The sequence below is a fragment of the Phyllobates terribilis genome, unplaced genomic scaffold, assembly GCF_046119375.1.
Source record: "Phyllobates terribilis strain yellow unplaced genomic scaffold, ASM4611937v1 Scaffold_7__3_contigs__length_470593459, whole genome shotgun sequence".
NCBI lineage: Eukaryota > Metazoa > Chordata > Amphibia > Anura > Dendrobatidae > Phyllobates > Phyllobates terribilis.
The window spans coordinates 272,659,770-272,766,975 of NW_027362767.1; the positions used below are offsets into that span (position 1 = coordinate 272,659,770).

The 107,206-nt window shown below is 48.2% G+C and overlaps 2 protein-coding genes across 4 annotated transcripts; one reads left to right on the forward strand and one right to left on the reverse strand.

The window, feature by feature from the left end:
- The first annotated feature begins 9,908 nt into the window (after positions 1–9,908).
- AGPAT2 (1-acylglycerol-3-phosphate O-acyltransferase 2) lies at positions 9,909–60,303 on the forward strand. Its single transcript, XM_073640757.1, has 6 exons — positions 9,909–10,702; positions 35,646–35,779; positions 41,781–41,956; positions 52,747–52,842; positions 53,327–53,399; positions 57,847–60,303. The coding sequence occupies exons 1-6, from the start codon at positions 10,515–10,517 to the stop codon at positions 58,008–58,010; spliced, it is 831 nt and encodes a 276-aa protein (XP_073496858.1). The 5' UTR covers positions 9,909–10,514; the 3' UTR covers positions 58,011–60,303.
- A 531-nt stretch (positions 60,304–60,834) lies between these two features.
- EGFL7 (EGF like domain multiple 7) lies at positions 60,835–76,566 on the reverse strand. Of its 3 annotated transcripts, XM_073640758.1 has the most exons (10): positions 76,368–76,565; positions 74,329–74,387; positions 70,627–70,789; positions 68,343–68,465; positions 68,065–68,171; positions 67,229–67,324; positions 66,776–66,958; positions 65,812–65,876; positions 64,925–65,084; positions 60,835–61,451 (listed from the first exon to the last, which is right to left on the reverse strand). In XM_073640758.1, the coding sequence occupies exons 3-10, from the start codon at positions 70,704–70,706 to the stop codon at positions 61,429–61,431; spliced, it is 837 nt and encodes a 278-aa protein (XP_073496859.1). In that variant the 5' UTR covers positions 70,707–70,789; positions 74,329–74,387; positions 76,368–76,565; the 3' UTR covers positions 60,835–61,428. The 3 variants fall into 3 exon arrangements, with proteins under 3 accessions (XP_073496859.1, XP_073496862.1, XP_073496860.1); XM_073640761.1 differs by lacking the exon at positions 67,229–67,324 and having other exon boundaries at positions 76,368–76,566; XM_073640759.1 differs by lacking the exons at positions 74,329–74,387; positions 76,368–76,565 and adding an exon at positions 72,380–72,572.
- Between the last annotated feature and the right edge of the window lie 30,640 nt (positions 76,567–107,206).

The following is a 107,206-nucleotide window of genomic DNA, read 5'->3' on the forward strand; positions in this document are numbered from 1 at the left end:
CTGAACCTGGAACAAGATACAGGAACGAGCCTGGGTACTCAGCCCCCCAGGGTGGCGGAAACAGACTAGAAGTCACAGATACAGGGTACTCAGCCCCCAGGGTGGCGGAAACAGACTAGAAGTCACAGATACAGGTAACAGGCCTGGGTACTCAGCCCCCAGGGTGGCGGAAACAGACAAGATACAGGACAGGACCTGGCAACTCAGTTGCACAGAACACACTGAAAGAAAGTGTTGCTCAGGCACCTCCTACTGGGTGGAGGGGGTTTAAGTATCCAGTGACTCACAGCAATAGGCTGGGGACGCATTAGGACTGCGCACACTGTAACTTTGAGAAGCAGGAAGTAACAGGGCCACCGCCCTACGCAATCAGACAAGAGACATACACACAGCAAGTAATGGAGCAAAGAGCAAAGTGTGCAGCCTGGACTGATAAGTAAGTTGGCGGTCTTGCATGGTGAGAGATGGTAAGCCATGCCAGCACGCCGCCAGGGATGTTACATCCAGGAGTTCGTGGATGCTTTAGTCCAGGTCTGGGAGGAGATCCCACAGGAGACCATCCACAACCTCATCAGGAGCTTGCCCAGACATTGTAGGGAGGTCATACAGGCACGTGGAGGCCACACACAATACTGAGCCTCATTTTGACTTGTTTTAAGGACATTACATCAAAGTTGGATCAGCCTGTAGTGTGTTTTTCCACTTTAATTTTGGGGGTGACTACAAATCCAGGCCTCCATTGGTTAATAAATTTGATTTCCATTGATGATTTTTTGTGTGATTTTGTTGTCGGCACATTCAACTTTATACAGAACAAAGTATTCAATGAGAATATTTAATTCATTCAGATCTAGGATGTGTTATTTGAGTGTTCCCTTTATTTTTTTGAGTAGTGTATATATGTGCAATTGGTGTAACATAAGCAACTTCTGTATATAATATATATGTAAAGCTGATTTAACCTGCCATTTTCTGTATCTAATTAGATATGTACAGCTGGTATAACCTGGCATCTTCTGTATATAATATATATGGACAGCTGGTATAACCTGGGCATCGCCTGTATACAATTATAGCAGTAGATTTCTTATGCTTTCCGCTCATCGTTACAGAGGAATCACAGTGGGTTTATTCTGCAGTTTCCCCACATTTTGACTATGAATAGTTTTATGTGACCTCTGCTGCTTTTACCAAGCTTCAGAATGATGTCAAGGGAAAGTCTTTGCTGGCTCCGAGGCATGCTCTGCTATTGGGTTGACCTGCCCCTGCTCCGGGAAGAGCACGGACCGATAATGTAATTTCATTCCTCTGCTCAGTGTCCGTGGTGAAGACTGTTTAGAAGTATGAGAAAAAATCAATTTATCGCCTGAGGCAGGGTGGGTGTGTGCGCCTTCTGACAACTTACATTCTCCTCCATAACTATATTACTTCAGGTGCAAACAAGTCTGCAGCTGGCACAGTGTCAGGAGACGACAAATTCTCCATGAAGACTCCCTATTCCTTCTAAGCCATTTTATAAATCCTCAGATTGGAGAAGACAAAGGCGATGGCATGGCAGATAGTGATGGTTCCTCAGTTGGTGAGGATTACCTGTCAGTTCCAGGACCCATTACGTACACTGGCATCGTATTGTGTATGCAGAACGTGGATAGCATAATCAGATTTTTGCTGTAACTGTTACTTTAGTTTAGCAGACAGCAGTCATACAATAACTCTGCAGGGCCATCACCGATCTCTGCTTTCCTCAGTGTCATCAGCAGGATACAGGTACAATCTAAAGCAGGGGTGGGGAACCCCCAGGACCGTGGCCTCGATGACCTTTTATCACCCCCCCCCCCCCCCCCCGGTACATCCCCAGGGGACTGTGGTGCTTGGGCCGGCAGCTGTATTTTGCAGACCCATTAATTTCTTCTTGCTCTGCGAGCATGCCCACGCAATGTTCACTACTGAACGCTGAGGCGCGTGCAATGAAAGATTATGTCCTGGCACCAGTGCCAGCGTCAGGACGTACTTTGTAGGCAAAGTTAGTGCGCAATTTGTACGGCCCCTGAAGGATGGTATAACTATCCAAATGACCCTTGGCAAAAAAAGAATCCCCACCCCTGATCTACAGCATTCTGAGTTATATCGCAGAGCAATCAGCACAGCATGACAGCCCCCAGAAAAATATATTAGCCAAACATGAGTCATTGTAGATGCTGTCTGTGTTCTGCCAATCATGCCTGTCCGGAGTTTCGGAAGAATTTGAGATTCCTATCAGCCTTGTAGAATTATTAGCAGCGTACTTGTAACGGGAGCAGCATATTAGGGTCTGTACTCCAGAACAGAGAGACCTCATTCAAACTATAAATGACCAAGTGATACACTATATCAAATACACTATAGCTATGATAATAAACTGTGCTGCCTTCTAACAGCCTAGCATGAGTGTCACCATGCCTGTATCCCCTGGAGATATTTCATGTACCCCCTGTCTACACATAACACAAATTGAGTTGACTGCACCTCTCTGCTCCTTGGCTGTATTGCGGTACAACTACAAGATCATTTTAAGGGTTTACGTCACTATCGTCTGAGAACATCTGTTGGTGAGGCTACGTGAGCAATTACTGTACTTCCTTTTTCATACATCAGTATTCTCATCTCTGACTTCTGATAGGTGAGGGGTGTGGAACATGAAGACAGAGCTGCACATGCTCCTCTATCTACATAAAGTTATTAAAAACCCAAGAAATGTAGCTCAAATATTTTTAGAACTTTCTTAGAAGGTGATGGAGACGGCAGACCTCTCAGGATGTACCAAAAATGTTTGAGATAAAGATATCGCTGTAACAATTTCTTTCTATAGCCAATCAGTATTCATCATAGAACATATTCTAGAACTGGTAATATACAGTTATGTTTCTTGCAGAACAGATAACATCTTGGTAGCTGGATATAATGCACAGTGATCTGACCCATATATTTTGCATGTTGATACATTGTATCACCTCTGTCTCTTTCTATTATGTATAAAAGATGCACAGTATCAGTCCTTCAGCTTCAAAGTAATCACCTCCCCCCTTATTTCTACTGTTCTTCTTTTGCATTTCCGGAAATTCAGTCTCTTTTTCTGTATTTTTTCCGCCTTAATTGGTTGTGGATTCTTTGCTGAGGCGGCCATCGTAAGGATCCTTAAAGCCACAAATGACTAAACACTTGAGACATTGGCAGGGCAAAGATCTTGCTTCACCAGGGGAATATATTTCACATCCTGTCACAAAGGAGAGTGTGAAATTTAGGGACAGTTTGCTGAAAATCATTTTGCTTCTGTAACTCATCTTCAAAGAGCCGTGTGCATAGCTTTAATCTGACTCTATATTCTCTATATTCAGATCCCCCGTACAGAATGTGTTAGCACCCAGCCCACTACAAAAGCTGCGATATGGGGGAGCAGAAGAACAGAAAATAATTGCTGCATCCATATACATTGTGAATATAGTGTCCGGTTTTAGAGATAAAGAGGTCTTTTTATCTTTGTAGCCTTTATTAGCCCAATATGTAAATCTTCTGGAAAGAAATATCAACTATTAAACTCTAAAATTTAGTCTAAATAGGTTGAAAAATTTGTTCTAATTAGTTTCTTTAATCTTCATTATGGTTGGAGGTCTGTCTTCCTTGTATAGAGCTCTAAATCCTCTGCTTAGACATAGGTAACATTTTGTAATGTATTGCTATCTGTAGCCACCACTAGGGGGAGCTTTATTATTCATTCTATATGCATGTGTCATGTCACTTAAAGATTACATGGTTTAAAGGGGAACTCTGCAAATGTTAATTTGAATTATCTACATTTTATCCTGATTATGTCACCATTATGTAACATATGGAGAAAATTATTGTCCCCATGTATTAATCATTGAATTCACATTTCGTATTCAGTCCTATTGCCCATGGTGTGTAACCTCTGGTCCCCCGGTGTATATCCTCCGGTCCCCCGCAATGCCATCTGCCCTATCTAACATTTGCGTGGTCCTGTAATAGGAGCCACCAATGTAATAAGTCCGTTCATGACATTTCTTCCTCCTGAATCTTCCCCATCATTTGTGAGTGATATTATTGTAAAATGGAAGGAACCGCAGCAACCCAGCCACGAAGTGGAGCCCCCGTAACGCTACAGAGCGAGGCGCAGAAAAGTCACCACCGCTCTGCTGATTCCATAACTGCAGAGTCCGCACCGGGAGCCTCATGGCCGAGCAGCTGCATGTAGACGTACATTACCATGCACAATTCCGAGCATCAGATGAAGTGGTGTAAAGCCGCCACCACTGGACACTGGAGGAGACATGTTCTGTGCAGTGACGGATCACACTTCTCTATCAGCGCTTGATGGATGAGTCTGGATTTGGTGAATGTCAGGAAAACGTTACCCCTTGACTGCATTGTGCCTGCTGTACAGATGGTGGAGGAGAATAATGCTATGGGCTTGTTATCAGGGGGCAGCCTCGACCCATTAGTTCCAGTGAAGGAAAATCTTTAAAGAAGTTGTGCACTACTTTAGACTACCCCCTCCCCATTTATCCCCCCGGAGCCCCTAAGACGTTTTGTAAATACCTTCCGTTGCAGATAATGCCTGTAAGTGGCGCTATTGCTGCCCGCTCACAGGCATCACATGACCCCGTGCTGACGTCACGACAAGTGAGGCGTGACTCAGCGCTGGGGTCCCCGCGGTGGCTGCTGGGTTGTGGGCGGGGTTACCCCCTGCGTCACACCCAGCATCCACCGCGCTTTCCCAATGAATGGGGAGAGGCAGAGCGCGCGGTGGATGCCGGGTGTGACGCGGGGGGGTAACCCAGCAGCCACCGTGGAACCAGGAAGAAAAAGGCCCCCGGCTGCTGCCAGCACTTGTCGTGACATCAGCGGATGTCAGAGCTGGCTGCAGCCGGGGGTCACGTGATGCCTGTGAGCGGCCAGTGATAGCGTCGCTCACAGGCATTAACTGCAACGGAAGGTATTTACAAAAAGTCTTAGGGGCCTCAGGGGGATACATTGGGGGGTAATCTAAAGTAGTGGACAACCCCTTTAATCTTTAGCACAAGACATTGTGGACAATTGTAGCTTCAGCTTTGTGGGAACAGTTTGGGGAAGGCCCTTTTCTGTTCCACATGACTGTGTACAAGGTTCATATAGACACGGAGGGGGAAGTACATGAGCGGCCGCACAGAGCCTGGACCTCAGCCTATCCAAGAACGGCGATTGTGAGCCCGGCCTCCCCCCAACATCAGAGTCTGACCTCAAAAATGCTCTTCTGGATGAAGAGGCAAAAATTCCCACAGACGAGTCCAAAATCTTACAGAAATCCTTCCCAGAAGAACAGGAGCTGTTATTCCTGTAGAGGAAGCACTCCATATTAATGTCTATGGATGTAGATGCTCCTCAAGGTGCATGTAGGGGGCACATACTTTCCTTCATATAGTCTGTTTCTACTGCATTATATAATATAGGATTATATGAACGTGTGAGTGCTTAACCTGTACTTCTTGAATTATTTAAAAAAATTGCATGATTTACTGTAATTACTAAATAACTGTAGTAAACCCTGACAGACACCAGCTCAGGTAATACTAAATTCCTTGCTGCCAACTTGTGCTCATCTCATTTATGCACTAAAGACTGCCTGAAGGGGTTGTTCATTGTGTATTTTTTTTTATACGGACTCAGAGTTTAAAACAATACATAATAATAAGCAATGTTCTCGCTCGCCAACACCCCCTGCCCAAACCCTCGTTACTCCCATTCTGAATCTTTATCGGCCACTGCTGGTCTCCACTTCCTGGTTTCACCTCAACACCCTGAAATGCCCATTCATCCAATCACTGGCCACAGCAGGGACTTTCCGCAGGCTGTGTTTGGAAGTGCAAATACTGTCAAGTTCGGACCAGGAACCAGAGACCAACAGGGACTCAGTAAGCTTTTGAATAGAACCACTAAGAAGTCGGTGAGGTTGAGTTTTTTTTTTTTCATCCCTATTGGACAAACGAATTTAAGGTTAGAGAACACATGTATTTTCTGGGGCATTTTAAACCAAACCGAGAAGTGGATCCAGCAGGAATTTGGAAGAATCAGTCTTTCCTTTATGTTTTCCATTACTTTTAAATTAAATCCTAAAAAAAACTGAGACAAAAAATTGCTTGTGTGATTCCTGCCTATTGGCATCTGAGCTGTTTAGCTCCTTAAATAGGGAGATATGAATCCTCATTAGATGGGACATTTACGTGTCTCTGACCATAATCTGTTGTCATTCTCAGGATGTCTAAAGCTCATTATCACTGCTGTGAATGGAGTTTACACTCATCTTAGATTATTATAATGACCTTATATGACTCTTATCTTCTGTAGATCAAAGATCATGTCGTTATATCTCAATGGGTCAAAAAGAACAGTTACACACGGGCAGAGGTGAGGATTGGTGAATTATTGTTCCAGGCTCATACCTCCAGAGATATCCAAAAGATCTCAACTTTAGCACATAATGGGAATACATCAGCTGTGATCAGTGACTCCAGTTCAGCTACATTGTCCATTGGACTCTGATGCAGTCTAAATTCCACCTGTTCTCACAGGAGGTTCAGCAAGCTTTCTTTCCACCATGCTGCAGGTCTGGTCATCTGTTTCCACCAACAACAATACATTTCTCTATGGAACACAGCCATGACACAACGGCCTTACAGAAATTGCGATCTAGGCACCATTAATCTTACTTCCACTGTCAGATTCACCGGTGCCCGAGATTCAAAGCCTCCTTCCAGTACATGTAAATGACTAATATCTATAAAAGCAGATTGAGCAGCGAATTACTGAGAACCATGTTGTGTGGCTTGTTTCCCTAGTTTGGGCACTGCTGTGTATTTTGGGATTATCCGGGATCTCCAGAAGCTATTTCAAGGATTTATTATGTGGGATTATGTGGCTTTATTGATGCTTTTAGGTAGCGCTCAGTGTTGTACATTAGATATTTTAGCATCTGGTTATTTATATTAAATTCTACTTTGAAAGCCATAAAAGTGTGCCCTCCTTTTAATCACCAAAAAATAATATTATACAGTTGCAATTACAATTAACCCCCTGCCCCAACTTCCATTTGGTTTATTAGTGAATTGTACAAACTTTCTGATGTTTGCAATAAACCAATTAAACAATAACAATGTAAATAGCTAAACACAACTTGTATAACAAGTCCCCAAATTCTACACAAAATGTCAGTTCTGACTGCTGCAGTGTCAGAGTTATTCACCCTTCATTACCAGCATCTTAAGCACTTAGTAGAGCCCATCTGGCTGTTATAAACTGCAGCAAACGTGATGTATCGCCAGACACCAGCTTCTGGCAGTGTTTCTGAGGAATCTTAACCCAGTCCTCATGGGCAATGGCCTCCAGTTAACTAATTTTCTTTGTTTGCTGCGACCACCTTCTTCACATCCCAACAAAGATTTTCTTTGGGATTCAACAAGTCCGTGACTGTGATGGGCGCTCAAGAATCTTCCAGGACTTCGTCTGAAACCAAGCCTTTGTCATTTGTGAGGTGCTGGAATCATTGTCCTATTGGAAGATGCAATTCTTCAGCATCTGCTCCTCACAAAAAGCATCACGTCTTCTCATAGGATCTCATGGTATTTTTCAGTACTCAATTGAATCTATTTTGCTCTCCACAGCCTGCATATTTACAGTGCCGGAGCATCACTGAGCCCCCGCCACACGTCACTGTTGACATCACCAAGCCTTTGCTGTGCTCCACTTTAGACATCACTGAGCCCTCGCCATGCTTCACTGTAGGCATCATCGAGGTCTGCCATGCTTCACTGTAGGCATCATTGATCACCGCCATGGTTCACTGAAGGCATCATCGAGCACCGCCATACTTCACTGTAGGCATCACCAAGCCTCCGCCATGCTTCACTATAGACATCACCGAGCCCTCCCCCGCTTCACTGTAGGCATCATCGAGCACCCACCCTGCTTCACTGTAGGCATCACCAAGCCCCCGCCGTCCTTCATTGTAAACATCACCGAGCCCCCACCCTGCTTCACTGTAGGCATCACAAAGCCCCCGCTGTCCTTCATTGTAGACATCACGAACCCCCACCCTGCCTCACTGTAGGCATCACCAAGTCTCTGCCGTGCTATTACAGAACTCCTGCCATGCTTCACTATAGACATTACCGAGCCCCCGCTATTCTTCACTGTAGGCATCACTCAGCCCCCGCCATGCTTCATTGTAGACATCACTGAGACTCTGCTGTGCTTCAGTGTAGACATCACTGAGCCCCCACCATGCTTCACTGTAGGCATCATCACTGAGCTTCTGCAGTGCTTCATTGTAGTAGGTAGATTGTTATTTTCATCAGAGGCTTTATTCTTCCTCCTACAGACATACCACTGATTCGTGTACTCAAAATGCTCAACTTTTTGCTTCCTTGCTCCACAGAACTGAATCCCAGAACTTTTAAGGTTATTTTTATGGATCACATTGGAGGTGACTTTTCTTGTGCTTTTGGGTCATTAGAGGTGATGTCTTGGAGTTTGGGCACGGAGATCTTCATTGTTTAGTATGTGTCTTGTTGAACAAACTGAGACCTTACCACCTACTGCAACCAAAACAGACATTGTGCAGTCACTTGAGGGTTTTTGACCACCTGCCTCTTCAGGACTCTAGTGGCAGCCGGTGACGGCTTGCTCTTTCTGCCTTATAGAGTTAGCGTAGCCAGAAGAGTTGGGCTAAAAGATCCCTTAGGCCAGCATTGTCTGGTCCTATATGGCAGCCGGACATGAGTAGTCTTCACTTCTGCGTCCGACATCCTCAGCAGCTCTTGCGCTTACTAGCTCTCGGAACTCCATGACCTATGCAATGTCTTGTGATGTCAGGTGATATCACGGCTGTCAGTGATGTCACTATAAACAACATATCACCGCAACCAATTATTACAGATAACACTATCAGACTCATTAAATCATTGTGTAAGAGATCCTTATATGTCATGTAAGAATATAGACATTCCTGTGGCAGTGGACCAGAACGTGTGCAAATATATAAATAGCCGAAACGGTGACTGCAGACAGAGAGTGCATCCTCAGCCTCGGTTTATAATCTGGAGCATTGGTGCAGTGGAGGGGACGTCTCCCACATTTATTATGATGTCCTTGGGGTTTGTTCTAGATATCTCATTCCTAAAGTCACCTCACATGAAGGTTACAGCTGACATGAGGTCCCAAGACCCCGAGCAAACTCTACCTGTCACCTGCTCTCCCCTGACACTGCATGTTCTCTCATTAGACTGCTCCCTGCTTCTCTACCCTGAAACTGCATGCTCTCTAATTATATTGCTCCAGTCTCTTATAAGATTGCAAGCGCTTTTGGAAGTACACTCCACTCTCTCTTTTTAGACTGCTCCCAAAACACTACCCCAGGAGACATCATGCTCTCTACAACTACACTGTACCCTCTCTCATTATATTGCTCCCAGCCTGTCTCTTATGGGATGACATGCTCTAATTATATTGCATGTTCTCTCATTAGACTGCTCCCCACTTCTCTCCCCTGAAGACTGCATGTTCTCTAATTATGTTGCACTTTCTCTTACTAGACTGTTCCTAGCCTCTTTTATAAGATCACAGGCCCTCTAGAAATACACTGGACTTCTCTTATTAGACTGCTCCCAGCTTCTCTCTATAATTATACTGTTCCCAGCTTCAGTTATGAGACTGCCCCCTCTCATTAGACTGCCCAGCTTCTCTCTCCTGACACTGCACCCTCTCTCATTAGACTCTGTCCTATGACTCATATGGCTGCTGCGATATGACCTCAGTCCTTTGCTGTCAGATTTGTGTCCTACTCTTGACTCTCCTCTGGAGCTGACACTCCCCGTGTGACAGTTTGCAGCCTCCTTCTCATTAGACTGCTCCTCCCAGTGTGCCCTCTCTCCTCCTCCTCATGCGTCTTCCTGATCTCCGCAGCACAACTTTTCTTTTTTTGTGTTTTATGTTTTCCCAGTCCCAGGGTCACTGGAGATGAGATCAGTGCCCCCTTTATGCCAGGAGCCCACCCTGACCTTCTTCTAACAGGTGCCAGTTATTCTGCTGGGTGGAGAGGGGCCCTGCTGCTGCACCAGCTACCTGACCAGCCTCCACCTTGTGCTCCACCCTGAAGCTTTACTTTCCTGCAGACTTTATACCCTTCTCTATCTTCTTTGCTAACACCAGTGTCCTAAATCCGCTGCCAGCCCCCAGCACTCTGCTGCTGCTGCTATTGTCTGTAGCGCACACACCTTTCCCCTGCATTCCTGCCCCACCTGCCTGCAGATTTCCATCTCTCCTCCCCACTGCCCCTAATCACAGCTTGTAACCGTCAGTGGCCAGGCTCTGCCATATGACGAGCCTTCATTGCCTGCTCCCTTTATTCTGCCAGCTCCTATTCTGACTCCTCCAATTACAACACTTGCACCTTACTACCCCCTTCTCCTGCGGGTTTAGGTCCCAGTATGGACCTGTGGTGGGTATTTTTGTACACCATGGTCATCCTCCTCCCCTTTCTACTGATGCAAATCAGCAGCACCTTTAAATTCCACTTTAAAATCATCTCCTATTGCATCTTCTGTCTTACCCTGTCTGCGCTGGCAGCGCCCGTGTGCCTGCTGAAGAATGGAGGCCGAACGGTGGACAATATGAGGTGAGCTGGTAGAAGTAATGTGTTTTTTGTTTTTTTTTGCACAATGAAAATGATTTAGTTTGTTCATGTGTAGGACTTTACATACAGTTACATGGTTGAAAAAAAGACCTAGGTCCATCAAGTTGAAGCTTTCTCCACCAATTAGACATTTTGTTACTAACACTACAGTGTTATGGAGGTAAAAATAAGAATAGGATCAATATCCGTGGACAGGTGAGTAAATGATGCCATTGGTTTGCCTTCTCAATGCACATTGATATTTCATGACGATGGAGACACTAGGTGGTTTATTTCAATGGTTAAACAGGTCAGCAAATTTTGATGATAACTTGTGGTCCAAACACTGGTCTACTGTTCCTGGAAACAAGGCTCTGAAATGACCCCCCCCTCAGGATGGAGCTCTGTATTCTGCTATACTCTGCAGTCCCACAGGCAATGAATGAATGGTGGAGTGCATTATGATGGGGCATTTCAGAGCCCCATTCTTGGTGTCAGCGGGGGTACCCTCGGTTGGACCCAACAATCTATTACCTATCCTGTGCACAGTTGATAACTTTAAGAGCTGCAAATAACCCTTTTACCCCTTCTCCAGGTGCAGATATATGGAGCAGGCTCTGGAACTGTGTGATACAGCTGACATCTGTATGTAAGCTCTGATTGCTGCTGTTAACCTCTTCAGTGCTGCTATCAATCTTTGACTGTGGCATTTAAGATGTGCCGTCTAGGAGACATGCCATTCCAGGAACCCACTGACTCCCTCACAACGTGATCGAGGGTTGCTGATGGGATACCATGGCAGGTTGAGGGCCTGGTGAATACCCTCACGGCTGTTATATCGGTACTTTTACCTATGTACTGCAATACAGCCATATTTCAATATATAGAGCGAGCAATCAGAGGATCGCAGGTTCAAGTACGTTAGCAGTAATAACAATAGAAAGATTAGAAATATACATATATATACTGTACATATATTAGTCATGGCCGAAAAGTGTTGAAACCTTTGAAATTCTTCAAGAAAATGAAGTATTTCTCCCAGAAAATTATTGCAATTACACATGTTTTGTTATAGACGTTTACTTCCTTTGTGTGTATTGAAACTACATAAAAAAAAAACAGAGAACAAAAAAGGCAAATTGGACATAATTTCACACAAAACCCAAAAAATGGGCCAGACAAAATTGTTGACAAACAACTTTGTTTCAAGCATTTGATGCTCGTTCAAACTCACCTGTGGCAAGTAACAGGTGTGGGCAATATGAAATCACACCTGAAACCAGATAAAAAGGGGAGAAGTTGACTCAATCTTTGCATTGTGTGTCTCTGTGTGCCTCACTAAGCATGGAGAACACAAAGAGGAGAAGAGAACTGTCTGAGGGCTTGAGAACCAAAATTGTGAACAATATCAACAATCTCAAGGTTACAAGTCCATCTCCAGAGATCTTGATGTTCCTTTGTCTACGGTGCGCAACATAATCAAGAAATTTAGTAACAAAATTCCCAAATACATTTTATTGGTCGGCACATCAGCACGTAAAAATGAGTGTGCCGCCACAGATAAACCACTCCAAGGAACATTGGAATATAGGAGAAAAAGGGAGCTATGATGTTGAAAGTATAAAATGATTCTTTATTAAATATACATTACTAAATACAATACATAGGTGGATAAAAAGAGAATGTGCAAAGTACAGTGAGGATACACATAATGAGCAAAACAGGGAGAAATGGCCAAATGGATATCAGTATACCATAATTAGAAATGGAAAAGCTGGTGGAGTGAGAGCGGCTATGAGTAGGGAACACTGTCTGTGGAATGGCAATGCAGACCCAGTGGTCTATAGCAGTGCATATGCCTAATCATTGTATATAGAACACAGAAGAAACCCAATGAAGCAAAGGTAACAATGGACATTCCAAATTCAAGGTCCCTTGAAAAAGGGGAAGTGAGGTACGCTCATCTTGTCACTATTTAGGAGCCGCCATCTAACAGGGTAAGTGGTGCAGTAATTATTGGACTATATTTAGAATGTCCATTGTTACATTTGCTTCATTGGGTTTCTTCTGTGTTCTATATACAGTGATTAGGCATATGCACTGCTATAGACCACTGGGTCTGCATTGCCATTCCACAGACAGTGTTCCCTACTCATAGCCGCTCTCACTCCACCAGCTTTTCCATTTCTAATTATGGTATACTGATATCCATTTGGCTATTTATCTCTGTTTTTTGCTCCTTATGTGTATCCTCACTGTACTTTGCACATTCTCTTTTTATCCTTCTATGTATTGTATTTAATAATGTCTATTTAATATTTAATAAAGAATCATTTTATACTTTCAACATCATAGCTCCCTTTTTCTCTTATATTCCAATAATCAAGAAGTATACAACCCATGGCACTGTATCTAATCTCCCTGGATGTGGACGGCAGAGAAAAATTGATGAAAGGTTGCAACGCAGGATAGTCAGGATGGTGGATAAGCAGCCCCAATTAAGTTCCAAAGAAATTCAATCTGGCCTGCAGGCTCAGGGTGCATCAGTCTCAGCGCGAACTATCGGTCGACATTTGAATAAAATTAAATGCTATGGCAGGAGACCCATGAGGGGACCCCAGTGCTGACACAGAGACATAAAAAAGCTAGACTGCAGTTTGCCAAAATGTACATGAGTAAGCCAAAATCCTTCTAGGAAAGCTTCTTGTGGACAGATGAGAACAAGATAGAGCTTTTTGGTAAAGCACATCATTCCACTGTTTACCTAAAGCGGAATGAGGCCTCCATAGGAAAGAACTCAGTACCTACAGTCAAATATGGTGGAGGTTCAAATATGTTTTGGAGTTGTTTTGCTGCCTCTACACTGGGTGCCTTTACTGTGTGTAAGACCTCATGAAATCTGAAGATTACTAAAAGATTTTGGGTCGCAATATAGTGCCCAGTGTCAGAAAGCTTCAATTGCTCCAATTCACTACAAAGGAAATAAACATGTGTACTTGCAATAATTTTCTGGGAAAAATACTTAATTTTCTGGGACAGTTTCAAGTGTACGAACACTTTCAGCTATGACTGTATATGTGTGTGCATATGTAATAAATATAAATTATATATATAATATACACACTGCTCAAAAAAAATAAAGGGAACACTTAAACAACACAATGTAACTCCAAGCCAATAACACTTCTGTGAAATCTACCTGTCCAGTTATGAAGCAACACTGATTGTGAATCAATTTCTCCTGCTGTTGTGCAAATGGAACAGACAACTGGTAGAAATTATAGGCAATTAGCAAGATACCCCCTATAAAGGAGTGGTTCTGCAGCTGGTGACTACAGACCATTTCTCTGTTCTCATCCTTTTTGGCTGTTGTTTTGGTCACTTTTTCATTTTGCCATTGCTCTCACCCCTAGAGGTACAGGAGAATGAGGCGGTGTCTACAGTACAACCCACAGAAGTTGCTCAGGTAGTGCAGTTCAACCAGGATGGCAAGAAGGGTAGCTGTGTCTGTCAGCACAGTGTCCAGAGCATGGAGCAGATACCAGGAGATGTGGAGGGACAACAACCCAGCAGCAGGACTGTTACCTCCTCCTTTTTGCAAGGAGGAACAGGAGGAGCACTGCCAGAGCCCTGCAAAGCGACCTCCGGCAGGCCACAAATGTGCATGTGTCTGCACAAACGGTTAGAAACCGACTCCATGAGGGTGGTATGATGGCCCGACGTCCACAGATGGGGGTTGTGCTCACAGCCCAACACCGTGCAGGACGCTTGGCATTTGCCACAGAACACCAGGATTGGCATGACCGGTTCATGACCTTCAGCATGACCGGTTTGGCAGTGGGTCAGTAATGGTGTGGGGTGCCATTTCTTTGGAGGGCCGCACAGCCCTCCATGTGCTCGCCAGAGGTAGCCTGACTGCCATTAGGTACCGAGATGAGATCCTCAGACCCCTTGTGAGACCATATGCTGGTGCGGTTGGCCTTGGGTTCCTCCTAATGCAGGACAATGCCAGACCTCATGTGGCTGGAGCAGTTCCTGCAAGATGAAGGCATTGAAGCTATGGACTGGCCCGCCCGTTCCCCAGACCTGAATCCGATTGAGCACATCTGGGACATCATGTCTCGCTCCATCCACCAACGTCACGTTGCACCACAGTCTGTCCAGGAGTTGGCGGATGCTTTAGTCCAGGTCTGGGAGGAGATCCCACAGGAGATCATCCGCAACCTCATCAGGAGCATGCCCAGGCGTTGTAGGGAGGTCATACAGGCACGTGGAGGCCACACACAATACTGAGCCTCATTTTGACTTGTTTTAAGGACATTACATCAAAGTTGGATCAGCCTGTAGTGTGTTTTTCCACTTTAATTTAGGGGGTGACTCCAAATCCAGGCCTCCATTGGTTAATAAATTTGATTTCCATTGATGATTTTTGTGTGATTTTGTTGTCAGCACATTCAACTTTGTACAGAACAAAGTATTCAATGAGAATATTTCATTCATTCAGATCTAGGATGTGTTATTTCAGTGTTCCCTTTATTTTTTTGAGCAGTGTATGTGTATATAATATAGATAGATAGATAGATATAGATCTGTCTGAATCACCCATCCTTTTCTCCTTTTTCCCATTTAAAAGCCTGGATATTAAAAAAATATTTTCAAATACTAGTACGCACTATTAAATATTCAGGTGCATGAATGGGTGGTGTACATTGTGCAGTTGTCCTATTCTGATGAATAGGATAGGTGTGCTTTCTACTGAGCTGAACCCAAAATCTAGTGAATTAGTTGCCATTGTGAAAGCTTCATGATTGTCCAGATCTCCAGGGTGAACCTAAACTCGAGATTGTGGCACAGTAAGGGCGCCATCAGCACCATACAGCTGGCATCCTGCCTCTCAGATGCTGCAGATTGTAGCATATAAGTATTGCAGAAGTATTGAATGCATTACAACACAACTAAGATGTCAAGGATACAGCAGGGCGAAACGCACAGATGCCACCACTGCAACCAGTTTGTCACGGATGACATCGAGGGGTCACACAGATCTCATCGCTGCCACCAGTTGTCAGGGATCACACTTATGGCTTCAGGGGTGCGGTTTAAAGAGCACGAGGAACAGAGCTATTAAATCTTATATATTACAATGTTACAAAATGGGAACAAAACAATACGGTATATACAATTACATTGTATAAAAGGGATAACAAAAGAAAAGCACTAAACTTGTGTCACAGAAATGGCTCAGAACTTAGCTGAGGGAGATACTCCTTAGGATAGTGGACAGAACCACAGCAAGCTGTACCTTACATGAATGACAAAAGCCCAAAACCCAAACTCAAACTCTGATTTTATTAGATCAAGGTTACGCCCACATGCCTCCCATTGGTGAGCTTATATTGGGGGCTGGTCGTAGAATGAGCTAGGTCTTTTAGAATTTTATGAGATCCCCAACTTTCAGCATATCTTCACCCCTGGAGGTCCCAGGCAGCAGATATTGTCATCATGTTCCCTGTCACTATTTTACCTTTCTATAGAGATGAAACATGGCATGGATAGCATCATCCCTCTGTCTGATATCAAGTCAGAGGAACAGAATGGCCTTACGGTGATGTGAGTGAATGTATTATGTTTGTCCCTTCGCTACGACGCTGAAAATATATCTCCCATTAATATCGGATTGATTCAATCCCCAATATTCATCACTCACCACTGGCTCCAGAAAGTCTGAGACCACTGCTTTGAACAGAGGAAGCTCTTGCCTCGGAAGTGTATTTCTCGGCCTCTGAATATATGAATCCTAGGCTTAGTGACTGGTTCTCAGAGCAGATCTATGCTGTAATTACCTGTTCACGGCAAGAGGCACTACATCAGTCATTTCCCCAGTTACAATTATTTTCTCACAATTAATACCATATGTTTTATGTGAGGGTGCTATGCCCCCTCTCCAGAGCAGTCTTTATTGATTTTAATTTTTCTCTGCAACAAAAACCTTATTGTGTCCTCCGCACAGATTACATACTGAAATACCAGTAAAACACTTGACAAAGCTACTAACTGAAAGCAAAATCTGTGCTACAAAAGTAAATGGTGCCCCTCCAGACTAAGCCCTCAACATTTCAACCGTAGATTCTGCCCAGAGTAGTGAATCCCTTCTTATTCCCCTAAAATCATGACATAGCTTTTTTGGTAAAGTGGTTGATAACTAATAAGGACGTTATCCCATGAGGCCTGTCAGTTAATGAGGTTTGTTGGCTACTTTATAGAGGGTAGGGGGTCTTAAAGGGGTGTTGCCATCATGGTCATTCATGGCTGAGATGTTAATATCTGTATTTATTACCCTCCTACACAAGGGCAGGATTCTGGCTGAGTGGTCTGCACTATTCTGTTTCCACAATCCCCTTCCCCTTGTTACCTGGATATGTCGGAATCACTTGGATAAATAAATGTGTCACAGAGGTTTTCCACATGAAGTCATACATGCCAGGTCTAAAATATGCTGCACACATAAGGGGTTAAGTAGGATGTGTAAATAACACCTTTCTACATATTTTAAAAAGTTGTCAGGTTCAGTTATGGAATGATCCATTTCTTAATGATTTTGACCTTCTTGATTCAAATCTGACAATGAAATGTTTTAGTTGGCTCTTGTTTCTGTGATATCAGAGTTTTCTTTTTACTGCTGCATTTTATTAATGCATAAAAGTTTCAGAACTTTGAAACATTTTTTTTTTGCGAATCTAAAGATGCAGAATATTTTATGCCAATTTTCTGATATTTATTTAGAGGAAATGTATCAACACTTCAAACAACTAAATCATGTCTAAACACAATTGTGAATTATAAACAGTTACAGAAATTGCACTACAAAATTAGTTTCTCATTCAGTGACCACTCTTTTTTTGCTTGTCTCTTGTACTCCTGCATCAGATAATTTCAGACAATTGTCCAACAGTAATCTGCAAGCATTGATGGATTCCATTTTCCTTTATATCTTATCTCCATAGCTGCAATATCTTGGTGAAATCTCTCACCGTGCTTGACGCTCGCTGCTCTGCAGCTTGTTGGAAAAAGTCTAAATGTGAACGTAAGAAATGAATCTTTAAGGACATGTTACTGCCAAGATCCTTTCTTCATAGTTATCTTCTCTTGAGATTCCTACAAAATTAGTAACCACTAATGCGAATGCTACCCATGCTCTTCAACAAACGGAGAAACTCCTCATCTTGAAGAGGCTTACGAATCTGAGATCCAATAAAGACTCCTTCCTTTATCTTTACATCATCCAACCTTGGAAATTTATAAATGAGATGCTTGAATGCTTTTGCATGTTTATCCATTACAGATGCCGATTGTATGTATTTGTGTTTTTTTTTTTTTTTTAAATCGGCGAGTACTGATAATACTGGAGGACTTGGCGCTGCATTTTACCCTATGGAGGGCTGCATTTTACCCTACGGGGGGCTGCATTTTACCCTATAGAAGGCTTCATTTTACCCCATGGAGAGTGCATTATACTGTTGCAGGACCATGGTGAGTGCATTATACTGTGTGGAGCACCATGGCGAGTGTATTATACCTTGTGCAGGACCATGGGGGTGCATTATACTGTGTGGAGGACTATTGGGGAGTTCATTATACTGTGTGCAGGACCATGGGGGTGCATTATACTGTGTGGAGGACTATTGGGGAGTGCGTTATACAGTGTGCAGGACGATGGGGAGTGTATTATACTGTGAGAAGGACCATGGGGAGTGTATTATACTGTGAGAAGGACCATGGGGAGTGCATTGTACTGTGTACAGGACCATGGGGAGTGCATTATACTATGTACAGGACCATGGGGAGTGCATTATACTGTGTACAGGACCATGGGGAGTGCATTATACTGTGTAAAGGACCATGGGGAGTGCATTATACTGTGTACAGGACCATGGGGAGTGCATTGTACTGTGTGCTGGACCATGGCGAGTGCACTGTACTGTGCGCAGGACCATGGCGAGTGCACTGTACTGTGCGCAGGACCATGGCGAGTGCACTGTACTGTGCGCAGGACCATGGCGAGTGCACTGTACTGTGCGCAGGACCATGGCGAGTGCACTGTACTGTGCGCAAGACCATGGCGAGTGCACTGTACTGTGCGCAAGACCATGGCGAGTGCACTGTACTGCAGTAGCCTGAAACCTAAGGGCTCAGCCTTACTCTTTGACAGATCCAAATCTCTAACAAGATCGTTCAGTTCACTTTGTGTTTATAAGGTGTAGTTCAGTTGAGGTTGTTGACAGAAAGTCTAGGTCATGAGAGGAAGATGCTTCATGACACCACAAGCCCTCTTCTTCCTCACTTGACTCGACTGAAAATGTTTCCGGTGCTTTTGGAACCAGCAGTTCTTCTGTATGTGGTACTGGGTGTATTGTAGATGGAATGTTTGGATACTGTAAAGTCCACTTCATTGTTGAAACTCCTTTCTTAATGGTGGGCACATGCAGAAATAGCAATTGGTAGTGTGATCGATTGGCTCTCTCCAGATAATTGCGACTGCAAAAGGCATAGACTGCTTCTTCCCATGTAACAACTGGGTAATATGTGATGCACATCTATTGCGGCATATGTGTGGAGCCCAACTCTTGTCCTGACCTCCTATTCTGCAGCCAAAATACAGGTTGTAGGCTTTCCTTATCAAGGTAGTGAAGTTTCACCTTTGTGACGCAAAAGAGACTATGCTAAGAAATCCTAAAACTGTATACTTTATGCAGACAGCATTTATAAAAGTAGGTGATGCAACTGTAATTAGGATTACGTCATCGGAGCTGAGTTGGCGTTTTTTTTGATTGGTCACCTTAAGATGATAGAATACTGAAGGCTCAATAGACTAAACAGATGATGTAATAGACGAGCTACTAATAATGCAATAATGAGGAGGAAATAATAAACACGCAATTTTTCTATAAGCCTGCATGAAAGGTGTCATAAGTAATGACAACCTCCTCTGGATCTTGAAAATTAGAGTCAATCAGCAAATTTAAACTTCATATTAGTTTTCAGCACCACAAAATTAGTTGGATTCAACTGTTTTTGTCTCTGAACCAATTTGGCTGTAGAACAGTGTAATTAGTCAATGACATTCTCTCCGATGCCTCTGCTCGGGCAGTGATTTTACTAATGGCAGGTGATATGGAGGTTTTCATATGTAAAATCATGATTATTATTACATAGGGAAGAACTTCTACACCCCTCTTGTCACCTCTCTCACATACGTTTGGTTTAATTTCCTTATTATTCTCAGTGACTACAAAAAAATATAGTTCACCTCTTAGGCTATGTGCCCACGATGCAGAAATGCTCCGGATTTTTTCCTGAGCGTTTTTGCATCTCCCTGGCAGAAAAAACGCATGCGGATTGTACATGCGGATTGTACATGCGTTTTTCCTGCCAGGGACATGCGGATGTGAAGCGTTCTTCACATGCGGGTTGACAAGCGCTTTCCAAGCTATTTTAGCATCACTTGGAAAGTGCTTGACAACTTGGTCACACTATATAAATCCATGCAAACGGCATGGATTTATATAGTGTGACCGAAAGAATGGTAAAAAAATAAAAAATAAATCTATACTTACCTTCCGATGGCCATCGCAGTCTTGCTTCCCTCGGTCCTGGCTGCCAGCAGATCGCGGTACACTGAAGGACCTGCCGACGTCAGCGTCGCGTGACCCGTCACATGATCATGACGTCAGCGCAGGTCCTTCAGTCCATCGCGATCTGCCGGCAAGCAGAGACAAGGACATCAGGGGCCGCCAGAAGGTAAATATAACATTTATTTTTTATTTTATTGTTTTTTTTAGAGTTTCTATGGTACCCGGGTCCGGAGGAGAGTCTCCTCTTCTCCAAACCCTGGTACCATCCGCACATTGGAACGCATGGAATCCGCATGTACAGATGCAGTGATGCATAATCCATGCGTTCCAATGCAAGTCAATGGCGGCGAAAACGCAGCACTTCTGCAAAATAATTGGTAGTGCTGCGTTTTTTTCCGCAATGATAATCCGCAGCGGAAATCTCCGCAGCATGTGCACAGCACATGCGGATGATCATTGGGAAATATGGCAGGCCTTCTACCATGCGTTTTTTAAGCGTTTCTGCAGCGTTTTTGCCGCTGCGGAAACGCTTAAAAAACGCATTGTGGACACACAGCCTTAAGGCTGTCATGACCAGGTCCTGCTCAGACAGCTGAGGGCATGTTACATTGTAGCAGTGCAGAGAATCCTGTGTGAGCCCAAGTGCAGAACAAAGGTTTTCTGTCCTGAACTCCATATTTTAAGGGTTATTCCTAACTGTGCAATTTATCAGCTATGGATTTTCCCTATTTATTCCTTTTGATCACAGTGATCAAAAGAAAAAAAAAATCAAATCCCCCTTTGTCACCCCCTTAGTTAGATAAAAATGATAAAATAAAAAATATACATTTTTTTTCCATTATTTACAGTTAGCGTTAGGGCTGTGTTAAGGGTTTGGATTAGGGTTAGTGTTGAGCGCAAGTGCTCGTTACTTGAGTTTGCATCGGGTGCTCGGGTATGCACCGAGTATCGCGGGTGACATGCTCGATTCCCTCCACACATGTTTCACGGCTGTTTTACAGCAAAAAAAAAAAACACATGGTGATTGCCTGTCATACATGGGCAATCCCCACGTTTGTTTTTGGGTGTCTAACAGCTGTGGGGACTCCAGCATGTCACTCGAGCACCCGCTCTAGATTCCAGCCAATTTTGTTTTCAAAAGTCAAACTGTGCTCCTTCCCTTCCATGCGCCCAAACAGTGGTTTTTCCCCACATATGGGGTATCTGCATGCTCAGGAGAAATTGCACAACAAATTTTGTGGCCTATTTTCTCTTGTTACCCTTGCAAAAATAAAAAAAAATTGGGGTCAGAAGTAAACTTTTTGTGAAAAAAGTTAAATGTTCATTTTTTTCCTTCCATGTTGCTTTAGTTCCTGTGAAACACGTGAAGGGTTAATAAACTTCTTGAATGTCATTCTGCGCACCTTGAGGGATGCGGTTTTTAGTATGGTGTCACTTTGGGTATTTTCTGTCATAAAGGTCCCTCAAAGTCACTTCAAATCTGATGTGGTCCTTAAAAAAATGATTTTGTAAACTTTGTTGGAAAAATGAGAAATCGCTGGTCAAATTTAAACCCTTATAACTTCCTAACAAAAAAAAATTTTATTGCAAAAATTGTGCTGATGTAAAGTAGATGACGCGCCCCCTGGGACATATTCCTTTTTGAGGGGAATACCCGGCACCGGATCAGATGGGGGGGGGGTTTGTAGTCTCCGAGCGGCTGTGACCCGGCCCGTGCCCAGGGCGTCAAGCTCAGTGTTATGTGGCAGTCCTACAGATGTTATTAAGAGTTCTTTTGTGTCGACTACGCCACCCGTTGTGATGCGGTCACTGTGGCCGCCGCTGCAGCAGGGTCCGCTGAGGCTGATGGTGGGTGCGCAGCTTGGTGGGATAACCCCCAACGGGAGGGGTATAGCCTCAGAGGGGACAGGCGCAGAGGATGGGGGTTGTGGTGGTGTAGTGCAGACGGCAGTGAAGACAGAGTCGGGTTGTGCAGTTAAGGGTGTTTACTTACTGCAGATGTTGTACTGGTCACTCCAGCTGCTAGTGACCACCCGAGCCGTGCTGCGTCCACCAGGTCCTGGATCCAGCCAACCCCCAAACAAGTCCGGAGCGTGGCCCTGAGCTCTCTTTCTGTCCCGTTCTCTGGCCGTCCCCACCAGTAATCCACCCAGGTCCAGCTCCCTCGGGCCTTCTGTTGGGACACCCTTGGCCCTGGGTTCCCTGACCCTTCATGTGGTGTGCCTTCGGGGTGGATGTGATGGGTGACCGTGGCAGACGCTGCCCACGGTCTCCGGTCTCTGGCTGGGGAATGTTTTTACCCCCACCAGCTTGGGTTCCGGTACCCTGATGCCGACTCTTCACCCGGTGCTTTGAGTTGGGATCTCAGAGTCCTTCTCTTCTGTGCTCTGGGTCTCTCTCTTTTCTCCTCTCTCACTCTGGGTCTTTGTCTTGCTTCTCTCCTCTGCTCCTGACTTGTTCTCTGCAGCTGACTGACTCTCTGCATCTGATCCTCTGCATCTGACCCTGATCTTAGTTGGTGCCCACCTTATATACACCCTCTATGTGTGAGCTCAGGTGACCAGCACCCAATGAGCTCCTATCTTTACCCAGGCTGCTCCCCTTATCTGCCCCTACACTACATGGGATGTACCACCCCCCTCCCACTCCAGCCAGGAACAGACTCGGTCGTACCTGCACATTTCTAAGTGGGAGTACCGTCGGCCTGTTCCCCGGAAATGGGATGTGTGTAGTGCATGCAGCCTACCGAGCTCAGTTCCACACTCCATCCTTACCCGGGAGTGGAATATCACACCTCTGGGTTGAGGTGCAATACTCCTGTAGCAGCCGAATCCTCAGGGTGCTACATTCCCCCCTGGTAAATCACAGCACGTCCTCGGGCTGTAAGACATAAATAACACCAAAACATACAAAATTTTTATAAACATATAAAACATATAAAACATTATATATATATAAAACTTTTCATATAAACATTCTCGTCGTCTCTTGTTTCAGGTTCCTCCTCCGGACACTGTGCAACGTGTGTCCGGGAAAAGTGCGACAGTCTCTTAGAAAAACTGGTTTTCCTATAAAACCGGTAGGGGGCGCTTTAGGAAGCGCAACTATATACAGGGGAAGTTGGCCGCTCTCAGTCCTCGGCCAGGTAGAGGGAAGGGAATGGCTGCTCACAGTCCTCAGCCTGTGGGATTAAGGGGTTAACGGGTAAACAGTTCACTCAGCTGGTCCCAACGGGGACTATATATATATGTATCAACAGTTTCTTTGGTACCCGGTCGGGTAACTATTTACATCACTTGCTCTGCCGCACTCAACGGCGTCTTCCTCCTGCTCTTTGCTTACAGCTGGTTGTTACTTCAGACCCGTCCGGGTCCTCTTGCTCCTCCTCCTCGCACCGCAACTCCTCCTCCGTCAGGCGGTGTACGTGGAGGGCGTAAGGTCCTTTGGCACACTTGTGCCGGGTAAAGGTGACCTCGTCTCCGATGTAGAGGTCACGACCTCTGTGCCCCTCCGGCAGATGGGACTCCACGTCTCTGCGCGTGACAAAGACGTCGCCGGGGGTGTTGTTGTCTCTAATGAAGCCCCACCCATGCTGCTGGTTGAACTTGATTACAGTCCCGGTGGTACGGGGACTGTGCGCTGCACGGGGGTCCCTCCTGGTCCGGCTCTTTTGCTCGGCGCTCCTTATTTGGGCCTGTTGTTCCCGGACCCGCCTCTCTCTCCGCTCCCTCGCAAACTCCTCGAGCTGTTGGCGGCAGCACTCCGCACGCTCTGCTGCAGCTGCCCTAGTTTCCTGAGTGAACCCCATTAGATCTTCTCCGGTGGGGTCCCACTCAAACTGTGCTTCCGCTAGCGGGGGCGAGATCCTTATTACGGGCTTCGGAGCCGGAATCAGGGGTGCACACATGGCCCCAACCCTCCTCTGGTGCTCCAGTTCGTAATACTTCTGGGGCCAGATGAAAGGCTGCCCGTCCGGCCACGTGTGCTGGGCAAACAAGTCCTCTCCCAGACGCGGCACCCTTGGTTTTACGGGTGCGGGCGCGGTGGTGGTGGCGCCCGGGTTGCCCAGGCCTTGCGGCCAGGCCTGGGGCACCTGGAAGGTGAAGGGCACCGTTAGGACGGCGGCGCCCTGGGCTACCTGGCCTTGCGACCAGGCCGGAGGCTCCGCAGAGGTAGGGGGCGCTGTTGGTGATTCGGCGCCCGGGGGTACTAGGCCTTGCGACCAGGCTGGTGGTATTTCCTGCTTTGTCACGCCCCGGGTCGAGGCGCGTGACGTCACAGGGGTCGCGGCGGCGGCTTCCGGTTGGGGCCTAGTCTGCGTCGGTGACATGGCGTTTTCGGGCACAGCAGGGGGACTTTCGGGCTCTGCGACGGGGAGCTGGGGCAGGTAAGCGGTGTCACGGCTTGGGGTATAGGCGTCCCCTTTACCTGCCTCCATGCGTTCGGCTCCCTTCTCGGCGCCGTCTCCGGCCTTGGGTCCTCCCGCGCCATCCTCAGAGGCGGTCTCCTTCCTCATCTCGGCTGGCGTGCTCCGGGTCTTGGTTTCAGCTTGCGTCTTGGTTTCAGCTTGCTGGGCCATCTCCCGGCTCCATTCCGCCAATATCTCGCGCTGTACCCGGGCCATCCTCCGTGCGAGGCCCTCCAGGGCAGTCTGCGCACACTCCCGGTCTCGGGGGAGCTGTGCAAGGACCTCCACTAGGCCTAGTGGGGTCGTGGTGTCCAGCAGGCTCCTGACCAACGGGTCGGTGCTGCTCTGCTCTTCTTCCAGCAGGCTCCTGGCCAGCGGGCCGGTGCTGCTCTGCTCTCTGGACATCTCCGGGTGAGCTTTTCTGCTGCTCCTCTCCAGGCTTCCTGCCTCCGGGTGCGCTCGCTCCAGACTGCTCCAGGCGGCACCCATCTTTGTTCTCTCCTTTCGTCTCCTCCCACTTCGAGGGCGGTCCCGGGGCAACTCGGTGACTGTCAGCTCCAGGGGTAGTTCTTTCACGCTGACAGACACCTCCAGCATCACAGTCTCTGTTGGTGGGGGCGGTTTCCACTTTTGGCGCCATTTTATGTCCCGGCCCACGATGGGAGGCGGCCTCTTGCCCTCCTTTGGCACGCCCATAATGGCGTCCGCTGCTCTTCCAAGGCGGGAAATCTTCGGATTTGGCGGGAAGCGTCGCCCAGTGGCGGGAAACTCTGCAGATGGCGGGAACAAGCTGGAAATGGCGGACAGTCGGCGGGAAACGACCTGTGATGGGGTCCGATGGCGTGGACCCTCCGGAACCGGCGGGAGACTTCTTTCTGAGGTAAACTTGCACTTTTCTTCAGGCACGCAGTACCCGGGTGTTGCGGGCACGTAATCCTGCCGACTACGCCAAAGTTGACGCGCCCCCTGGGACATATTCCTTTTTGAGGGGAATACCCGGCACCGGATCAGATGGGGGGGGGGTTTGTAGTCTCCGAGCGGCTGTGACCCGGCCCGTGCCCAGGGCGTCAAGCTCAGTGTTATGTGGCAGTCCTACAGATGTTATTAAGAGTTCTTTTGTGTCGACTACGCCACCCGTTGTGATGCGGTCACTGTGGCCGCCGCTGCAGCAGGGTCCGCTGAGGCTGATGGTGGGTGCGCAGCTTGGTGGGATAACCCCCAACGGGAGGGGTATAGCCTCAGAGGGGACAGGCGCAGAGGATGGGGGTTGTGGTGGTGTAGTGCAGACGGCAGTGAAGACAGAGTCGGGTTGTGCAGTTAAGGGTGTTTACTTACTGCAGATGTTGTACTGGTCACTCCAGCTGCTAGTGACCACCCGAGCCGTGCTGCGTCCACCAGGTCCTGGATCCAGCCAACCCCCAAACAAGTCCGGAGCGTGGCCCTGAGCTCTCTTTCTGTCCCGTTCTCTGGCCGTCCCCACCAGTAATCCACCCAGGTCCAGCTCCCTCGGGCCTTCTGTTGGGACACCCTTGGCCCTGGGTTCCCTGACCCTTCATGTGGTGTGCCTTCGGGGTGGATGTGATGGGTGACCGTGGCAGACGCTGCCCACGGTCTCCGGTCTCTGGCTGGGGAATGTTTTTACCCCCACCAGCTTGGGTTCCGGTACCCTGATGCCGACTCTTCACCCGGTGCTTTGAGTTGGGATCTCAGAGTCCTTCTCTTCTGTGCTCTGGGTCTCTCTCTTTTCTCCTCTCTCACTCTGGGTCTTTGTCTTGCTTCTCTCCTCTGCTCCTGACTTGTTCTCTGCAGCTGACTGACTCTCTGCATCTGATCCTCTGCATCTGACCCTGATCTTAGTTGGTGCCCACCTTATATACACCCTCTATGTGTGAGCTCAGGTGACCAGCACCCAATGAGCTCCTATCTTTACCCAGGCTGCTCCCCCTATCTGCCCCTACACTACATGGGATGTACCACCCCCCTCCCACTCCAGCCAGGAACAGACTCGGTCGTACCTGCACATTTCTAAGTGGGAGTACCGTCGGCCTGTTCCCCGGAAATGGGATGTGTGTAGTGCATGCAGCCTACCGAGCTCAGTTCCACACTCCATCCTTACCCGGGAGTGGAATATCACACCTCTGGGTTGAGGTGCAATACTCCTGTAGCAGCCGAATCCTCAGGGTGCTACATAGACATGTGGGAATTGTTATGTATTCACTATTTTGTGTGACATATCTCTCTGATTTAAGGGCATGAGAATTCAAAGATTGAAAATTGCTAAATTTTCAACATTTTTGTCAAATCTCTGTTTTTTTCACAAATAAAGTCATATTGAAGAAATGTTACCACTATCATGAAGTACAACATGTCACGAAAAAACAGTCTCAGACTCAGCGGGATCCTTTGGAGTGTTCCAGAGTAATTACCTCATAAAGTGACACTGGTCAGAATTGTAAAATTTGGCTTGGTCATTAAGGACATAACGGGCTCGGTCACTAGGGAGTTAATAGCTGCCCTGAAAGCTGGAGCTGGTGTATAGCCAGAGAAGAGACTTGCCAGTCACTGTCAGCGGGCAGGGAGAAGCCGCCGGGGCACCACCTGTACGACTAGTGCCCAGTGCGACTCGGTCCCCAGCAGCTATTAAATGTATGTTTTTCCTCTGAAATGCTGTGATCCATGGCTAATATATGCTGCCCACGGTTTTCGCAGCATGTATCACCTGTCAGGTTCCCTTAACAGCTTTTCCCTACACTGACACATTGTAACAAATCCAATTGCTGTTGAAGGTTTACTTCATGCTATGCCTGATGACAGCTCTGACTTTCTGGCAGAACGAGTAGGAAGAATCAGTGGGGCCAACAATCTGAGCGTTGACAGGAAATCAGTATAGTCTTGAATGCAGCTCTGGATGTGTCTGGAGTATAAGATGTGATTTTTTTTTTTTTAGGGTTGACTCATATCATTGGCAAGTAGAGACTCTTTCATTCTGACGGTGTTCACATGAACAGCAGGTATTTGTACAGATATGTGGGTGGACCAAGGGGGCGAATAAGCGCATCTGCCCATCCTGTGTGATACTTTCCATCCAGGCGAGTCTGGCGGAAGATGAGTCACAATATCAACCTCTCTGAAGTCTCCTCATAACTCCAAGGCCTCATGCACATGAAAACTCTATGTGTAGTCACTGTCACTCTGTATGTTGCTGCCGTGAGGAGGTGCCATAAACTCTTTCTATTGTGGTGAACCCCTAATTAAAGGGATTATTAAATCTTCTATATTCAGGAGCACACTTCTCCTTTGCCTCATGGCTTCCTATTTGCTGAGGGGCGGTGCGCTCGTGATGATTGACAGCTCACACCAGCAATATGGCAAGGTATCTAGGCAATAAGCAGCAAATTCTAGAAGTAAAGAAGGTCTTTATGCATTACTTGGCCTCCCTGAGCCTCCACCTTTGCTCTGTGTCTGACATGGTCTGCAGTGCTGATGTCATGCTGGCAGCCCTGCAGCCAGTAACAGAACTCAGCAGCTCTGCATGAGTCCATGACACGAGCCTCTCAGAGCTGCTGAGCTCCATTATTGCCTGCAGAACTCTCTGCATGATGTCAGAGCTGCAGACCATGACAGACACCGGGAGCAGCAGCGGAGGCTCAGCAGCGGTTGGACCCATGGAGGGTGAGGAAAACTCCGTTTTCTTAAAACAAACTGCAGCTGGGGACCAGGGTTTTCTGAGACTGAAGAACCCCTTTAAAAATCCAACCTTTTTGCGAAAGGAGAGAATTTTAAATAGGAGAAAAATTACAAAGTTGTTTGTTTTTACAAGCACTTTGCACTTTTACCTGTTTAAGAAAATTTTAACGTCCTAAAATCATGACACATCTGTCTCTGGGAAAGAGGGTCACAACTAGTATGGATCTTATTACACTAGGATGTCACTTAAAGGGGATGCCTGCTGCCTTATAAACTTGTCTGGGGGTTAGGGATCAAATAATAATAATAAAAAAAAATTAACTCTTACAACTAGAATACCCCTCCCTCTAGTGCTGGTGGTCTCTGACCTGACCATCAGTCACCTCACCCTGAAGCTAATCGCCCCTTAGTAGTCAGGTGACTGGTTTTCAGGATGTTCTTCCAGGCCTGGTAGAGATTACTGAAACGACAACACTGAGACGATGGAGGATTCTAGTTGTATGAAATTATCAGCTCTTTCTTAATCTTAATATGATTGCTACCTTAGCTAAAGTTTTCTAATGTATTCGACAATCCCTTTTTAATTATTTTTTTTTAACTCCTATCCCAGCTCTTATACTGGCTTTCACACCATTTCTCCTAGAGACCTGAATGACAGATCTTGTCGCATTAGCTGCACGTGCCGCCGTGTTGCTGCACGTGCCGCCGTGTTGCTGCACGTGCCGCCGTGTTGCTTCATGTGTTACCATGTTGCTGCACAGGGTTGTATTTCAGACCTGAATGACAAATATCTTTAATTGCGCACTTTTCAGTTTTCAGTTCTTTATCGTGATCGCCCAACAGTAACACTACCTAAATTGTTGTAGTACTTCAGAGATATGGACAATGGGGCAGTAGTTGTACCAGGCGGGCACAGACGGCCGGTAGGGAGAAAGATCTGTCCACTGTATTACAGCTTTGTTTCTAGTTTTTGGATGTTTGTCATGTTATTATGGCGGTTGAGACTAACAATGTGTATATTTTTTAATCTGTCAACATAAAGGTAGTGGGCAGTGTTGGCCACAGTGTCCCTTCATGTATGGGATCTGCACACCTTAACAGCTCAGTCCATGCCTAAGCATTCCCGTCTGGTATTATGTGCACCTGGTTATCCCATTGATAAAAGTTGCCATCGTACTATTGTTGCTATGGCTAAAACGTTGCCCACCTGTGGCTCGCCGATGACAGCACTGTGGCTGAAACCCTGCACAGCGGTGTTTGTCCAGTGGTCGGATGTGTTTGTGTACGTGCCTAATGTGGCAGCCAAATATGTGTCACAGGTTGCTGACCCCTTGCTGCAACCAACTCTAGGAAGGTTAAACGGCGCCAGTTGTCCTTGGCAGCTCCTAATCTCCCCCTTATGATGAGAACTGCCATTTGTGTGGATATTATTGTCACATCCCCTGTATATATTTGGCTCTCCTGTCGTGGTGAGATTGTTTGATCTTGTAATTACTATTCTGTTATAAGGTGGGTCAATTGCAGAAGGAAATTGATTGTTACACAAGTTTGTGCCAAAATCCGACTGCTCCGACCATTTCCAAGGAGTTTGGCTAATGGGCAATGTAGGAATTAGTCGCTATGTGGCTTCCAGTTAGGATACTACTACTATCACGCGGCTCTATGCCCTTAATGGCTATTGTCAGCCACACATCTTTTCAAATTAACCACTACCCCCCTTTCCTTCGCTCCTGACATGGCACTGCATCCTAATAGCCTCCTGGGCCTCTTGAATATTTACCGCATCGCTGTGGGTGTCCATAGATTAAACTCTACCTGAAGGTGAGCGGGAACAAGCAGTAGTTACAAAGGTCTAAAGTCAAGGCTGGCGCTCCAGGAATAGTCAGGGCTGGAGATAAGCAGCAGAGTATTAATGATCTCCGCTCGTCTATGCCGCGGCACTTTATAATTAGTGGGGCTGATCACGTGACCGCACGCTGTGTGCTGACTTCACAACTTCTCCGCACGCTCTGCAGCCTTTATATCGAATTTATGCATTTTATAGGTTTTGCTAGAGCTCTGGAGCTGGACGAGATAAGACACCAGGATGATGCGGGTTATCCTCAGTGAAATTGGAGTATTCAATCTGAAATAGCTTCCTGTCCTTGTTCAGTCACTTAGCTTTCCTACAAACAGATTGAAATTCCAGCCAGTAGTTTCTTTGTCATATCTATTAAATGAGCACACATGCCTGACCACCTCGGTCTCAGAGTCATTCGGGTCTCCATCGTAACATCTCTGATGTGTGATTAGCATTTTGGAGGCAGCCCCTTTAAGTACTTCTTCTGCCTATAAGGCCCAGTGGCTTTATATTGAGTTTCTGACCAGTGAACACACAATCCACTTATCTGCTGTTGTCAGCCAGTTGCTGTGTACTCTCTGCATCGCCATTCCGGCGCAGTGATTGACCTGCAAGAAAGTAAATTCACATCCGATGTAAGTAGTCTGACGTGATTGTTTAATGATAAGATTGTGACCATTGCCCCAAGCGTCTTCACTGGAGAAATGAAAGGTTCAGCATTTTATCCTGACTGTGTTTCTAAGATCTCTGCTTGATGCCAATGAATAGGAGTTTGTTTCTAAACCTGCCCTGTCTACATCCTGATTATCCAGCTAAAGGCTTGACTACACACAGCACCCGAACATATCTCTGAGGCGGTCGCTAATACCTCATCCCCTATAAGGAGCTAATAGGTCACCTCTTGCTCAGTGCCGATCAGATGTGGAAAGGTACATGTTGGCTTTATAGGCATTGCTTATGCAACAAGCGAAAAAATCCCAGAGCTACTTTTCTCATCTAGGAAAAGAGAGCAAAGCCCAGGAAAAATCTACTATAAAGTCATCAAATGGGTAGATGATTATCCAAAGATCCGTATCGAGTAGGGTCAGGTCCGGCTGCTGTTCCCCCATTGTTTGCCAAGCTCCTCACCTGGCAATATGATACTTTGTGAGTGAGACATTTTTCTGGAAGAATCTGAAGAGGTAACCGAAAATATCCCGTCAAATGACAAATTGCTAGAAAAATACAACTTTCTCACATCCTCGTCTCCAGAAATCACTTCACAGTTCAAGAAGAGAAAAAGATGAAATATTTAATGGTCATTTACTGAAAGTAATTGGGCAAACATTCTTCTGCCGAGTGTCTGCAAATTTACACAGCGTGAAGGAAATTATTTGGAAAGCAATTAACGTTCCAGGCTTTATGCAGTTCTGTAAAAGCTCAGCGCCCAGTTCTTCAGGGATCTGAGTATGACATGAAACGGGTTGAGAATTCACCAGTGGCAGTGAGCCGTCTAAGAACTGATGGTCAGGGGCAGGTAGGTGACCCAACATACTGTTCTGATAGCTGGGCGCCACACTGATTTACAGAGACCGCCTTTAACCTCGTCATGAGGTAAATAAACTTTTAAATTAAAGTAAAAAATTAATGGCGTTTTCTGCAAATAAAGTTTATTCATTGTATAATGAAAAGTTATAAAAGCCATAAAGATAATTATCATGTGCCTCTGATACCATCCTATCCCAAGAGCCAAGTGCCTGTGATACGATCCAACCCTAGGAGGCAAATATCTGATAGTAACCTACCTCCAGATCCAAGTGTCTGATACCAATCCTACCCCACAGCCAAGTGTCTGATGCCATCCTACCACAGAGCCAAGAGTCTGATACCATCCTACTCTAGAGCCAAGTGTCTTATGCCGTCCTACCCTTAGTGTGCCAAGTGTCTGATACCAATCCTACCCCACAGCCAAGTGTCTGATGCCATCCTACCAGAGAACCAAGTGTCTGATGCCGTCCTACCCTTAGTGCCAAGTGTCTGATGCCGTCCTACCCTTAGTGCCAAGTGTCTGATGCCATCCTACCCCTAGTGCCAAGTGTCTGATGCCATCCTACCCCTAGTGCCAAGTGTCTGACATCGTCGTACCACAGAGCCAAGTGTCTGACGTCATCGTACCACAGAGCCAAGTGTCTGACGTCGTCGTGCCCTTAGTGTGCCAAGTGTCTGACACCACCCTACCCCTAGTGTGCCAAGTGTCTGATACCATTCTACTAGAGAGCCAAGTGTCTGATGCCGTCCTACCCCTAGTGCCAAGTGTCTGACGCCGTCCTACCACAGAGCCAAGTGTCTGACGTCCTACCACACAGCCAAGTGTCTGACGTCGTCCTACCACACAGCCAAGTGTCTGATGCCATTCTTCCCCAGAGCCAAGTGTCTTATGCCGTCCTACCCTTAGTGCTTAGTGTGCCAAGTGTCTGATACCATTCTACTAGAGAGCCAAGTGTCTGATACCGTCCTACCCCTAGTGCCAAGTGTCTGATGCCATCCTACCAGAGAGCCAAGTGTCTGTGTTTGGATATATAGACCCATTACTATAACAATAATTATCTATGGAGGTCCCCAAAATATGTTGTTTCCAAAAAAATTGTCAATTGTCCAGAAATGTCTGATACTAACCTATCTCAATATCCAAGTGTCTGATCCTAGCCCCCAGAGCCAAGTGCTTGTGATACCATACTACTCTAGAAGCCAAGTGGTTGTGATACCATCCTAACCCAAGAGCCAAGTGTCACTTTTTCTTAAAAGTGCCCTTATCCTGGCTGGTTGCATATTGTACATCCCTACCTGTATTGTGAAGGAAGCCTTGGATATACCGGCCTTACTGTCCGTATACACAGCATTCAGCCCTACCTGGATCCGTATAAATACTACTCGTGCCAGATGCAAACATTTCTGGGTCTTGGAGGTTTTCCTCATTACTCCTATGTAAGGTAACCAAAGTACCAAGGAGAAACACTCGTATCCGTGGTTATTTTTTTATCCTTTAAAAGTGCAAATAACATGTGATGTCTGCTTTACCTGAAGTATTCTAATGATGGATGATGAGAATTATTATTTATTCTATTATTACAGTGCGATAAACATGTACCACCCCAGACCACCAGGTGGCTGCAGAAATTACTTTTTTCTCATTGATGTCATATGGTTGTTACTGTACAGCAGGGGTCTCAAACTCGGCTAACTATATGGGCCGCACATAGAAAAAATGTGATTTGAAGGGCCGCATTCTTTGCAGAATGATATGAAATTTTTAATGATACCATATTGTTTTTTCTTTACACCTTTTGGATAATTTTTTGAAAATTTTTGGCATTTTTATTTTATTCTTTTAAATGGCATTCATTTTATGGGCTGTGGTACAGTTTTATCGTTTTTACAAGTTTACTGTTTTACAATTTTTATTTCCTTTTTGTGTCCCCTAATTGGACACATAAAGTCTTTTTTTTTTCTTCTTACAATTAGTACCATATAGTAATTCTGAACAACTTTTTGTAGTAGTTTCCCCATTGTGTAGTAATGTGCCCATCGTGGTCCCCATCTTGTAATAATGTGCCTATCATGGTCCTGTCACGGGTGTGTCAGAGGTGATAGACAGTCGCCCTGCAGTGGTTTGCAGGAGATCTCCACGTTTGCCAATGCAGACAGCTGCCTAGATAGAAGGCTGTGTTTAGGACCCAGCGACTACCTCCCTTCAGCCTGGGTGTATATATACCTGGTGTGTCTAGGTGGGCGTCGCCGGTTATACTCATTTCTACTTGGAACTTGGCTGAAGCAGCATCTCGTCCTCTCTGGAGCCTTGAGGCCGTGTGCCCTGTTGGAGTTCTTCTTAAGCTAAGTTGTTATTCCCCTGTGTTGTCTTCCCCTTTTGTCTTTAGAGTGCTAGCGGAGGTTGACTAATACTCATCTCCTTCCACCCCCAGTTATAGCCTTACGCCAGGGATAGTAGGGCGAGGCACGTGATCGGCGGCAGCTGCGGAGCCTGTATAGGGACGTTAGGGGGAGACAGGGTGATGCTAGTCCAGATTAGGAGGTCATCTCTTCCCTATTTCCCTAGTGTCTGGGCTCCCTTTCCCCTTTCCCTAGTGTCTGGGCTTCCTTTCCCTTTCCCCTCTGTGTTGCACTCACACCTGGCGTGACTCTCTGTATTACCCTCACACCTGACGTGACAGGTCCCCATCTTGTAGTAATGTGTCCATCCTGGTCCCCATCTTGTAGTAATGTGTCCATCCTGGTCCCCATCTTGTAGTAGTGGCCCATCCCAGTCCCCATCTTGTAGTAATGGGCCCATCCCGGTCCCCATCTTGTAGTAATGTGCCCATCCCGATCCCCATCTTGTAGTAATGTGCCCATCCTGGTCTCCATCTTTGTAGTAATGTGCCCATCCCAGTCCCCATCTTGTAGTAATGTGCCCATGCTGATCCCAATTTTGTAGTAATGTGCCCTTCCTGGTCCTCATCTTTTAGTAATGTGCCCATCTTGGTCCCCATCTGGTAATAATGTGCCCATCCTGGTCTCCATCTTGTAGTAATGTGCCCATCCCGGTACTCATCTTGTAGTAATGTGGCCATCCCAGTCCTCATCTTGTAGTAATGTGCCCATCCTGGTCTCCATCTTGTAGTAATATGCCTATCCTGGTCCCCATCTTGGTCCCCATTTTGTAGTAATGTGCCCATCCTGGTCCCCATCTTGTAATAATGTGCCTATCCTGGTCCTCATCTTGTAGTAATGTCCACATACTGGTTCCCATCTTGTAGTAATGGCCCATCCTGGTTCCCATCTTGTAGTAATGTGCCCATCCTGGTCCCCATTTTGTAGTAATGAGCCCATCTTGATCCCCATCTTGTAGTGATGTGCCTATGCTGGTCCTCATCTTGTAGTAATGTCTCCATACTGGTCCACATCTTGCAGTAATGGTCCATGCTGGTCCCTAACTTGTAAGACATTCAACTGAAAAGAATCACTTACTTCGGCGGCCCTCAGGACCAGGCAGCAATCATTACGGGGGATATGGTGCCTGCGTGCCGCATTAAGCAGCCTCCAGGGGCCGCATGCGGCCCTCTGGCCGCGTGTTTGAGACCCCTGCTATACAGTGTTCAGGAGTCCTGCATACATTCATCACCGATGAGTCAAAATTTACCATTTGAGAATTCCAATATTTCTTTTGGGAATACCATCTATGGAAGGAATAGCGCCCATTATAACAAGGGTATAATGTCTGACAATGAATTATTACTGAGGGCATATTCTATTACATGACACATGTGCATTTTTTAATTTGGGCAAGAAGCATCTGGCAAATGAGATGTACAATACTCAGATATTACTTGTTTCCTCCCCTAGGATAATCCGGGCATTTGTCCGTACCATGAAGTATGCGTTTGGTGTGCGCTTTGAGGTGAAAGGTTTGGAGAATTTTCAGGTTGATGGACCCTGCGTCATCATCTCCAATCATCAGAGCATCTTGGACATGATGGGTAAGATGGGAGAAACTGATATAACGTCCAGACATTACATCATATGTGACTGATATCGGCCCCTCTTATAATGCTCCAGTACTGATATAACTTCCAGACATTACACCATGTGAGTCTGATATCAGCCCCTCTTATAACGCTTCAGTACTGATATATCCTCCAGACATTACGTCATATGTGACTGATATCATCCCCTCTTATAACACTCCAGTACTGATATATCCTCCAGACATTACACCATATATGACTGATGGCAGCCTCTCTTATAATGCTCCAGTACTGATATAACGAGGGCCAGCATCAGTACCCGGCTCGCCCAGGCAAGTGCTGGGGCCCTGAGCAAGCAGGGGGGCCCACTCGCCACCGGGGACACCGGCACGCTATGGGGCCTGTGAGACAGGGGGTGGCCTGGTGCCAGCGGTCGCGAGTGGCCCCCCCGCTTGCTCTGGGCCCTGACACTTGGAATACTTATCACTCCCTGTTCCTCTGCAGCTTCGGCGTCTTCTGACGTCTCAGGTCAGAGGGCGCGATGACGTCACTACAGCGCGCCCTCTGCTAAGTAGTCATAGTGCAGAGTAGGACGGCATTGACGCTGAGGAGTCTAGAGCAGCGGCCAGCGAGGAGAGGTGCTTATTTGATTTTATTTGTGTATGGAGCATTATATGGGGCCCATTATGTATGGAGCAATATATGGAGCTCATTATGTATGGAGCAATATATGGGGCTCATTATTCTGTATGGAGCATTATATGGGGTCCATTATTCTGTATGGAACAGTATATGGGGCCTATTATTCTGTATGGAGCACTATATGGGGTCCATTATTCTGTATGGATCAATATATAGGGTCCATTATTCTATATGAAGCACGATGTGGTGCCCATAATACTGTATGATGCATTATATAGGGCCCATTATACTGTATGGAGCAATATATGGCGCTCATTATACTGTAGGGAGCATTATATGGGGCTCATTAAACTGTATGGAGCAATATATGCGACTCGTCATGCTGTATGAAGGACTATACTGTCCGGTCTAAAATGATAAGTCTGCAGTTACTCTATGTGACTGCAGACTTTTGAATCCCCCCAGGTTACGCACTGTGCTCTGCGGGGATTCGCTGGTTTCTAAGATATTGTAGAATTTACCATAGATATCCCTCCTAATGTAAGAAGTAAGTGAAATCTTTGGCATTGTACTATACCTAAATTTCTCTGCTGTATCTGTGCATCATGAATCGTGGTATGTGTTAAAGGGGCCCACTGAGACTCTTTCGCCCAGGGCCCATGAAAACCTAGAGCCGACCCTGGATATAACCTCCAGACATTACACCATATGTGACTGATATCAGCCACTCTTATAACGCTGGATCGTTAGTGATGTAATTGTAAGTTGCAGTACCGCTTATCACCACTAGCAATAAGCATTACTTCCAATAAACAGCTATACAACAGGGTCCCCATCTCATTCTTATGAATAAGCACACAGGGCCGGCCCGAACGTATAGGCAAACTAGGCGGCCGCCTAGGGCGCCGAACCTAAGGGGGCGCCAGAGAAAAAATAGAAAAAATTATAAAAAATCTTTTCAAAAGGAAAAAAGTTTTAGAGATGGAAAGAAAAGTGTACATAATTTTTTTTACCATAAATTTAAAAGAAAAACTGTTGAGCTTCAATTTACGCACGGAAAGGAGGCGCTAAACTACGGACATGAGTCGTTTGCATCGTCTGCTGACAGGTGTTTGATCCCGCGCGTTTATTTTGCTCCTAAGTTTTCAAATGTTGGCAAAGCAAAGCAAACAACCAAAAATGCACACACTACACTAAGGGGGCGCCCGAGAGAAAAAAATACGTATACTTAAAAGGTAGGTGTACCATATGGCCTATTTATACGTAGTTCGGACTTTAGGTACTAGTTGGCGATTATATTGATAGATGTCATCAGCAGTCGATGCGGCTAGTGGGAGGAGTCTGTTTTGACGCATTGGCGTAGACTGCCTGGACTGCCAGTCAGGCCAGCTAAGGCAAGGGAGATAGTATTTACGTTTTTTGCATATCGGCGCGCGCGATTATAATATTTTCGAGGTATGTCTCTACTGTTTGCATGCTTTATCATGTGAGCCATTGCTGTTATTTTGTATATTCATTAGATTCATTGTTCCATGAGGTTTCATGAATGCAAATAGAAAATAGGAGGTTTTTAGTAAATTTTTGGCCTAGGTTGTAAAGTGTTAGGCGCTGCGAGGTAGGTATATTGTTTTGATTTTCAAAAATATTGGAAACATTGGAAATTGTTAAAGAAATTTGTGGTTTTTGTCTTAAAAGTAAAATCGTATTATATAATGTTCAGATAACAATTTTAATCGGCGCGTTAACTTTTAGGTAAATGCTGTGTGTTGTAACGAGTCATGGCTGATAAGAAGAAAAAACTTTCGGGGTTTCAGAACCGTAAAAGAAAAGCTGAGGAGGAGAAATCACTTTCAAAAATCAAAGGGTCATTTTTAAAATATCTAAGCAATAGAAATGAAGACGCGGAATTCCAAACGTTGGAACAACAGGCTTCTGTTGCCTCGGAAATATCGAATGTGGAAATAGAATTTGTTTCTCATGCTGAAAATAGTGAACTACAACCATCAATATCTGGTGGTAGATCTGATCAAAGTACTAGTACTGACATGGAGGCTGGTACATCTATAGAAATACTACGCAAAGACTATTCGGACGATCCCGCTACGTGGACCGTAATCAATGATGACTTACGCCTAGATGTAGTAAAACTCGGCCCCACACAAGTTAAAGATTTCGATTTTCCTTTTGACACTAATCGTAGAAAATTTTCTTGTGTTCACTATAAACGTCGTCTTGTCAATGGTGAAAGTCTTGAACGCAATTGGCTAACGTATTCTATTCAGAAAAATTCAGTTTTTTGTTTTTGCTGCACGTTGTTTCCAGACTCATCACTTCAACTAGGAATCATCAAACGCTCAGCCTTAGGTACTGATGGTGTAAATGACTGGAAAAACATATCTGCTATTTTAGCCAGCCACGAAAAAAGCAAAGATCACATGATTAGCTTTCAAAAATGGAAGGAACTCGAAAATAGACTTAAGATGAACAAGACCATTGACGAAGAACACTTACGCAAAATTGAAGAGCAAGAAAAATACTGGCATCAAATTTTAGAAAGGTTGATCGCTCTAGTGAGGGTACTAGGTACGCAAAACTTAGCGTTCCGTGGATCAAATGATGCATTGTTTGCATCTAATAATGGGAACTTTTTGAAATTTGTGGAGTATTTGGCTATGTTCGATCCCGTCATGTGTGAGCACATTCGGAAAATCCGGGACAAAGAGATTCATGCACATTATTTGGGAAAAACAATACAGAATGAGATGATTCAACTGCTAAGTAATGGTATTCAGGAAAAGATTCTTGACGATGTCAAAACTGCAAAATACTTTTCTGTAGTGCTGGATTGTACTTCTGACGTGTCTCATGTTGAACAAATGACTATCATTGTTCGGTTTGTTTCCACATCAGAAGACAAAAAGTTTGAAATTAAAGAGCACTTCTTGGGATTCATTCCTGTTTCTGATACAACTGGAGGTGGTTTGACAGCCGCTGTCTTGAACAAATTTGAAGAACTGTCGCTCTCTGTGGACAACTTACGAGGGCAAGTCTACGACAATGGGAGCAACATGAAGGGAAAAAACATTGGACTACAAAGACGAATTTTGGACATAAACCCACGTGCATTCTTTGTGCCTTGCAGCTCCCATTCTCTAAACTTAGTCGTCAACGATGCCGCTAAATGTTGTTTTGGAGCGACAACTTTTTTCCTGTTAGTTCAAAATCTCTACGTATTTTTCTCTTTGGCAACTCAGCGTTGGGAAGTACTCGTGCGTCATTTGCCATCTCTGACTCTAAAACCTCTAAGCGAAACAAGGTGGGAAAGTAGAATTGATGCTCTGGCCCCCCTCCGTTACCAATTGAGCGAAGTCCATGATGCCCTAATGGACATAGCAGAAAATATTAGTCTCACAGGAAGCTCTGGAAATGTCTCCCGGCTAGAAGCTCAAGGTCTTGCTAAACAAGTTGGAACCTTTTCTTTTGTTACATCTGTTCTAGCATGGTTCAACATTTTGTACGAAATCAATTTGACAAGTAAGTTACTTCAGTCGATTTAGCTGCTGCTTCTCAACACCTTGACAAAACAAAGAAATATCTGCAATCATTAAGAAGCGATGAAGAGTTTGAGAAGCTGTTAGTTGATGCGAGGGAAATCGCAGAAGAGCTTGGCATACCAGCTAATTTTGAGTCAAGTTCTGCGCCAAAATGTTTAAAGAAAAAAAACAGACAGTTCTCTTATGAAGGGAAAGATGAGCCCATAAGAGATGAGAAACAGAGTTTCAAAATTAACTTTTACTTTGCGATCTTAGATACTGCTATAAATTCAGTTGATGAGCGGTTCACTCAGCTGAAAGAAATGGAATTGAAATTTGGATTTTTGTACCACATCCGTTCACTTGAGGGAAAACCAAGCAAATTTGTTCTGGATAAGTGTAAAGCTCTGGAAAAGTCTCTTACACACAACGAAGTAAAAGACATCGATGCCATAGGGCTATGTGGTGAACTGCAGGCAATGTCAAGACGTGTTCCAGAAGATTCATCACCAAAAGACGTTCTTGAACTTTTGCTTAAATCTGAATTGAAAGAAAATGTCCCCAACCTGGTGGTGGCTCTAAGAATTCTTTTGACTCTGCCTGTGTCAGTGGCCTCAGGAGAGGGAAGCTTCTCAAAACTAAAGCTAATTAAAACATATTTAAGGGCAAATATGACGCAAGAGAGGTTGGTTGGGTTGGCAACAATTTCGATAGAATCTGAAGTTGCTAAATAAATTAATCTCGGTGACTTAGTGTCATCCTTTTAAAAAAAAAAAGGCAAGGAAACAAAAATTTTAATTACCTATGGTCGTTTTTGTTTTGTGTTATTGATTACTTTGTATATATTTGTCCTATACAACTTCTCAGAAGACTAAAGAGTTAGGAGAGAGTTAATTAATCATTGTTGTTGTGGTTTATTTTGCTCCTAAATTTATATCCCAAGTTTTCATCTACTGCCAAGAATAGTAGGGGCGCAACAAAATAGTTTCGCCTAGGGCGCCGTAATCTCTCGGGCCGGCCCTGTAAGCACACATATATGGATTAAGGCCCCTATGTCCATAGAACGTATCATAAAAAACCCTTCCCATTCCAGATCACTGCACATTTCCCATAATCCTGCAGGACGAGCAGAACCAACTCGCATCCATCTCCGGACATGAAGTGTTTTCTTTTCTCCATACATCTGGAGTCTCCATTGTACTTGTTTTCAGTTCAAAGCTTCAGAACCCAAAAAAATGGTCTCCTATTCCCCAGTCTTATATTTGTGTCACCTTCTCTGGTATGTGGTAGATACATTATGTGCCTCCTCCCCATCATTTCTGCCCCCACTCTCGCTCCGTTTTATTAGATTGTGCTGATTTGTTCCGACGCGACTAACATTTAAGATATTATCTGTCCAGGTGATTAAAATGAATGCGTCTCCGGCAGGCGCAGCCGCTCTAATCGCCACCTCTCCAAGAAACGATTGGTTTTATTTTCTGGGTTTTGAAAGGTATTTTGTTTTTAGCAAGGAAAAAAAATCCAACAGGGCTGCACTTGGCATCATATCGGGAAGACCTTAGGGAGAAGGCACCATTTTATTAGGTTCTGCAGAAGATGATACATTGCGAACTGGATCAGTTTCACAGCTTCATATGTTATGGTAGCCGTACTCTCATCCAGAACGCCTGGTAATCTGACAAAGGGTAAAATATCAAGAAATAAATAAGAAAATAAAATTATTGCAGTGTTGGATCAGCTCATTGATTTTCCATCATGATGTGCTGTAATTGAGAGGTGATGAGGATGTAAATGTGTCACCTGGGTGTACTCACATTGTATCTTTATGCTTCATGCAGGTCTGATGGAAATCCTGCCTGATCGCTGTGTGCAGATTGCCAAGAGGGAGCTGTTATTTGCCGGCTCTGTGGGGCTGCTCACCTACCTCGGAGGGGTCATTTACATCAACAGGAAGCAAACACGTGATGCCAAGACGATCATGGCCGGGGTAGCAAAAGCCATGACAGATGACAATGTAAGCGATGGGTTAATTTGCTCTGTACAGCTGTTTATAAGAGACACTGACCATGTGATTGTCTCTCCACCATGTGGGTGACATGAACTGTGGCGACACAAATCCTCTGTCGTCTGCCTCTCCGCCCTCCGTCGTCTGCCTCTCCGCCCTCCGTCGTCTGCCTGTCCGCCCTCCGTCGTCTGCCTCTCCGCCCTCCGTCGTCTGCCTCTCCGCCCTCCGTCGTCTGCCTCTCCGCCCTCCGTCGTCTGCCTCTCCGCCCTCCGTCGTCTGCCTCTCCGCCCTCCGTCGTCTGCCTCTCCACCCTCCGCCGTCTGCCTCTCCGCCGTCTGCCTCTCCGCCGTCTGCCTCTCCGCCCTCCGCCTCTCCGCCCTCCGCCGTCTGCCTCTCCGCCCTCCGCCGTCTGCCTCTCCGCCCTCCGCCGTCTGCCTCTCCGCCCTCCGCCGTCTGCCTCTCCGCCCTCCGTCGTCTGCCTCTCCGCCCTCCGTCGCCTGCCTCTCCGCCCTCCGTCGCCTGCCTCTCCGCCCTCCGTCGTCTGCCTCTCCGCCCTCCGTCGTCTGCCTCTCCACCCTCCGCCGTCTGCCTCTCCGCCGTCTGCCTCTCCGCCCTCCGCCGTCTGCCTCTCCGCCGTCTGCCTCTCCGCCCTCCGCCGTCTGCCTCTCCGCCGTCTGCCCCTCCGCCGTCTGCCTCTCCGCCCTCCGTCGTCTGCCTCTCCGTCGTCTGCCTCTCCGCCCTCCGTCGTCTGCCTCTCCGCCCTCTGTCGTCTGCCTCTCCGCCCTCTGTCGTCTGCCTCTCCGCCCTCTGTCGTCTGCCTCTCCGCCCTCTGTCGTCTGCCTCTCCGCCCTCTGTCGTCTGCCTCTCCGCCCTCTGTCGTCTGCCTCTCCGCCGTCTGCCTCTCCGCCCTCCGCCGTCTGCCTCTCCGCCGTCTGCCTCTCCGCCCTCCGCCGTCTGCCTCTCCGCCGTCTGCCTCTCCGCCCTCCGCCGTCTGCCTCTCCGCCCTCCGCCGTCTGCCCCTCCGCCGTCTGCCTCTCCGCCCTCCGTCGTCTGCCTCTCCGTCGTCTGCCTCTCCGCCCTCCGTCGTCTGCCTCTCCGCCCTCTGTCGTCTGCCTCTCCGCCCTCTGTCGTCTGCCTCTCCGCCCTCTGTCGTCTGCCTCTCCGCCCTCTGTCGTCTGCCTCTCCACCCTCCGCCGTCTGCCTCTCCGCCCTCCGTCGTCTGCCTCTCCGCCCTCCGTCGTCTGCCTCTCCGTCGTCTGCCTCTCCGTCGTCTGCCTCTCTGTCGTCTGCCTCTCCGCCCTCTGTCGTCTGCCTCTCCGCCGTCTCCCTCTCCGCCCTCCGCCGTCTGCCTCTCCGCCCTCCGCCGTCTGCCTCTCCGCCCTCCGCCGTCTGCCTCTCCGCCCTCCGTCGTCTGCCTCTCCGCCCTCCGTCGTCTGCCTCTCCGCCCTCCGTCGTCTGCCTCTCCGCCCTCCGTCGTCTGCCTCTCCGCCCTCCGCCATCTGCCTCTCCGCCGTCTGCCTCTCCGCCCTCCGTCGTCTGCCTCTCCGCCCTCCGTCGTCTGCCTCTCCGCCCTCCGTCGTCTGCCTCTCCGCCCTCCGTCGTCTGCCTCTCCGCCCTCCGTCGTCTGCCTCTCCGCCCTCCGCCGTCTGCCTCTCCGCCGTCTGCCTCTCCGCCGTCTGCCTCTCCACCCTCCGCCGTCTGCCTCTCCGCCCTCCGCCGTCTGCCTCTCCGCCCTCCACCGTCTGCCTCTCCGCCGTCTGCCTCTCCGTCGTCTGCCTCTCCGCCCTCCGTCGTCTGCCTCTCCGCCCTCCGTCGTCTGCCTCTCCGCCCTCCGTCGTCTGCCTCTCCGCCCTCCGCCGTCTGCCTCTCCGCCCTCCGCCGTCTGCCCCTCCGCCGTCTGCCTCTCCGCCCTCCGCCGTCTGCCTCTCCGCCGTCTGCCTCTCCGCCGTCTGCCTCTCCGCCCTCCGTCGTCTGCCTCTCCGCCCTCCGTCGTCTGCCTCTCCGCCCTCCGTCGTCTGCCTCTCCGCCCTCCGTCGTCTGCCTCTCCGCCCTCCGTCGTCTGCCTCTCCGCCGTCTGCCTCTCCGCCCTCCGCCGTCTGCCTCTCCGCCGTCTGCCTCTCCGCCGTCTGCCTCTCCGCCGTCTGCCTCTCCGCCCTCCGCCGTCTGCCTCTCCGCCCTCCGCCGTCTGCCTCTCCGCCGTCTGCCTCTCCGCCGTCTGCCTCTCCGCCCTCCGCCGTCTGCCTCTCTGCCCTCCGCCGTCTGCCTCTCCGCCCTCCGTCATCTGCCTCTCCGTCGTCTGCCTCTCCGCCCTCCGTCGTCTGCCTCTCCGCCCTCTGTCGTCTGCCTCTCCGCCCTCTGTCGTCTGCCTCTCCGCCCTCTGTCGTCTGCCTCTCCGCCCTCTGTCGTCTGCCTCTCCGCCGTCTGCCTCTCCGCCGTCTGCCTCTCCGCCCTACGCCGTCTGCCTCTCCGCCGTCTGCCTCTCCGCCGTCTGCCTCTCCGACCTCCGTCGTCTGCCTCTCCGCCCTCCGTCGTCTGCCTCTCCGTCGTCTGCCTCTCCACCCTCCGCCGTCTGCCTCTCCGCCGTCTGCCTCTCCGCCCTCCGCCGTCTGCCTCTCCGCCCTCCGCCGTCTGCCTCTCCGCCCTCCGCCGTCTGCCTCTCCGCCGTCTGCCTCTCCGCCCTCCGCCGTCTGCCTCTCCGCCCTCCGTCGTCTGCCTCTCCGTCGTCTGCCTCTCCGCCCTCCGTCGTCTGCCTCTCCGCCCTCCGCCGTCTGCCTCTCCGCCGTCTGCCTCTCCGCCGTCTGCCTCTCCGCCCTCCGCCGTCTGCCTCTCCGCCCTCCGTCGTCTGCCTCTCCATCGTCTGCCTCTCCGCCCTCCGTCGTCTGACTCTCCGCCCTCCGTCGTCTGCCTCTCCGCTCTCTGTCGTCTGCCTCTCCGCCCTCTGTCGTCTGCCTCTCCGCCCTCTGTCGTCTGCCTCTCCGCCCTCTGTCGTCTGCCTCTCCGCCCTCTGTCGTCTGCCTCTCCGCCCTCTGTCGTCTGCCTCTCCGCCCTCTGTCGTCTGCCTCTCTGTCGTCTGCCTCTCCGCCCTCTGTCGTCTGCCTCTCCGCCCTCTGTCGTCTGCCTCTCCACCCTCCGCCGTCTGCCTCTCCGCCGTCTGCCTCTCCGCCGTCTGCCTCTCCGCCCTCCGCCGTCTGCCTCTCCGCCGTCTGCCTCTCCGCCGTCTGCCTCTCCACCCTCCGCCGTCTGCCTCTCCGCCCTCCGCCGTCTGCCTCTCCGCCGTCTGCCTCTCCGACCTCCGTCGTCTGCCTCTCCGCCCTCCGTCGTCTGCCTCTCCGCCGTCTGCCTCTCCACCCTCCGCCGTCTGCCTCTCCGCCGTCTGCCTCTCCGCCCTCCGCCGTCTGCCTCTCCGCCCTCCGCCGTCTGCCTCTCCGCCCTCCGTCGTCTGCCTCTCCGTCGTCTGCCTCTCCGCCCTCCGTCGTCTGCCTCTCCGCCGTCTGTCGTCTGCCTCTCCGCCGTCTGTCGTCTGCCTCTCCGCCCTCTGTCGTCTGCCTCTCCGCCCTCCGCCGTCTGCCTCTCCGCCGTCTGCCTCTCCGTCGTCTGCCTCTCCGCCCTCCGTCGTCTGCCTCTCCGCCCTCCGTCGTCTGCCTCTCCGCCCTCCGTCGTCTGCCTCTCCGCCCTCCGTCGTCTGCCTCTCCGCCCTCCGCTGTCTGCCTCTCCGCCCTCCGCTGTCTGCCTCTCCGCCCTCCGCTGTCTGCCTCTCCGCCCTCCGCCGTCTGCCTCTCCGCCGTCTGCCTCTCCGCCGTCTGCCTCTCCGCCGTCTGCCTCTCCGCCGTCTGCCTCTCCGCCGTCTGCCTCTCCGCCCTCCGCCGTCTGCCTCTCTGCCTCTCCGCCCTCCGCCGTCTGCCTCTCCGCCGTCTGCCTCTCCGCCCTCCGTCGTCTGCCTCTCCGCCCTCCGCTGTCTGCCTCTCCGCCCTCCGCTGTCTGCCTCTCCGCCCTCCGCCGTCTGCCTCTCCGCCCTCCGCCGTCTGCCTCTCCGCCGTCTGCCTCTCCGCCGTCTGCCTCTCCGCCGTCTGCCTCTCCGCCGTCTGCCTCTCCGCCCTCCGCCGTCTGCCTCTCCGCCCTCCGCCGTCTGCCTCTCCGCCGTCTGCCTCTCCGACCTCCGTCGTCTGCCTCTCCGACCTCCGTCGTCTGCCTCTCCGTCGTCTGCCTCTCCGCCCTCCGCCGTCTGCCTCTCCGCCGTCTGCCTCTCCGCCGTCTGCCTCTCCGCCGTCTGCCTCTCCGCCCTCCGCCGTCTGCCTCTCTGCCTCTCCACCCTCCGCCGTCTGCCTCTCCGCCGTCTGCCTCTCCGCCCTCCGTCGTCTGCCTCTCCGCCGTCTGCCTCTCCGCCGTCTGCCTCTCCGCCCTCCGCCGTCTGCCTCTCTGCCGTCTGCCTCTCCGCCCTCCGCCGTCTGCCTCTCCGCCGTCTGCCTCTCCGCCCTCCGCCGTCTGCCTCTCTGCCTCTCCGCCCTCCGCCGTCTGCCTCTCCGCCGTCTGCCTCTCCGCCCTCCGCCGTCTGCCTCTCCGCCCTCCGCCTCTCCGCCCTCCGCCGTCTGCCTCTCCGCCGTCTGCCTCTCCGCCGTCTGCCTCTCCGCCGTCTGCCTCTCCGCCCTCCGTCGTCTGCCTCTCCGCCCTCCGTCGTCTGCCTCTCCGCCGTCTGCCTCTCCGCCCTCCGCCGTCTGCCTCTCCGCCGTCTGCCTCTCCGCCGTCTGCCTCTCCGCCCTCCGCCGTCTGCCTCTCCGACCTCCGTCGTCTGCCTCTCCGCCCTCCGTCGTCTGCCTCTCCGCCGTCTGCCTCTCCGCCGTCTGCCTCTCCGCCGTCTGCCTCTCCGCCCTCCGCCGTCTGCCTCTCCGCCCTCCGTCGTCTGCCTCTCCGTCGTCTGCCTCTCCGCCCTCCGTCGTCTGCCTCTCCGCCCTCCGCCGTCTGCCTCTCCGCCGTCTGCCTCTCCGCCGTCTGCCTCTCCGCCGTCTGCCTCTCCGCCCTCCGCCGTCTGCCTCTCCGCCCTCCGTCGTCTGCCTCTCCGTCGTCTGCCTCTCCGCCCTCCGTCGTCTGCCTCTCCGCTCTCTGTCGTCTGCCTCTCCGCCCTCCGTCGTCTGCCTCTCCGCTCTCTGTCGTCTGCCTCTCCGCCCTCTGTCGTCTGCCTCTCCGCCCTCTGTCGTCTGCCTCTCCGCCCTCTGTCGTCTGCCTCTCCGCCCTCTGTCGTCTGCCTCTCCGCCCTCTGTCGTCTGCCTCTCCGCCCTCTGTCGTCTGCCTCTCCACCCTCCGCCGTCTGCCTCTCCGCCGTCTGCCTCTCCGCCGTCTGCCTCTCCGCCCTCCGCCGTCTGCCTCTCCGCCGTCTGCCTCTCCGCCGTCTGCCTCTCCACCCTCCGCCGTCTGCCTCTCCGCCGTCTGCCTCTCCGCCGTCTGCCTCTCCGCCCTCCGCCGTCTGCCTCTCCGCCGTCTGCCTCTCCGACCTCCGTTGTCTGCCTCTCCGCCCTCCGTCGTCTGCCTCTCCGCCGTCTGCCTCTCCACCCTCCGCCGTCTGCCTCTCCGCCGTCTGCCTCTCCGCCCTCCGCCGTCTGCCTCTCCGCCCTCCGCAGTCTGCCTCTCCGCCCTCCGCCGTCTGCCTCTCCGCCCTCCGTCGTCTGCCTCTCCGTCGTCTGCCTCTCCGCCCTCTGTCGTCTGCCTCTCCGCCCTCTGTCGTCTGCCTCTCCGCCCTCTGTCGTCTGCCTCTCCGCCCTCTGTCGTCTGCCTCTCCGCCCTCTGTCGTCTGCCTCTCCGCCGTCTGCCTCTCCGCCGTCTGCCTCTCCGACCTCCGTCGTCTGCCTCTCCGTCGTCTGCCTCTCCGTCGTCTGCCTCTCCGCCCTCCGTCGTCTGCCTCTCCGCCCTCCGTCGTCTGCCTCTCCGCCCTCCGTCGTCTGCCTCTCCGCCCTCCGCTGTCTGCCTCTCCGCCCTCCGCTGTCTGCCTCTCCGCCCTCCGCTGTCTGCCTCTCCGCCCTCCGCTGTCTGCCTCTCCGCCCTCCGCCGTCTGCCTCTCCGCCGTCTGCCTCTCCGCCGTCTGCCTCTCCACCGTCTGCCTCTCCGCCGTCTGCCTCTCCGCCGTCTGCCTCTCCGCCCTCCGCCGTCTGCCTCTCCGCCCTCCGCCGTCTGCCTCTCCGCCCTCCGTCGTCTGCCTCTCCGCCCTCCGTCGTCTGCCTCTCCGCCCTCCGCCGTCTGCCTCTCCGCCGTCTGCCTCTCCGCCGTCTGCCTCTGCCTCTCCGCCCTCCGCCGTCTGCCTCTCCGCCGTCTGCCTCTCCGCCCTCCGTCGTCTGCCTCTCCGCCGTCTGCCTCTCCGCCGTCTGCCTCTCCGCCGTCTGCCTCTCCGCCCTCCGCCGTCTGCCTCTCCGCCCTCCGCCGTCTGCCTCTCCGCCCTCCGCCGTCTGCCTCTCCGCCCTCCGCCGTCTGCCTCTCCGCCCTCCGCCGTCTGCCTCTCCGCCGTCTGCCTCTCCGCCCTCCGCCGTCTGCCTCTCCGCCGTCTGCCTCTCCGCCCTCCGCCGTCTGCCTCTCTGCCTCTCCGCCGTCTGCCTCTCCGCCCTCCGTCGTCTGCCTCTCCGCCCTCCGTCGTCTGCCTCTCCGCCCTCCGTCGTCTGCCTCTCCGCCCTCCGTCGTCTGCCTCTCCGCCCTCCGTCGTCTGCCTCTCCGCCGTCTGCCTCTCCGCCGTCTGCCTCTCCGCCGTCTGCCTCTCCGCCCTCCGTCGTCTGCCTCTCCGCCGTCTGCCTCTCCGCCGTCTGCCTCTCCGCCCTCCGCCGTCTGCCTCTCCGACCTCCGTCGTCTGCCTCTCCGCCCTCCGTCGTCTGCCTCTCCGCCGTCTGCCTCTCCGCCCTCCGCCGTCTGCCTCTCCGCCGTCTGCCTCTCCGCCCTCCGCCGTCTGCCTCTCCGCCCTCCGCCGTCTGCCTCTCCGCCCTCCGCCGTCTGCCTCTCCGCCCTCCGTCGTCTGCCTCTCCGTCGTCTGCCTCTCCGCCCTCTGTCGTCTGCCTCTCCGCCCTCTGTCGTCTGCCTCTCCGCCCTCTGTCGTCTGCCTCTCCGCCCTCTGTCGTCTGCCTCTCCGCCCTCTGTCGTCTGCCTCTCCGCCCTCCGCCGTCTGCCTCTCCGCCGTCTGCCTCTCCGCCGTCTGCCTCTCCGCCGTCTGCCTCTCCGCCGTCTGCCTCTCCGCCCTCCGCCGTCTGCCTCTCCGCCGTCTGCCTCTCCGCCGTCTGCCTCTCCGCCATCTGCCTCTCCGCCCTCCGCCGTCTGCCTCTCTGCCTCTCCGCCCTCCGCCGTCTGCCTCTCCGCCGTCTGCCTCTCCGCCCTCCGTCGTCTGCCTCTCCGCCCTCCGTCGTCTGCCTCTCCGCCCTCCGTCGTCTGCCTCTCCGCCCTCCGTCGTCTGCCTCTCCGCCCTCCGTCGTCTGCCTCTCCGCCCTCCGCCGTCTGCCTCTCCGCCGTCTGCCTCTCCGCCCTCCGCCGTCTGCCTCTCCGCCGTCTGCCTCTCCGCCCTCCGCCGTCTGCCTCTCTGCCTCTCCGCCCTCCGCCGTCTGCCTCTCCGCCGTCTGCCTCTCCGCCCTCCGTCGTCTGCCTCTCCGCCGTCTGCCTCTCCGCCGTCTGCCTCTCCGCCCTCCGCCGTCTGCCTCTCCACCCTCCGCCGTCTGCCTCTCCGCCGTCTGCCTCTCCGCCCTCCGCCGTCTGCCTCTCCGCCGTCTGCCTCTCCGCCCTCCGCCGTCTGCCTCTCCGCCCTCCGCCGTCTGCCTCTCCGCCGTCTGCCTCTCCGCCCTCCGTCGTCTGCCTCTCCGCCCTCCGTCGTCTGCCTCTCCGCCCTCCGCCGTCTGCCTCTCCGCCGTCTGCCTCTCCGCCGTCTGCCTCTCCGCCCTCCGCCGTCTGCCTCTCCGCCGTCTGCCTCTCCGCCCTCCGCCGTCTGCCTCTCCGCCGTCTGCCTCTCCGCCGTCTGCCTCTCCGCCCTCCGCCGTCTGCCTCTCCGCCCTCCGCCGTCTGCCTCTCCGCCGTCTGCCTCTCCGCCCTCCGTCGTCTGCCTCTCCGCCCTCCGCCGTCTGCCTCTCCGCCCTCCGCCGTCTGCCTCTCCGCCCTCCGCCGTCTGCCTCTCCGCCCTCCGCCGTCTGCCTCTCCGCCCTCCGTCGTCTGCCTCTCCGCCCTCCGTCGTCTGCCTCTCCGCCCTCCGTCGTCTGCCTCTCCGCCCTCCGTCGTCTGCCTCTCCGCCCTCTGTCGTCTGCCTCTCCGCCCTCTGTCGTCTGCCTCTCCGCCCTCTGTCGTCTGCCTCTCCGCCCTCTGTCGTCTGCCTCTCCGCCCTCTGTCGTCTGCCTCTCCGCCCTCTGTCGTCTGCCTCTCCGCCCTCTGTCGTCTGCCTCTCCGCCCTGTCGTCTGCCTCTCCGCCCTCTGTCGTCTGCCTCTCCGCCCTCTGTCGTCTGCCTCTCCGCCCTCTGTCGTCTGCCTCTCCGCCCTCTGTCGTCTGCCTCTCCGCCCTCTGTCGTCTGCCTCTCCGCCCTCTGTCGTCTGCCTCTCCGCCCTCTGTCGTCTGCCTCTCCGCCCTCTGTCGTCTGCCTCTCCGCCCTCTGTCGTCTGCCTCTCCGCCCTCTGTCGTCTGCCTCTCCGCCCTCTGTCGTCTGCCTCTCCGCCCTCTGTCGTCTGCCTCTCCGCCCTCTGTCGTCTGCCTCTCCGCCCTCTGTCGTCTGCCTCTCCGCCCTCTGTCGTCTGCCTCTCCGCCCTCTGTCGTCTGCCTCTCCGCCCTCCGCCGTCTGCCTCTCCGCCGTCTGCCTCTCCGCCGTCTGCCTCTCCGCCGTCTGCCTCTCCGCCCTCCGCCGTCTGCCTCTCCGCCGTCTGCCTCTCCGACCTCCGTCGTCTGCCTCTCCGACCTCCGTCGTCTGCCTCTCCGCCGTCTGCCTCTCCGCCGTCTGCCTCTCCGCCGTCTGCCTCTCCGCCCTCCGCCGTCTGCCTCTCCGCCGTCTGCCTCTCCGACCTCCGTCGTCTGCCTCTCCGACCTCCGTCGTCTGCCTCTCCGCCCTCCATCGTCTGCCTCTCCGCCGTCTGCCTCTCCGCCGTCTGCCTCTCCGCCCTCCGCCGTCTGCCTCTCCGCCGTCTGCCTCTCTGCCTCTCCGCCCTCCGCCGTCTGCCTCTCCGCCGTCTGCCTCTCCGCCCTCCGTCGTCTGCCTCTCCGCCGTCTGCCTCTCCGCCGTCTGCCTCTCCGCCCTCCGCCGTCTGCCTCTCCGCCCTCCGCCGTCTGCCTCTCCGCCCTCCGCCGTCTGCCTCTCCGCCCTCCGCCGTCTGCCTCTCCGCCGTCTGCCTCTCCGCCCTCCGCCGTCTGCCTCTCCGCCGTCTGCCTCTCCGCCCTCCGCCGTCTGCCTCTCTGCCTCTCCGCCCTCTGCCTCTCCGCCGTCTGCCTCTCCGCCCTCCGCCGTCTGCCTCTCCGCCGTCTGCCTCTCCGCCCTCCGCCGTCTGCCTCTCCGCCCTCCGTCGTCTGCCTCTCCGCCGTCTGCCTCTCCGCCCTCCGCCGTCTGCCTCTCCGCCCTCCGCCGTCTGCCTCTCCGCCCTCCGCCGTCTGCCTGTCTGCCTCTCCGCCCTCCGCCGTCTGCCTCTCCGCCGTCTGCCTCTCCGCCCTCCGCCGTCTGCCTCTCCGCCGTCTGCCTCTCCGCCGTCTGCCTCTCCGCCGTCTGCCTCTCCGCCCTCCGCCGTCTGCCTCTCCGCCGTCTGCCTCTCCGCCCTCCGCCGTCTGCCTCTCTGCCTCTCCGCCGTCTGCCTCTCTGCCTCTCCGCCCTCCGTCGTCTGCCTCTCCGCCCTCCGTCGTCTGCCTCTCCGCCCTCCGCCGTCTGCCTCTCCGCCCTCCGCCGTCTGCCTCTCCGCCCTCCGTCGTCTGCCTCTCCGCCCTCCGTCGTCTGCCTCTCCGCCCTCCGCCGTCTGCCTCTCCGCCGTCTGCCTCTCTGCCTCTCCGCCCTCCGCCGTCTGCCTCTCCGCCGTCTGCCTCTCCGCCCTCCGCCGTCTGCCTCTCCGCCCTCCGCCGTCTGCCTCTCCGACCTCCGCCGTCTGCCTCTCCACCCTCTGTCGTCTGCCTCTCCGTCGTCTGCCTCTCCGCCCTCCGTCGTCTGCCTCTCCGCCCTCCGCCGTCTGCCTCTCCGCCCTCCGCCGTCTGCCTCTCCGCCCTCCGCCGTCTGCCTCTCCGCCCTCCGCCGTCTGCCTCTCCGCCCTCCGCCGTCTGCCTCTCCGCCGTCTGCCTCTCCTCCCCTCTGTCGTCTGCCTCTCCGCCGTCTGCCTCTCCGCCGTCTGCTTCTCCGCCGTCTGCCTCTCCGTCGTCTGCCTCTCCGCCCTCCGTCGTCTGCCTCTCCGCCCTCCGCCGTCTGCCTCTCTGCCCTCCGCCGTCTGCCTCTCCGACCTCCGCCGTCTGCCTCTCCACCCTCTGTCGTCTGCCTCTCCGCCGTCTGCTTCTCCGCCGTCTGCCTCTCCGTCGTCTGCCTCTCCGCCCTCCGTCGTCTGCCTCTCCGCCGTCTGCCTCTCCGCCCTCCGCCGTCTGCCTCTCCGACCTCCGCCGTCTGCCTCTCCACCCTCTGTCGTCTGCCTCTCCGTCGTCTGCCTCTCCGCCCTCCGTCGTCTGCCTCTCCGCCGTCTGCCTCTCCGCCCTCCGCCGTCTGCCTCTCCGCCCTCCGCCGTCTGCCTCTCCGCCCTCCGCCGTCTGCCTCTCCACCCTCTGTCGTCTGCCTCTCCGCCGTCTGCTTCTCCGCCGTCTGCCTCTCCTCGTCATCTCCGCACTGACACTTCTTTATCTCCTGCAGCTGAAAGTCTGGGTGTATCCTGAGGGGACCCGGAATAACAGTGGAGATCTGCTGCCATTCAAGAAAGGAGCTTTTCATCTTGCTTTTCAGGCGAAGGTAAGAACCCGGCGATAATCATCATGGACACTTAATAGGATTTAGTATGTAGACAGTCTGTGGTCAAACCTATGAATGGGGTGTGGAGAATGTCATGTATTATGGAAGGCAACGCAGAGACCGGGAAGACAGGCCAGTCTGTGACCGTTACCACGTTCTAGGGCCACATCTCAGTCATCGTAGATGATAGTATTATTTACTGTTGAGTGAGTGGTAGTGGCCGCCATATTGGTTGTAAATCTGCTTTCCTTTGAACACAGATTTATTGGTTCTGTCATAAAATTCATTAACATTTCATGATGAGGAATGTAGTACTGTGTGATTCTCCACAATTGTATCCCACATGATAGGATTAGATACACAGCTCAGCAGACAGTATCACACAATTGGATTAGATACAGAAGCTCATTAATATTGTATCACACACTTTCTAATTTAGATTTCCAGTCCATTTAATTCTTTTTGGTTCCTTGTGCTTTTCTAGGCTCCCATCATCCCAGTGGTTTATTCCTCCTTCACCAGCTTCTATGACAGGAAGAAGACTTTATTCACAGGCGGTATGTGATGAGACGCTAAGATTGTGTGTGACCAGATTGTATGTGACAAGATGCCGAAATTGTGCGACCAGATTGTGTGTGACGAGATGCCGAGATTGTGTGTGACCAGATTGTATGCAAATTGTCTCTTCAGAGAAGAAGAGGACCAGAACTCTAGTGCCACCTACAGGAAGTAGCAATCCTAAAAGTCAATAGTGACCCTTTAACGATCCTTATCACATGACTTAGGATATAAGCCAGAAACTCAATTTGCAGACACAGTGTTTCAGGGTACTGCCCCTCGTCAGTGCAAAGTGTGAGTTCTGGATTGACTGGGTGAGAGGCGTCAGACCGGTATCTAAGGGGTAACATTTCTCCTTGCAGAGAGCGACATGTTAAGCGTGTCACAGTGAGGAGACATGTATGTGACAAGACACCGAGATTGTGAGTGATTGCATGTGATGGGATGCTGACATATAGCTCCTCAGCCTATTTTGTGGGTGGCATCTGTTCTCTAGTTCTCCATCTTCCCTGAGGAGGTGTGGGGGAATTATCTGCTCTCTGCGGCTTGTGGGGACTTGATCACTGGAGGGACCTGCAGAGATTTGTCTCGCACTCGGATACATGGTGATCCCAGGCTGTAGAGCCATGGGGAATGAGTGAAGGATGATGGCTGCCCCCTGCTGGATTCTCTGACACATCACACATCCATTTTTTCTTACATAAGATCTGCCCTGAATCTTTAACATTGATATAAGATTTCATTTCTGAAATATTTGTTTGAGGTGCTGGTCCCATAAGAAAGTTTGGGTTGTTTATGGGAGTGCTATACTGATAATGGCTGTAGACGGGAAACACATGACTGTGCGGCTCACCATTCCTTTTACTTATAGCGTTATATATGTCTTCATCCTGCACAGACAAATCATCACATGTAAACCCCAATCACCCATAGATCTGCTGGATCCAAAGGTCATTACGGTCTGATTCTTGTTCCTTGATGTACTAGTAGATGTCACTAGATATGTAGGCGGCACAAACCCAGGTCCATTTATGACTAGAAAGATATCCATGTATGTCCTGCTTCTCTGTCCATGTGGCGACCAAGCTCTGCAATCCCTATTATTATTATTTAATGGCGTTCGGCTCGATCTCGAGCCGTGGCATCTTGATGGATGAACGATCTGTAGAAAGATCCATCTTGTGCAAGCCTAGATAGGTCCACCAGGGTCTTCTTTGCCGTTATCTTGATAGAATCAAGCAATCGGGTTGCTGGTTTTCGCCTTGTCTTTGTCCAGTGATTGCGCTCTTCGTATGATATGTCCAAAGTGGGCAAGTTGTAGTTTGGTGATCCTTGCTTCAAGTGACATGTCTGGCTTGATTTGTTCCAAGATTTATTTGTTTGTTCTTCTTGCCATCCATGGTATTAATAATAACATCCTTCTCCAGCACCACATTTCGAAGGCGTCAATTCTTCTTCTGTCTTTTTTTTCTTTATCGTCCAGGTTCCGCATCTATATATTTCTACAGAAAAAAACAGACTCTACGAGCGTGTCTTCGTCACCATTGAAATGTTTCTCTATTTGAAGACCTTGTCCACTTCTTTCATTGTTGATGTGCCCACTGCTATTCTCTTATTGACTTCCAGTGTAATCGCTGCATATTGAGTGATCATTGATCCGAGTAGGTTGAAGTCCTTTACAACTTCCAGTTCGTTGCCATCCATCTCAAATGTGTCCCAGTCGTACCTTGCAGTAGTCAATATCTTTGTCTTCTTTGTGTTAAGTAGCTGTCCCATGTTCGAACTTTCCATCTTGACGCTCCATAATAAATCCTTCATTCCATCTACGCTTGTTGGTATCAATGTTGTATTGTCTGCATTTTGGCAAGTCCAGCCTTCCTGAAAATAGATTCTGCATATAAATTGAAGAGAAATTGTGACAGTATGCAGCCTTGTCTGAAGCCTCGCTCGACTTTGAACCATGCCGTGCCACGTTTGAACTGTTTCTTCTTGGTCGATGTAAAGGTTCCTAATGAGGCTGCTGGTTCGGCACACCCATATCCTTCATGGCATTCCAAAGTTTCTGGTGAGCAGCACAATCGAAGGCATTGCTGTAGTTGATGAAGCAGAAATAGATCTCCTTGTTGTATTTTTGGCCTATTGCATCTCTTGTTCCTCTGCCTTTTCAAGGCGTCTGCGTCTGGGTGTCTTAAGGCTGTAACCATCCTTGTAGGGTCTTCAGCAGTATTTTGCTGGCATGAGGTATGAGTGCAATAGCAATAGTTTCCACAGTCGGTAGCATCTCCCTTCTTCGGAATAGGAATATACACCGATCTTGTCCAGTCCTTGGGCCATTTACAGTTTGTCCACATCTGTTAATACTGCCATGTGATGACATCAACTGCTGCTTCAGAAGACTTTATTAGCTCTATTGCAATATTGTCACATCCAGGCACTTTGTTGTTTGACAGAAGCTTTATCGCAGCAACAACTTTTCTTTCAGGATGTTCAGCTCTCTATCATTTACAGTCTCAGTTTCTTTCCATATCACTGAGTCATTCTTGTAGAGGTGCTCTGTGTACTCTTTCCATCTTTCCTTGACCTGTACTGGCTCAGTTAGTTTGTTCCGGTTGGCGTCTTTCAACATGCCCAGTCTTAGTTGAAACTTTTGCTGTATCTCTTTGATTTTTAGGTATGCTTTTCTGGTCTTGCTCATCAGATGTTCGTTTTCTATCTCTATACATATCTTTTGGTAATAAAGTTCTTTGTCTGCTCGAATGGCTCTCTTTAGTCTTTTACTGAGGTTGTGTGTCCTGCTAGTTACCTTTTGCCTTTGCCATTCGTCTTTCTTTGATCATCTTTAGGTTCTATTAACCATGGCTGCTGGGGTCTCTTCTGCCTCTTGTTTATTGTCTTACTGGCTTCTTCATAAAGAAGTCTTTGTCTGTCCATAATTCCTCAGGCTTTCTTTCATCCCTGCCCAGTGATGTAAATCTGTTGTTCAGACCGTTCCAAAAAACTTCAGGTATGTTGGTTAAATCGAAGTTGAAAATGGCCTGTTGTCTAGTCCGATTGCGCAGCTTGACTCTAATCTTTGCTGTCAAAATTTCAAGATTAGTTCCACAGTCAGCTCTTGGCCTCGTTTTCACGGTACTGATCGACGATCTCCATCTTTGGCAAACACATATGCAGTCAATCTGATTCTTATAGGCCCCATTCGGTGATGTACATGTGTAGGGTCTCTGTTTGTGATTTTGGAAGAAGGTGTTCATGATGTACAGTTGATTTGTCCTACAAAAGTCAATGAATCTTCCTCCGGCCTCTTTTCGTTCACCAAGTCCAAAGTTTCCAACAACGGTTTCATGTTTGCCGTGGCCCACTTTGGCATTCAAGTCTCAAGTAATGAGTAAGTCTTGTTTTGGCGTTTTGTTCTTGAACTTGATCATAGACTAGTTCACCATCCTCCTCCCTGGCATCTGTTGTTGGTGAGTAGACTGGTATAACTGTGACATGGATTGGCGCTACTTGTAGTCGTATCGAAATGACTCTACCACTGACTGCGTTGTATTGCAGGACAATATTCTGTCGAGAATAAAAGCGACACAGTTTCTTCTGCGGTTATCATTGCCAGAATAGTAGACTCCAATGTTCGTTTGACAGGAAATGTCCAGATTGAGTCCATCTTCGTTTGCTAATGCAGAGAAAGTAGAGTTCTGTTCTGTCCATTTCAGTGTTGACGATGTCCAGTTTGCCTTGGTTCATGGTTCGTACATTCCAAGTTGTGAACTTTGATATCTCTGCATCTTTTGATCTTCTCCAAGCGATATCGGCACCAAGACATCCTTGCGGCTTTGACCCTGGCCCGTCATGAGCATTGGTCATACTCAGGTCGACCATTGGCTTTTCCCCAGTTGCTTGTTGAGTGCCATCTGACCTATGGGTGCATCGTCCAGCACTATATCAAATTCCTTTAGTTGCACTTTTCATCAAGTTTTCTTTGCATAATACGGAAGTAGATTACCAGGCCTTTTTTCTGTGCAGTAGTGTGGCACCCGTGAAGGAAACCGCATTGTATGTCATTGATACAAAAACTGCCTCATCGCGCAACATTCTGCTGCCGACACTGGGCAGTATGCTTAGTTTGGCACCTCAGTTTAAACATGTCTGCCTTGGATGTCCCTGATGGCAAAAAAGTCCCTATAAAGGCGCAATTCCTTTTCCATGCTCTGCAGACTTTTTTCTTCCTCTTGGTTTATATTCCTGCATGCGATCATTCCAGGCACAGGGATACCAGCCTGGTCATTACACGGGGCCTTGCCCAAACCCATCTTTATCTTCTATGGCATCTGCCTGTTCTATTGCCACTTTTAAGTATTTCAGTGCCCTGGAGACTTTAGTTTCTATAATTATTTGCCTCATGACATGCTTGTTTTTTTTTTTTTAATTTTAGTTTCCTTATCTTTTCAGGAATAATCAAAGTAGAAATCCTTCCGAAAATAGACATTTCAGGAGTGAAGGAAGAGGACATTGCAGACTTGACGGAGCGATGCTTCCATGAGATGAGGCAGGTCTTCTTCAGACTCTCGGGTAAACCTTACACACCCATCCAGCATAACACTTCAAGCCAATAAATATGGTGATAACAGACTGAGACCCAGCCACCCTAGGACTAAGAATCGGAGGTGCCACCAAGGTTTTATGTACTTCAGAAGGTACAAAATAATCCAAGCTGCTTCATTGCTTTGTGTGTAAGAAACATTGAAGACATCACAATCTCACAATTTTACTGACATGTTGTCACCGATCCTGGACCTGTTCCCTTCCTGCAGGTAAAATTTTTCCCTGGGACTTGACTGTATGTCTTTATCTGTTGTATCAGCGATAGGAAAGGTTAGTACTGGTACCTTTTTATTCTGAAGTATTTTAGAGACTGAACCAATTTTCTGCACAAGTGGCCAAAAGTCACATTTAACCAGATCTGAAGACCTGGCGGTGCCAAATAGTTTTGATGCCTGAAGATTGAGACCTCTGTGATGCCAGACTATGGTATACCCCAGCAAGGTCTCCGTGATACCAAACTTGCACTGGATGACAGCAGGGTTAGCCCTTATAGTGTCAATTGTTCATTTAGGGGCAAGATTACAAACACTGAGCGGAGTGGGAGGGTCTCCAGGCACCAACTATATATATGTATGTTTTATTGTTTATTTAATAGACTGTCATGGGGGGCATAAACTTATTGAATGAGGAGCTGCTCTTCTGTGGAGGCCACAGATTTAGACATGTAACCCTAACCCCAATAAGACCAGTATGATTCAGTACTTGAGACTATGATTGAAGTGGCATACACACCAATAGATATCCGCTTCCATAAATTTGCAAGTATTTATGATGGCTGAATGTTTATTACAAAAGTTTGTTACCCATAGGACCATTCACTACTAATCATTGCCTTGTGTGGGCACCTAGAGCAGCCGCTGTACAGGCAGAGCTCTTCCTAGTGCAGAGGCATCCATGCTTTATTTTGCAGTGAACCTGCAGCCCTAATGACAGAAAGTCTTAAGAGTAATAGTTTCTAATTACAGAATGAAGCTGTATTCTGTGTATCATGGTCCTAATTGATTCCATGCTATTAAGCTGTCTGCCCTGCTCACACCAGTCCTTCTATACTTTGTATATATGGATGATGCCAAGGATTTGTTATAGTAATCCGATCTTAAAGGTGAAATCCACACACAGGGGACCATTCACTTATGTCAGAACTTACAAGTGGCCATGTAATGGAACTTTATCTTTTATGGTTATAGTCACACGGAGCAGGTTTGTTGGAAAATAGTCTGCGACTGATATCCATCCCATACATGTAAGCAGCAGAATCTGGATTCTTCTGCAGATATCCCGTCAGTTGTATTAAATATTCACAGAAAATTTGTGATATTTATATGTAGTGACGTTCTTACAGGACTGACGTAGCAGCAGCAAAAACTGCATAATGTCAAGCAGGATTTTTTTTTTCCCCCGTGGATTTCATAGCAGAAAGGTTTCTAGATTTCCCATATATTTCACCCTGTGCTCGTGTGTAAATTGACAGCCCGCGTGAATGGTCATTTTACCCTGCAGATGCTTTGCGCAGGATGTTGATAATTTGGTAAAATCTCAGCCACAGTGCTGCAAATCTAAGAATCCACAAGCGTATCTTCCTCTTGTGAACATAAAGGGATCCCACAGTCTGCCTGCCTCAACCTCGCAGCCAAAACCAACTACCCAACCATCATCAGGAGCCAAACATTAAAGCTACACCTTTGGGGTACAAATTGAGGACAGAGGTACCCAGAAGTGCAGGCCTCTTTAACCCCTTCGCACATATGGGCCTTCTGTGCTGGCTCCTCCAACATGCAGTGGATGCCGGCTAACAGCAGCAGAGCTCTGATTGCTGCGGTTAACCATTTGCATGTCTCTGTCAATGACATGTAACTGATGCACTGGCTCACCATTTGCCCCAGCAGGGTTAGTTTTTTTTCACCATTTCATCCCACTTGCAATTTTTTTCTCCCTTTTCAGTATATTGTAATGTACAGTGAATGGTATTATTCTAAACTACAACTTGCACTGCAAACAAGTCTCGTTCAGCGATGTAAACAGAAAAAAAGTTACAACTCTTGGAAGATAGGAAAAAAACTAAAGCACCAAATTGAAAAAATGTCCCTGGTCTTGAAGGGTATAATGGTTGCATGGTCTGTAATGACATTACCAGCGGAATCCTGTGAAATTGGGATGGGGAAGAGGGTTTCCTGTGGCACGTACTGGGATCTTCCACAATGGTTTCTGATAATTTTAGTGGAGTCGGTGACTTGCCCTTTGTTTGTAGCAGATGTTCATAAAACCAAAGTGCCTTCATTAAAGCAAACCAAATGCCATTCTTTACATTGTGTCTGCCTCAGTACTTTCTTGAAGGGTATGTGCACATGGTGTCATTCAGGTGGACCCGCGCCATAATCTGCCTGAGTACACCAGTGTCTAAAAAATGTCATGTGCACATGCCCTAAAGGGTAACCCCACACCAACCTGCAGTGATCCCTCGCCACACTTACTCTTTTATATTCTTTGTGACTACAAATGAGCTAATAAATTAGTAAATACTCTGCTGTCGCCGGACGGAAACTTGGGAAACGTCTCTTACCTGCTGTACTCCCCGATGCCTCTTCTGAGTGGTAAGCTTTACGTGATATCATTATTATATCATAACCTAGGCATGATGCTGTGCCAGTCCTACTAATCAGAAGAGGCTGTTCACAGGGCTCTCGTCCAGCGGCCATAGATTGTTGACGTGGCCGTCAGACCAGAGTCTTGTGAGTTGATTCACTCATCCCTACTTGTGACCATTCTCTGCTCGTTGCTAGGCATTAAAGGGCCACATCCATGGGTGCAGATTATTATTTATTATTGAAACAAATCCTTCATAAAATATTTTTATTTTACAAAACTGAATCCAGTACCATGAAAAAATAGTGATTTAGAGTGGCACACTCTAATGATCACAGTCCATCATTACTGAAGTTTGTTCTGTTCTTCATGGATTCGGTGTGATGTGTTTGCTGTTGGCATTGCTCACTTTTTATGTTTCTGCTGCGTCATTCTGGTCAATCCAAGTAACATATTGCTGACTTCAGGTTTTTGTTGTTGCTTGTAATTTAGGAAAGCTAAATGTGCCGTTCGCAGCAGCAGGACCCACCCGTAGTGCAGGACCCCTGGAGCAATGTGTCAAGGGGTTAGGAGGCAGTGGCAGGGTGTAGCACTGCTAATATCCTTATATACATCAGCTTATTGGTGTATCATATACATTTATAACACAACATCATATGGTACCAGCACAGAAGCGTGAACCAGCCACATCTGTCCTTCTGTGCAGTTGATGTCTGATATTCTTATTACAAAGGTCGATTGGTGGGATTCATGCTGAGCCGGACTGTAAACCATGTACATACGGTAAGTGTCTTGTGGGGCAGACAGATTGTTGACGTCCTTGGCGTTTCCCATTTTTCGCGGACATCACAGGTCATTCTTGCAGGAGCCTAAAAAATAAACAAAGTAAATGTTAATACAGCAAGAATTTCAGAAAATAAAGGGGTCTAGGACCGTTCAGCCTCAGAGACCCCCATAATGAATGCTGATGATTAGGGGGAGCCTGTCACCCCGAAAATCCATATTAAAATAGCTGCACAGTACTAAAGGAGCCGGGCAATTAAAATGTACAATACTGGTATGATTTTATAGGGGCTAAGGGCCCGATATTACTGTACAGCTAACTAATTATGCATCTTGGGGGTGACAAACTCCCTTTATTTTCATAATATTTCATTACAGGGTTGTACGGTTTGTTCTTCAGATCCCTTAAAAGGGTTTTCCAACGAACAAAAGTATATTTTAATCAATAGATCTTGGGAGTAATAATAACTTCCACAATTGGATGTGTTTAAAATAATGTTCCTGTGCTGAGATAATCTTATAATTGTGCCCCTACTGTGTAATGTCTGTGTCTGACCGTGAAGGGATATGGTCTGTTCATACCACAGCTCCTGGGCAGGGGAGGACGCAGGAGAGTATACAGACAGGACAGCAGGGATCACAGCTGATTCTTTGTGGGGTAAAACATTTCCTGCCTGTTTTTAAACAATGTTTTACTTCAAAGAGAATCATTTGTAATCCTGTCCTGTAATGTCTGTATACTCTTTTGCTCCCCCTGATTTATACAGCCGACATGTGCCCGCAACAATCACGATCTACCCATGGCTGTTAACTAGTTAAATGCCGCCGTCAATCTCTGACAGCGGCATTTAACAGCACCGCGCCGGAAGCACGTCACTAACTCCACCCATCGGTGACCCTGTCACGTGATCGCGGGTCACTGCTGTGGTTGTCATGTCCAATGGTTGGCGCTCATAGCAAGTGAGCAAATCTGCTACATACAGGCGATCTGCTCATCGCCTGTATGTAGCAGAGCCGATCAGGCAACTGCAGGTTCTAGTCTCCTATTGAGACTATTGAAGCATGCAAAAAGTAAAAAAAAAAAAATATAAACGTTTAAATCACCCCCCTTTCGCCCCATTTAAAATAAACCTATAAAAATAAACCCCACATACACATGTGGTATCGCCGTGTTCAGAATCTCCCAATCTATTAATGTAAAAAAAGAATTAATCCGATCGGTAAACGGTGTAACGAGAAAAAAATTCTAAACGCCACAAGTACGTTTTTTTGGTCTCCACAACATTGCAATAAAATTCAATAACGGGCGATCAAAACATTGGATCTACCCCAAAATTGTATCAATAAAAACGTCAGCTCGGCGCCCAAAAATTAAATCCTCGCCCGACCCCAGATCACGAAAAATGGAGACGCTACGGGTCTCGGAATATGGCGCCATTATTTATTTATTTTTATTTTTTTAGCAAACTTTGCTTTTTTTCACCACTTAAAAAAAAACCTATACATGTTTGGTGTCTACGAACTCGTAATGACCTGGAGAATAATAATGGCAGGTCAGTTTTAGCATTCAGTGAATGTGGTAAAAAAAAAAAAAAAAAATTGTGGAATTGCACTTTTTTTTGCAATTTCACCGCATTTGGAATTTTTTTTACCATTTTCCAGTACACGATATGGTAAAATCAGTGATGTTGTTCAAAAGTACAACTTGTCCCGCCAAAAATAAGCCCTCACACGGCCATATTGACCGAAAAATAAAAAAGTTATGGCTCTGGGAACAAAAAACGGAAATGCTCTGGTCCTGAAGGGGTTAATTCTCTTGACATACGCCATAACATTTTAACTCCCTAAATATGGATTTCTATAGCTCCTATTCAGCTCAGGTAAACAGGGGCTGAAAACTAAAAGTGTTGTACCGGGCGCACAGGTGAGGAGCCCTGTAATCTCTCTGTAAGACAGGGGTGGGGAACCTCAGGTCCCAAACGGCCCTCGATGACCTTTTATCCAGCCCCTGGGCAGATTCCCGGGAAGCGCAGTGCTTGGGCCAGAAGCTGTATTTTGCCAGCCACCAGCCCATTAATTTCTTCTTGCTCTGTGAGCACACGCACGCAGTGTTAACGACTGAACGCAGAGGCGCGTGCAATGAAAGATTATGTCCTGCCACTAGTGCCAGCGTCAGGACGCACAATGTGGGCGAAGTTAGAGCGTGATTTGTACGGCCCCCGAAGGATGGTATGAATATAGAAATGGCCCTCTGAAGAAAAACGGTTCCCCACCCCTGCTGTAAGAGATCCGATTTCCTTTTCTATGTCTTTTTTTGTATGACGGGTAATTACCAGTGAGCCTGCGCTCAGCTGCTCTCCCAGGTGGGGAGAATCTATTGTAGATGTGATGTATTCCAGGAGTTTATGGCTTCCAGTCCCGTGGAGATCACTGTTGGGAAAATATTCAATAATTGTCACGTCTAATGGGATATTTAAACTTGTGCTATGCGCAGCCCTTACATCCTCTCAGACGGCGAGAGTCAGATGCTTCATTAACCGTGACGAGATTTGGATTAAGATCAAGGACAGATTGTGATTTCCCATTATTGGACGCCGTCCTAATAAGCACAGAAACCTCACCGTAATGTTCGGCCAGAAGCCGAGTGTAAAACTGGATGTGAAGCTGACATAAACACGGGGATGTGATGAGAAGATTGTAAAAGCGGGACCTAATTACTAAGCAAACGAACATTGCGGCCGTAGCCGGCACTGTGTATAGTGCTCTCCGCACCAGTACAGATGGGCGATTTTATATTAGTCGCTCATGAGCCACCAGACAGGAGATTTTATAGTTTTCACTCATTAAGGTGCAATAATAAAGTGGCCAGAAAAAATAAACTGAAGTGAACCGACCCAGTAACGTAAGAAGTACTTACCCCACAGGATGGAGAGGAACTAGCACAATAATGATTCCGGTGATAATCTGACAGCACCATAGAAGTGGCCGATTTAAAGGACTCAGGGGCATTTTATTAATATCCTCAAAGGATATGGAGAAGCTGAACTTTACCTCAGTACAACCCATTCCCAACTTACTGAGTTACCGCTGGGATGGTGGAGAAAGGTTGACAGGCTGCAGTGTATAATTTTTATGGCTATTAACAAATTAAGGTAATTAGTAGGAGGATCCACTATGGTCGCTGTGACCATGCACTTCCCACAATGGGACAATGGCTTTACATCTTCAGCCGAGAAAATATCGAGGACTGAAACGTAAGTTTACCCTTGATGGAAACTAAATTTTAAGTTAGCTACAGTAGAAAAGTGAGGTTGCATCTTTGCTTTGTCCTAGAATATATGGGCAAAATGCTTAAATGACAATTCCATAATATTCTCTGGGTTTTTGGGGAGACATTCAAATGCTACACTATTGGACAATTCCCACCTTTTCTGCCGTGTGTATCTGTGATGTTCTTGGGGGGCAGGCAGGTAGATGTGACCACCCCATGTGAGCAGGGCAGTCTCTGAACCTTTGTGTTTGCAGATCACAGGGCTGACACTCAGCGAATGGTACTTACACGTCTCAAGACGCTCTTCCAGGAATGAGATCTGCTCGCTGAGTGAGTCTATCCTGTCAAGCTGCTGGAAGGAATGCGTCAGGAACGTGACAGGGCCCAGGCCGTTCTCAGGGGACACGGTCGATAGACTATGAAATGGAGCCAAAACCAACTGCAGTTTCTGTACGGAGAGAACACAGGGAATTATTCAGAGCGACAAGTCTGTCCATCATTTATCTTTGTATTTTTGGATTACGGATAAGTCAGTTGTTCATCACTTAAGGTGTAAGCAACCACGAGCAGGAATACTCAAAATATCGGTCCCTCACTTTAGTCTGAGTCCTGTGTCTCTGGTGCTGAAATGGTCACACTATTACCTGTACTTCTCCTTCCAGATCAGAAACTGTGCCCCCTATGGTTTACACTGGTATAAAATGTCTAATGAAGTGTAAAGTGTGATGGAGGTTTCTGCAGCGTGCTCGCTCACATGATTAAAAGTAATTTAAGTCACCAAATTTATACAGTGATCATACCGCTTAGGGTAGGTTGTACTCTCATGCCTCATGGCTTTAAAAGGTAAAACACATGGGGTGTTGTCCGCGTGGAATTTGATGGTACAGTGATGTGCGGGAGGTAGACTGCATGTCTGAATGTTCATTATGTCGTCATCAATCATAGAAACACCGGCATTTGTGACTATTTGTCAGGAATGTATTGCTTCCTTTTCTCCACAAACAATAAGGACAGTAAGAATGAATTCACATGCAGCACTGATACTGTAAACCGGTACGGATTTGCTGCAGAAAACCCCTGGTCAGAAAGTTTACCTTCCCACAACTGTACGCTCTGACTACACAAGGGTCTGTGTTGTCTGTAGCTATGGGGGCCGGGCACCACAGGGCTCTTACCTGCTCCAGAACCTCGATCTTGCTCCTAAGTTCTTGCATTTCTTGCTTCATGATTTCTGTTTCCACTGAAAGACAAGGAAAAGCAGTGAATAAAGATCATCCATAATAATCAGCTTTTTTTGGAAAGGTCGAGAAACCAGCAATATGGCTGCCATTAGAGCAGTTGTCACCAAGCTTTCCCAGAGGTCTGCAGGGCATATTACCCCAGTTATGGAGTGCTTCATTCCACCGCTCACATATGGTCTCACAACCCAGCAGATTTACTGTCACCAGAAAGGTTGGGTGAGATACTCGGTGGATGGTCTATTCCTTTTCTAAAATTGGCAGCATAAACCAAATACTGATATCAGTTGCTATCTACAATCAAACCAGTAAGATCTATACCCCCATATCCTTCTCTGGGAAAGCTTGGTGACCGCCAGTATGGCCGTCTTTACTGTGTATTACAGAGGGATCTGCTGCCATTGATATTATCGATGACTGGTGCCGCAGATACTTTCTTTAAATCGTCGATGGAAGCGCCAGCAGCCACGCATTATTACTCACGGTACGAGTTTGATGTGTCACAGCGCGTACCAAAAGTAATAATGTGCGGCCACCAACCTGACGGCTCTCCGGGATCTTGTGCTGTAAATATGCACAGCTCTGGCAGAAGTACAACTCCCATCATCTCCTCTCACTCAGGTGGGAAGCTGTAACCCAGAAAATTCAAGTATCGCATTTTACTCCAGTTCTGAGACATTATGCATCGAGTCTGCGGTAAAAATAGATTTCTGTGAGGAATCTGTGAATATAAGTCTAATAATCCGCAGCCTGCATCAAAATAAAAATCAAACGCACCAAAAACGCAGAATACAAAAATCACAGATAGATTTGTAATGAAGCAGTGCTATTTTCTGATCACATATTGTGCACATGAGGACTATTACACACTTGTCCATCTACAAGGCAGCACTATACTGACCTGTCCCGTTTGCTGATGGCTGTGGTGGTGGCGGGGGAGCAGTCGTCACCTTTTCCACTTTATGACAAGATTTCCCATTACTGGAAAGGCTGAACCCTTCATGGCAGCCGCAGTGGAAGCTCCCATAGGTGTTGGTGCAGCTTTGTGAGCACCGGTGCTGTCCACTCTCGCACTCATCCACATCTGGAGAAAAACCGGAATTATTCTTCTTGGTATCTCAAGGAGAAGGCTTTACAATTATAAAGGAAAATCCAAAACACTTCTAATTTTCTCTGGGAAAACCCTCAACAGTTTCTATATATCTGTCAGATGGGCCACAGCATCTTGTGTGTTCGGCCAGGTGTCAGACCTCGTATACGTGTGTAAGTGTCGGGTTCTCACCCGCAGAACATGTGATGAGACGTTCAGCTGTCACTGTGGCCCTATAATCCAGCCCGCACACCCATGTCCCACCTGTCTGGCAGTGATTTCCGCTCCAGCCCTCGGTGCATTGACACCTGTTGTAACCAACGCACATTCCTCCATTGTGGCATAGAAGCCGACAAGACACTAAGGGAGAAAGACAAGTGGAGATTGAGAGATACGTAAGTCACCAGCAGAGACCCTGATGGCCAGTAATTCTATTCTAACAATTGGTATGACACAGGTTTTGCTCAGTAAATGGCCTCTAGGTGCCGCTTTCACTGCCGTAATCTGAGGCAGATGATCAGTACAGTGTTTCTCAACATACAAAGCAACTGTACAAACTACATTCAGCTGCTGCAGAAGCTCTTGCTGACACCTGTCAGTGAATGTGACTGATGTCACGGCTGCCGTTATTACATATAGCTTATTTTTCACACCATGCACTGAAGACCTTGAAAGCTGACTATTCTCCCCAGCCCTCCCTAATCTCCCTGGGAAGCTCCTGCCAGTTCTGCCCCTTCCCTCCCAGGTCGGATGGAGAGCTGCTTTACTGCAGACTCTACGCTATAATCATCCACTCTTCTTGGTTCAACATCAAACACTTTTAAGACCGAGACACTTTGTAGCCATTTCCGAGGGGCTGAATCTAATTGCCAGTGAAACAATAGGACACATCGTGGACCCTCGTGGCCTGCGGCAAAAATATAAACCCAGGAATACGCAGATAATCAGCAACAGATGTACTGACGTTCTGCATATTGGGAGAGATCAGTGCAATGTGGAAACGTGATCCCCATACTATACAGACAGATGTGCCGGATTATCAGGCGATATCACCGCCACAGAACGAGCTGGACCATTTACAGTGGCAGGACTGTGGTTACCGGTATTGCAGCTGTGAACATTCATCCTCCTCCAACCCGGGCAGCATGTGTACAGCGGGAGCAATGTTTTCTTAGGTACTTGTCTGTAGGAAATCTTGTACGTTGTTCTACCAATGGAAAAAAAATGCCATATTGGATCAATGGTGCGACACAGAAACCCTACGGCATCTTCACAAGCTATTTTCAGCATAAAATATGTTTTGTGGTATTTTGTGTATCTTAATGATCAGACTTAAAGTCAGGCGCTTGGGTGCTGCATACAGTAAACGGTCACTGACCTGTATGTACTGCAGACTCTGTGCCCCTCACACATGGTGATTACCGGCTTGTGAACCGGCTGCACGTACGACTGCGTCACCGACACAAAATCAGTATGGCCGCCGGAAGAACAAATCCTCCTCCTGGAAAAGAAAAGACGAAAATCTGTAGCCAAAAATTATTATATTCACCTTTATAGTACAACACAGGGTGGCGCCATAAGAAGTGTACAACAAATATCAGGGTTATCTGGTGATACATAGAACTGCAGGTGACATCCACAGCATTATCTTTACTCATGGAGGTATCACAATGTCCCCTGCAGTCCTATGTAACACCACCGATAACACAGTGATAACGCTCCGAGTACAGATAATGTAGTAGATGTCACCTGCAGTCCTATGTAACACCACAGATAACGCTCCGAGTACAGATAATGTAGTAGATATCACCTGCAGTCCTATGTAACACCACAGATAACACAGTGATAGCGCTCCGAGTACAGATAATGTAGTAGATATCACCTGCAGTCCTATGTAACACCACAGTGATAACGCTCCGAGTACAGATAATGTAGTAGATATCGCCTGCAGTCCTATGTAACACCACAGATAACACAGTGATAACGCTCCGAGTACAGATAATGTAGTAGATATCACCTGCAGTCCTATGTAACACCACAGATAACACAGTGATAACGCTCCGAGTACACATATTGTAGTGGATGTTTCCTGCAGTCCTATGTAATACCTACTACATTATATGTATCCCACTACTTCAGTGAAGCGCTGCTCCATCTGCGGCTGCTCACACAAGGTGCATTTCATCAATAATTAAGCGTGACCAAAGCTCAAAGGCAACACTTGTGACCTGGTGAGAGACGCCGGCAGGGCTCCCGCCAGACACTCAGATGGGAGGGATTTTTTTGTTTGTTTTCTAGTTTCTCACGAAAATGTTTATTCTGAAAAAATATATACATTTTTTCCTAAATTAATATGTACTATAACTCCGAACTTAGCGTGCTGGGCATTGTAGTGTCAAAACAGCAGGTCTATAATCTGATTCGTGGGGCGGCTGATAATGAACAATTATCAGTAACTAATCAGCCTCATTGTGGAATTAGTGATAACCTGAGCGGCCGCGCAGACGGTGCGAAGCCGCAGGTTTCCGGACTATGAGCTTTGTACCGCAGGGGAACCTGGGATTTCATAGGTATTGGTGCTCAGGAAAGCCCTGCGGCACCTCTTTGTTAAGATCGGTTGTGTCATCATGAGAGCCATTGACAGAGGGGCTGTGGTGGAGTTTGGGGTTTATGCAGCATCATGTACAATGTATTCTCTAGATGTGTTTAATATTGGCTGAAAGCCGACACGACCGCAAATACTCTGAGCGTGGCCGTGACCTCCTCCTCCGTGCGAGCCGCTGCAGAATACACGTATGGTTCCCCTTAACGTCCTGTCCAATCACACGTTTATAAAAATTGAGATTTCCCATAAAACCCCCTTTACAGCCCCCATCACTCCTGTCCTCCACTCCGGGTTACATTCTGTGCCAGGAACAATCCCCCCATTGGAATGTGAACCCCTCTCACCGAGATCCGTATCTCTGCAAACCTGATACCCCCCTTACCTTCTGCAGCAATAGGGGGTCCACACTGCAATCACCGCAGATTTATATGGGCTATAAAAACTAAATTGTGAGACTATTAGTTATAAGGAAGAAGGTGCTGACACCTGGCAAAGTTAACCCCTCACCTCCCAGCAGGGCATCCGAGGTGACAGATCTATACGGATTACGTGTAATAAAAACCACATGTCACCCCTAGACCGAGGGAAGAAACAGATCAGACTAAGAGAAGACGGCAATAACCGGCAGGGGACAAAAAAAAAGTATTTAATGAGTCTGATCAATTAATAAAGCCACGCTAACAGACGGTGCAGATAGTCTGGAGTGTCCAGCTTTTTGGGATCCTGACAACATAGAGGGAACAGGTTGTGTGCATATTAAACCTCATGCCGTCTGATCTTGCTCCACCACTAACTGCATTTTACAATTGGGTATTAATTGGGAGTTAATTACACTGCCCCTTTAAATCTGCGAATCTTCATTATCCACCGCTATCAGATAAGCAAGAACTGGGCTCATTAAGGTATATCAGTGCAAGATAACAGCGTCAGTGCCTGGAGTACTACAACCTCCAGCACTCCAACCTAAGATGTAGAGAAGAGACGGCAGGGTTTATAGACTTCAGAGTCCCTGTGTGAAGAGGGAACCCCTGATATTAATGCAGGATGAGGGTCTTACCCTGAGTGGTACAGGAGATCTGCAGCCGTGACTTCTAGGATTAGCAGGCAGCTCATGAGCAGGCAGCCGACTCCCCACATCCTCCTCTTGTGTCCTGCTGAGAGTTATCCTGGAGAGGTTGAGGGTCCTCGATGCTCGGCTGCTCCCGGCTCTGGAGGAAAGCCTAAAACACAAAGCGCACGAGACGTCAGTACAATCACATTCACCTCATAGACAAGCGCAGGAAACCGATCCGATCCCCCCCGTGTCTGCGGATCACACGTGTAATGGAGGGACCCCCTAAAGGGAGCCCAGATCTGTATCACCACTGCAAGACCACCCAGACATAACACCACACAGAATTAGATACACAGCTCAGCAGACAGTATCACACATAAGATTAGACACACTACTTAGTATCACACGCAGAATAGGATTAGATACAGCTCAGCAGCCAGAGGATGGGATTAGATACACAGCTCAGCAGTGAGTATCACACAGGATGGGATTAGATACACAGCTCAGCAGACATTGGATGGGATTAGATACACAGCTCAGTGTCTGATGCTGCTGGAGATACGTTTCTCAGCCTTGGTAGTTTAGCTGTGGATGATAGGAGTTATGGGCCTGTGTGGGTTCGGCCTTATTGTAGATGTATAATCAGATCTGCCAATCAGTCATCAAACTTTTTATATAACCAACAGAGGACACGAGGACAGAGCCCCCCACATGAGACCACCCAATAACAGAGATCCCTATACCACATGGGTGATATAGCTCACCCAATACTGGGGATTCCTGTATCATGGGGACGACAGAGACCACCCAATACCAAGGATCCCTGTACCACATTGGTGATGGAACCCACCCAATACCGGGGATCTCTTCACGGTGGCTGATGGGTGAGAAGAGGGAGCCCCTCGTGTTGGGGTCGGGCAGAGAGATGTTTATTTACAGCAGAATTTAGATATGGAAATAATTGAAAAGAATCAACCCCTTGCTGTCTGAAGATGTAATCCCTCTAGCAGCCAGCAGGTGGCATTGTATTCTCAGGAGCTGGGCTCCGTTTTGCTGGGGGCAGCACATTCCTCTCACACAGTCCCCCCTCCACGATGTAATGATACAATATAGTCAATAATCGCAGCACACAATGGACCAAATACACACATGCAATATATAGATTTCTTCTGTATTATTGTACAGAGATGCACACTGCAGGTTTGCCGTGAACTTCCTTCCCCTCCAGCCTCTTTCTATTACACCGTTAGCCCTGACAATGGCAATATTTAACCTCTTCATTCCCAGAGGACTTGGTCAAGTACACCCCAGCAGTGGATCAATCACCTTCTGAGCAGGGCACGAGGCTCCACGTGACGCTCCTGCTTCTCTATGAGTCAGCGCGTGGCCTCGCTATTAATGTAAGACCCCCAGGGTGATATATTTGGGTGAGGGGGTATATATTATCAGAGCTCAGGACAGCGCAGAGAGAGAGCTCAGCTCTGAGGGAATAAACTACAAGTAATGACAGAATATGTGAGAAATTATCGTGTAATGATCTGACTACTCTATGAGGGGTGGATCCAGTGGGACCACATGTCCCAGCATTGCGCCTGTCTGGTCAATTGATCTATTATTGGACTACACATCCCACAGTGCACTAGTGAATGCTGGGTCTTGTCGTTTGGGAGTCAGTACAACAAGTGCCATGACATGCTGTTTAACTCTTGCACTGCCGGGTCACATGGAGATATATAGGGGGGCAGATTGTACTCACTGTTACTCCCGGGTTCAGGAAGGGGCGCAGCTCTCACACCCACAACACTAAACTTTCCTCTCTGGACCCAACACCATCAATAATCCATGGGGCTCAGGTACAGGCGGGTACTGTCCCTGCAGATGGCAAATCTTTGGGTTGCTGGTTGTATTTAGTTCATGGAGAGACCTATACATTAATGTGTAGTGGGAAAGTGACAGGGAGTTGTGGGGGCCCCCTCCCCCACGTGCAGTGGGAATACCCCCCTTCCTCCTCCCTTTTTCCCATTGGATGGGGGCCCAGCACTTGCGTGACGTCACACAGATGCGATCACCTGGGCTCCCTCCTCCGACACTTCCAAGGATACAGAGCAGCCTGGACCCAGCGCCTGAGACAGCAAAGGATGGCAAGAGGGAGACCACCAAACCTGGAGCCCCCGACCTGCAGGTGTCCCCAGCTATGGAGGACAATGGACACCATGGGGCACATACATGATAGCAGGGTATGTGAGACTGCGGAGTACAGAAACAGAGAAATGGTCTGCAGAGGTCAGTGGTGTAATGATCTGCAGGATATATCATAGTCAGGGGTTAGAGGGGATGGAGCAATGGTCTGCTGAGAGGTCAGTGGTGTAATCTGCAGGATATATAACAGGAGTTAAAGGGGATGGAGCAATGGTCTGCAGAATATATCATAGTTAGGATTTAAAGGGGATGGACCAATGGTCTGCTGAGAGGTCAGTGGTGTAATGATCTGCAGGATATATCATAGTCAGGAGTTAGAGGGGATGGAGCAATGGTCTGCTGAGAGGTCAGTGGTGTAATAATCTGCAGGATATATCACAGTTAGGAGTTAAAGTGGATGGAGCAATGGTCTGCTCAGAGGTCAGTGGTGTAATGATCTGCAGAATATATCATAGTTAGGATTTAAAGGGGATGGACCAATGGTCTGCTGAGAGGTCAGTGGTGTAATGATCTGCGGCATTTATCACGGTCAGAGGTTAGAGGAGACGGAGCGATGTTCTGCAAAAAGGTCAGTGGTGTAATGGACTGCAGGATATATATATATAGATAGATCGTGGTCAGGGGTTGGAGGGGATAGAGCAATATCAGAAGTAAAGTATTATGTAGATTGCAAGCTCTTAGGGGCAGGGGTGTCATCACTTCCCCAGGTCTACGTCCATTGCTATATAAATAAAGGGTATAATGACTAGTAGGTGGCCACTGAGGACCCTGCATGCTGAATCTTGGATCAGATGCAGGGCACATCATTTCTCTAGAAGGGAGAACTACATGGCTCGGCACTTCTGGACATACTCTGGATAGAAGACAATGCTGGGACTTGTAGTTTCCCACTTTGCTAAGTGTCAGAAGTAAAAAGTAATTGTACCTGAAATACTCAGTGCTGCTCAGGCCCAGACTAGGTGACTGGCAGCCGGGGAGCTCTTATATCCACAGTGACCAAAATGTCAGCAGCATTTACTGACGGGTAGCAGAACTTGGACGCTGGGCTCTGTGGTGTGGCAGGAGCAGAGGATTCTTGGCATAAACATGCTTCATGCTTACAAATTTATCTGCCCCCCTCCGCACCCCGGACTCAAAGCAAAGGAAGCAACAACTTCTCTATAAGTAACAATCCATGAATGGATCTGTCAGATAAAGGAGAACTCTGCCATATATCTAATAAAGATCTGTCTGTAGCTATTTTACCAAAGAGGATCTGACTATAGGAAAGTAGTAAAGACTTCCCTGGGGGGCGGCCATGATGCTTTGCATCCAGCACTGGTGTGAACCTCTCCTGGTGTTTCTAGATTATCACGTGGGGACACAAGACGGATCCATAATCTCAGCCATATTGTGACGTCTGTAATACGCACATCACATGCGTTTCGCGGTCTGCACCGTCACACATCTGCCGCTCATCACATTCATAACCTGCAGGCCCCGGGTCTGTAATAAACTTGCACTCACCTCGTACTTTCCCAGGAATTTTCTGCTCATGGCGCCAGGTCCGGCTCCTTCTCATGTGACTGCAGGGGAGGAATGGAGAAAACGTTACTAATGTTCGGAGTCTGGGAAAATATCACTTCATGCACAATCCTATTTATAATGAAGTATTTATAGAGAGAGTCGAAGGGTTAACATCCACATCCACGTATGGGGTCTCACATGGGGCCCGGTGACTAGTGTGTGATATATGTGACGGCAATGCAGATATTAATGGGAAAGTCCATTTACTTCTCTGTAGAGTAGCTAATTGCAGAAAAGCTTCACCACCTCAATGTCAGTCTGTAGCTCAACATCATACAAGTCATTGCCTACAGAACATTTTATAGGTAAGAAATTAGTATTTAAAGGAACCACTTTCTACCAGAACCAGTGCCCCCTTGTCTACAGGCTGTGTCAGGTATTGCATCTCAGCCTTATTTGCTTGCATGCGAGACACGACCCATGGACAGGAATGGTGCAGTTTCTGAGAGCAACCAATTATTAATGTCATATATCAACATAGATTCACACTGTGACATTGTAACGACATCACTGCGGGGTAAAGTCATTAACTAGTACCAATAATGTCATAGTTTTCTTTAAGTAGGTAAGATTTGGGGGCAGTTTGTTATTCTTTGGCCTCCATTCCTCATCGCTCTCGTTCTATGACTGCAGCCGGCTGTACAGAATAAAACACGATCGTTCACCCCCAGATGCCCCACGCACCGCACAGTTTATTTAACCCCATAAACCCGCAGAGAATTTCATCACCAGGTGGAAAGTTAACGGTAAATGGAGAATTCTACCAACAAAAACATTCATTAGGGGTCCCACAGAGCGGAGGGTGAAGCGGCCACTGACATGGAATCAATTAGGGGAGGCTTTGCCTATATAATCCCACATGAGAGCCGGATCTACTCTCCTGGGATGTGGTGAGAATGCTGAAAGGAGAAGCAAACAAAAATATTCTGGATTTACACATAATAAAAGGGAATTATCAAGATAAAGCCAAGGAGAAAGGAGAAACAAAACAGTAAATCCTGAGATAATAATTCTGGCTGTAGTGAGGTAAGATCTCAACTAACTGACTCTACGTCTACCATGGAGTCAGCGCTCAGAGATACTATCTCACTGAGGCTGTACTATAATAGCTCAGATGTTACATCACTCAGCCGAGATAATAACTGTTCTGTGATATAAAATATCATTTTGTGACGCTTTCTTCATTACAATGAAGGATTGATAGTAGCCAATCAGAAGGGAGTGTTCATTATGTCGCACTGCGTACATTTAGGGAAGTGGATTTCTGATTGGCTGGGCTGTGGTTGGTTGCAGAGCTTTAGGGTCCTGTTTGTTCATGATATATAGGCTATGTCCACATTTCTGAAATCTCATGCACATGTTGCTTATCAAATCCTTTGAAGCAGTTTCATATCTGCACCATGTCAATTCTTTCAGAGTTTTGTTAACCCATTTTCATGGGGGAAAAAAAAAGCATAAAAAAATGTGTGTATTTTGCGCAGCGTTTTTCTTGCCAACATATCAGTATTTGCAGCAGATTTTTCTGAACGTGTGCTTATACCCATATACTGTAATGTCTACAAAAAAAAATCACAATTTAAATGAATAAAAAATAAAATTATTCAAAAGGTTGATGGTCTCATCCAACCCAATCACATGATAATAAATGATATATACCAGTAAAAATGGACAGAAGTGTCTTATAAAATTCTGAGGGGGCGGCACTGGGAACTTAGTGGACATGTGTTATATGTAAAGTCTTTTTTTCTTAGCAAAAAAAAATCTCTTTATGAGAATGAGACAATTACATAAAAGCCATCACATTGTTCCCTGCAGAGAGAGAGACTTTTAATTAAATGTTACGCAGTAATTGAATTAGAGCCGTCATGTGAAGACTCCAGTGTAAATGTTGCACTAAAGTCTCCTCAGGCATGTAAGGAAACAAGTCAGGGCTGCGGAGAAGGCACAGAAAGCGGCAATGATTGAGAATGTAACATTACCTGCTGGGAGAGGAGAACGAGGGCCGGGACCCAGTAGTGGTGGCCCCCGTGGCTCTGGAGGCTCCTTGGTCCTGCTCATCTTGGAAGAAGATGCTTCTTTGGAGATCCTCGAGGTCTACTCTTATCCCGCCCTAGAACTGTTTTAAAGCCTAAGTCGTGTTACTTTAAATGTCCAAAAGGAATCTTTTTATGCCCCTCTTCCTGTATAAATCAGGACTGGGCTGGACACTTGGGAGAGGAAATCCTGTGTGTGTTTGGGGCTGATAAAGCTTTTCTGGTAGAACAAACACTTTGGTGAACGAGGTCCTGATGGGATTGGAATGAGCGCCATGGATCTGGGTTGTTTATAGAGAATGGGATTTCAAGGAAGTGTCGGCCATACAGGACAGCCACCATGTTGGCATGTCACATAGATGAGAGGTGTCAATCACCTTTCTAGGATTACAGGAAGAGCCCAAACCTCAGCAGCTGCTATAACGGGATGGATATCCTCTACAGGTCACCAGCCTGGCCCTGCAGTGACAGATGTACAATGACTGGACCTGTAATAAACACATGGGGCATTACTGTGATGACAAACCCTTATTGAGATCTAAAAGTTATTTTTCACCCAATACGTGAGATACTGGTAACATAATATATCACCCGGTACAGATAAAAATAAAGACCTAAGGCCCTAAAAGAAAAAAACTCTGGCTGTATGCAGTCTGGAGTCTGAGCCCCGTGCAGAAATCCCGGCACTTCCAGCCTCGGCTGCTGTCACTGAGGTCATTAGTGGTCGTCTGAGGAAGGTTCTGCCGCTGAATGCACCTGGGCAAATCATCAGAATCCGCAGCTGGCAGCTCCTGTGTGATCACCGACCAATGACGTCACCAATGGAGACAAGTCTAGAGACACAATAGCCATGGGAGCAGGCTGCTCACAGTAGTACGAGGAACATGCGGCCTGAGGTTGTCACGTAGGAAAACGTCTCCTGGAACACTTTGGAGAAATGGTCGCACCACTGGATCCACCAAATCAAAATCCCGGGAGCAGGATTGGTATAACATTCCCTCATAAAGCCTCTTTAAGGCGTTGCCCACGTGGTCTTTAGACCAGTCTTCGGCTATCATTGTGTCTAAGACAAAAGCCGAACTCATTACCTTAGAGCAGGGTTCCCCAACTCCAGTCCTCAAGGCCCACCAACAGGTCATGTTTTCAGGATTTCCTTAGTATTGCACAGGTGATGGGATTGTTGCCTGTGCAGGTGATGGGATTATCACCTGTGCAATACTAAGGAAATCCTGAAAACATGACCTGTTGGTGGGCCTTGAGGACTGGAGTTGGGGAACCCTGCCTTAGAGGACAGGCCTCCATTCGAGCCAACATTACTTCATTCCAGCCTCCATTGCAGTCTTTCTCTTCACCATAAGGACATTTGAGAGCGTTGACGTGAGCTCAGTTAAGTGTAACATCACTCTAGTCCTCCTCTCGGGATTATGGTGTGGGGGGTATAATGTCCAGTAGCCGGACCCCTCTAGTCTTCATTCCAGGTGCACCAACAGCTCAGAGTTACATTAATAGGGTGGTGGAACCAGCTGTGTGGCCGTTTCTCCAAAGTGTCACAGGAGCCATCCCACAATAATACCATGCAGCCTGCAGAACATAAATGTGCTCCCATGGCTGCAGAGTCTCCGGACCACAGCAGATAAGCACACGGCTGTAAACCATAACTGTAGCAGATAAGCACACTGCTGTATACCGTACCTGCAACAGGCAGCACACGGCTGTAAACCGTATCTGCAGCAGAAAGCGGACGGCCATATTCTGTACCTGCAGCAAAAAGCACAAGGCTGTAAACCGTACCTGCAGCAGACAGCGCGCGGCCATATATCGTACCTGCAGCAGACAGCGCGCGGCCATATATCATACCTGCAGCAGACCGCGCACAGTCGTATACCATACCTGCAGCAGACAGCACGCGGCCATATACCGTACCTGCCGCAGACAGTGCGCGGCCATATACCATACCTGCAGCAGACAGCGCGCGGCCATATACCGTACCTGCCGCAGACAGTGCGCGGCAATATACCGTACCTGCAGCAGACAGCGCGCGGCCATATACCGTACCTGCAGCAGACAGCACACGGCAATATACCGTACCTGCAGCAGACAGCGCGCGGCCATATATCGTACCTGCAGCAGACCGCGCACAGTCGTATACCATACCTGCAGCAGACATCGTACGGCCATATACCATACCTGCAGCAGACAGCGCGCGGCCATATACCGTACCTGCAGCAGACAGCGCACGGTCATATATCATACCTACAGCGCACGCCGCAGTCTATACTGATAGCCCACCCATCCAATGAGATCATATGTCACAGACAGAGGGGCCAGGGTGAGACTACAACAGCAGCCTCCTATTACTACACTAATTATTTAATGGGAAACTTACAAACACAGGAGAGCAATCCTCAGAAACCGCCCTAGTCTCCATGTCGCCGGTCACTATGCAGCGAGGTGATCACTGACCGGTCACTAAATCACTTTGATATCATATCCGTCAGATGTCTGGGAAACCTGAGTGACAAACTCTGTACAACATGTAATGGTGGCCACATTGGTTGTCACCCAGTTTTCCTAGGATACAGAACCAAGGAGCGTCCAAAATAAATACAAAGTGACAGCAAATACATGATGGGTGCAGTTGTCCTCCAGCAGCGGCCATCACTTGATGTCCTTCTCCGGCCTGAGGCTTTACCTCCACTCCATACCACACCTCACACCAGGTAATAACACTGCTGCCACTGACAGAATGAAAACTGGATGAAGTCTTTGTGTGACTAAGCGATATATGATACGTGATAACACGGCATCACACCAAATGGTCAGCACCCCACACCCCCATTACTGGTCTGTATGTATGGTACCCAGTATCAAACATAAGATTAGATTCATGGCTCAGCAGACAGTACCACGCATGATTTCATTAGATACACGCCCCAGCAGACAATATCACCCATGATAGGATTAGATATACAGTTCAGCACACAGGTTAGTATTAGATACACAGACCATAAGGCAGTATTTCACAGGACAGGAAAGAAAAAGGAACACAGCAGCACTCTGTAAGGGCCAATATATATGCAAACACTAAGGACATGAGATCTAAACTGCATTGTTGCTAAATGGAATACTCTTACAAAAATGAAGGTGCATAAATTGGCCAATTCACGTATGCCCATCAACCACAGCAAGGTGACCTTTTCTCCTAATACTTATCAAACATGCCTCTCCTGGGCTATAAGCCTACAATTTAAATGGCCAGGTAAGCCCAAGGGTGCTTTTAATTAGTGCTGGTTCCTACCTGCCCATTTAAATTGTAGGTTATCCCACGAGAGGCATGTTTGATAAGTATTAGGATAGGTACCCATCGGAGAAAAGTCACCTTGCCGTGGTTGATGGGCATACATGAATTAGCCAATTTATGCACTAAAAACCTTAATTTTTGTAAGTACATTCAAATAGAAGTTTAGATCACATGCACTCAATGTTTGCATACATCTTGGCCCTTACACAGTCCTGCTGTGTTCCCTTATTTTGTATGTTTTGCAGTCATTGCAGCTTGCACCTGTTCACACTATATGGAGGTGCTGGTCAGTTGTTTTGTTTCTTACAGTATAGGAATAGGTACACAGCCCAGAACATAGTATCACACAGGATAGGATTAGATACACAACCCAGAAGACAGTATCACACAGCATAGGATTAGATACACAGCCCAGAAGACAGTATCACACAGGATAGGCTTAGATACACAGCCCAGAAGACAGTATCACACAGGATAGGCTTAGATACACAGCCCAGAAGACAGTATCACACAGGATAGGCTTAGATACACAGCCCAGAAGACAGTATCACACAGAAGAGGATTAGAAACACAGCCTAGAAGACAGTGTCACACAGGAGAGGATTAGATACACAGCCCAGAAGATAGTATCACACAGGATATGGTCGAGCGACGTGGCGACCATGCCAAACTTTATTTCCTTTTTGAACAACAATGTATTTAAGTTGTCACCCTGTTCCCACTATTCAAGTGTAGCAATGCCAGGTAGACAAGGGTTAAATCCTAGCTCTGATTATTTGCACCTGGCTGGCTCTGCATATAACCAGGCTAGGTGTTCAACTTGGTCAGTCAGCTGGGGTAATCTGACCAGAGTGGCTTGTATTGGCGATAGTAAAGCAGAATCCCTCTCTGAGAAGAGACTGCACAGGCTATGTGCACCAAACTGCAAGTTTCACTGACTACTATGGACGATAGGGCTATGTACCCACGATCAGGAGCCGCTGCGGATTATGTGTGAACGCTACATAATCCCTACCTGAGAGCGTGAATTGGATTTGCTCTGATACAGGCTCTTTCAATGTTGAAGGTGCAGTTGTCAAAGGCAGACTTATTAATTGAGGATATAATATTTAAAAAAAAAAAACAGTTGATCATGCTTTGGATAAAGTCAAATTAAAATTCTGACAAAATCTTATCTATAAATAAACATCAATAAAAACAAAACACATACTTATGGAACATGGGTGACCAACATGTCACATTCAGCACACCCTACAGCTTGGTAAAAGCAGACCAATTATTCACAAATATTTGCCTGTATTAAATAAGGATCCTGCTCTAAGGACTCGCGCAGACGACCAATTTTCTTGTACAATGCTACCTGTGGTTTTCACAGATAGGATATCATGGGTATGAGTGCTATGGGGCTGTGCACATGTCCAGTTTTTTTTCCCATCGGCCAAGTGGTAGCAGAAAAAAATCGGGGACATGTCCGATTTTGATTGGAGTGTCAGATCTATGGGTCCGTGAATAAAAATCGGACCACACAAGGATGACATCTTAGTGCGGTGCGTTTATCACAAACTCACAGAATGGAGAAGGTGGAGAAACTTTTTTTTTCTCTCCCCACATCCGAGAAAAACTGATGCCACCTGATCAGAATAATCCGGCAATTTTTCAGATGTGGCGAAATTGGCGTGTGAACATACCCTCAGGCTAATAATACATAATGAGTGTAGATGTGTAGCAAGGTGTGGCCATTCTATAGGCAATATGGTGTCTCCTAGCTTATACAGTAATAAAACTCCAGGGATTACATGGCTAGCATAGTTTTTTTTAGATGTGGGGGATATCATTGCAATATGTCTTTTGTGGAGAAAAAAAATCTGTGTTTCATCAACCGCCGGGTGGAGATCGCATTATATTTTTATCAATTGCTATTCGCACCATGTGGTGTATTGCAGGGCTGTGGAGTCGGCGTCGGATTTCCATTTTGGTGGAGTCGGCGTCGGTATAAAATGGATCAACTCCAACTCCTAAATTATATAATAAATTGGGTGCAGTAGTTCAATGCAGTTTGTGTGGAATATTTTTTTCATAAGAATTTCGGAAAGTTCTGAAATGTCCTATAAATGTCTGTCCTATTCCTGATCTAAAGGTCTAGACTTTTAGCTGAGATGAATCTGTGCTACAGTAAATTTATCACTTAAACATGAGCCGTGGAAATTGCGGAGTCGGAGGTTTGGCTTACCGACTCTACAGCCCTGGTGTATTGTATCCAGTGCCAGTATGTGTTACATAGCATTTATAATTAGAAAGTTGAAGAGATGCGTTGTGGAACATTTGTGCTGGTAAATATTTTGTATTAGAACATAATAGTAACACAGAATTTTTCTTATTGATGTTCCCATGTGATTGTCTTTTATAAATCTTTCCCATGATCCTAAAGACTAACCACAACTAAGAGCGTACTTAGCGCCAGAAATGCGTCAGTTGTTTCTACCATATGGGAATACTTTTTTAATGCATCCAAAATAAAGATTTATTATTTTATCAGTGAAAGTGGCGATTTTTCTCACTTTTCTTCAAGATTGCTGATGTTCACTAGCGGGATTCAGCACCCATGGTATAAGGCTGACCCGAGCATCAATACTACTGAAACCTAGTAAGCTCGCAATGTTTTCTTTGTATCACACGTGATGGCATTAGATACACAGCCCAACAGGTTGTGTCACACGTGATAGCATTACCTACACCGCCTAGGAGACTGTATCACACAGAACATTATTAGATACACAGCCCAACAGACTGTATCACACATTAGGGTCTCCAGTAATCAGATTCTTGGGTCTGGTCCTCCGGATTTATGACTGTAATTTTCAGCACATTATTCTCGTCTGTGAGCTGCGGAGGTTCGGGAGATTGTTCTGAGGCTTCGACTATTAAATGTCCATTACAGCAATACAAACATCGGATGCGGTTACATGTGGCGGCTTCACATGTGGCATTAATAACCTGCACTGATTGCACCAAATTACAGCCTGGAAACCACACGACAAACCGTTTCTTATTACCGCCAACGTCACATGATACGTCTGGGGAACTGGCCCTTTAATGTAATGTCTTCTTCTGAGCACTCGGCTGCTCCAGGTCCCTGAATGGTGAATCTGCCTGGCTGTGCTATGGTATGGCTGTTATCTGAGCTGTACCGGGGACATATGGGCCTCTATGGAAGCATCTATTCTGCAGCAACTCAGATACCGCTTTCTCCCCAGGAGCGCACACTGTACATTGGACGCCCTATGGCTGATAATCCTCTATTTGTGTGACCCTTGTATTGCACACATTCCTCACCTGCTTATTAGTTCCACCTCGCTTGCTCGATCCTGGAGACTTGTACAGCGGCGGCGGATAATGATTGCCGTACGGTCATTGTATAACTAAATGCCGCTATTCCCAGGTTCATAATCGCTGGGGAATTCATGGAATTTTCATGAATCAGGGATGAATCTAATTAGCCAAAACAAGGACCAGAACGTGTCACACAGATGAGACAGAGAATAGGGTTCAGAATCTGGAAAAGCTGGGTGACAACCAATATGGCCACTAATGCAGATGTCAGCTCTTATCCTGGAGCAGATCTCTACAGGAGAACACGGAAGCTTTCTCCCAAAAACTGCGCCACATGTCCACAGGTTATGTCTGCAAATGCCGCTTAGGTACATTGATGTGAATAGGGCTAAGCTGCAATACCAGACATAACCCAGGGACATGCGTGGCACCGCTTGTAGAAAAACAGCGGAGACAATCACCAGTGAGTTATTGTCCTCACCGCCCTCCACTGTATCCAACTCCACAGGTTACACTGTCCCCATCAGCGAGCGCAAGAAAACACGTAGTATTACATGATGGGGCGCAGTGATGTGAGCGGTCTACAGACTGGATCACATGTGACAGCAGTCAGTACCACAAACTGTAGGATTAGATACACGGCTCTGCAGTCAGTACCACAACCTGTAGGATTAGATACACGGCTCAGCAGTCAGTACCACAAACTGTAGGATTAGATACATGGCTCTGCAGTCAGTACCACAACCTGTAGGATTAGATACACGGCTCAGCAGTCAGTACCACAAACTGTAGGATTAGATACACGGCTCTGCAGTCAGTACCACAACCTGTAGGATTAGATATACGGCTCAGCAGTCAGTACCACAAACTGTAGGATTAGATACATGGCTCTGCAGTCAGTACCACAACCTGTAGGATTAGATACACGGCTCAGCAGTCAGTACCACAAACTGTAGGATTAGATACACGGCTCTGCAGTCAGTACCACAACCTGTAGGATTAGATACATGGCTCAGCAGTCAGTACCACAAACTGTAGGATTAGATACACGGCTCTGCAGTCAGTACCACAACCTGTAGGATTAGATACACGGCTCAGCAGTCAGTACCACAAACTGTAGGATTAGATACACGGCTCTGCAGTCAGTACCACAACCTGTAGGATTAGATACACGGCTCAGCAGTCAGTACCACAAACTGTAGGATTAGATACACGGCTCTGCAGTCAGTACCACAAACTGTAGGATTAGATACACGGCTCTGCAGTCAGTACCACAACCTGTAGGATTAGATACATGGCTCAGCAGTCAGTACCACAAACTGTAGGATTAGATACACGGCTCTGCAGTCAGTACCACAACCTGTAGGATTAGATACACGGCTCAGCAGTCAGTACCACAAACTGTAGGATTAGATACACGGCTCAGCAGTCAGTACCACAACCTGTAGGATAAGATACACGGCTCAGCAGTCAGTACCGCAACCTGTAGGATTAGATACACGGCTCAGCAGTCAGTACCACAAACTATAGCATTAGATACACGGCTCAGCAGTCAGTACCACAACCTGTAGGATAAGATATACGGCTCAGCAGTCAGTACCACAACCTGTAGGATAAGATACACGGCTCAGCAGTCAGTACCACAACCTGTAGGATTAGATACACGGCTCAGCAGTCAGTACCACAACCTGTAGGATTAGATACACGGCTCAGCAGTCAGTACCACAAACTGTAGGATTAGATACACGGCTCAGCAGTCATTACCACAAACTGTAGGATTAGATACACGGCTCAGCAGTAAGTACCACAACCTGTAGGATTAGATACACGGCTCAGCAGTCAGTAACACAACCCGTAGTATTAGATACACGGCTCAGCAGTCAGTACCACAACCCGTAGTATTAGATACACGGCTCAGCAGTCAGTACCACAACCTATAGGATTAGATACACGGCTCAGCAGTCAGTACCACAAACTGTAGGATTAGATACACAACTCAACAGTCAGTACCACAACCTGTAGGATTAGATACACGGCTCAGCAGTCAGTACCACAACCTGTAGGATTAGATACACAGTTTAGCAGTCCATATCACAAAGAAGAGGATTAGATTGTCAGCTCAGCAGTCAGTACCACCCAATAGGATTAGACCATGTTCACATGTCGAGTAATCATCAGTTAGAACGGATCCAGCAGCAATCCGTTAACAAAAAAGTTGTGCAGACAGAACTTTTTTGTCCAGCTAAAAAAATAAAAAGCTGATTTTAACTGGATCCTTTTTTTTAACATTGAAGTCTATGAAAAACGGATCCGATAAATAGCCATCCGTTTTTCTTTCATTTGAAAAGGATCCGTTTTTTGCTCACTGGATCAGTTCCAATTGGAACAAAATGGATGGCTATTTAACTGATCAGTTTTCCGTAGACTTCAATGTTAAAAAAATTGATCTATCTTCCAGTATGATCAAATGACTACATAATCTGGTTTTCTATCCTTGTTATCAATAGTAAGTTTTATACTATGATTCTTTGTGTGTGAAATATTATCTCAGAAGACTAACTTCTTCTTTTTTCCCCCTTTAATTTCCCTAGCCCTTCTTACCTCTATCTTCCCTTTCCTATTTACCCTTCCCTTTATCCCTCTCCCCCTCCCTTTACTCCAAGTTTTGTTTTCTCCCTTCCCATATCCTTCCTATCTTCTCCATGTCCTTTATTATCCTCATCCTAATATTATCTTCCCTTTTTCTCTTTCATAATTATAGCTTAGTTTAACTTTGAAGTAAGTTATTATGTTTCTTTTTTTTTTTTAAATCATAAGCCTCATTGTTTGTAACCTTATTATATATGTAAATTCCATATATTGTTGTTCATTTGAGGATTTGGATGGTTGCTTCTCCTCTCCCCAGAATGTTAAAAACCCCTTAATAAAAATTGAAGCAGAAAAAAAAAATGGATCCAGTGGAAATCAGGTTTTTTTTTAGCTGGACAAAAAAGTTGTCTGCACAACTTTTTTGTTAACAGACTGCTACTGGATCCATTCTAAAGCAGACATTATCACACATTATAGGATCAGATACACATTTCAACACTCAGTATCACAAAGGAGAGGATTAGATACACTGCTCCACAATCAGTACCACACACACTATAGGATTAGATACACAGCTCAGCAGACAGTATCACACATGATAGGATTAGATACAGTAGTTCAGTATTAGTTATGAGTGGTTTTGTCCCAAGTCTTCCTTGTTCCTGGAATAGATGGGTGAGATCCAGCACGGCCCCATCAGGACTGTCGCCCGCGTTCCCAGCATCCTAGTAAATATCTGTCCCCTCCTCATGAATGGCTTTGCATGATTCTCGGGAAGTTGAGTGAAAAACTGGCTGGAAAGTTTAATATTTGCTACAAGAAACTCACCCAGCTTTCCTAGAGACAGATATAACTGGAAAAGGGCGATTAGTTTGAGGGACTTTTATTTATTGGGGATTTTGGGGGAATGTTTTTCGGATTGACGGGTCTACATTCCCCTCCCCCACACCGGGCTAACGCATGAATATTTCTCCCTCCGAGAATCCGCTACTCACTCCCTACCAGCTCCACTTTGTTGAATCTTTCAGGAAAAGGAAACTCCGGAAAATCCTTTGTTCTGTAAAATGCTCGACCGAAAATAGTTTATGCCCCCCATCACCTCGTGTCCCCTGATAAACCTTGCAGATCTGATCATTAATCCCCACCATAAACATTCACGAGTCTTCGAGGAACCAACACTGCACATTTATAGTGCAGTGATACGAGGGACAGGATAACCCTACAGATCATCGCACCCGCGCAGCCTCCAGCTCCAGGTTTCCTATCTCCATGGAGCTGAGGTTCTCATGGGTCACAAATCTGTACTTCCTCTCGGACAGGAAACAGGAAGTGAGTGCAGCAGAAAGATGCGGGTCTGCGCTTAACAGAACAATGAAAATCTCTTTCTGGCAGGAAAACGGACGTGCGTCAAACGGAAACGCACATTTTTGGAAGGGATGAGAGAATGACCTTTTACTAAGAATTCCTTAAAGAATACAAATTCCTAATGGACGGTGAATGGGGCGGCCATTGTGTTATAATACAAAGTGCGGGCTCAGGTGTCACGTGAGGGGACTGGGAGAGATGATGACTGACCGACACACGATATCACCCCCTAATAATGGGTCCTGGGGTGGAGTGTGCAACATATTATACATGTCCGCAGAGCAGTGTATGGTCTGTGAGAAAATAGAGAGGTCTTCCAGTCTGCGGGATCTTCTCTGATCAGCGGATAGGGGTACATGTCAGATAAGAGGATTTCTCTGAAAGGAACAGTGAAGGAGCGACCCCCCCAGTGGTTGGAAGATACATTTAGTGTTAAATCTTAATATTAATGTATCCATCCAGATAAAAAAATCAGGATGGCTGAATGCACGAGGGGTCTTCTGCTGTCAATCTTCTGGAAATGAAAGTTATCCTGGGTGTGGCTCTTTGAACTGTGGGGGACCCTTTAATAAATCACACAGCCTTACACCTTAGATAGCTGCTGGCCGAGCCCTCCCCGCTGCTCCACACTCCTCTGTCCCCATTCTTCTCTGCCAGACTCCCTTGTGTTCCTGCTTCTCTTCTGCCCTCCGCCAGACTCCTCTGTCCCCATTCTCCTCCGCCAGACTCCTCTGTCCCCATTCTCCTCCGCCAGACTCCTCTGTCCCCATTCTCCTCCGCCAGACTCCTCTGTCCCCATTCTTCTCCACCAGATTCCTCTGTCCCCATTCTCCTCCACCAGACTCCTCTGTCCCCATTCTCCTCCGCCAGACTCCTCTGTCCCCATTCTCCTCCGCCAGACTTCTCTGTCCCCATTCTCCTCCGCCACACTTCTCTGTCCCCATTCTCCTATGCCAGACTCCTCTGTCCCCATTCTCCTATGCCAGACTCCTCTGTCCCCATTCTCCTATGCCAGACTCCTCTGTCCCCATATTGCACTGCACCAATTCTCTTCTGCCATACCCCTGTTTCCATTTTCTTCATCCAAATTTCTCTGTCCCCATTATCCTTCGCCAGACTCCTCTGTCTCCAATGTTCATACTCCTTTTTCTTCCTTCAGACCTTGACCCTCCTCTCCCCTGACATTATCTATTGGGGAGATCCTAGACTATGCAGACATCTTTAAAGCCACCACTCACAGAGTAAAGTCTAGAGAGCCAACAGGCATCAGCCAACCATCTAATCTGTTTCAGGACCTCCCAACTGTCCTCCTACGGTGACTCAGTAAGAAGGTTTGTGGAGGTTGAATTTCAACACCTAGCCATTTTGTTCTCCTTGGAGATAAGTCACTGTTACAAGTCAGGAGACATTGCTGCCAGTGAGCATTGAACTGCTGGATGTCTGATGTGTACGACCAGCTCGTCACAACCAGGATACAGATGACAGATATTTGACGATTTATATTTTTCAGTGAATTAGAATTTTGTACAATTTGTTTAGCGTGAAGTGACAAATATCTAGTGACGATGGCTGAGGCCACTGTCTCTGTGTACACATGACCTGTAACAGGTGGTATAGTTACATAGGTTGAAAAAAGACCTAGGGCCATCAAGTTCAACCTTCCTCCACCAATTACACATTTTGTCACTAAATTATCTATAACCCGCAATGTTATGTGTACTGAGGAAACCATCCAGTTACTACCTGTTGTGGTAGGGCATTCCATAGTCTGGCTGCTCTAAGGCTATGTGGCCACGATCAGGCAATAGCAGCACTTTGGACGCAGCGTTGCGTCCAATCACGCAGGTAACTCCGCATGTGTTCATTGAACAATGCGGAGTTACCGCACCCTATACATTCTATTGTGGAAATTTCTGTTGCGGAGATGAGCATCTCCGCAACAGAAATTGACATGCTGAGACTCGTAAAGCCGCGCCGCAGGTGACTTTACACGGCGGCAAATAGAAGCACAGTTGGCATGGGATTCCTATAAATCCCATCCATTGTGTTTCTACTGTACAACGCAGCGTTTTGGACGCAGCGCAGGTGAGCTGCGTACAAAACTCTGCCATTACGGATCGTGGGCACGTACCCTAACAGTAAAGAACCCTTTCCTATTTAGCTGCCGGAATCGCCTTTTTACACCCGTAATGAGTGCCCCCTGGTTCTTAGTATGGTCCTTGGAAGGAATAAATCATGTGCCAGTCCTTCGTGTTGACCACACATATATTTATACATATAAATGAGATCCCTTCTGAGACATCTTTTTTCTAAGCTAAACAAGCCCAACTTTTCCAACCTCTCATCATATGAGAGGCCTTCCATCCCTTGTAATATTTTAATTGCCCGGCTTTAAACTGGCTCTAACTTCTGAACAGAGCCGGCGTCAGCACCCAGACAAGGGCCGGGGCCCTGGATCATCAGGGGAGCCCACTTGCTGTCGGGGCCCGGGCCGCTTCCCCGGCATCTGTGCAGGACCGTCGGCTCTGCTTGATTACCAGCACTTCACCAGACATGGCAGCACGCAGAGCTGTGTCTGGTAGTAATGACATGGAAGGCGACACTGCGCCTTTAAATGTGCTTTTGTGTTGCCCCTGCTGCATCATTACTACCAGACACAGCCGCACAGCGCGCGGCCATGTCTGGTGAAGTGCCGGCAATCAAGCAGCAGCGCCGGCGGTCCTGCACAGATGCTGGGGGAGCAGCCCGGGTCCCGACAGCGAGTGGGCCCCCTGATGGTCCAGGGCCATGTCTGACACGCTGGCGGCCCTGCATTGCCACATACCTGAGGAACTGCTGGACTGGACACAGGCCGGGGGGAGGTGAGCGAGGCTTGTCGCCAGCTTCTCCAATCCCCATATTAAAAACATTTCTAATGTGTGTGTATGTTTGTGTATGTCAGAGTGTATGTCAGTGTGTATATATATTTATGTCAGTTTTATATGTGTTTTTAAGAATTTGTGTTGAAATATGTATGTATGTCTGTATGTGTACATGTTTGTATGTGTGCATATCTGTGAACCATGTGCATGTGTGCGCATGTCTGCGTACTGTGTGCGCGCGTCTGCGTACTGTGTGCGCGCGTCTGCGTACTGTGTGTGTGAATGCATGTTTGCATATGTGAAGGATGAGGGGCAGATTCGGCCCTGTGTTGTATACCTATATTTCTCCGCCGTATCTGTGCATCATGAATTGTGGCATGTGTTATAGGGGCCCACTGAGACTCTTTTGCCCGGGGCCCACGAAAACCTGGAGCTGGCCCTGCTTCTGAATATGCTTTTTAAATGTGAAGCCCAAAACTGGATGCCATATTCTAGATGTGGCCTTGCAATTGATTTACAGAGGGGTAACAATACGTTAGGATCACAGGATTTTATCTCTTTTTATACACCCTAAAATCTTGTTTGCTTTTGCGGCAGCAGACACAGCTGCAGGTTTTGTTACAAGAGCAAGCTCGGATGCAGACTGCTGTGCTATTATACTATGTTTTACAGCACACAGATGTATACCGGTCCAACAACTGGGACCCCCAGTGATCCTAACAACGGTCTTGGCTATCTCCAACAGTCCCATAGACAATGAATGGAGCGGAGGTCGAGCCCCCACGCTCCACTGCCACATTCTATAAGGGACTTTTTGCAGGATCAGGTTCCCAGAGCTCTGTTCTTCGGATCACTGTGAGTCCTAGAGGTCGGAACAACACTGAACTGCAAGTTATCCCCCTGGACTATGAATATGGGATAACAATATTTAGGCTGTGTGCACACGATGCGTTTTTAATGCGTTTCCGCAGCGTTTTTGCAGCTGCGGAAACGCATTAAAAACGCATGGTAGAAGGGCAGCAATGTTCCCCAATGATAATCCGCATGTGCTGTGCCCATGCTGCGGATTTTTCCGCAGCGTTTATGCTGCGCTCAAAAATCCGCAGCATGTCCATTAATTTTGCGGAAACGCGGCATTTTCGCCGCCATTGACTTGCATTAGAACGCGCCAATACCGCAAGACAGCATTTGTACTTGCGTTATTGGCGCGTTCTAATGTGCGGATGGTACCCGAGTGTGGAGAAGATGAGACTTTCCTCCACACCCAGGTACCATAAAAAAGCTGTAAAAACAAGAATAAAATAAAAAATAAATGTATACTTACGTTCTGTCGGCCCGCGCACCGCTCCTGCTTGGTTTCCGGCACTTTGCAGTGAGTTGAAGGACCTGCGCTGACGTCAGAGTCATGTGACGGGTCACGTGACGCTGACGTCGGCAGGTCTTTTCCTTTCACTGTTGCCGGCAAGGGAGAAAGGAGTGAGCGGGACACCGGGGGCCATCGGAGGGTAAGTATACATTTATTTTTTTATTTTTACCACTCTCTCTGGTCACACTATATAAATCCATGCAGTTTGCCTTCATCTTCATTTGCCTTCAATGCCTTCATCTTGCAGGAAATGCTGACACACTCCAGCCACATGAGATCTGGCATTTTCCTGCATTAGGAGGAACCCAGGGCCACCGCACCAGCATATGGTCTCACAAGGGGTCTGAGGATCTCATCTGGGTACCTAATGGCAGTCAGGCTACCTCTGGCAAGCACATGGAGGGCGTGAAGTGAAGCGTTCTTCACATGCATTTCTGCATGCGGGTTGTCAAGCGCTTTCCAAGCGATTTTAGCATCACTTGGAAAGTGCTTGTCAACTTGGTCACACTATATAAATCCATGCAAACGGCATGGATTTATATACTGTGACCGAAAGAATGGTAAAAAATAAAAAAAATATATATATATACTTACCCTCTGATGGCCCCCAGTATTTTGCTTCCCTCCGTTCTCCCTTGCCGGCAGCGGTACACTGAAGGACCTGCCGACGTCAGCGTCACGTGACCCGTCACATGACTCTGACGTCAGTGCAAGTTCTTCAGTCCATCGCAAACTGCCGGCATGCGAGGAGGAGCGCACCGGGGGCGACCAGAAGGTAAGTATACATATATTTTTTTTTTACAGTTTTCTGTGGTACCCAGGTCCGGAGGAGAGTCTCCTCTTCTCTAGACCTGGGTACCATCCGCACATTAGAACGCATGGAATGCGCATCTACATATACAGTGATGCGTAATCCATGCGATCTAATGCAAGTCAATGGTGGCAAAAACGCAGCACTTCTGCAAAATAATTGGTAGTGCTGCGTTTTTTTCCACAATAATAATCCGCAGCGGAAATTTCCGCAGCATGTGCACAGCACATGCGGATTATCATTGGGGAACATGGCAGGCCTTCTACCATGCGTTTTTAAGCGTTTCTGCAGCGTTTTTGCCGCTGCGGAAACGCTTAAAAAACGCATCGTGGGAACACAGCCTTACGCTTATTTCATCCCTCTATACTGAGGTTTTATTACCGGTGTAGGGAAAAGTATTTTGCCCTATAAACCACAAAGCTTGTGGTATGGAATGAACCTGAACTTGTAGCATTTGCCATCCCAATAAAGATTTAAAGGGCAAGATTAAAAATTTTTCTAAATGTGAGAAACCTCAAAACGGACAATGATGTTCTTTGATATCTGACACTTGGAAGCTGCACAGGATGAGGGGAGAAAACACAGCGTTCTGGGGGAGGGAAGGGGGCACTGTATCCCTTGGAAGTCATCAGTTATCACACAACAATGGCTGCGATTCACTGCAACTAGAACCGTTTCTCCTCATTGATATCAGTCTGATTAATGTGCAGTGGAAAAGCTGCAGGTTTTCTGTCCAGATTTGCAGATGGAAGGTCCGCAGCAAATTACAGCAGTGGCAAAATGGACGTGATTTTAACAAATTTCAAACCTGCATTACAAATTCCTCCACAGCACCCCTCTCCCCCCCAAAAAAAAAACCAACTCTGCATGAAAACTGACCTGTGGATTGGAAGATGCAGATTTCACTGCAACGCAAAACAGCAAATCCACAGGTAATAAGATGTGCATTTTTCTGTCACTAGTGGAAGCAGCATGAAGGCGATGACTTGGCTCGATACAGCTGTAGTCATGAACACTGACGTCATACACATTATCTGATGTCATACACATTACACGACGTCATACACATTATACGATGTCATACACATTATACGACGTCATACACATTATCTGATGTCATACACATTACACGACGTCATACACATTATACCACGCCATACACATTATCTGATGTCATACACATTATACGACGTCATACACATTATACGATGTCATACACATTATACGACGTCATACACATTATCTGATGTCATACACATTACACGACGTCATACACATTATACCACGCCATACACATTATCTGATGTCATACACATTATACGACGTCGTACACATTATCTGATGTCATACACATTACACGACGTCATACACATTATCTGATGTCATACACATTATACGACATCGTACACATTATCTGATGTCATACACATTATCTGATGTCATACACATTACACGACGTCATACACATTATCTGATGTCATACACATTATACGATGTCGTACACATTATCTGATGTCATACACATTATACGACGTCGTACACATTATCTGATGTCATACACATTATCTGATGTCATACACATTACACGACGTCATACACATTATACCACGCCATACACATTATCTGATGTCATACACATTATACGACGTCGTACACATTATCTGATGTCATACACATTACACGACGTCATACACATTATACCACGCCATACACATTATACGACGTCATACACATTATCTGATGTCATACACATTACACGACGTCATACACATTATACGACGTCATACACATTATCTGATGTCATACACATTACACGACGTCATACACATTATACGATGTCATACACATTACACGACGTCATACACATTATCTGATGTCATACACATTATACGATGTCGTACACATTATCTGATGTCATACACATTACACGACGTCATACACATTATACCACGCCATACACATTATACGACGTCATACACATTATCTGATGTCATACACATTACACGACGTCATACACATTATACGACGTCATACACATTATCTGATGTCATACACATTACACGACGTCATACACATTATCTCATGTCATACACATTATACGACATCGTACACATTATCTGATGTCATACACATTATCTGATGTCATACACATTACACGACGTCATACACATTATCTGATGTCATACACATTATCTGATGTCATACACATTATACGATGTCGTACACATTATCTGATGTCATACACATTATACGACGTCGTACACATTATCTGATGTCATACACATTATCTGATGTCATACACATTACACGACGTCATTCACATTATACCACGCCATACACATTATCTGATGTCATACACATTATACGTCATACACATTATCTGATGTTATACACATTACACGACGTCATACACATTATACCACGCCATACACATTATCTGATGTCATACACATTATACGATGTCGTACACATTATCTGATGTCATACACATTACACGACGTCATACACATTATCTGATGTCATACACATTATCTGATGTCATACACATTATACGATGTCGTACACATTATCTGATGTCATACACATTATCTGATGTCATACACATTACACGACGTCATTCACATTATACCACGCCATACACATTATCTGATGTCATACACATTATACGTCATACACATTATCTGATGTTATACACATTACACGACGTCATACACATTATACCACGCCATACACATTATCTGATGTCATACACATTATACGACGTAGTACACATTATCTGATGTCATACACATTATACGACGTCGTACACATTATCTGATGTCATACACATTACACGACGTCATACACATTATCTGATGTCACACACATTATACGACATCGTACACATTATCTGATGTCATACACATTACATGACGTCATACACATTATACGACGTCATACACATTATACGACGTCATACACATTATACAACGTCATATTCATTATACGACGTTGTACACATTATACAACGTCATACACATTATACAGCATCATACACACTATCTGACGTCATACACATTATACGACATACGTTATCTGACGTCATGCACATTATACGACATACATTATCTGACATCATACATATTATACGACGTCATACACACTATCTGACTTTTACACTTTATATACTTGGTGAAGCATCAGGTTGGAGGACTAGGCCACACGACCCGTGCAGGCCTCGGCCTACCTAGACAAGGTGCACAGCTCACTCCTTATCAATGACGGGGACTGATCAGTCGCATTTTGTTCCAGTTTTTGCCTACATTTTTGGAATGGCAGCAAAATTACAATAAGAATTACAAAAATATGCCCCAAAATGGGGTGTCACAAAACAAAACCACAACAGGGTCTATGCACAGCCGAGGGAGGGCCGAATGTTATCCGCCTCTTTACCCCTGACTGTAACTAATCTGGTAATGGTAAAATGCCCATAAGGTCACATCCATATGTAGCAGGACTGATGGCTGCAAAAATCCATACAGGTGGTAAAATGGGTAAAATCCAGTGCAATAAATAATATATGAAGTGAATCTGCCACAATAGATAACATATACATACATACTGTATATTCATGTATACATATATCTCGGGGGTTCTGTAGTTCCTGGGTAATGGATGGGGCCGCAAAGGTCAGTTGGGGCCTCCATTGCAATTGTTGTCATGCTAACCCTTTGTGTACAGCATACACATGTAGGACGCTCTATTGGTGACACATACTCTCATTTTGTACATGACTTAGGCTAGATGATCCCCTTATATGTGTTCCACGCTCAACACAGTCTCTTCAGATGGTGAGTTATTAATTGGGATCTCTGAGTAAGAAGTAGAAAAGAAAAAGTCAATGAGCGCTTCCTGCCCAGAAAAAAAAAGAAGTAGTAGTCATCACAATGTGGCGAGTGCGGGGCTGAGATAACGGTGCATATCACAGGCAGCACTTCCGCCCTTTGTCCCTGAATATGCGGGGTCCTTCCTGAGCAGTTCGGCTTCTGTTAAAAAGGAATTGTCGGCTTCATGGCACAAATAAAACCATTAACCCTAAAATGGCAGAAAGGCCCAAACTGCTAAGAATATCACAAATGGAAAAATGTGAAGTGAGGCCTCAGACACGTGAGGTCAGGTGGGAGAGGTCGCAGACACGCGAGGTCAGGTGGGAGAGGTCGCAGACACGCGAGGTCAGGGGGAGAGGCCGCAGACAAGTGAGTTCAGGTGGGAGAGGCCGCAGACGTGCGAGGTCAGAGGGAGAGGTCGCAGACACGCGAGGTCAGGTGGGAGAGGTCGCAGACACGCGAGGTCAGGGGGAGAGGCCGCAGACACGTGAGTTCAGGTGGGAGAGGCCGCAGACGTGCGAGGTCAGAGGGAGAGGTCGCAGACGTGCGAGGTCAGGTGGGAGAGGCAGCAGACACGCGAGGTCAGGTGGGAGAGGTCGCAGACACGCGAGGTCAGGGGGAGAGGCCGCAGACACGTGAGTTCAGGTGGGAGAGGCCGCAGACGTGCGAGGTCAGAGGGAGAGGTCGCAGACACGCGAGGTCAGGTGGGAGAGGTCGCAGACACGTGAGGTCAGGTGGGAGAGGTCGCAGACACGCGAGGTCAGGTGGGAGAGGTCGCAGACACGCGAGGTCAGGGGGAGAGGCCGCAGACACGTGAGTTCAGGTGGGAGAGGCCGCAGACGTGCGAGGTCAGAGGGAGAGGTCGCAGACGTGCGAAGTCAGGTGGGAGAGGCCGCAGACACGCGAGGTCAGGTGGGAGAGGCTGCAGACACGCGAGGTCAGGTGGGAGAGGTCGCAGACACGCGAGGTCAGGTGGGAGAGGTCGCAGACACGCGAGGTCCGGGGGAGAGGCCGCAGACACGTGAGTTCAGGTGGGAGAGGCCGCAGACGTGCGAGGTCAGAGGGAGAGGTCGCAGACACGCGAGGTCAGGTGGGAGAGGTCGCAGACACGTGAGGTCAGGTGGGAGAGGTCGCAGACACGCGAGGTCAGGTGGGAGAGGTCGCAGACACGCGAGGTCAGGTGGGAGAGGTCGCAGACACGTGAGGTCAGGTGGGAGAGGTCGCAGACACGCGAGGTCAGGGGGAGAGGTCGCAGACACGTGAGGTCAGGTGGGAGAGGTCGCAGACACGCGAGGTCAGGGGGAGAGGTCGCAGACACGCGAGGTCAGGTGGGAGAGGCCGCAGACAAGCGAGGTCAGGTGGGAGAGGCCTCAGACACGTGAGGTCAGGTGGGAGAGGTCGCAGACACGCGAGGTCAGGGGGAGAGGCCGCAGACGTGCGAGGTCAGAGGGAGAGGTCGCAGACACGCGAGGTCAGGTGGGAGAGGCCGCAGACACGCGAGGTCAGGTGGGAGAGGTCGCAGACACGCGAGGTCAGGGGGAGAGGCCGCAGACACGTGAGTTCAGGTGGGAGAGGCCGCAGACGTGCGAGGTCAGAGGGAGAGGTCGCAGACGTGCGAGGTCAGGTGGGAGAGGTCGCAGACACGTGAGGTCAGGTGGGAGAGGTCGCAGACACGCGAGGTCAGGTGGGAGAGGTCGCAGACACGCGAGGTCAGGGGGAGAGGCCGCAGACACGTGAGTTCAGGTGGGAGAGGTCGCAGACACGCGAGGTCAGGGGGAGAGGCCGCAGACACGTGAGTTCAGGTGGGAGAGGCCGCAGACACGTGAGTTCAGGTGGGAGAGGCCGCAGACACGTGAGTTCAGGTGGGAGAGGCCGCAGACGTGCGAGGTCAGAGGGAGAGGTCGCAGACACGCGAGGTCAGGTGGGAGAGGTCGTAGACACGTGAGTTCAGGTGGGAGAGGCCGCAGACGTGCGAGGTCAGAGGGAGAGGTCGCAGACGTGTGAGGTCAGGTGGGAGAGGCCGCAGACACGCGAGGTCAGGTGGGAGAGGCCTCAGACACGTGAGGTCAGGTGGGAGAGGTCGCAGACACGCGAGGTCAGGGGGAGAGGCCGCAGACACACGAGTTCAGGTGGGAGAGGCTGCAGACGTGCGAGGTCGCAGACACGCGAGGTCAGGTGGGGGAGGCCGCAGACACGCGAGGTCAGGTGGGAGAGGCCGCAGACACGCGAGGACAGGTGGGAGAGGCCGCAGACACGCGAGGTCAGGTGGGAGAGGCCGCAGACACGCGAGGTCAGGTGGGAGAGGCCGCAGACACGCGAGGTCAGGTGGGAGAGGCCGCAGACGTGCGATGTCAGAGGGAGAGGTCGCAGACACGCGAGGTCAGGTGGGAGAGGTCGCAGACACGTGAGTTCAGGTGGGGGAGGCCGCAGACGTGCGAGGTCAGAGGGAGAGGCCTCAGACACGCGAGGTCAGGTGGGAGAGGCCTCAGACACGCGAGGTCAGGTGGGAGAGGCCTCAGACACGCGAGGTCAGGTGGGAGAGGCCGCAGACACGCGAGGTCAGGTGGGAGAGGCCGCAGACACGCGAGGTCAGGTGGGAGAGGCCACAGACACGCGAGGTCAGGTGGGAGAGGCCGCAGACACGCGAGGTCAGGTGGGAGAGGCCGCAGACACGCGAGGTCAGGTGGGAGAGGCCGCAGACACGCGAGGTCAGGTGGGAGAGGCCGCAGACACGCGAGGTCAGGTGGGAGAGGCCGCAGACACGCGAGGTCAGGTGGGAGAGGCCGCAGACACGCGAGGTCAGGTGGGAGAGGCCGCAGACACGCGAGGTCAGGTGGGAGAGGCCGCAGACACGCGAGGTCAGGTGGGAGAGGCCGCAGACACGCGAGGTCAGGTGGGAGAGGCCGCAGACACGCGAGGTCAGGTGGGAGAGGCCGCAGACACGCGAGGTCAGGTGGGAGAGGCCGCAGACACGCGAGGTCAGGGCGAGAGGCCGCAGACACGCGAGGTCAGGGCGAGAGGCCGCAGACACGCGAGGTCAGGGCGAGAGGCCGCAGACACGCGAGGTCAGGGCGAGAGGCCCCAAACACGCGAAGACAGGTGGGAGAGGCCGCAGACACGCGAGGTCAGGGCGAGAGGCCGCAGACACGCGAGGTCAGGGCGAGAGGCCGCAGACAAGCGAGGTCAGGGCGAGAGGCCGCAGACACGCGAGGTCAGGGCGAGAGGCCGCAGACAAGCGAGGTCAAGGCGAGAGGCCGCAGACACGTGAGGACAGGTAGTTTCAGCGGTTGTGGGGGTCTCAGTGGTTGGATCCTCACCAATTTAGACTTCATCATCTATATCCCACTGTAACTAGAATACAGCTTTAAACACTCAAGAATCCGACAATTCCCCCCCTTCCGCCGTCACTGGTGGCCATCATATTATGCTGTATTAATACATATCACCAGCAAGTGTCACATGTGAAAAGTTTGTATTCCATCTCAGATACATAATGGAGATAAAACTAATTTAACTTCCAGTGGATATTTCATAAATTACTGATAGCGGCGGGTCCAAGAGATAAAGAGGGCCCGTCCCGCACCACTGTGGAGAGCTCTGAGGTGACTTCTAGGAGAGCTCTGTATATAACCAAGCGAGCTCGCCTTATTCTTGAAACACACACAAGGGTAAATGAAGAGCACAGCTGTGCTGCACCGATTTTATAGCAGTGCAACATGGGGAACAGATCTTGAAAACAGTAAAAGCCGCTGTGGAATTTACATTAGATGAACCGTCCACACTACGTCTTTGGTTTTGACTTAGAGTATATACAAAGTTAGTCCAAAGATTAATGTGGCTTATTATGCACCAATCACATAAGGTGCTGATTACACCATGAACATCAATGGAGGTTTTACCCCAGTTTGATCTATACTTATTGTACAGAATCGCATGACCAGTAATTCCCTAAAATGTTTAAATGATTAGAATCAGTTTCACAGCTCAATAATCAGTCAATATCACTGTTATACAGCAAAATTGGTTCAGAAACGAAAACAGATGAACTTAATTTTGTGGCACTGTTACCAAATATGAAGCTTAAATTTGCTGATTGACTCTAATTTTCAAAATCCAGAGGAAGTTGTAATTACTTATGACACCTTTCATGCAGGCTTATAGAAAACTTGCGTGTTTATTATTTCATCATCATTATTGCATTGTTAGTAGCTCGTCTATTACATCATCTGTTTAGTCTATTGAGCCTTCAGTATTCTATCATCTTAGGGTGACCAATTAAAAAAACGCCAACTCGGCTCCGATGATGTAATCCTAATTACAGTTACATCACCTACTTTTAAAAATCCTCTCTGTGTAAGGTATACGGTTTTTGGGTTTCTTAGCATATTGACATGTTTCTGTGTTTTTTTCAGATATGCCTCGTTCTTGCATTAATAAAGCAGATAGTTTTTGCTACGTATGCGGAGAAGTCACTTTTGCGTCTCAAAGGCAAAACTTGACTACCATGATAAGGAAAGCCTACAACCTGTATTTTGGCTGGAAAATAGGAGATCAGGACAAGAGTTGGGCTCCATATATTTGACGCAATAGATGTGCCTCACATCTGACCAGTGGTTGCATGGTAAGAAGCAGTCTATGCCTTTTGCAGTTCCAATGATCTGGAGAGAGCCAACCGATCACACTACCAATTGCTATTTCTGCAAGGTGCCCCCCATTGGGAAAAGAGTTTCAAGGAAGAAGTGGACTTTACAGTATCCAAACATTCCATCTGCAATACGCCCAGTACCACATACAGAACAACTGCCGGTTCCAAAAGCACCAGAAACATTTTCAGTCGAGTCAAGTAAGGAAGAAGAGGGCACTTGGTATCATGAAGCATCTTTCTCTCATGACCCAGACTTTCTGTCAGCAACCTCAACTGTACCACAGCTTATAACACTAAAGTAAACTGAACAATCTTGTTAGACATTTGGATCTGCCCAAGAATGAAGCTGAGCTCTTAGGTTCCCAGCTACATCAGTGGAATCTCCTAGCGGGCAATGTTTGGATTTCTTTGTTCTGCAACCATGATAAAGATATTTTCCAATACTTCTTCATGGAGCTTGATGTTGTGGCTTAAGGTACCTTCACACTTAGCGACGCTACAGCGATCCCGACAATGATACGACCTGGCAGGGATCGTTGCTGCGTCGCTGGTGAGATGTCAAACAGTCAGATCTTCCCAACGACGCAGCAACGATACGGCGACCCGTAGCGACCTGTATACGCAAATGCACGCCTATGTGTCTCAGTTCTGAGTCGCCAACGAGGTCATTGGTAAGGTGTCAAACACACCGATGCATGCTACCCAGCGGGACCTCAATGATTAAAAAATGGTCCAGGCCATTTTGACACGACCAGCGATCTCACAGCAGGGGCCTGGTCGCTGCTAAGTGTCAAACATAGCGCGATCGCTACTGAGGTCGCTGTTGCGTCACAAAACTTGTGACTCAGCAGCGATCTCGCTAGCGATCTCGCTTAGTGTGGGGCTATACAACAACATAAACAGATTAATTGAAGCTCTGAAGATAAGTCATAATCCAGAGGATGGAGGTTCTTCATCAATTCGTCCAAAACCAGCCTAAAAGCCATCTTGCTGCATAATGGCAAGGCGCTACGCTACGTTCAATGGTTATGAAGTCCATGTGAAAGAAACGTATGACAACATGAAACAGCTGTTGAGCTGCCTGAACTATGACCAACATCTGTGGCCCCTCCATGGTGACTTAAAGGTGGTTTCCCTTATTTGGTCTCCAGGGTGCATACACAAAGTACTGCTGCTTTCTGTGTGAGTGGGATAGTCGTGCAAGAGAATGTCACTATAATAAAAGAGACTGGCCACTCCGACATTCACATCAGCCAGGAAGTAAAAATGTCCTTCTTCCAGCTCTTGTTGACCCACATAAGATTTTGTTACCACCACTGCATATCAAGTTGAGTCTAATGAAGAACTTTGTAAAGGCAATGGATAAAAATGCAAAAGCATTCAAGCATCTCATTGATAAATTTCCAAGGTTGAGTGAAGCAAAGATAAAGGAAAGAGTCTATTGGATCTCTGATTTGTAAGCTTCTTCAAGATGAGGAGTTTCTCCAGTGGTTGCAGGGCAAGGAAAAGGCTGCATGGGTAGCATTCGCATTAGTGGTAACTAATTTTTTGGGAAACTGAAGAGCAGATAACTATGAAGAGTTGGTGGAAAATCTCCTCAAAACACATAAGGATCTTGGCTGTAACATGTCCTTAAAGATTAATTTCTTACATTCGCATCTTGACTTTTATTTCCACAAAACTGTGGAGCACGGTGAGGCAATTCACCAAGATATTGCAGCTATGGAGAAAAGATATCACGGAAACTGGAATGCCTCAATGCTTGCAGATTACTATTGGACAATTGTAAGAGATGATCCGATGCAGGAGTACAAGAGACAAGCAAAAAATACTTGTCACTGAATGAGGACCAAATTTTGTAGTGCAATTTCTATAACAGTTTATAATTCGCAATTGTGTTGAGACATGATTTAGTTACTTGAATTGTTGCTAAGCTTCCTCTAAATAAATATCAGAAAATTGGCATAACAAAATATTCTGCATCTTTATATTTGCAAAAATAATAATTTTTCAAAGTACTGATACTTTTATGCATTAATTATATGTAGCAGTAATAGGAAAACTCTCTGATATCACAGAAATAAGAGTCAACTAAAAATTGTCATAGTCAGGTTTGAACTCCGGAGATCAAAATCGTTAAGAAATGGATCATTCCATAACTGAACCTGACAACTTTTGAAAATATGAAGAACAATTAGGGATTTTCTGTAATTTCCCAATATGACGAGGCTGCACTTGAAGTTGGAGATGGGTAGATTGCTAGATTTACCACTGATGACTTCTGTGAGCGGCTCAGGATGTCGCACTATACACCAGCTCCAACGACTGCAGGGACTGGAGGAGGAAGTTGGGATAATCTTTTGGAGCAGGTTTCCGCACAATCCGCCACAATGACAGATTCATGCCTCGCACTAGTAATAAATGGCTGATTCCTGTCACTGTGGAGAGGAAAGAGGAATCTGTCTCTGTGAGGGTTGGGGATGGAAATCTTCACCCAGAAAGCATTGGCTCTCTTCTAAGTACAAAGAAATAAAGACAAGGAGGATGATTATGTAATGAAAATGTTTACAGGAAAAGCAGGGGCAGATAGAACACCTGAAAAAACGTTGAGGCACAAAATACAATTCTGTGTTTTCAGACAATTTCTAGCATTGGTCTTCTGGTCTGGGCCTCAGCGGAGAAAATATGGGGCGATGACACCAGGTGGCTATTTTATCCTACGACAAGGAGGTGACAGATGATGGAGGGCCCCTCCTTGTTCCCGTTGTCTATAAGGGCCCAGCTCATGGACCTCACAGATGTAGATGTCTGATAGGTCTTCATCACATGCCAGGTGTCTAGAAATCTAATAGATGTATGGCATGGTGGCTCAGGGTGTGGCTAGGTGCAGACTGTATTTTTGTTTATTGTTGGGTATATACAGTGGCCACAGTTTGGATGAAAGCCATGACATAAGGACCTGCTACATAAAACAGTCCTGGTGAAATGGCTCTATGGGAACATTAACTTATACGGTATGTACACGAGTGTACAGTGGTGGCCAAAAGTATTGACACCCCTGCAATTCTGTCAGATAATACTCAGTTTCTTCCTGAAAATGATTGCAATCACAAATTCTTTGGTATTATTATCTTCATTTTATTTGCTTGCAAGGAAAAAAACACAAAAGAGAATGAAGCAAAAATCAAATCATTGATCATTTCACACAAAACTCCAAAAATGGGCCAGACAAAAGTATTGGCACCCTCAGCCTAATACTTGGTTGCACAACCTTTAGCCAAAATAACTGCGAACAACCGCTTCCGGTAACCATCAATGAGTTTCTTACAATGCTCTGCTGGAATTGTAGACCATTCTTCTTTGGCAAACTGCTCCAGGTCCCTGATATTTGAAGGGTGCCTTCTCCAAACTGCCATTTTGAGATCTCTCCACAGGTGTTCTATGGGATTCAGGTCTGGACTCATTGCTGGCCACCTTAGAAGTCTCCAGTGCTTGCTCTCAAACCATTTTATAGTGCTTTTAGAAGTGTGTTTTGGGTCATTGTCCTGCTGGAAGACCCATGACCTCTGAGGGAGACCCAGCTTTCTCACACTGGGCCCTACATTATGCTGCAAAATTTGTTGGTAGTCTTCAGACTTCATAATGCCATGCACACGGTCAAGCAGTCCAGTGCCAGAGGCAGCAAAGCAACCCCAAAACATCAGGGAACCTCCGCCATGTTTGACTGTAGGGACCGTGTTCTTTTCTTTGAATGCCTCTTTTTTTTCCTGTACACTCTATGTTGATGCTTTTTGCCAAAAAGCTCTACTTTTGTCTCATTTGACCAGAGAACATTCTTCCAAAACGTTTTAGGCTTTCTCAGGTAAGTTTTGGCAAACTCCAGCCTGGCTTTTTTATGTCTCAGGGTAAGAAGTGGGGTCTTCCTGGGTATCCTACCATACAGTCCCTTTTCATTCAGACGCCGACGGATAGTACGGGTTGACACTGTTGTACCCTCGAACTGCAGGGCAGCTTGAACTTGTTTGGATGTTAGTCGAGGTTCTTTATCCACCATCCACACAATCTTGCGTTGAAATCTCTCGTCAATTTTTCTTTTCCGTCCACATCTAGGGAGGTTAGCCACAGTGCCATGGGTTTTAAACTTCTTGATGACACTGCGCACGGAAGACACAGGAACATTCAGGTCTTTGGAGATGGACTTGTAGCCTTGAGATTGCTCATGCTTCCTCACAATTTGGTTTCTCAAGTCATCAGACAGTTCTTTGGTCTTCTTTCTTTTCTTCATGCTCAATGTGGTACACACAAGGACACAGGACAGAGGTTGAGTCAACTTTAATCCATGTTAACTGGCTGCAAGTGTGATTTAGTTATTGCCAACACCTGTTAGGTGCCACAGGTAAGTTACAGGTGCTGTTAATTACACGAATTAGAGAAGCATCACATGATTTTTCAAACAGTGCCAATACTTTTGTCCACCCCCTTTTTAGGTTTGGTGTGGAATTGTATCCAATTTGGCTTTAGGACAATTCTTTTTGTGTTTTTTCATTGAAGACAAATTAAATGAAGATAATAATACCAAAGAATTTGTGATTGCAATCATTTTCAGGAAGAAACTGAATATTATCTGACAGAATTGCAGGGGTGCCAATACTTTTGGCCACCACTGTATATGTTCTGCTCGGAGTATGGACACAGCATGCACTTTGCCTCATCTGCATAGATAATTTCATGTGTCATGTACGGTTTACTACAGGTCCAATCACACAGCTGAAAAGCCATAGATCAAGGATAAGTTCAGCTCTGCGACATCTGTAAATGTACCATGTGATTTTATGCAGTGAGGTCAGAATATGTTACATAGCAGCATAGCATCTACTAGATTATTACCCTTTGTTGAGCTGATTGGTATATATGTAGCTTACCACGGGCCTAGGTGGTCTGGAGTTGGGACCCGGTCCTATTTGTCTACCCTTTTATATGCATTACTTCAACTTTGATATACAGTAAGGTTTTTAATATAGGCAGTATAGGTACCGTCCCAATTTAGGGTCACCTTGCCGCTGGTGGGACGGCTTGTATACTTTTTTTGATCAAAAATAGTTCACTAAGTACCCTATATTTATTATGCAACTTTGCTTTACATTTATATATAATGATGGTAGGGTAAGAGATATATTTTTGTCTTTTGTAGGTTTTGCTTCTTTTTGCTAGTGTGAACATGCTCCTATTTCTTGCATGTCTACCATCTTAGACCTCAGTTCACATTGCTTGGTTTTTTGTCTTGTTTGCATTCTGTGCAATTTAAGGGTGTGGCATCCCCTTTGTTGAGCTGATTGGTATATATGTAGCTTACCACGGGCCTAGGTGGTCTGGAGTTGGGACCCGGTCCTATTTGTCTACCCTTTTATATGCATTACTTCAACTTTGATATACAGTAAGGTTTTTAATATAGGCAGTATAGGTACCGTCCCAATTTAGGGTCACCTTGCCGCTGGTGGGACGGCTTGTATACTTTTTTTGATCAAAAATAGTTCACTAAGTACCCTATATTTATTATGCAACTTTGCTTTACATTTATATATAATGATGGTAGGGTATGAGATATATTTTTGTCTTTTGTAGGTTTTAGATTATTACTATGTTGCATGGGACTGCAGGTGACGCTATCACTGGGCACACACTGCTGCTCTCACTCATTATATGATCATCTCTCTTTCCCAGCGGTCTCCCTGCTGGTCTACAGGCAATGGTGCACGTGATAATGTGAGGCCATCGACCCCTACTGGAGAACACTCTAAGTACACATCAGTGTTCAAACTCCCAGACAATACTAGGTTTATGGCAAATCCTTGGTTTTACTGCTCTGTACAACTCCTATCAACCTATATAGTAATATAGTACTGTATATAAGATGGAAGACTTATCTGTACCCAACAATTAGCAACCTCACCAAGGCAGGGTCACTCCCGAGGCCTCCACGTCTGGGCAGGCTCACTCCCGAGGCATCCACGTCTGGGCAGGGTCACTCCCGAGGTCTCCACGTCTGGGCAGGGTCACTCCCGAGGCCTCCACATCTGGGCAGGTTCACTCCCGAGGCCTCCACGTCTGGGCAGGGTCACTCCCGAGGCCTCCACGTTTGGGCAGGGTCACTCCCGAGGCCTCCACATCTGGGCAGGGTCACTCTCGAGGCCTCCACGTCTGGGCAGGGTCACTCCCGAGGCCTCCACGTCTGGGCAGGGTCACTCCCGAGGCCTCCACGTCTGGGCAGGGTCACTCCCGAGGCCTTCACGTCTGGGCAGGGTCACTCCCGAGGCCTCCACGTCTGGGCAGGGTCACTCCCGAGGCCTTCACGTCTGGGCAGGGTCACTCCCGAGGCCTCCACATCTGGGCAGGGTCACTCCTGAGGCCTTAATTTCAGGGCAGGGTCACTCCCGAGGCCTCCACGTCAGGGCAGGGTCAGTCCAGAGTTCTTCATGTTAGGGCAGGGTCACACCCAAGGCCTCCACGTTTGTGCAGGGTCACTCCCGAGGCCTCTACGTCTGGGCAGGGTCACTCCTGAGGCCTCCAGGGCAGTGTCAACACTGAGGCCACCATGTCAGGGCAGGGTCACTCCCGAGGCCTCCACGTCTGGGCAGGGTCACTCCCGAGGCC

Excerpts from the sequence above, each read along its gene's own strand:
- EGFL7 (XM_073640758.1), bottom strand. The coding sequence starts at position 70,706 with ATGTGGGGAGTCGGCTGCCTGCTCATGAGCTGCCTGCTAATCCTAGAA. Across the intron at positions 68,172-68,342 it reads AGAGTCTGCAGTACATACAG|AACAACGTACAAGATTTCCT; the intron begins GTCAGTGACCGT and ends TTCCATTGGTAG. Across the intron at positions 61,452-64,924 it reads GGAAGAGCGTCTTGAGACGT|GCTCCTGCAAGAATGACCTG; the intron begins GTAAGTACCATT and ends TTTATTTTTTAG.
- AGPAT2 (XM_073640757.1), top strand. The coding sequence starts at position 10,515 with ATGGACCTGTGGTGGGTATTTTTGTACACCATGGTCATCCTCCTCCCC. Across the intron at positions 41,957-52,746 it reads AAGCCATGACAGATGACAAT|CTGAAAGTCTGGGTGTATCC; the intron begins GTAAGCGATGGG and ends TATCTCCTGCAG. Across the intron at positions 52,843-53,326 it reads ATCTTGCTTTTCAGGCGAAG|GCTCCCATCATCCCAGTGGT; the intron begins GTAAGAACCCGG and ends GTGCTTTTCTAG.